Source organism: Lampetra planeri, chromosome 43 (assembly GCF_965212315.1).
Source record: "Lampetra planeri chromosome 43, kcLamPlan1.2.h2, whole genome shotgun sequence".
Taxonomy (NCBI): domain Eukaryota; kingdom Metazoa; phylum Chordata; class Hyperoartia; order Petromyzontiformes; family Petromyzontidae; genus Lampetra; species Lampetra planeri.
Window position 1 is genome coordinate 1,677,585 of NC_136149.1, and position 103,370 is coordinate 1,780,954.

General features: G+C 49.2%; 2 protein-coding genes across 7 annotated transcripts; both read right to left on the bottom strand.

Annotated features, from left to right (window-relative positions):
* Positions 1–1,134: 1,134 nt before the first annotated feature.
* LIG4 (DNA ligase 4) lies at positions 1,135–17,168 on the bottom strand. 4 transcript variants are annotated; one of them, XR_013588207.1, is made up of 9 exons: positions 17,087–17,168; positions 15,224–15,842; positions 13,478–14,067; positions 11,858–12,671; positions 9,295–9,580; positions 8,098–8,328; positions 3,585–3,819; positions 2,364–3,059; positions 1,135–2,132 (listed from the first exon to the last, which is right to left on the bottom strand). XR_013588207.1 is itself a non-coding variant. In XM_078613988.1 (8 exons), exons 2-8 carry the CDS (start codon positions 15,578–15,580, stop codon positions 2,717–2,719), a joined length of 2,856 nt encoding a protein of 951 aa, XP_078470114.1. In that variant the 5' UTR covers positions 15,581–15,842; positions 17,087–17,168; the 3' UTR covers positions 1,135–2,716. The 4 variants fall into 4 exon arrangements, 2 of the variants coding, with proteins under 2 accessions (XP_078470114.1, XP_078470115.1); XR_013588208.1 differs by lacking the exon at positions 17,087–17,168 and adding an exon at positions 16,337–17,080; XM_078613988.1 differs by having other exon boundaries at positions 1,135–3,059.
* A 5,070-nt stretch (positions 17,169–22,238) lies between these two features.
* On the bottom strand, positions 22,239–85,569 carry ARRB1 (arrestin beta 1). Of its 3 annotated transcripts, none has more exons than XM_078613990.1 (16): positions 85,355–85,556; positions 84,117–84,271; positions 44,743–44,773; positions 39,728–39,788; positions 38,885–38,929; positions 36,102–36,298; positions 35,730–35,789; positions 34,991–35,058; positions 34,277–34,412; positions 32,305–32,389; positions 30,734–30,806; positions 29,347–29,484; positions 28,845–28,928; positions 27,250–27,326; positions 25,734–25,788; positions 22,239–24,441 (listed from the first exon to the last, which is right to left on the bottom strand). In XM_078613990.1, the coding sequence occupies exons 2-16, from the start codon at positions 84,137–84,139 to the stop codon at positions 24,342–24,344; spliced, it is 1,233 nt and encodes a 410-aa protein (XP_078470116.1). In that variant the 5' UTR covers positions 84,140–84,271; positions 85,355–85,556; the 3' UTR covers positions 22,239–24,341. The 3 variants fall into 3 exon arrangements, with proteins under 3 accessions (XP_078470116.1, XP_078470117.1, XP_078470118.1); XM_078613992.1 differs by lacking the exon at positions 22,239–24,441 and adding an exon at positions 24,450–24,745 and having other exon boundaries at positions 85,355–85,569; XM_078613991.1 differs by lacking the exon at positions 25,734–25,788 and having other exon boundaries at positions 85,355–85,567.
* Between the last annotated feature and the right edge of the window lie 17,801 nt (positions 85,570–103,370).

The window sequence follows — 103,370 nt, forward strand, 5'->3', positions numbered from 1 at the left end:
TGTCAACAAAGCCCAGTGCCTGTGAGAATCCATTGATTCAGTCGTCACTTTGGTCCACGTCACATCCATAGAGTACGCGTATGCACTGCGTAGAGGTATGTGCTTTGAATGGCAGCACAAAGCCAGTGACCTGCGTTTTAAATTTTTATTTAAAGCTTTCGTGACTGCAGGGATTCATATTCTTGGTTATTTCGGTAAAGTCACGTAGAAGGGAAATAATAAAATAATACAAATATAAAACTTTAAAAATTCAAATTTTCACGACGTTTCAACTGCAACACAAGCAAATCACCATCAGGTGTGAAATCCACAGCAAGAAAATTTGAAAAAAGTGGCGGTTTTCGTTTTGTTTCATACTCCGTGGATAACGTCTGTGGCCAGAGATAAACCTGTCCTGGGCCTGCCCAAGGTCGACTCAGCCTCAAATGACTACAGGGTGTTAACATCAGCACTGGGGGTGTTTTACAAGTTGCAACCTTTTGTGTCTGGACTTAATAGGTGCTTGCTGATAGAACGTGTCTCCGTGCCCCATAAGGTCAATGGGGGATTGCTCGTCTTGATATGCAGTACAGTGCAGCAAAGGTGTAGTGTGATCCAGTTATTAGATACCCGACTCAGATAATATGAAGACGAGAAATCATTGTGTTCCAAAGTCTCTAACATGTCCCCCCACTGTTCTCATTACACTGACTTCGTAATAACGATCATGCTTTGGTTTTATTCAAAGCTTCGTCGTTCATGCAAATTGCATCGTTGGGGAATCGCAGCAGCGAAGGAGTGAGCGGCGTTACTCCCCCCCCATGCTCATTGATGTCGAGTGCCTTAAGATTTTAAAGGCACTATATGAGCTGTAATTATCATTCATCTTATAAATATTTACAAGTTGTTCAGGATCTCCTCCTCTTCCTCTCAGCGTCGATGCCCACTACAAAACATTGTTGGGTACTAAAACAACCTCAAATTAACAGCAACAAAAATTCACTCGTGTGATGTAATTAGCGGAATTAAACATGTGACAAGCGGAAACGTGACAGAATAATCGGCGTGACATCAGCCAAATATTATTTGTCAATTTGTGCAATAAGTCAACTCTTTGGCCAGACTGGACGAGAAAAATAGCCCTCGAAAAACAAATAACCACGTAGCATTTTTATTTATTTTAAAACGAAAACCCCCCCTCCCCGTTCATTCACTGCGCACGAACACGTGACCAATCAAACACGAATCAAGCATAGTAAGCGGCAGAGCAAAACGTAACGATTCGATAAAGAACAATAATTTACTGGTACATCTCGCGCCACGGCAAACGTCTAATAATATGAAAGCTAGTGACGACGCTTACAACCCGTGTTTAAAAAATTACATTCAAGGAACACACTTGCAGGCGATGAAAAATACTTGGTCATTATCGCACAATCGCATTAACACGTGGGTATACCGCGTGTGATTTTTGAAGGCACTGCATTAGCTGGAGGAGTGCCTTCATGCTGTCACTTATAACTGTGCATACGTAACGAGGCTGCGCCCGTGTCTTTTGTTGATTTTTCAAACCAACGATGTGAATCACTGATTGGCAATCACCAGCATGAATAATCTAACATATATTAGCAGTCGCTGGCAGATGCAGCATATTTTTTTCATTTAAATATAATCATTATTCTGCACCTCTCATATATCCAGATGAAATACGTAACTTTTAATATTTAAAACTGGCATGTTTAAAATATTTCGGGTGTCTACTCTTTCATGTTTGACATTTTACACAAGTACTTATTGATGTTTTTCTTGTAGTTCACGATTTAGCTCTTTGAGCTCATATTTTCGTCTAGCTAAAATTACTTTGCGCCACGGTAGCAAAGAGATGGACTCTCCCTCACCTGGTACGCAAGTCATAGGCTCCGACCTATGACCCTAATCCCGACCCGACACCTGGATATTTGGACTGTGCATGTTCTCCCCGTGGCTCTCCCCGTGGTCACGTGGATTTTTCTCCGGGTCCTCCAGTTTTGCCCTCCACGTTTAGAAACACGAGTACAAATTATATGGCTGCGACTATAAAATCTCACATTTGATATTTAAATAAATAAATCGCCTATCCCAGTGGGCTCTTGGCCTCGTCAAATAGGGGACACCTAATAGCAGAGGTGGGACAAAGTCATTGTTATGCAAGTCCAAGTCGAGTCGCAAGTCATCAAATTCATGACTCGAGTCTGACTCGAGTCCAAGTCACATGACTCGAGTCCACATCTCATAGGTGGGACAAAGTCATTGTTATGCAAGTCCAAGTCGAGTCGCAAGTCATCAAATTCATGACTCGAGTCTGACTCGAGTCCAAGTCACATGACTCGAGTCCACACCTCTGCCTAATAGGATTTTCAAATATCTTGAGTGGGACCACACATGAACACACACACCTCAGCCACATCTGTCGGTCACTGCGAGACGCCCTTGCAGCGACAAAAGTGACCGAGCACGCTAAAATTTTAACCACAAAAGAGTTGGCCAGTCGAAAAAATTCCAATGCAGTACCCGATCAGTGCCGCCAAGATACCGTTACAGGGCACGCGTGGCTGCGGGCCGCATGAAATAAAGTCGCCGGCAGTGTACGACCCACGGAGCCACGTGGTTCACCGCCGTTGTTGTAAAATAACGACCTGGCCTCAAAAGCGATCCCAAGCTGTGCGCGCCGCACAGATCTCGCGACGCTGCCACGCCCTCACAGCAGATACTCCTGCTCGTCCACGAGCCGCCCCGCTCGCAGCGATTCCGTCGCCCACTCCGCACGCACAATGCGGAACAGCTTGCCCGCGAGCCCGCGGCGCGCCGCCTTGATCCGCCCGAGGCGCCCGGCGTCGTCCGCCAGCGACAGCACGTGCGACACGGCGACGCCGGCGACGGGCGAGGAGGCGAGCACGGCTCCCCGCGCCCGCAGCTGCAGCCCCAGCAGCTCCAGGCTGCAGTTGGCGAGGGCTGTCGAGGGGTCGCCCACCACCGTGCACATGTCCAGGTAAAAGACGCAGCGGCGGAACAGCACCGCTGGATGCCCGGCCCAGCCGTACCTGCGGACGTTCATTCATGAATACACAAGCAGAGGTTCAGGCTCTCATTGGCCGTTGTGGTTGGTTCAGGTCCTCATTGGACAGTGCACTGTGGGTAAGGTTTGGTTGGAGGATTTTTCATGTGCTAACAGGTCACGTGACGTCGCGTGTGCAATGTCGGGACGTCACGTGGCGTCATGACGTCATATCGTCCGTACACATGACCGCTAATCCGGTGTCTCTCATCTCAACAATCTCTTGTTTACCTCTCATCATCTCAGCATCTCTTGTCTACAGCTCTCACTTGCCTATCTCACTTTAATCTCTTCATGTCTCAGGGGGCTACATCTTTCAGTAGGCCGCTTCAACAGCCTTTGAAGGCCTTTGAAGGGTCAAATCTAGCGAGCCGGTTGCCCGATGAAAATCCCCGAGCCAACGCAGGACTCTTGTTGGCAGCGTGCTATTTCTCCCCGGAACACCGGGAACAGCCCCCCCGCCTCTCTCTCCCGATGGCCTTTCCACCGCTGCCTTTCGCACGGCGCTCACCTCTCCTCGATGTCGGCGATGGTGCCTGCCGGCACCGGTTTCCCCGTCCCGCGCTCCGCCATGCGGCCGAACACCTCGCGCAGCTGCGGCTCGTCCGTCGGGGAGAAGTAGCTGTCACCGTGCTCGTCAAACTCCTTGGTGTACTCCTGCTTTGTCTCCTCCGTCAGGTGCACCACGTGGCGCGGCTGCCACGGCACAAGCGAGCCCCTCTCCAGGCACTCCACAAGCCAGCCCGCTGAGCGAGTGTGCACGGCAGCAGCGACAATCAGCGAGCGGGTCGAGCCCATATTTCCACGACCACCGTGAACACTGTCAGCCCAGGAACAGTGCCCATTCCTGGCTCAGTACTGGCCCAGAACTGGCCCAGTATTGACTGTGGAATGGCTCATTACTGGCCCAGGTATGGCCCATTATTGGCCCAGGAATGGCCCAGGAATGGTCCGTTATTGACCCAGGAATGGCCCAGGAATTGCCCAGTACTGGCTCAGGAATGGCCCGTTAATGACCCAGGAAGGGCCCATTACTGGTCCAAGAATGGCCCATTACTGGCCCAGAAACAGCGCCGAAGCACAGATCTGTGTGCCCCACACTCCACGAGTCATGAAGCTCCATGGCCTCAGCCAATTCTTGCTACCTTCAGCGAACCGAGTTCAATACCCAGCCATGGCCAACATCAGTGGCAAGTGATATCTGAACTGTACTTAGACAGCCTCTTTACCAATCTGCACTGGCCAGGTTGGGGAAGTGTGGGCAAACAATTCCCATTACTGAAGTAGTGTTGAGAGGCTTCGATAATTATCCAAGCAAGCAGTGGATTAATAAATCACTACAAATTATGGTGCGAAAATTATGATACAGAAGTTATAATACAGCTGAAAATTAAACCGACGCGCGTGCTAAAAATATTTGTATTATTTGTTCACCCAAAGATAATCGGGCATGAAGTATGATCCACCCTCCCCTGCCCAAAGTTTTTGGATTCACAGATGCACACCACCGCACTTAATAAAATCAGTTTCGTAAATCACAAGTGTGGTGAATAAATCTACGTATAAAGGTTATTGCCTGTGCAGATGTGTTTAAAGTTCTATATACAGCACCACCGTGTAACATCTGCCAACCTTGCCACTTAACCTAGTGGGCCACCGTATAAACGAGTTACCAGCAGGAGTGGTGATGGATGACCCACAGCGAGTACACATACAGCCCTTTGCACTGCCCTCTGCTGCCCAACACATAGCACTCAAAGCCAGTGTATACACTGTGGTCACCTATATACAACCGCTATCCCAGTCTCAAGCCTGCTCAGCTTCTGAGATCTGATGAAATCTGACAAATTGGGTGATTTGGTAATCGGCACACAACATGAAGGTTGTCAAAATAACCATCGACAAACATATCGCGGAAAGAAAACCCCCCCAGGGGCACAATTCCACATTTTAGTTTCTGAAGATTCAGCGCACGAGCATCTGGCTCCGACGAGCCTTCAGGAAGGGACGATGTGGTAATTGAGCAATTGTGGCTAATTTTACCGAATTTGGTTTCCAGCCGCAGACAAACAGTGGCCCCACTGTCGTGGCACAATGTCGGAGCATCGCTTACATCCGCGCAAATTATCGGACGCCACTCTCGCTCGATAACAACCCTGTGGGGGCATTGTCAACGGGCCGACGGGTTGGATGCGAGCCAGAGGGAATCCTGGACGGAAAGGTGAGCACACATCGAGCACTGCGAGGCCATCAGCCTCCACTCCAGTCTTTGTTTACTGTAAAAGTAGAAATCCCGAGGCTTAAATGGGATATTTAATGTCACGTGCACCCACACAATAATGAACGTACACACGGGATTGACAATCGCACAATGTCCCCCAATTTTTGGTCAATGCTGGTATGACACGGTTTGTCTCGCCAACAAAAGAGTTACGCGAAACAAAATCAATGGAGGATGCGGTGAAGAATGATACGCACAATCTTCACTGAAAAGAGTATTGACATTAAACTTGTTGACAAACGTGAAACTATAAACTGTAAGCTTCCTCCCAGTTGCTTTGCTTTCTAAACGTTATGGCCACCATAGCCACCACTTGGCATTTTGATTGTGATCTTCCTTAAAATAAGCAACCAGTTATCTCAATGATATCTTTCTAGTTTAGAATGAAGGTTATCGAATGCCCTACCTGCCTATCTCTATCTACAGACTGACCTATCGCGCTATTTATATCCTATATAGATAGCCCAGTGAACCAATAGATAACAATTTGTATAGCCAGGTGAGATATCCATCTATGTTGTACACCTTTGCTGTGGCTGTCTCCCATATGTGTACATCTACAGCCCTTTGTCAATCCACTACTGAACGCGGGCCTCGCCATGTTGTGCGGGTTGCGGAGGTTATCTGACCATACTTCGCCACACTGGTCAGCACAGGTCGGTGATGTGGCAGCAGAAAAGTAATGTACAAGTATGGATTGTGCTGCACTGCCCCCAATGTATCCACTTGTGTACAGAATTAACATTGTCATTGAAAATGCCAACTCAACAAATTGAAAGTAGAGCTGGGAGATTCCAGTGGGGATCAGCTTTGATTCCTACAATTCCACCGGAAGCTATTCCTACCGGAATCACTCTTCCTCCATGGGGCGAATCGAATGTTAAAATCCCCATTCAACTGAATACGGATCCAACATTAATTCCACCGTGGAAGACTGATGCTCTAAAATGAGATTATAATTGATCTTAATTATAATATAAGCTTTGATTAGCTTTAAAATGCATTGCCTTGGGCACAGTGGGTTTTTTTTGTTTGAAACTAAATGCCTTTCATTTATTTTATCCCAAGTAATGGACAATCATGGAAATTTTATTTTATCGAATGCGCTTTGAGACGCCTTAAAGTGATGTGCAGTGTGCTATAGAAATAACTCACGATTAAACAATTACATGATTATAATTTGTAGTATAATCTCATTGTAGGACGTGACTTAAATTATATTGGGATTTGATTGTGTCGCGAGCTTAAATAAGCTTCAGCTCTCATATCTATAAACGGATACTACGTCTTCTTCATAGATCTGTGCTTCCACGTGAAACATAAAAAGTGTTTTTTCTTACACAATTCATTGGTTCCACGGTCTTCTGGGAATGCATAACTTCAGCAGCATTGATTCCGTGCAAGCAAAAAATCGGTTTAGGCAAATTACTTTTAAAATCCATTCGTAGTAAAATTAAGTTACGGAAACATCAAAATTGATTTGGGGTGATTATTGCACAGATATGTAAACAGCGCGGCGCAATGCTAGCACTCCTCGTGTCTCATAGCAAAACGGGCTTGGGCTCGATTTTCAACTCGGGTGCCTTTCTTTACGGAGTTTGTGTGTTCTCCCTCTGTTCTTTAGAGGTTTCCTCTGGATTCTCTAGTTTCCTCCCTTGGCTAAAAAAACACAATCTAACTGGTACTGGCCAAAAACATCCCAATGCTACCTGTAAATCACTCAATGAGATTACACTTATAGCAAAATCATCCATCCCCTACTACAGAATCCTACTGAAAAGGGATCTTGAGACTCGGCGAGGCTTTCCTGGGTAAACAAGCAGAATCATAACAATACGTCACGTAGATAAAATTAAAAAGACCCCCGTATAGCCTATAACAGACTGTTGCGTAAAGTGCTGTTAGTGAGTAGCACCTATGAATGCCGGCACGGCACACGAGCGGGTGGGTGACTTGCACCACGCTCGGCCGCCTTTGTCTCCCGAGTGGCGATGTTTACACACCGCACCAGGTACTCATTTGAGGCTGAGTCGACCTAGGGGAGGCCCAGGACTGGTGCAGACACTCGTCACTGGTGTTTGCCGTGAGCGGAAATCGAACTCGGGGGGAAATCGAACTCGGGTCGCTGGGTTCGTCGTGCAGCGCGCTAACCGCTACACTAACGCTCACCACACACAACAACCGCCATTTGCCACTAAATGGCGGTGATGTCACCACGGCGCTTGTGCCAGGCTATGTGCACCTTGAGGCCACGTGAAATGTCGAACGCCCGCTGGCAGGAGGTCACGGGGCAGACCCAAGTGCCATGGGTCGACTGACTGAGATGACTGGCCGATGCACCACCTGTGCCAACTTGCTGTGTTTTAGCCGCCCGGCGCTCCGCTTTTTTGTTGTAAGCGTCACTCCTCCGCCCTCTGTTGTTGTTGGAGGGCGACAACCTACAACTGCCCAGTAGCAGCGTCCTTCACGAGCCTCTTCCATAGAGGCCAATCTTGACACCGCTGGTACCGGTCATCGGCAAGTCCACTCAGCTCCACATCCTCCTGTTGGTACCACATCACTCCATCTCTTCTCTAGTCCATGCCGTGCCCGTTTAGCCCCCTCTATTGGCACACACGCGCACGCGCGCATACACACGCACGCGCACGCGCGCATACACATGCACGCACGAACGCACGCATACACACACACGCATGCACGCGCGCGCGCACGTCCACGCGGGTTGCCTCGCGCGGGGCCCCACCTCTGATGACGTCGTGCTTGCCGGCCGCGATGACGTTGCGCACGCGGGCGGTCAGGACGTCCACTAGGACGCAGTAGGTATCCAAGCCCGGGTTCTGTACGATGAAGCCACCGCACTCCGCCACGCGCCGCTCCAGCTGAGCCTTCGGGTGTTCCGCCGTACCGCCCATCACGCACATCTCCACGTCTTGGAAGAGCTCGCTCTTGCGCTCCACCCCAGAAAGGTCCTGCGCTGTGGGTATCAAAACATGACAATTTGGTGGCGTGCTGTGTCTAAATCGCAACCATATTACAAAGACACTACGTAGAAAACATGGGCATATTTGTTTTATGGTCAGTCGTAGAAGGGGGCAGAGAGTGGAAGGACATTCCAGACTAAATTGAAAACTCATTCTCAATTGAAAACTCATTTCTTTAGAACTGCTTTTTGTGTTAGTTTGTTTCCCCATCTCCCGCACCTCCGATTAGCATGGTTGGCTATGTACGGTGCGAAAGAAGTTCAACATACAATACATAAACGTACGCAACTTACAAATAACACAAGAGAAATGCTGTTGTGGGTTATCGTGTTATTCCAGGAGACATTTGCCTCCATTCACTGCCAAGTGTAGGCACAACTAAGAGATCTTCAGCCACCTCTATAAACTAATGGGGTATGTAGCTCCTTTCAAAAGCAACTTGGCCACAAATGATGGCTCAACGAAGTGGCTTATCACATGGAAATTTGTGGTCGCCAAATACTCTAAACGCACGTTTCTAAAATAAGAGGGGAAAACCGGAGGAACCGGAAAAAATCGACACGACCACGGGGAGAACATGCAAACTTCAAATATTTTAACACGTAGGCTTTCGCGACCAATATTGTTCATAATCAACCATTCTGGCGAATTGCCCGATGATGCTGGATGCAATTACCAGCGAAACGTCGTACTCAAATTGTAAATGTTGTGGTTTCACGCTTCAACACACCGGTGGGCTAAAGCAGTGAACTATTTGTCTTTTGTCAACGTGACACTTTTTTTACTGATTGGCCGTGTCGGGTGGTGGAGGGTTACGACACATTTATAAATAACGCGATCTAAACCCAAAAATCGTTGATTATGAACAAAACTTCAAATATACAGGCATCAGGGTTGGGATAGAACCCACGACCTCTTCCACACGAGGCGAGGTAGTTAGCACCTCGCCACCGTCGCACCTCTGAACCGCTCCTGCACAGCGATGGTGCGGCGAGACCCCGGGCCGGCAGCGGTGGCCGCAGCGCGACGCCGCCGCTTCTTGTCGCTGTCTCCGTCCCCGTCGGCGGTGGCGGCGGCGTCCACGTGGCGCTTGGTGAGCCTCCCGGCGGCCCGCAGGGCCCGCAGGCCCACCAGCGTGAGGCACTCGTGCCACGCCTTGTCGTCCCGGATGCGCTCGATGCGCGGGAAGCGCAGAGTGCAGCCGGTGCGGTACTGGTCGCTCGCCACGATCTCCGCCGCCCGCACCTGGGTTTTGTTCACGAAAAATTATATCACGCTGAAAAATTATACAATCGTCGCTTGCGTGTCAGCTGCACTAAACTGGCCGCTTGAAGGAAATATGGGATTGATTGCAGTGGACCCTTGAGTGTCGGGATCGCCAATCAAGCCGACAGCTTCACGTTGAATTCTGTCAAGTTAAATGAGAAAAGAACTGCATGCTTCATCGCATTAGTCCAACTTCAGCAGAATCTGCTCTCTATAAAATTAATAATTGTTCGGAATTAAAGAGGGCTTGCTATGATTGTGACCCCCCCGACCCCCCCCCCCCCCCTCCGTTACAGACGGACGAGGCAGCACGAATGCGTCAACGCCATCAACCTCCGTTTGAAAGCGTTCATAACTGCGCCCGCCTCGTTACGGGCACCGTCAACACAAGTGACACCGCCGTCGTTGACTTAATAAGAATGATTTGTCATCGTCATCGTCGTCGTAACCATCGTCGTCACCTTCGGCGCCATCGTATAAACACCACCGTGAACAGCGTCGTGACATGGGCGAGGGAATGTGAAGAGGAAGGGGAAGTATCTAGCTAAGAAGTCCGCATGCTGTGTTCCCTTAATTTTCGCCTTACTGGCCAAGTCACCTTTGACCAATCGCCCGGAGAGCGCCCAATCTCCTTACATCTCGGAGTATGATCAGAGTTGAGCCTGGATAGTGACTAGCCCTGCACGGGAGGAGGCGGGGGGATATGTGGAGACGAGCAGCGGGTAGTGCAGTAAAATCCATCGTTGCAAGTGTTTTGCCTGAAACTTAAAAGCTAAGTAGTGCATTAGGCTCACTTTAGCCCATGAGTGAAATATCACCCTTCTGAGGGGTCATTTTTGGGGGGCCTATATTCTAAAATGTCGGTTTTAAAGCTTTTTTGTAGTTCTAAGCATAGACTCCATGACATTCGTGCGAAATGTCAGCTTTCTATCCCTTTTAGAACGTAAATAGATTTTACATTAACACTCAGTCAAGATCGTCATTTAGATTAGGCACTTTCAGCAGGGGGCCACAGATGAAAAAAGAAAAGACTTGTGGTGTAAATGAGCTCTTACAATAAATATACTATCTTGAGGTTCATCGCCACCTACGGAGCACTTGGCATAGTCACAACAGCGTCGCATCCAACGCCCTGACAGACCGCACTGGTCGATATGCGGTCCTGTCTCTGTAGAAGCGGGAGTCGCACTGACGCACGCAGTTCATGACCTTACACACGGCAGCAGCCACCAGTGATTGCTTTCGAGTTTGTTCCCAGCCTGCAATCCCCCCGCACCTCCGATTAGCACGGTGGGCCACGTAGGGTGCGAAGGAAGTTCAACATGCATACACACGTACTTTCCCCGTCTCAACATTTAAACAGAAAGTGTTGGAAAACTTAACACGTAGGTTAAATCTTGACTTAAAGCTTTCGTGACTGCAGGAATTCATATTCTTTGGGTCTTTTGGTATAGTCACGCAGATAGGTTATTTTGTTGTTATTTTCTTTGAACCTATCTACGTGACTTTTACCGAAAGACCCAAAGAACATTAACACACAGGCTTTAGCCGCCAATATAACGATTCAAAATAGATTTTTGGGTAAGGCCACGTCATAATCTAAATCTTTATTTCGACTGGAGGAATCCGATGAGCTATGAAGCTTTTTTTCACAGATTTGCTTCGTTACAAACCCTCCACCATCTGTGTCGGGCGGCGGAGGGTCTTAACCGTGGTAGAGGGTCTTAATGAATACAAATTTGGCCAGATTATTCTCGACGAAACCCAGAAATCAATTATGAATCGGAAAGTATGAAAATCGGTTTGTCACCCTTAGGCCATGCCAACGTTGTCACCCCACAGTGACCATGGAGGGGTTTGTCCACACAAATACCTGGGACGCAAGGTGGCAACAAACAAGTGGCTACGCAGTTCTGATGATTCCTAGGCAAGGGTGAAGACCGGTATACAGTCGTCTCATTGTCCTGCTGCTGCTGCTGCTGCTGCTGCCTAAAATATGGTCCCGAAATTGAGTCCCTTGAGTTGCTCTCAACAAGACTGTGCGCACTGAACACGCATTATGGCGACTGTCACGGAACATGCAAGGCATGATGGGAGAAGCAATCCAATGGTCACAGGTGCCCCTTTCTGGTGTGTAGAAATCCCTTCAAGAGGGTATTGCGACTGCTCGAGTTTCTCGTCGTCGACAGAAAAAGTTCGAATTTGTCCACAAATCAACACCGACAACGACAAATCGGTAACTTAAAGGCTGCCCACCTGCACGACGACCGCGTTGCACGGCTCCAGGTACACCTCCGGCTTCTCTGTGGCGCACAGGATGCAGCCGGGTGGGTCCTTGCGCCGGTACGGGCGCCAGTGTGGTGCCAGCTTGAGGCCCAGGTCGTAGAGCTCCTGCATGGTGTAGCCCGAGCCGACGCGGCACAGCGTGTGGAACACCGCCGGCCGCTCCCCGTCCTCCGCCACCTCCGCCACGGCGCACAGGAAGTGCGACATCATGCCGCCGCGCCTGCCCTTGCCCCAGTAGCCGCCGACGATCAGCAGGTCCAGCTCGTCCATCAGGTCGCCCATGTACTCGGGCTTGATCTTGTACCAGCCGTAGCCGCGCTTGTCCGGCTTGTAGACGGACGCCGGGTCCTTGATCATGATGCCCTCCTCGCGGCCGTCGATGGCGTCGTTGAGGGCGTCGGCGACGTCGCCGCGCGAGCGGATCTCGCGCTTCTCCACCGCCCGCAGGCGCCCCTCGACGGGCGCGAAGGTGTCGCGCAGGAGCTCGTCGCGTCGCCGAAGGGGCTCGCCGGTGAGCCGCTGCCCGTTGAGGAGCAGCACGTCGAAGACGCAGAAGCACGCCTGCAGCGGCGAGTCGGCGTCGCCCCCGAGGTGCTTGACGTCAAAGCGGCCGCCCTTGGTCACGAAGGTGGAGGAGCGCGCGTTGTAGCCCATCATCTCGCCGTCGAGGATCACGCTGGAGACGTGCGGAGCGAAGGCGGCGTGCACGAAGCGCGTGAGCGAGCCCTCGGACGGGGCGCCGCCGAACTGCGCCGTGTACTCGAAGCCGTTGCGGGAGAAGTACCTTGAGGGATCGGGGGAGCGGAGTGGGGGGGGGGCATCTCTTTAGGACAGCGCTTGTGGCTCGCTATTCATCCGTTCGTTTACGAGCCCAAACTGCTGTGTTCAACCGTTGTGATGTTCACCGTGTTAACGATAAGATGAAGGGAACGCCATATTTTATCGTAGTTGTGCGGTGTAATTAATTAAGGCATGTGATACATTGTGTTAAAGTCGTAGCTTTTAACAAATTGGGAGCCTTTGGAATGTGTTACTACACACAATGTTTTAAGCATTAATATTACGTTCAACGCAGACTTAACATTTATTCAGTTCGACAATAATTAACTCCCATATAAATCATTCAGGTTTACAACAACGACCTCGACCCACAAAGTCTCATTCTGAAAAACTAATTTTCAACCCCTCCAATTCAACTAACGTTCTGCTGCGGGCCTTTGTTCGTGTGTACAACAAAAATCTGAGAAAAATATTTTTCATGAGGGTACCCATTTGGGATGTGGGTGGCGCGTTCATGCAGCGGTGAGCGCACGATGACATGAACCTACCACGGTTAACGTGAGTGACCAATGATATCAGAAATGTTCCTCGCACACCCCACCACTCCCTCACCGACTTGGTTATTACCATTGCTGCTGGTTTCTACGGTGGCCACACAGGGACCTTAACTTGGTGGTCCAGTTGGCAGAAAGTCCAAACGACATTTCCGAATGAATATCTCCTCTTTGGGCGTTGTTTCACTCAAAGTGACGAATCAACGTGACGGATCGTGCTTGGGGGGGAGGGGTGTGGGTGGAGGGGTGGAGGCACCTGTAAACGTCGCCGTCGCGATGCAGCTGCATGCGCTCTCCGTCCAGCTTGGTCTCCACGTAGAAGGGCTGGTGGCTCATGAGCCGCTCCACCCGGTCCATCTTGCCCACGGCGCCCAGCATGGGTTTGAACGCCGAGAAGAGGCGCACCGAGTGCACGTCGTCGCAGCTCGCCGCCGGGTCGTGCAGCTGCCGGCACACCTTGTGCAGGTCCACCGTGACCCCGTAGAGGTCGGCGGCGTCTGCGTGGAACAGGTCCAGGATACTCTGCTGGCTCAGGCCCATCTTCATCTCCTTGAGCACCATGCGGATGAGCCACTTCTGCTCCAGCGCCGACGTGCTGCCCAGCAGCGTCAGCAGGCTCGTCTTCACCCGCTCCTTGCTCTTGGACGCGTTGCCCGAGGCCAGGGCGTCCAGCTGGCGGTTCACGTCCTCCACGGTGAGCCTGCCGCCCGCCGAACAGCGGGGCCGCAGCACGAAGTAGGCGACCGACGCGAAGTCCCCCGCGTCGCCCCGCTGAGCGCCCCCCACCGGCGCCCGGTAGTTGAGCAGCCGAGCGGCGTCCTTCCCGTCCCGCGGGAGTCCCAAAACCTGGATAGAGAAACAAGAAAGAATGCTTTCTTTGACACCAGCGCTTGCAATCGAGAGGTCGAAGGTTTGAATCGAGCTCGCATTTTCACCCATTTTCATAAATCTCTGCCAGGTTATTCTAGCGTTGCTCGATGCAATGGACATCTCAACTCTATTACAGCGTCAGTAGTGCTGCTTGTTACTGGTCTCTTGGCTTTTTGGGCCTTTTGGTCTGTGCTCAGCAACCGTTGTTACTGAACAGACTTCCAGAAAAAGCACTGACAAGAACAGTTGAAGCAACGAAGGCAAGAGGCAGTCCAAGTCTGCATGAAATGTGGGTACTGAAGGCGTCATTCAGGAGGCATTGGAATAAAGACTGACTTAGACGCAATAACAACAGCTCATCTGTCAGAGAAACAGGTTGACGACTCAAGCGCTGGTGGTCTACGAACCTATCGGCCACCGTAAAAACTATTCGGGGCAAGATGACAGTGGTTAGCATAGTGGTTAGCGCACTGTGCAAGGAACCTGGCAACCAGAGATCAATTCTCGGTCACTGCAAACATAACTGGTGAGTGGTCTTGGTGAATAATCTTTAAAAATAAAATTTTGAGTTAAAACATCATAAACAGCAAACTAGAAGAAACAGAAAAGCATTTAAGAAGGATGTAAAACATTTCACGAAGAGACAGGGTGAGTAACATAATTGAATTATATACAGGTCTAAAAAGGAAATGTATAATAATCAAAGAAGGTTAGATTTCGAGGTGTAATGAGTAAACTAGAGCAAGAATATGTTTCGGCTGGGAAAAATAGAGGTGCAAGAAGCCAGGGAAGACAGCGAATTCAGTACAAAACAAACTGGAACAAATGGATGCAATTGTGAGTATCCAATGCAAAATTCTTTAGTAATATCATGGGCCGAGCTAAATGGAAGAAGGCCATGACCGCCGATGTGTTTGAGGACATGGCACAGAGAGAGAGAAACAACAAACATCTTAAAAGCAAACGCAATCCTCGTGCAACAAACAGCGACCGTTGTGGCATCAAGGGGTTCTCAAGTGCCCACAAATTGTTCCCCTTCCGCACACCTCCGATGAGCACGGTTGGCTACGTCCGGTGCGAAAGAAGTTCAACATACCATGCGTACATACAAAAAATTAAATGAAGTGACCACCTCGATATAGAGCTTGGCGAGCGCGCTCTCCTTCACGCCGTACGCCACGCGCTCACGCTCCAACTGGGGCAGCACGAGCCGCATGGCCGGGTAGAAGGAGTCGCTGGTGCTGGTCGTGGTGGTGGTCGTGGTGGTGGTGGTCGTGGTGGTGGTGCCGGCATCACCGCCGTGGTGCAGGGCATTGTGGAACTTCCTCCAGGCACCGAGGAACTCCTTGAAGTGACGCTCCTTCTCCGGCCGGGCCTTGCTGGACCTTATCTTCTCCAGGGTCTTGCACAGGTCGGCAAAGGGCACCTTGGAGGCCACCGTGATTGACGCTTCGGTCGATGTTGCTGCCGTTGTTGCTGAAGATGCCATGTTGGCCGGTTTGGGATTTCTTTGTTCAGTTGTATTGGTATTGGTGTTAGTCTCTCGGACTTTCAAAATGATTTTGTCATTGGTCGTCTTCAATGGAGCGCAGGTTTCGTGTAAATAAAATTTGTTTTTGCTCTAGTTAGTTTGCACATTCCCTCCCTGTAGACGGTCTTGGGCTGTGGTCTTCATTTTAACAGAGCTGCTCAACTCAGTGGGCCTTACCAGCTGGAATAAAATAAAGAGTCCGAGGTTGTTCTTTAATCACCTGAAAGGAATATCAGACAGGAAAACAAGAGCACAAACATGGGAATTAAATTCGTTGGGTTTTTTTCTTTCATTTTAATGGCTCTCAGAAGTTGAGGCCAGAAATCATATTTCCAGGAAGATCAGAGAGAGAGAAAAACATATTTAGCCACAGAAAGGCAGAATTAATCAACATCACGGCGAACATCATAACAGCAAATGTGTTCGAGTGAAACAAATTAAAATACAAAGTTTAACATCCAAACAGCAAACATGGGGTGGCAACGAATACCAACAGTTAATCCAAACAGCAAACATCATAACAGTTTTGTTTTGCCAGTGCAACAAACAAAACAGAACAACAATCATAACAGCAAACAAACAACTCTGAAAATTAATTGTGATAGAAATAAAATGCGCAGTCATTACATTTTACCCTAACGCTGCGCTGTTCACAACGCACGCGTTATCACATCCCAAAGTTTCATTGCAGGAGTTTATCGCCACGTGGTTTACCTCCAAAGCGTCGCGTCGTGAATGATGAATGAAAGACAGAATATTGCCCGGTGAATGAGATGGCTCCGTATGTCATCAAGGAGTTTAAAACAAACACAACAAAGTCACCACTTCTGTGAATCCAGAACCGCGAAGGCGCGCTGCTGATGTGGATCACGAGCCCTCTACACTAATTATTGAATTGTCATTCGACTCACGGACGCATATGCGATGGAGACAAATACACATACAGTACGTGAGAAAACGATTGTATTGGATTTAATAAGCTATTTGATGTCTTAACGCAGCAGTCAGCGAGTTAATGATTACTAATGAATAACATACAGTATTCACAGCGTCAACTTGTTTTTATTGAGCTTAACGTTTGTTCACTGTACATTTAGCAGTGGTCAACAAAGGCAGAACACGCATTGTTGTTGTTGTTGTGCCCGCAATTTATACGCCAAATCGCACCGACCAGAACGGTGAAGTATGGCAACGGCAGTGGATTTAACAAAAGTGCCTCTCGCACGCAACCGCGACACTTTGAGCAATTGGCGATGGGATACGCGTTCCCGACGTTGTCAAAGGCTGCGTAATTCCGTGAACAATTCAAGCCTCGCATCTTCCCGAGGGACGCACAAACACGTGGATGAGACTCGGCTCTTAAGCGCCAATGTTGATGACACGTGTCACGCGTATTCACACATTGTTACGATTATCATAGCATGCTGTTGTGCGCATTTAAAATTAAGTCAACATTGGACTTACGGGGTTTGGGTCCTTCCTGTTCCGGATCAAGCCAACAACGTCATCTACACCCAACCCCTGTCCTGCGCACTTGGCTCAGTCGTCGTGTATTGAATTCATCACACGGTGGGCCTGTCCATGTCGTTCAAGGGGTGTGTGGTGACATCAATAAGTGGGGGGTTGAGTCTTCATTCATTTAGCCTGGTGATTCAACAAGCCTCGCTCTGCTGATGAGAACACTGAATGTAGAAGCTGGTGCAAGAGTGCTGATGAATATAAACAAAACACACAAAGCCGCTGCTGCTGCTACTGCTGCTGCAAAAAAAAAAAACTCCAAATTAAATATCTGTCTACGTGAAAAATAAGTGATGATTGTGCACGTTCCATCAGTAAGCACGATCTGACAATTGCCGTCTCTTCTTAAAAGGCACGATCGCTTCGGAGAGAATTGGAGCGGTTAAGAGTGGCAATGTTTGTCCACCCAGCCCGGGGCATGGAAACACGCCGGGGGGGGGGGGTGGTCACGTCCCGTGGGGAGACGGAGCGAGGTGCTGGGTGCTGTGTGGATTTCATTGCGGGAGATGGTGACGCCTTAGGGGGGTGCTTCATCCAGCAGTGGATTGACCCTGGCTGATGATGATTATGATGGGTTCATGAGCCCCCTCCAGCCACTGGAGGTCGCTCTATTCCCAGCAATACCGTGAAATAACGATGAGTCCTGTATCTAATGGAGATGAGTATTAATTCTAGATTTGAAGCTTTCGTGACTGCAAGGATTCATACTCTTAGGTTTTTTCGGTAAAGTCACGTAGGTAAAAAATAAATAAGAAATAATTAAAATTATATTAATAAAATAATAAATCACGACGTTTCGGAGGCAACACAAGTCTCTGTCATCAGGTGGGACCGTCACAGCTAAATTGATGAGTATTGTATGTCGATGTAATTGTTACTCACATCTTCCACGACGACGCTCATGGATATGTTGTGAAAATGAGCTTCATAGCTCATCGGATTCCTCCAGAAAATTTGATATTGACCGAATCATCCGGAATGCTGCAGCCTGGATCGTTCTTACATTGGCCACGTTGTGAACAGCAGAGGGCAGCAGAGCAACATCCATCGTTGTACAATACTTCTATGCGCTCCGCATAGAAGTCCAGCGTGGTGAAGTATGGTGACAACTACCCCTCCAAACCCCGCACGAGCCTTGCGTCTTCTCCAAGCACTGACTTTATACAGATTTTTACCCATTTGTGACCTTTTTGAGCGCGTAACATTTTCGAAGCATTAATATTCAATGAAGCATGGATTTTTACGTATTTTTTAAATGTCAGTTAAAATGTACATTGAACTAAAGTTTTGGAAATATTACACTCGGTTTAGGAGTCCAATTTGCGACACGCATTTACGACGTCTATATAAGGCCAACCGCGGCTCGATTTACGACATCTGTATAAGGCTGGTCGCGGTTCGATTTACGACGTCTATATAAGGTCAACCGCGGTTCGATTTACGACGTCTATATAAGGCCAACCGCGGCTCGATTTACGACGTCTTTATACGGCCAACCGCGGCTCGATTTACGACATCTGAATAAGGCTGATCGCGGCTCGATTTACGACGTCTAAGGTCAATCGTGGCTCGATTTAAGTTTATGTAAAGCCACTTCTGACTCGATTTACGACTCAGTACCTTCATTTGCGACCCATTTCCCAACGCGTCCGTGATGCAGTCATTCTTAGTCTGTTGATGGTCGGCGATGGGGCAATCGACTCGTCTCGACGAGCTGTACTCACGATGCACCTCCACGGTGCGTTCAGGGTTTCAGCGCAATCGTCCTCGCTGCGTTTCGACATGGGGGAGTGTGGCACTGATTTCGGATTGATTGGTACCCAAAAATTGTGTCCCAGAAATAAAATATTTAATTGCCTCGGCCAGTTTGTATTATTTGGTACCCCGGGTTGCCGCCATAAGGATCCGTTGACGTCTCTACCGTGCAACATAGTAGTAGTAGGATAAAGTCCCCGTGTTTCTTCCTTCAAAAGGTCAAGTCACTTCAGCAGAGGAAGGAAGAAAACAAGGTCAGAAAAGTAATTTACAAACGTGTATGCAATTTATGTGTCAATTTTGCTAAAAATGTTATGTTCACTTAACGCTTCTTGCCCTATACTAATGTATAGCACTGGGGGACTGTTCTCTAACATGGCGTAGCATTCGCAATGGTTCATACGTTGTTTTTACAATAAATAAAATCTTAACGTTATTGTACATTATTTCCTGAGGGTAGTTTAGATTTTACTATTGCATACAAGTTCATCATGGGACCTCCTTTGCCAGAACCTTCCAGTTTGGTGTTTTAACATCTTAACACCTGTTTTGTTGCCAGGAAAAATGTGAAACCCCTATTATGCATACAAGTACCTTTAGCGGAGGCTTCGTAGGTTAGAATTGAAGCTAAAAGGCCCCAAATCGCCACACGACCCAGGAGATGACGTATATCTTCTAGTTAATAAAATATTTTAAACTGCTTCTGCGTTAAATGGGGTTAACTTTGACCAGCCCATCTCTACAGACAACACCGTTTGGTCATCGCTTTTCTCACAGCCTATCACCGTGACCCATACAGGAGGAGTGCTGAGGCCATCACCATAGCGTCGTTTTTTTGGTTTAATTTTAACAGTTTTACCCAGGACTTAATTTCAAGCGGATCAGTGACTCGGAAAAAATGTTTGCACCCAGTAGAACCACATCCAATAGACGTAATATGCAGTTTTCTCGCCTGCAAGGACTTTACACGGTCATGGGCGTCATCTGGTCCCAGACCAATGGAGACTAGGCTCTAAGAAAAGCTGTCTCGGGTGTGGACCAATCAACTTCAAGGACAGTGCATATCATTATCAGAGTTGTTTCTTTTTGTTTGCATTTTGACTGCTTGTGTTGTGGTTATTGCAAACATGATCCCTTGTATAAAGGTGTCAGTTTTTGTACCAGTTGAAAGGGTAAAAACCTATTACTATTACTATGGGCAGGGTTGTATGCAAGTCCAGCAACACTACTGCCACCTCTGCTCACTGTGCCCGGCTGAGCGAGGTTCCCAGGGTCTGGTTGAAGAATGTGGGTGCTCTTGCTTGCTTTGTGTTTGTGGCTCCCACCCCATGGAATGCTCCACCAGCCACACAGCAGAGTGGGAGGCTTGACCCTTGTCCGTGGACATTCTGAAATCTGCACTGGGCCCACACCTTATTACCCTCCCCCTTTCGCGAGTCGAGTTTTAACACGCGCTGGTATAGCTGCCAGATCTTCAACGTATTTTACTTTTTTAATTTTGAGTACAAGCGCTTTTAAAAACACTTTGTACATTAAGCTTTTTGGAAATGAAAAATTATTTATAACTTCAACGATAGAACCATAGACAAGCAGGAAGACAGCCATGCGATGAGTCGGCACCAACAATCGCCCAAGCTCTGCAGCCCTCTATATATTAAGGCATTAATTCTAGATTTGAAGCTTTCGTGACTGCAAAGATTCATATTCTTTGTTTTTTTCGGTAAAGTCACGTAGATAAAAAACTAAAAAAACCAAAGAATATGAAGGTATTGTCAGCCAATTCATGAATGTTTACATGTGAAAGAAATTGGAACGCCCGGAGAAACCCCACACGTGTAAAAAGGAAACATGAATTACCGGATGCAAGACGGAACAGGTGAGAGTCCACATTTTGCTCCATCGCCTTCTCCTGGCGAGCCACGGCATGGCAACCGCGACGCACAGGAAAGGAGTTTCACAATATAGGGAGTTTCAAAAAGATGGACCCAGTTTCAGAGATATAGCGATTTCAAATCGGGTCCATATTTTTGAAACACCCTGCATTTGTAGATCCACTAACCCTCGCTGTAACCGGCAGTTCTAGACTCCAGGCCACGTGCATAGCCACCACCGCCCGGCGGTGATTGATGGGTGCAGCTACAAATCGTGTGCCAACTACTCCCAGTTTATTCAAGCGACTCGGAAATTATTCAGTGAGACCTTAAAACCCCGGCTATCCCTTCAGCATTCCAGATCTTATTAAGTTTTTCAAATGCTGCTGCGGGTTAGTCTTTTTAACTTCATCCACACGATTTCCCCTCTTGATATATTCGGCCTCCTAGGTATACAAATGTATCTACTTGCTCCAGGTTGTAATCTCCAATTCACATTTTAAGTTCTTCCTCCTGTCTTCCATCTGTCATCGCATATTCTGTTTTTATTATGTTGATCTTCAGCCCATCAGTTTTTGTTTTCCTTGTTCCTTCTACTTTTGTCAGCGAAAAGTTCACCCCACTCACAACATTCAAATCCTACCCTGCAAGGTTATCTCTTGGCGGCGCGTCGACAGCGAATCGCGCGCGGATGTTTTCTTTGCTGCAATGTTCATGTTGATTTTGCACAAACCATTTTTCGATTTGTGTGTGTGCGTGCCCAGTTGCAATGTCTCTATTTTCCTATGCGTTGAACCCAGGTCCCTCCCTTGATAACAAGGCTTGTATCAATGCCCAATAGAGACTTTCACTTAGCAGGGTTTGGCCTGGTTAGTACTAGTGAATGGTTTAGGGCTTTGCAGGTGTTGTAGGCATGTGGCTGCAAGATGTCACAAGACGGGTTTTGTTTTGTATGCGATTTGTTGTGCTGGTTGTGCCATTATGTTGATGCAGGGCCATGACTTTGGAACTTGACCCTGCACTGTTGTTTTTCGATGTTTTTGTTCTTGTTTATGTGCTGAAAGCAGGTTTCTGTAACCCGATATCCATCTAAAATTTGCATTTATGGGTTTTGTCCGTGCCAACAATAAACTCAAACCTAAAGGAGATGGCAGTGGTGAGTATCACCCCTTCCGTATTCTGCAGAGTTTTCTCCAGGTTCTCCAAGTCAATGCCAAAGTCATTCGTAGAATTGGCAAAACCCAATGCAGGACCAATCTTAAAAAAAAAAAAGTCGAGAAAAACATCTGGATTTAAAGCTTTCGTGACTGCAGGAATTCATACTCTTTGGGTCTTTCAGTAAAGTCACGAGTAAGAGTCTTGAGACTCGATGCTTTTCTGGTAAAATAATAATTGGCATATTCACGTATACTTCGTCAACGTTACCGTATTACCGAACAGACCATCACTCCACAAAACACACAGCACAAGAGTTATGGTTCAAGGGTCTAAATGGTAGTCTGTATTGCATGACAATTGAAATCATTTATCAGTACTCAGTTAGTACACATGTTCATAGCTACTGTATATGCAACCGTGTAATTAGTCCAGACAATTTTTCAAAACGAAAAAACCCCACTATGATATCCGGATACAAAACTGAACCAAGCGCTATCTAAAAATACCATAACCATTTATTAAACACGTTAAAATACATTTCTCAGAAATATTTACGAGATATAGTTATCACATTCACTGGTACATATTTTAATTTTCCCACGAAAGAAATTATTTTGGTTCAACTCTACACTGCACATCACAGCAATAGGCGAGTACACTGACACAGTTGGTGAGTGACTATTTGTAGCTGTGATCATCAAAGTGCTGATGTGTAGATGCTTGTGTGCGCAAGGGTATCTGCATGTGTGTGTTTGTGCATTACAGGAGGACCGTAATTTCGGTTCGAGCTAAACGATACATAATCACAACACAATTACAAAAAGGATATTTCCGCAGAGGACATTTTCCAAGTGACCATAACCATAACATAAATCCTATATTGAAGATCATTAAACGGGACCCAGAGGCATACTTAATAAGAGTAGATAGAAGATACTACACATCTTATTCACAAATTATATTAAATATACTTCTCATCTGAAATTATGCCAATACTATATACCTTGATGCATGATTGCATTTTGGGTTAGACCACGTGATCACCAATCATCTGGCCGTGTGTCACAAGACCTTCCACCAACCGATATTGTCAAATCCCACCTGACATCGGGTAATGGGGAGTTGTTACAATGCACATTTGGCCAAATCATTACGTGGCCTAACCCCAAAAAAATCAACTATGACATACGATTGGCTGTGAAAACCTACATGTCAAATTAACTTTACACCTTGTAATCTCAACCTGTTGATTAGGTAATGCTGCTAAAAGTAGCCTGGTCTGTCAGTGTTCTGTCCAAAACAAGCTGCCAGACCACTTTTACCGGTCTACTGTCTATCGTATAGAAGAGACCAGACTGTAGGCAGGCCTGCACGTGTATAGTCTAAAAACCTCCATCACTAACTTCACGGTGGCAATGGAGATAACAATTAGTTCGACGTTATCACGACCCCGCGTACAGATCGAGACGTGCCACCGTTAACAGTGCCCCACTGATGAACCCCATCGTGTTGACAATGCAGCAGTAGAACCCGACTTCGCTCCTCCTGCCATGTGCCGTGCAGGAACAGACGCCACTGGGACCCCCCTCGGCTAGACTGTCAGAGGGCAAATAGACTGCTTAGGAAGAGATGTCGTGTAAGGAGACTTCAAGGATGCCGAGACATGTAAACGCCCTATATGTTTAAAATCGTTATCCTTAAATTCCGCGTGTTCATTCATGAATTGGGCAAAGACCAACGAGAACTTGCCACCTGTCCGGGTTTGATCCCCAAGAGTCCAGGAATTTGCGTGCGTGTGGCAGGAATTGAATTTTACCGAGATCCGCTGGTGTTGTGTTGAATTGTATTACAGTATACTGCACAGGTTGAATAGACCTAGGCCGGGGGGCGGTGGGGGTTGATCTGTGAAAAGGTGGCAACCTCATCTATGGCCCAGAGGCAGATGGCCTTTTTATGTACTTTATTATTTAGATCATACCCCAAATGGTGACACGTTCCAACCCTTTTACAAAACGAAACAAAAACAAACTAATCATACACGCCGAGGTGAAATGTGTTTAGGAATTTCAGGCATGATGGGAAATGCCCATGATGCCACACAAACGCCGCCGGGTCGCGGGTCCGAGCACGGCATCCGAATTCTGGCGCTGTCGCAACGAGGAGCGGTGGACGATGCTTCCCACGATCACCGATCGCCCAGCCTCTGCCAGGGACTTGGCATTAATGAGCCTCGGTCTCCCTTCCTTCCCGAAACCCCCCCCCCCCCCCATAAAAGTGGCTTAAGATGGCTTAAGGTTTCGCACTAAAAAGGACCCTCTCTCTTTGGCCCAAGGGCCCCTCTTCCGAAGTTCAAGAAACCCGCCGGTCAGCCCCGTCGTGTGCTCTTACAACCAGAGGGGAACACAGCAGCGTGGAGGTTAGCACAGCGGGCTGTCTTCGTCGTTCTCGTCCTTGATTCCTTTGAGACGCTGGCGCGCGAAATCTTCGAACACGATGTCATCCTCGTGGCCCTCTCCGCTGCGAGAGCGAGCGTGCGGCGTGTGCGCAAGACAGCGTGGGCACGCGTAGAAGAAAATAATTTAGTGCCGGACGACGTCACATCGGGAAGAAAAAAAGTTAATGTTGACAAAGTCCACGGAGCTCGTAAAATGCAATGTTCGTTTGTGCGTGCACGCTGGGGATATTGCGAGCATGTGTTTGGATATGAATGCACAGTGCACGCGTGTGCACCGACTACACAAGGTGGTCAACGATTCGAGTGTCAGTGATAAGCGAAGCAAGCGAGAGAAAATGAGCACCCACTTTATCTTTTCCGGTGAAGCTGAGATTTTTTTCCAAGTGGCAGAGATGAAATGACAGCATGCACGTGCGCAGGTACAAACACACACGCGAACGCAACAAACATAATCACGATCGTGCATGCAAGCGGCCACGTACACCCACAAGCACAAAGATCCCACCCATATAGCCCGACAGACTGTTGGGGCAAGTGCGTCTACCAAGGACCTATTAAGACCGACACAACAAACTTTGGTGTGGTGTGGCTAGCGTCACACCCAACTGCCTTTGTAACCCAAGAAATGTCAATTACACACCGACCATTTACTAATTTAAGGTCTAGTTGACCTAGGAGAGGCCCAAGATAGGTCGTGATACCACCTGCCACGGATGTTAGCCATTACCGGGAATCAAACTCAAGTCTCTGGGTTCGTGGTGCAGTGCAAGAACCACTACTTCCAACACACACACATGCACACACATACACGCACGTGCAAGCATGCATTTGCAAATACAGCCAGAGAAAAGAAAGAGCAATTAGTCAGGATCAGTACAAATGCAGTCCCATCAGCGTCAGAGCTATTCCGCGCAGACACAAAACAAAAAAAATAGACCGCTCGCAAATCCTTGCCATCGGCCTTGGAGCACCCAAGACAAATTGTGCCGAGCGGAATAGTCTACGACGAAATAAGATCGACGCTGATGTTCCGAGTTTGCTGCAGCGTGCCGTGCGTGCGTTGCAGAGCGAGCGGTTAGGCTGCAAGATAAAAACAAACTGATGGGACGCGGAATCCCAGCACGGACAACGATCGTGAGCACAGCAACAAAAGGACACACACGGAGGGTTCGTGGAAAGGATGATTAGGAACGCTCATCCTAGAAGCTTTGCACCTCCCAGCACAGACGCACCCAGCAGGAAGCCGCGTGCTTTACCAAGCAGTGTTAGAGGGCATGCGCGATTTAATCCGAGCAGTTTTTTTTATTTTCAGCGTTATGATTTTTTTGTTCTCTATCTTTAAACAAATCCTTACTTTGTGTCAAATTCTATCAGGTTGGTATCGAGTGGAGCATCTGATTCAGGAAGGGCTGGGTTGAAGGGAGACAACAAAATATTAAAACAAGTAAACATTTGCACCACGGGAAAGATTTGTGGGAGGCGTCATTGATCAACGGTTGAATGCTCAAATGGATTTTGAACGCAAGGTCTGGCACGTTTATGATGAAAGCACATTCACGTGCATGTATATCATTTACTGGGATGTCATGTCCTGTAAAACATTTCTTGGAGATGGTGGCGTTTGACAAAACATATATTACTACTGCTTTTAAAATGCCACTTATCTCAGGGGGCAGATATATTCAAAAGTACAATGCCCCCCATGTTCAGTGCTTCCCAAACTTCCTGGACCGTACAATATACAAAAATATCTGCAACTGTTCCACGGACCCCTTCCCACCGCTTGGTGGACCAGCAATGCCCCACGGGACCGCAGGTTGGTTAACCACCAGGCAAGCCGGGTCAGCCGAGACTGGGTTGGTCCAAGGCCTGTAATAGTTTACAAGCCTGAACCAGGCCCACCCCCACCAGATGAATGTCACCCCGCGTTATTTTGGTCATGGGAGGTTTCCCCATGGGAGGTTTTGGACAATACTTCACCACGCTGTTCAGGGTGTGGTTGGTAAAAAAAGTGGAGGCCCAGGACCGGCTCGGATGTCGCTTGCCACTTGATATTAGCCGTGGGTGGGAACCGAACTCAGGTTGGCAAGTTCACAGCGCTATGAACCACTCCCACCCCACTATTACGACACTGCAATGTCCTTTATTTATGCAGGAAAGCTTCAATGAGTCTCACTTCTCAGGAGGGTCCTGCATGGGCATGTTTTGCTAATTCCATGATCGAGTGTTTCACAAGCTCAAAACTACACATGGACACCACGACCTGTGGTGAACTGGGTGTTACAAAACCGTCGTCCATTCAAGCGCCAACCAGGCCCGTACTGCTTAGCTTCCAAGTGCTCCGAAGGGTGCAGGGCCAACGGGCGAGACAGGATCCTTGTTTCATACGGTCGGATGTGCTAGCGAATGCATGGGCGATACATTAGCGAGACGCTCAAGTGATAAGCCACGTGAATCGGAGCAGTTGAATACAGAGCCTCGATTCATAACATCCACAGAGAGGCCAACTGGATGGATGGACACACACGTGCATTGTTAACGACCTCCCGTAGCAAGCATCCATAAAAGAGTCACGTAAATAAATAAACCACACTAAAGCGCGCGCCAATTCAATCACACTCCTGGCAGATTCTACTACGGCACGTCGCCACAATGCGTAACAACGTAACGCTCCCCTCCGAGCAATAAATTAATGCCTTGGGGGATCACGATGGGCCAAAATCTAGTGACCAAACAAGCAAACCGCAGGAACACCAAATAACCCTGCAAATATCCAGAAACCCTCGCACCGCCCCCAATCCCCCCCCCCCCGATCCCGCACCTCCCCCCACCCTCTTCCGAACCCCGGCCTCCCCTTCCCGTATGCTCACCGCACGGCGTGCTGGGCAAAGACTCCTCCACAGGTTTGGGGTGCATCAGTGTGAACGGCAGCTCCACTGCTACATCCCTGGCGGGGGGGGGGGGAGGGCGGGAGCACACAAGGTGACGATCGGTTCCACGTGCCGGTAGTGGAGCAGTGGCACTAATGGGTGGGGGGCAGCACTTAGTGGAAAGGGCGGGACAGGAATCGATAGGAGGGGGCTTCGGGTGTGCGAGGCTGGCAGCCCACTCTTGGACCAACTTCCAACTCTGTCCCTGGCTATGGCCTCCAGTAGCGTCTGCCCCACCTCCATGCAATCCCCCTTGACGTTGCAGGGGGCATGCGATAATGGTAGGGGCACATCGTAGTTTGAATGCGGGGGGTGGTCACAGTCAGTGGCAGGGGCACGTGACGTCAATGGGAGGAACACGGCCGTAATGGCAGGCACACGGTGGTTCGTGAGGAATGTGAGGAATGCACGATTGTGGTGGTGGGCACGTATCAGTGGTAAGGGTAAATGGCAATAATAATGGGGAGGGCACGTCTCTGGTAGGGCCATGTGGAGTTAATGAAGGACACGTTGTTGTCGTTGTTGCTGCTGCTGTCAATCGATTGGGAAAAGGCCACCTTCATATTTTTCCTTCCTCTCCCCCCCAGTTGCTCGCGACTCCGGCAGTGGCCTCCAAAAATCGTCGCCATCGTCGCGCTGCCGCAGTCTCTTCCGCCGTCTGCCTCTGCCTCTTCTACTATCCCCCCCCCCCCCCCCGTCGTTACATTCGTCTCCCTCTCGTCAATCGAGTGTTAATGGCCAGAGGTATCCCATCAGACAACACCGCGCGATGCCATTTGTTTCTCCATCTCAGCGGGACTAGAAATTCTAGCCTCACCAAACAGACTGTTTTTGCCGGCGTGTGTAACCACTTAATTGGTTATTTGGTCTTTCCGTTTATTTCCTACGATTCCCTTCGCGGCCGGTGCCTGATGCGCTTCCCACTCTTCCTTGTCAGCCAGTCACCCCTCCCCCCCCCCGTTGCCAGGTGCACCATGCCGCAAGCGTTTCATTCCCACGCAACTGCTACATCAGTCGAATGCGCGCAAGTGGCCGGACGGTTCGAAGGTCAGATCACAGAGCCGGCACCGCTGAGACCCTGGGTTCGAATCCAGGTGTCAGCCGCCCATGACTCACGGGATTTACCGTGACCCCACAACGTGGTCAGATGGATGGACAGACGGAGAGACGGGCAGAGCAGCTAACGCTTCCAACGCTTCCCAAAATCGACTGGAAATCGTTCAAACAGAGCATATTTAAATAATACGGCTAATCGCAGGGTTTACACTACGGCTGCTACCGACATGCGGGATACGGCACTGCCCGACGTCCACATTTCGACCCACATGGGGGAATCCATCGTGAGCGACAAATCGGCTCGCGCGGGGGGGGGGGGGGGGGAGGTTCCAGCCCCCCGTGGGCGGTGGGCCGGCTGCGGTGATGAGATGGTGATGCGTTAACCTTCCGGATGAGTTAATTAGCTCTTGGACACAGGTGTGTGTGTATATATACACACACACACAGTTTATAATATAGGACTGATGTGGAATCCTCACCCGCCCCGAGATACGATGAGCTTGACCTTGACGCGGTAGGAGACCAGAATCCCGAGGACCTCCTTGTTGGCTCCATCCTGGACTCTGAAAAGCAGCATAGGAATACAACGATGATGATGATAATAATGACGAGGTCAATTATAAAAATTCTGACAAAAATGGTAATGATGATGAGGACGACAATGAAGTGTCAAGACACAGAGGCTGATTATACAATGCTCGTATACTTCTTGAGAAAGAAAGATTACGCTCCGAAGACGACAGCGGAACCACCAAGACTCCTCGTGCTCACGCAGGCCCAATGACTCGAATCCCTCCTCCACTGGCTCCCAATCCCATCTCAGATCAACTCCAAGATTGCACTCTGCATCCGCAAGAGGCTCTTTGGACTCTCGCCTCGCCCCTACTGCCACCCGCACGCGCACCCCCCTCCTAACCCCCCAACGACAACTCCTCTTCATCACGCTCTATCCGCTGACGGATGGGGGCGGGCGGTGCTCACATGGTGGAGGAGGCGAGGTTTGTGTCCTCGTGCTTGAGCTTCCCGTCGAGCGCCAGGCCGCGCTTGTCCCGGTTGCTGGCGAGCAGCGGGGTGAGCGTGTACACCTTGCACAGCGTCGAGCTGGGCCCCACCGTGTCGCTGCGTGGCACGATGCGGTGGCGTGGTGATGCGGCGCGACAACAACAACAACTCGGGTGCAACGCAGCGACACGTTCGCGCAGGAGACGGCACAGCGGCGCAACGCAGCGTGACGCAATGACAATGTAGGCGCAATGCAATGACACGACGCAAGAGACGAGTACAATGGTGCAATGCAGCGCAACACAGTAGCCGAAGATTTTGTCCAGAGATTTGTCAATTGTGTGAATAACACTGGTCAACAACAAAAAAAAATTCTGGCCTGGACTTTTGCAGCTGTTTTAGACTAATTTCAGGGTGCCGATTCCAAATCTGATCTCAGATTTGCTCTATCACATCTCATTTTTATGCTATCGGCATACCCCATTTTCATTGATTTTACCCGAAATTAACTCTGTCACTTATGATTGCAAGTTGTTGCGAGTCAGTGACTACTTTAGTGTTAAAATATGGTGCAGTATTTTTAGGATAGTGTGTTTATAATATCATTTTATGTAGATATCCACAATTATTTAATAATTTTTCTTCTGCAGTTTTTATTGAAAATGCAATATTTGATATCTCAAACAAAAACTGATGCCAGATTTGGAATCAGCACCCCAAAATTACTTTGAAACCGTTGGAATACCTTATGCCAGAAAAAGTGTGTTGACCAGTGTATAATCATACCCGTATAGCTCCAGTCAAGGTGAATTCAGACTTAAACATGAACATCAGGGCTGGGGAGACATATGTCCGGGTGTGGTGCTGTGTTTAATTCCCACATTTTATTTATACGAATTTATTATAAATTAGTATCATTATTCTAGGCTGGGTTCAGCACTTTTGAAAACCTTTGGGGATGGTGGGGGACATACTTAATTAATCGGGGACCCATTTTCCAAATGTTGCATTTTGGATTTTAGAATCCGATCTCACAGCAACCCTCGCTATCATCGCGTGGAAAATTTAGTCGCTCTTGGTTAAAAAAAATAAAAATCTTTTAAAATGTGCGTGTCTCTCGCCCCGCAGTCACGTGGGTGTTTTTCCAGGCCCTCCGTTTTTTTCCCTCCACATTTAGAATCAAACGTGCTTTCGGAGTATTAGGCGGCTATAAATGTCCACGTGATAATAAGACACTATTTTGAGCTATCATTTGTGGCAAGGCCACTCCCGAAAAAAAACAATATAGCTCAGTGGGGCCTTACCTGGTGAAATAAAAAAAAAGTGTTTAAACAGTAGTTTTGTGTGCGAGTGCATGTGTACTCACTCTCCCTCTTCCGTTGCCACCGGGCACTTGTACTGAGCCGTATTAAAGAGGCAGATGTCGGCAAACTGGCGCACTGCACACACACACGCGCGCGCGCACACACACACACAGCAAGCACACACACACACGCGCGCGCACACACACACACAGCAAGCACATGGAAACCTCATAACAGACATACGGAGAGAGTGCATGCTTACGAGTGTTGTTTTGGACTAAAGCGCTTGGAGCCAGGAATTCAGCGGGCGCTACAACACAGTTGAGGTTTGTGATGAGGGATCACAGCAGAGGCTCACAGGTCACAAGGGGTAGAGGAGGTTCAAAGGCTGGGAGCTAAGAATACGCGCGCGTCTGGCCGAAAATGAAACCCATGTGGGCGTGCTAATTACATTGCAAATAGAGAGCCTTAATTCCTCCGCTTCCAGGTCTCTCCGTGGGATCTCGCGTTAACGACGGGACGACTTTACGTCTAAGCGGGTGTCCGGTGCAAGTTTATAATCCAGCGCATTTGCAGGCGGAGCTGGGAAGATCATGCAGATTTGTAAATCTCCAAAACCCATTTGGCTTTAGAATAGCCAGGAGTAGTCAAACTGCTCAAAGGAGCAATGAAGTGGTACTCATATCTCCTGTTTAGAGCCACTGGAGCCAGTGGTGGAAATTCCACATGCCTATGACGTGGGCGAGTCTATCCACAGGACAAACCACAGTTGACTTCCCCGCAACGTGCTTCTCATTTTAGCAACCCTTGAGAGATGATGGGCCGAGTCAACCCCTAACCAGCAGTTGAACATGGAACCTCCCGATTGCGAGTCGCTCATTCTCCCGCTGAGCCACCTCCTGGCCGAGTAGAAGCGGAGGGTAGTACAGCAAATAGGTCGTGAACCTATCTGCGCGGACCAGCGAGCGTCATTCCATAAAACGCGTGGGGGGGCTTTCTCAGAGTGTCTCCGGTTTCCATCACATACAGCAACAGCAAAGCGCTCGTAAAAATAAAAAATAATTGGGGAACAAACATCCCAGGGCAGGAGGCTAATGAAAAAAGTGTTCGAGACTCGGCGAGGCTTCTCTGGTATATGCACATTCCGTTCGTATTACTATTCTTACGGGCGCGTTTACAAAGCCTTCTGTCAAAGCACCCAGTCGTTGGGAGTTTGCTCCGTCTCCTCCTTCCCCACCCCGCCCAGCCACCCGCGCCAGTGAATCCCCGCCCTCGTTCAAGCCCAGGCTCAAGACGACCTTCCCCGTCTCGAAGCACGAATATTTCTGCGACAATTATCAACGTGACATGAAACATGACCGTCTACGCCAGGGACTGGCAGCCAAATGAACGAGAGAGAGAGGACATTTTTTTCGAATTGGGTAAAAGAAAACAAAATTCTCTCAGGAGCCACAAAAGCAGTCCTTAAAGAGGCGCGCGTGCGTCTCGGAGCCACAGGCTGCCGACCCCTGGTCCACGTGATGTGTGCATTGTCCGGCGCGTTGAGACGCAAGTGGGGTGGGGGGTGGGGGGGGGCTGGCCCCGATGTCGATGCGAAGTGGCACCGCATCGCATGCCCTTGCCGAAATCTCACCGGTCATCTTAATCTTCTTCACCGTTTTTGTCGAGTTGTTGGTGACGTGCACGTTCACGTTGATGGGCTCGCCGTGGTAATAGATCTGGCGAAAAACAACAACAACAACAACAACACGAACGCCGAGATCCCCCTGTGTAGCCTTGAACAGACTGTTGTGGCAAGTGCTGCTAGCGAGCACCGAGGAAGGCCGGCCACGGCACACAAGTTCGGTGGGTTGCCAGCACCAATGCTAGGTCACCATTGTCTCTCCTTAGTGCTGATGTTTGCACACCTCGCCAGGTACTGGATTTAAGGCCGAGTTGACATAGCGGAGGCCCAGCGACGGTTCAAATACTCGCTGCCATTATTGGTCGCGAGCGGGAATTGAACTTCGGGCTGCCGGGTCTCGTTGTGCAACGCGCTAAACCGCTACACTCACCAGGAGCGAAATTATACGACACGCGCTTTAAAAAAAAAATCACGTTTCCAGAGACGTTTTGGCCACGATATGTGTTTCCATTAAAAGAAGAGAGGAAAAAAAACGTACGATAAAAAGATGACATTTTCATAGAAAATATCATTTTAGCCAAGAGGCAGCTGCCGACACAGCGTGACGCAGCAATTAGAGCCGGCGTGCTCAATAGAACGGCGCACATTTTTCTGACAAACACCAGTTGAAATTAATCCGTTCTATTCCATTTCTGTTCATCTTCAACGCTCGGAGATAACTTCAGACACTTCCTCCCCCTTTATTAAATGGGAAAAACGCAAACTTCCCCGCGGTATTCGGAAGCCCCAATCTAGATTGAAAACTAATTTCTTTAGAACTGCTTTTCATGTTCAGTTTGTTGTCCTTCCCCCGCACCTCCAATTAGCACGGTTGGCTACGTACGGTGCAAAATAAGTTCAACATACAACATACATAGTTACTTGGTATTCCTCATCAGCTATCGCTCCCCCCCCCATCCAAAACCGCCCCCTTCTGTCCTCCCCGTTGACTGGTCACGCTTCCCAATTCTCACCCACCCCTTTCCACACCTCACGTGGTCGTACCTCCCCGTTCCCAACTTTTAATTCCTTTCCCATCGTCGCCTCCCCCCCCCCCCCCGAGCTCATCGACGATTACCTTGCCCAATCCAAGAGACGTTTGTCAACTCTCAGCTGTTACAACGTTGACAGTGCTGTTTGTTGCTGGCCACTTGACATTGTGGGACTGGGCTCAGCAAATGCGTTGAAAGAGAAACATCGTTTCATACAGAAATATATAAAACGGTCATAGGTCCCGAGCTCACCTATCCTTCATCATGCACGACGCCAGGTTGTTATTATTATTCCACATCTACACTCACCCACCTTCACCTATCCGCGCTGACCAGCGTGGTGAAGCATAGGCAAACAAGAAAACCTCGCGACCGACACAGCATGGGCGAGGCCTTCATCCAGCAGTGGATCGATAAAGACTGCAAAACAGCAGTTGGTGTTTTACGCGCGTCATTAGCGCGAGGGTTTGCGGTGGTCGAGGCGGTACGCTGTCGCACCGCTGCTCAATCTTACGCTCGTTTAACTTCATCGTTCGCCAAACCCTGCAAGAAACGATCCAAAACAACAAGCGCCGGGCGTCCGCACCCGCCAGGCGGTCGAAATTGGCACGGTGGGAACGCGCGCATGTTTGCGCCTGCCTATGAGCGTGTGTGTGCGTGACGCAATTGTGCTGCGAGTGTGCGGGTGTGTTGCGAGTGTGCAAGTCTGCAAGTGTATTGCGAGTGTGCCAGTTTTCGGCGAGTGTGTTGCGAGTCTGCCGCGAGTGTACCGGTGTGTTGCAAGTGTACCGCGTGCCTGCTGCGAGTGTACGAGTGCACTGCGAGTGTATTGCTAGTGGGCGAGTATGCGAGTGTGTTGCGAGTGTACCGGTGTGTTGCGAGTGTACCGCGTGCATGCTGCGAGTGTACTGCGAGTGTGTTGCTAGTGGGCGAGTCTGCGTGGCGGGCACCATCTTGTCGAGCGAGGCCTCCAGGTGCAGAGGCTTGTCGGACATGAGGAACTGGCGCGTCGTCTCCGCCATGGGCTGTGGACCCGGCTTCTCCGGGGCGAACTGCACCTTCCGGATCACCAGGCGCACCGAGTTCCTGCGGCGGAAGTGGTGCACCGCGCGTTAGCGAGCGCCGATCGTTTTACTTGTTCTATTCCATGTGAATATCCCACCTGGAACAAATCGCCCGAGATGGATCGCCTCGGTGTTCACGGCGCGTGTTACAGTGTGGGAGGCTACAACGGGTTCGATTCCCGCTCACGGCACACCACCAGTGACGATTATCCGAACCGGTCCTGGGCCGCCCCTAGGTCGACTCAACCTCAAATGAGTACCTGGTACGGTGTATAGAATAGCCCTAACAAACTGTTGGGGCAAGTGCTGTTAGAGAGAGCAGCACCTATGAAGGCCGGCACAGTACACGAGGGGGTGGGGTCGCCAACACCACGACCAACCGACCGCCTTTGGTCTCCCCAGTCGCGAGATAACCTTGTTAGCTCACGGCACGTCAAGCTACTGTTGGAGTCGTGCGGCGAGACAGAGGAAGCGTCCTTGTGGATCCCTGGCAATGAGCGAAGCAGCGCGTCGGGGCTCAGTGAACGGCACCAGATACGACGGCAGAGCAAGTCGTGGGGGTCTCTCCGCACGGGGCTCGGAGGAGCGTCGCTCACTCACCGCTTGTGAATTTTCTCCTCCAGGTTCTCGGCGCAAAACGCTTTTATTTCGAAGTCCACTCCACATGCCTGGGAGAAGGAAAAGCCATGGTTGCAATCATCGTCATTGAGTCAGGATATATCCACTGCCAGATGAAGGCCTCCCATACAAAAATTCGCCATTACATCACAGTCCAGCAATGCCACATTCCCTCTCGATCCTGAGCAGGAGTTGATCTCATCGTCCTCTGGGGCGCATTCCCTCCCCTCCGTTTACCATTCCACCGCCAGTCTCATCCATTGGCCACCATCCCATCACCTGTGCCGATACGGCGAGGTTGATTTTCCACTGTCATTTCATCGAACTGTACTACGCTGGCCTCGCAAAACATCCGAATCTGGCTTGGGGCCCAGCAGGGCCAGGGGTGGGGCTAGCCAAGCGTGGAATGCATCAGACGTCAGTGGCACGGCTCGGCATTTGCGGTGGAAAAGAACTTGCACGGTCTAGAAAAGGCGAAACATTACAACTACAGTAGCACTAATAATTACGACGGAAACAAATCGAGTCAGCGGAGTGGCGGCAGAGTGGTTAGCACTTTGCGCCATGATCCCCGCAACCAGAGTTCAATTCCCGGCCACGGATTTTCTTATCGGCGAGTGATATCAGATCCGGTCAAAGGCCCCAATGTCACCTTTCACCAGCCAACATGAAAACGTTGGTCGAATAACCCCCATCGAGCAGCGAGTCGGCACGCACGTACCTTGCCGGTGTCCTCTGGGCCGGGTTGGAGGGTGACGGAGCAGGGAAGGTTCTGCGGGATCTGTCAACGCGACGGCAGAAACACGGTCAATCAGTGGAACGGTGTCACGGTGGTTAGCACGCAGCACTAAGTGCCCCCCCATCCCCCGCAAGCCGAGTTCAATTCCCCGCAACGCACAACGACCAGCGTGACAGAGCGTGAGAAGCAACCGAGCCCGTCGGTACACTGCGGAAGCAAAAAACGCGACGCAGGCCGCCGTGGCCAACACACAAAACGATGGTGGGAGAAGGCACGCGGGCGGGGGGTGGTGGCGGTGGTGGCGGGGGGGGGGTGGTGGGGCAGGCACTTTCCCCGGCGCGCGGAGACACTCGCCTCGAAGGTGAAGGGGTAGGCGTCCTTGCCCAGCTTCTTGACGAGGCGCTCCTGCAGGCGCGTGAGCGGGCGCGCCTCCTCGGGCACGGGCGGCACGGCCTGCAGGGTGCTCAGGTAGAGGTCCTTGCGGAACGTGAGGCCCAGCACGTCCAGGTCCTCGCGGCCGTAGCGGAACGCGCACGTCAGCGTCACGTACACTACCCGGCCGGGGGTGGGGGGGGGGGGATGGGAGGCTTAATTATTGGATGGAGATGTAGGCACAAGGACCAGACGGGAATGGCAGTGATGGAGACTTGGACGCGGATGGCTGGGGGGAGGGAGCTTCAGGATAAGCGGGCGGCAGACGACGAAAACGAGCGACCTCGCGCGGATTGATTTTTGACTGGCGGGCTTGAGATAGGAAGCCTTGGTTGCTGACGGGGAAGAGTGCACGGAGTAGAGTGAGAGGGAGCGGGGGGGAGAAGTGCACTGTTGGCCTCATGTCAAGAGACGAGAGGCCCGTTTGAAGAGTGGTTTGTCACCATCAGGGCACTTCCCGCAAAAGCAGATTTCGCGAGACTACTTCTGAGGCTCAAGTGATCTTCATCATCCACAAAATAGAGCACAGGGGGTCCCCGATATACGTCGTTTCAGACTCATGTCGCCGACTTTTTGAGGAGCACGGCGTAACATTTCCCCGCATATATCGGTAGTTTTTGACTCAGATCTGCGGAGACTAGTCGAAAACGCAGTGCATGGGTGCGAAGCGGTCAATGCGCGGCGCTGTGAGCCCGGCGACCCGACTTTGATTCCCGCTCACGGCCACCACAGTGACGAATATCGTGTTTTTGATTCGCCTCGCTGAACTCGCGCATGAACCTCAATCTTCTGTCCCATCGTAGCTATGAGTGCTCATAGTAATCGGCACGACTTAAAAAAAAAACGAAATATCGACAACAATCCATCCACTCCCACAAAATAAGATCATAAAAATTATAGGTTAAGGTAAGATTTTTTTTTAATGCTGTCTAAGATTTTGTGGGGTTTTTTTACACTAAAATTGGTTTTCTGTTTGCGTCATTGCTTAAAAATTTCACAAATGCGTTTCACAAATACATATACAGTATGTGTACAGTACCTAGTTTTCTGTACATCTACAGTACGTATTTTGGTTTCTAGGTATAAAACGCAACATTTACAAGTTAGTCCCTATTCCTCCCTTATTCCATCGTTTCTTATGGTAGAAATTGCCTCATTTTGCGTCGTATAGCCAATGCTGTCCCTATCACCACCCCCCCCATTAAACACTATGGGGGGAAATTCCCCGTTATATATCGTTTCGTTATAAGTCGCAATTTCCTGGTCCCCTGTAGCACTTTCCCACAAGCCCTGCTGCAGACAAGTACTTTCTGCATATGGCAGTCAAACACTGCATTTTAAAACCACTATCAGAGCTGGAATTTAGCCCAAATTCGGTGAAAAACCAAATCGAAGGTGATGGGTTTTTTTTAGTGTTGGTGACCATTAACTCGATGCGTTCGAAAACCCGGTTTAGAAATCACGGGTGACTGCAACAACCCAGGATTAAAACCCATGCTCTTGATGATGGTGGCGGCAGAGTTCATTGAACCCCAACCACAAGAAAAACAGTCGCGGAGCATCTTGATTTGGTTTCACGCACTCGGGTGCCTCTCTTTCACCCCACAATGCACTATTTTTACGAGCGGCACGTGAAGGAAGCCACGACCCAAATAAGAAACAGCTGTCACACGTTGTAGATGCACGCGTCTGGGCCGTGCGTCCCAGGCCGTCTGATTTGTTTAAAAACTCCGGGAATGGTTGAAGCGACTACTGCATTGGTTTATGCGCTGCACGGCTCTCCGATGCGTCTTCGGGTCGTGCCGCGTGTCGCTCGGCGTCCACTCCGATTAAGTTGACGAACGTTTCCATTTTCTGAAATGGAACCCGTTTGCCTATGACGGCCGCTTGCTTGTGACATCATGCCTCTAAGATTCGCGCGCCGTTTGTAAAGGTGGCTTCCTGATTGTGTGCGTAATTGTTCGGCATCTGTCACACGGATAATTATTTGAACTTGAAACCCATTCGCTGCATCCTGATCTCGTTTATTTTAATTTGAAAGGACATATAAAATGTTTCATCCGTGAACAGAATACGTTTTTTGTGGGAAGGCGCTACAATTTTTCATCTCAATGTTCCAAATAATGTTTTCGTTCCATGAAAGCCCCAGTGAATATCAACGCTGCTAAATTCTTACAACTATTTTATCCATGCTCCCACATTTTAGGGACTCGTTTTTTACGTCCACTTGGCTGCCTTTTGTAGTTCTACTGCCAAACATAGTAGGCCTGGTTTTTTTTCTATCAAGACTCGTTCTCTCATCACGTTCAAGCCCGTCGCACACAAGAGTCACACTGACATGAGAGCACACCTTTGTTATGGATGGCAAGACTGCAATGCAGTTTTTTCCACCAACGACAATAACAATAACTTACAACAAAAACTTTAACCGTACGAACGCAACAGGTGAAGGCGTGTACCAAAGTTAAACGGAAAAATGAAATCTGGTGTGCCGCCAATTCAAAGCCTTTGCCGTTTTCTAGTAAATAGATGCAAGATGCGTTTCTGGAGGCATTCATCGTGGTTTTTTGGCAGGCGGGTCCCCCTGGCAATTGTGGACCGGATATAAATCCCGCACAGGCAAACACGCAGCCGCCGCACGTCACGCCACGAAACATCCCCCTCCACGAGCGTGAAATCTGACGTCAATTAAAACGGTGCCAAACCTTTGCGCTCTTTTAAATACTCCGAGTCCACCAGCACGATTCCGTCTGCGGGACACATTTTGCAACGACAAGGAGGAGAAATCGGTTAGCGCGAGGTCACACAACGACACAGAGCTGGCTTCAACTCAAGGTACACATGCTTCTCTCGGCAGGGAGCAGAAGCTTACGATGATGACAAGTCAACGTGTGATGATAGAAAGGGATCTACAAGCAGTAATTATTTACATATATACATTGGGGTGAAAAAGTGCTGATATGCAACAGTATTTATGTAGAACTTCTTTCGTACCATACATAGCCAACCGTGCTAATCGGAGGTGCGGGGGGAGTGCAGGCTGGGAACAAGCTCGAAAGCAATCACTGGTGGCTGCTGCCGTGTGTAAGGTCAGGAACTGCTTGCGTCAGTGCGACTCCCGCTTCTACAGACAGGACCGCATATCGACCAGTGCGGTCTGTCAGGGCGTTGGATGCGACGCTGGTGTGACCATGCCAAGTGCTCTGGTATATTTATTGTAAGAGCTCATTTACACCACAAGTCCTTTTTTTTTAATCTGCGGCCTCCTGCTGAAAGTGCCTAAACCGGCAGCAATTGCTCGGACAGGGGGTTTTTCCACTTCATTAAGTCTCATCAGCAGTTTGCGCGTAGCACTGGGTAGCAAAAATATAATTGGGCGAGAGTGATTTTAGACATTTCGCAAACACTGCGGTGCCCCCTCCACCCCCCCCCCACCTAAGTCAAGTTGCACCTAACAGCGCACAAGTCACCATGAACGGCATTCAACGGCCGCGCACCCTTGTCACGGCAAAGTGCGGCGGGTGCGGTTGCGTCGAGGGTCAACGTACCGACGGGGTCCACATGCTCCAGGTGATCGACGAAGTCCCGTTTCCCCAAATACACCGTGACCTGCCGGGCGGACACCACGCGCACACACACACACACGTACCACCATAAAGGCAATGACAAAGATTCCCCCCCCCGCCAGCCGGTTAAACGACGCAGAGCAGCGGGGGAAAGTGTTTCTCCCCCGACGCCTTGAGACAGTCGCGGGGGTCGCACGACCCGACTTCCCCGCGCTTGGCCGGTGTGGGATGGTGGAACGAGTGGGGCCACAAATCAGTTGGGATGCCATCATGGAATTCGGGTCGCCAGGTTCGCAGCACAGTGGTGACATTTGAATATGAATCATCGGTTAAATATTTAAAGGTGTCTCTCCCTGCTAACAAGAACGTTGGGCCATTCCCATCTCCAGTAGAGTTTGTGAGTCAGGTGGTGAAATTTATACACGTCTATGTCGGGGGGCAGTTTTTGCATAGGACAGCCGCTGCCTTAATTATCATGAGCCATAGTTCATCAACTGCTGGATGATGGCCTACCCACGCCGTTGCTATCACTCGCTGTCCTGCGATACAACAATCCATCTCGGCCCCCTGCACGCGAGCCGAAGTGATCGCTCCATCTCCGTGAGTGACAGCAGGATTGTATATGTTCGGAGAATCTGGTTATCTGCGTTAGGTGTTGGAGCTTCATGAGAACCAGAATACTGCGCAGTCGCGATAGACCGAGTGCCGACTGAGAAATACGTCCGCGGTTTGGTGTGCGGAAAATTTGGCGACCCTAAAAAAAAAAAATCGGGAAGCCTTCATCCAGCAGCGGAGTGACATCAATAGAACTGCGATGCACGTGTACGGCCGATGCACAACCCACGGCCTAATAGCAGCCGTGTGGGTGGCACCGTTACAATTTTAAACGCGGCTGACGTCAACGAGTGGGAAGCGCGTGTCAAGGATGTCAGGGCCCACTGGGGCCCCACGGGCGTTACCAGCTCCGGCGATTAATACAATTACAGCACAATGTGGATTATAATACGGCGTCTGAGTGCGACCGCTACTAAAGCCGCTGGACGTATTTCTTGTATAGAGGGGAAGCAGGCAGGCAGGCGAAGCCAGGACGGGAAGAGGTCTCGAGCGAGATCGGACTTGGGCAGGGAGACAACAGCACAGACAGTGGAAGCGAGTTTCAGATCATGGGGGCACAGCAGAGGAGAACGAGCGACCTCCCACCAAGGAAAGGTTGATTTGGGGCTTCAACAGAAAGCCTTGGTTGCTGGAGTGGAGAGTTAGTGGAGGGGGGTAGAGTGGATAGAGGTAGGCAGGTGCGATTCCACGGAGAATCATGATGATGGCGAGAAGTGCGATCGTGAATTCGAACCATGACTGCGCTGGGAGCCGATGGACGTTTCTGAGTATCTAGGTATGTTTGTAGAACTTCTTTTGCACCGTACGTAGCCAACCGTGCTAATCGGAGGAGCGGGGGGGGGGGGGGTACAAACTAAACACCAAAAGCAGTTCTAAAGATATTAGTTTTCAATCTAGATTGGAAAGTGCAAAGCTCCAGTGGCTTCCGAATATTGAAAGAGCGTTGCAGACGGCCGCAGAAGCGCATCCGAAAGCGCGTGATGCAGTGACCGTCTTTGTTCGATGGCTAGCCAAAAAGCCGCCGCCGTGAGGATTAACGGAGTTCGTGACGAGATCGGCAAGGCATTGTGGTTCATTTGTGGCAAGCGCTTTGCGTGCAATGAGTGCGACCTTAGGATGTATGTGAAGGGTGACGTGGACTGTTTCACGGGTGGGGGTTGAGAGGTGTTGGAGGACCGTGAAAGGTGCACAAGAGAAAGTGTCCCCCAGCCCCGTGGCCGTGAACAAAGCGAGCAGAGGGACGAGTGTGTGTGTGTGGGGGTGACTCGGCCTCAAATGAGTACCTGGTGCGGTAAACATCGCCACTAGGGAGACAAAGGCGGCCGGGCGTTGGCCACCCACTACCTCGTGTGCCATGCCAGGGCTTCAATAATGCTCACAAACAGCACTTGCCACTACAGTCTGTCAAGGCTATATGGGGGATCTTTGTCTTTGTGTAAGGGGGTGGGTGTGGCAAGGCCATCCCTTCCCAATATTCGACAATGGCCATTTCCGTTAACGTTATTGATGCATTTATAAATACATTGCACGCAATGATGTATGCACCCTGTGTGTGCGCACGTGTGTTTAAACATGCGTGGAGAGCGGTGGTGCAAGCGGGTACAGCACTGCCGACACAAACCCACGGACTTGAGTTCTGTACCAGGCGATGGCTCGTATCAGTGGCAAGTGATATCTGTACCAGTGGCTCTCTCTTCCCCCCCCCCCGCACTGACCAGCAGGGTGAAGTATGATCAAGCAACACAGAATCGTGGCATGGTCTGGGGGCGGCCTTCATACAGTATTGGACCTCTCTTAGGTACACTCAGCCTTAAATGAGTACCCAGCAATGGGGCGACGCGACGGCCTTAATTAGGTCATCGCTTACAGCAATTGCCACAACAGCCTGTGTTGGCCTCTAATGGGGATCTTTGTTGACACACATGCGATTTGCAATGGAAAAATATATATCATCAGGCCTTTGTGAACCCACTGCTGGATCAAAGACACTCCTCACGGCGTCGGTCATGGGGATCGTTTGACCATACTTCACGTATGTACGTTGAACTTCTAAAATCGGAGGTGCAAGGACAGGACAACAAACACACAAAAAGGAGTTCTAAATAAACGAGTTTTCTATTTAGTCGTTTAAAAGTGCACAGCTCCCGTGGCATCCTAACATCGAAAGAAGAGCGCATTCCAGACGGCCGCAGAAGCGCATCCGAAAGCAAAAGTCAACCCACTACTCTGGTCAGCGTGCGTTGAACACAGCGATCGTCGCACACCGGGAGACATCGGCGCAAGCAGCGTGCACCAGCAAACGCAAGGGTGACACACACCGTGACGCAACACCAAGGGCGAACCGCTATCGAGCGAGGCAGACGCATGAAGAGTCACAATTGGCACTCAACCTCTGCAATCAGCTGGTCCCAATTATCGGGCGATTTCTAAACGGAGTGGCCCGAGTAAGAAAACAAAAAGGTAGCAACCGTAAATAAAAAAAAAATCACCCTCGCTTTTGTGAGCGCAGCTCTTCGTTTTATAACAGAATGTGACCCTTAGAACGCGAGCATTGAAAAATCGAACAAAAAAAACCCAGGAAGGTGGGAAGGAGAGAAAAAAAAAGCAAAACAAAACCTCACTTCGTATCATCACACTAATAAATACACAAACAGCGCTCGCTGTCTTGCTTTAGAACGCTCGCTACTCTGATGCCAGGGCCTGACGCGTGCATCGCCACACCCACGTGACGGGCAACTTCGTTGAGATGTCATTTGTGGCCAGGTCACTTTTGAAAAAGAAGCTAATAGCTCGGTGGGCTATTCCTGTGTGATTTTATTTTTTAATATTTTAAGCGATGCCTTTACCTTTCCTACACTTTGCACTATTGTCTTTTTGTAATGTTTGTTGTTGTAACGTTCTGACCCACCCCGACGAGACATCTGCTTTATAGCTCGTCGAATTCGTCCAGTACGAATTCATATTCTGATTCTGCTCCTGCAAGGGGCCGGGGGAGCGGCAGCCGAAGGGAGGCAACATCGGCGCGTCTCCGTCAACCGAGAAGAAGCAATGAGATGAGCTCCATGCGTTGGAGCGAGTTGACACGTTGGATTCTCAGGACGGCAATAGCTTGGGGAGGGCCTTCACCCAGCAGTGGATAGATACAAGTTAAATCTAGTTTCTGCAGTTAGTGTCGATAAAAAATAATTTCAGGGGTCTCAAGGAGGAGAGTCCAACACTAAACAAACAATACTGTCATCGGACATGCAGTATGGGTCCGCATTTAAACTTCCACAATCGGCATTCAAATCTACATTCCGTTTTGAAAGTTCTCTATTTTTAACCACGGCAAAAAATCCACGTCGCAGCGTACGTTCTACTTAAAAATAGATTTATTTATATAAATAAATATTAAAATTATCATTCAATTGCTTCTCCGTTGATGTAATGAGATATGACGTCTCCTGCGAATGGGATGTGCCACACACACACAGAGTGTGGAAGGCTCAAGCGACAACCCGCCCCTCTCTCCCCCTCGCCTCCGTTGAGGGAGAGATAACGAAGGGACGGTGAGACCCCCCCCCCCGCCCCCCACTGACCCCCACTCCCCAATACCAATGGTGTCCGCGACACGATGGCAAACACGTGGATCAATTAAAAGCAAGCCCAGCATTTTACACGAATCCGATCTTAGGCGAGCGGTGTGGCGCAAGTGGCCAGAGGCATCTTCTTGGTTCTTACGGTAAAGTCACGTAGAAGGGAAATAATTACCGAAAGAACCAAGAAGATGAATCCCTGCAGTCACAAAAGCTTTAAATCGAAAAATTATGATCACAGGCACTGCGCCGCTACGAACCGCGGGCCACCCAAGTTCCGATTCCCCGCTTCTTGGCCTCTCACCTCGGTCGACTCAGCCTCGAATGAGTACCCGGTGCAGTGTGAAAGTAAAAGTGAAAAAAACACCGCCGCTGAGGGAGACAAAGGCGGCCGGGCGTGATGCTGCCCACCCAGCCCCGCGTGTGCCGTGCCGGCCTTCATTAGGTGCTCACTAACAGCACTTGCCCCGCCAGTCTGTTGAAGGCTATACGGGGGTCTTGTGTGTGTGTGTGTATATATATAATTGTGTGTTTGTATTGCCATGCGTATGTATTGACGTGTCTTTGTGTATAAGCGTGTGTTTGTGTGTGTGTATATAAGCGTGTGTGTGTGTGTGTATATAAGCGTGTGTGTGTGGGTGTGTATTGGCGTGTGTGTGTGGATTTGCGGCTGTGTACGTGCGAGCTGTTTTAATGTGAGAATTGATCCAGGAGTGGTGTCAGGAGAGACGGTGAACCCACAAGCAGCCTTGGCCACCAGCTCCTCGTCACACTCGCACGCTGGCAGTGAGAGAGAGTGTGCCTTACCTTCCCATTGGGGCTTGATTTCTTAAACACCCTGAGAGACAGACACAGAGGCAGACACAAAGATGCACGCACAGAGACAAGGGATGGGAGGAGAGAGACAACAACGCATGAGGAGTGAGATTCTGATCTTCAGGGCGTCCCAAACAAACGGCTCGCACTACGCTTTGCGCAAATCTCCTGTGAGCGGGGGTCTCTCGTACCCAGAAGGCAGTGTTTTAATAAGCAGCTCCGCACTGCTGCTCTGCCAAGACCGTGTTGATTCCAGAATGTAATATATATACACAACCCACACACAGAAAGGAATATTTACGTACGTATTCATTCATTTTTAGGAACAAGGTATCCCGCTGAGATTCAATAAGACGCTTTACAATTTAGGAGCACGACTATTGTGTACTCCAAGCAACTGAGGATTTGAAAAGGAGAAGGATTATCGTTTTAAGTGTTATACAGAATGTTTTTTTTTACTTGTACGAAATGGCAGTAGTTATATCAGTATTTAATTTTAATGTGGAGAGTTTCTTAAACCCCGGCAGTATCAACGGGAACACCATAATTAGGTTGATCGGATGCGGTGGGGTAAAGTGTGGGTAAACTCCTGCCTCTTTCAAAAGACGTCTGGCCAGCTCCCTGGGGGGGGTCCCTCGAATTGGGGGGCCCTGCCGCCAGCAGTGGTGCAGAGGAGCAATTGCACGGCTGCGCCTTTTACAGCTAGCATTTTAATCGACGGAGAGAAACCTTGGGATTTTGAAATTTAATAGGACAATGTACGCAATATATAAATAAAAAAAATAGACACGAAATCAATATTCCCCATTCTATCCGGTCAGGTGACTCGCAATCACAAGGTTGCGAGTTCAAACCCTGGTTTGTGGGTTGACTTGGCCCATCGTCCCTCTGGGGTCGAGCAAACGAATACCACTTTGTGGGCACGTTAACAGTGGTTGTTTATGGATGGACTATGCCCCTGCCATTAGGAATGTGAACTTTCCACCACTCGCTCTGGGGGCTTTAAGCGGGAGATGATCACCAGTAGCTCAATGCTGATTTGAGCAAGAAATCACTTTTAATTGCTTTACTTTTCATCGTCCGTCCTATTGAAAATCTCGGCACGATGCTGCTCCATCTCGTGCACACGCACGAGCCCTCAAAGAGGCCGTTATCCACAACGTTCAATCACACGCCCCACATCTGGCGCACTGCTAAATCGCACGAGGATTGAACTGACCGCATACAGACGGCAACGGCGAATACTGCACACGGAGAGGTGCAGGATAAAAACAACAAAAACGTCCCATAGAAAGAAAACCTCATGTTTGCACAGTCAGTCACGTGCACAGAAGCAGCAGATTCATAAAACTAATTGACAACATGCAGCAGCAGCCGCCGCAGAATAATTATCGCCCGGCAGTTAAAAACGTGGCTTGCATCGCCAATTTCGGTCAGTTTATTACTGTGACAAGCTTTTATTTTTAATGGTACAGCGATTAATTAAATACCAAGCAGGCAGCCACATAATTGGACATCGTTATCGACAGTGGACTGTGTGGTAAATAAAAAAACACAAATGCACTTTGACTCGAAGGCTCGTGGCGACTGGTTGCAGCGGTGGTGACAGTGATGGTCGTGGTGGTGGGTGTTGGTTAGTAGTGGTCGTGGTGGCCACGGTGGTAGTGGTGGTGGTGGGAAAGTAGCATTAGCAGTGGTGGTGTTGGTGGTTAATGGGTGGGCAAGGGTGAGAGTGGTAGTGGGTGACAGTAATGTGTTGGTGGTGATGCAATGATACTGATGATGATGGAGGCACTGCTATTCGAGGTGGTGCTGGTGATACTGGGAGTGGTAGTTCAGTGTTCGTGGTGGTGTGAGTAAGATTGGTGGTGGACTGATCGTGGTGGTGGTGGTGTTCGTGTGGGGAGCGGTTGTGTAGCAGTTAACGCTACAAACCCAGCAACCAGAATTCGATTCCCGCTCACGGCTAACACCAGTGACGATTATCTGAACCGGTCCTGGGCCTCCACCTAGGTCGACTCAGCCTCAAATGAGTACCTGGTGTGGCGTGTAAACATCACCATTGGGGAGACAAAGGCAGCCGGGCGTAGTACTCGCCACTCACCCCCTCGTGTGCCGTGCCACCCTTCATAGGTGCTCTGCGAACAGCACTTGCCGTAAAGTCTCTTTAAGGTTATACGGGGGATCTTTGTTCTATTTCGTAGTGTTCGTGGTGGTGCCAGTAGGATTGGTGGTGGAGTGATCGTGGTAGTGCCAATTGTGTGATTGTGGTGATATTTGTGAATTTGTCAGCGCTCTGGTGAGTGGAAGCATTTGCCGGTGGTGAGGGCCCGAATCTCTAATTATAGAAAACACCTCGCTGCTCACAAACCAGACCCAACTATGTGCAAATATTGCACTCGAATCTGCAAATTAACGGAATCACCCTTTCGCAAGTTCAGAAGCCATTCCGTTTCATCATCTCCATTGCCACGGGGCCCACGTAACCATAGTTACGCAGGAGCAGCCCATTTGTTTTTGTCAGGAAATGTTCAAACGTTGGCCGTGACACCCGGCACACGAGAAACGAATCCTGCGAGCGACGATACTGAAGGGACTGTAGCAGCATCCGTGATTGTCTTTTTGCCCAGGTTCATTCCGATTTGTGCCATCGGCGTCGTGTCAATAGGCCAAAGCTTCCCCTCCGAGCGCTTGCGGTAAGCAGTGTCGCCCGATGCATGAAAGTGGCCCACAGAAGAAGACCGCGCAGAACTACTGCCGCGATCCCTTCGAGTGACCTCGTATCCACACACTGGGGGAGGTGGTAGCACCTTCCGAGCAGGAATAAGGAAAAATGTGAAAAACTTAATTCAACTTTGTTTATATTTTTCGCAGTCATTGGCGACCGGGCTGAAACCAATTACCTCGCTACGCCCGAGAACCCGGTGTATTCACAGGTGGCAGAAACCTGCACATGAAGCCAGGATCACAGCGGTGCCGACTTTTGGCGTCACGGTGGCGAGATGTTAACCACCTCGCCTGGTCTACAGGAGGTCGTGGGATCACACCCGATCCTGACGCCTGTACATTTGGAGGTTGCGTGTTTTCCCAGTGGTCGTGTGAATTTTTTTTTTTCCTCCGGATCCTCCGTTTTTTCCCCTCTCTACATTTAGAAATCACGCATTTAAGAGCATTTGGCTGCTTTAAAATTTCCACGCGATAAGCCACTCGGTGGAGCTATCATTTGTGGCCAGGTCGCTTCTAAAAAGAGTGCTATATCAGCTCGGCGTTTCATTCGTCCTCCCCGCACACCACCGATGAGCACGGTTCCCCTATGTACGGTGCGGTGAGAAAGAATGTACACATACAGTGGGCCCTACCTGGTAAGATGAAAGTCATTAAGTTGTAGTTAGCCTCGGTGCGCGGATCTTCCCACTCTACACACACCTGGCCACCTCCACCTTTCACGCACGCGTTGTTTAAAGCCAGACACGATTTACCCCCCTCCCCTATTCCGTGTGTGTGTAGCGCAAGGAGGGGGTTGCCATTTTCTTCGCAGCAGACGGCACGCGCCACACCAGGGACGGACGGACCTGCACGGTCAAAACTGAAAATTCTACAAAATGGGAAAGAAAATAAATTCCATCGGCTGCTCCAAATTGTTTTGCACTGTGAAAAGACAACAAGCACCATGTAGATTGGATCTTTGCAGATGTGACCTATATATGTATATTTTTTAATGCTCAAAAAATGTGAAAAACCTCCGGTTGCCATGCCATCTTTTGTGTTTTTGCGATGCGCCTCATTGGGTATCGGCGGCTGCTGCCATTTGTGGTCTCGGGGGGAGTGGATTGAGAGGCAACTGCGGCAAACGTTCGTCTCTGTCAGCCGAACAACAGAAGCAACAACACCACCACCACTCGGGCACAAAGCGACAGGGCCACTGCTTGCGCCGAAAAAGGTGCGTCCCCAGGCTTCACTTTTGCTTGCACCAATGCTAGGCCAGAAGGCCCCCCCCCCCCGCCCATGAGACAAAGGGAGCTCTAGAAAATGCGTCTCTCTCTCAAGAGGACGCTTGGCCTACTCTTCCACGCTGGCCAGATGTGTTTGGGAGACGCAGGATTCCCAACACTTTGCCCCACCACACGCGATCGTTCAAATTACGTTCATGCTGCCGGGGGAGTGGGGGGGGGCGGAGGGGATTTAAGAGACTCTCTCTGCACGAGGCCTTTCCGCTGCCGCGCCAGACGATCGAACCGGCGAACTCTGGAATTGCGAGTCCACGAATGCGCTTACTGTGACTCAGCGAGGACACACACCTTCCAAGATGGCAGATTCTGACCCCCGTGCCCGTACTGGACGTCCGTGTGTTAAAGAGCTTCATACCTCTTCAGATTCCTCCTGCAGTCTCAATAAAATATTACGATTCTGAGATAGGACTCCACGATAGCCGATTCTCACCTGCGCGATACGATGCACCTTCCCCCGAGCATTAAGAATCGGTTTTAATCAAAGAATGGATGCATGGTTATCGGCCAAGTTGGTTTGCAGATTCGCAAAAAATTACAGTAAATATCCGATTTGTAAATGTAACAATTCGCCAAATATAGGCAACGGATGAATTTTCATGTATCTAGAGATGAGAGCAAGGCATCTTTACAACTATTCATGCTTCATTTGAGTTTTTGTTGTTTAATGCCCGAATGCTCATATGGCAAGACTGACGCACCCAATGTTCCCAGGTTTCCATTGTTACTGCGTCATTCGGTTTCAAGAGTGATGCAAAATATCTACGAGCCAGACGCTGGATAAAAAAAAAAACTAATAAATATGAGATGGCACAAATGCCACCGACCACGTCAATTAAAAAAAAAACATTTGAGTTAATATGCCCACATCAATCCACTGCTGGATGCAGGCCTGCCTACTCTGGCAACGCTTTTAATAACGCACGTGCGTTACTATGAGCATTGAAGTGTTGTCAAGCAGCGCTGATTAAAATACTTGTGGCATGGTTACGCCGAGTGAGCCCTGGGTAAAGAACTTCTGAATACATTTTTTTTTGTTCCGGACGTACAGAGCACAAAAACTTTAAGACCAAGTCACGAACACAATCTGGGTGACACTTGGATACGAGCCACGCCCAAGACTCCGGACTATTATTTCAGCTGGTAAGGCCCAAAGAGCTAAGCAGATATTTTGCAAGAACCAGAATCTTTCTCTTTCCTCCTTGAACTTGAAAGGCAAGGAGGGACGGGAATGAAGGCCGACCCCTCGGGTTCGGATTTAGAGAAGGGAGTCGCACACGCAGGTAACCAGGCACGTCGCTTCGCGATGTCATCATTATCCCTCGCAAGCCGCGTCCAGTCACCGAGCGAGGCAACTCGCCGAGTAATCCTCCTAACAAGGAGCCGTGCTGTTGTCCGCTGTTCACGTCGCCGTCACTGCTGCTGCTGCTGTTGTTGGATCAGCTGTCTGGTGCACGATGCATGCTGGCTGCTGGCCGAGGTGTTGTTATTTCGTTTCGCCTTTTCTTCGCTGCGCGCCTCTCGCGTACGACGCGGTCGCCAATTCTCACGACGTCATTTGATCTCAGGGATCATGAAAGCGGCAAAGTCTCCCCGATAGACAACAATGCTTCCACTCAGATAAATAAATACGTCGTGCGCTTCTGTTATTAAAAATAGTTTTTGTTTATATTCTGTAACCTGACCCAGTCCCATATAAATGACATATAAAAAGGGACATTACTTTGGAACTTAAATGTATTTTTTTCCCCAGATGCTGCTAATTGATGGCAGAGGCATATCACGTAATCGAATAAGGCAATGCCCTTGCACAACTGCACATTAGAAAGATAAATAAAGATTCTGATGAGAAGCGCAGCGAGCCGCTGTATGTATGTATGTAGAACATCTTTCGCACCGTACATAGGCAACCACGCTAATTGGAAGTACCGAATGTTATGTCCTTCGAGGAACGTAAAGATAAGGGAAATGTTTCTAATTATGAAGTTGCACCGTGGTAACGACTACGTGAAATGTGGTAACATTTACAAAATGGGTCAAACATTTTTTTTTACTTTTACCAGGTAAAAGCTGTATGTGGTCAATTATATCAGGCAAATACTCTTGAACGCGTGACGTCGATTCTAAAATGTGAAGGGAAAAACCAGAGGACCTGGAGAAATATCCACGCGACCACGGGGAGAAAAACATGCAAACTCCAAAAAACACACAGGCGTCAGGGTCGGGCTCGAACCCATGACCTCCTGCAAAGCAGCGAGGGAGTTAACATCGCCACCGTCTGCAACCAGCTGCCACGAATGAGCGAGCGACAGGCAGTTCTCATCCCCCTTGACGATGCCCATTCCAGTGGCACGAATTCCACATCGCCATTACAGTGCCTTCCCCTTACGACAATCGCCATTGATTTTTTTTTCGCGACGTGGCAAAATGGTCACCCCGCCAGCACGTCGAACGGAGAAGGCCCACGCGCGGAACGCCACTCACACGGGGTGGCCCAGTGGCAGCGCACTCGCCGCTCGTTGCGGAGATTCACGGTTCTAATGCGGCAAGGCGGCCCTGGTTAACACCGCGACGTAACCGCGGAAACGCGTCACCCGCTTCACCTCGCAGCGGGCGCGAGAGATCCGCGTGACGTCATTCGCGAGAGCGGGCCGTCGTGTGCCGGCGTCACGGTCCAAAATTTGCCAAATTGGTGAAAATGGCACCGCAAATTACTCAATGTGGGATTACGCACAGCAGCAATCATCACTCCCCCACTTCAAAAACGTGGCAGCACCTCTGCTGAAAAAGAGTTACGAGACTCAAGCGAGGCTTTCCTGAACAAACAAGCGGAATAACAATAATAATATTGGACGAGTGGGTTGGTGCATGGGTTACAGCTGTTCCTTGGCTGAAGCTGTTACGAATCTGCCTACCCTCTCCCGGGACACCACATCTTGCGAGTGTTTCCGCACGCACGCACGCATCCCCATGTTTACGTGCCGCTTTCACTGATGCGTTTTGCCTTTGTCGTTGCTGGGGCTTATATATTTTTCCCCGACTAAATTCGGCCATTTGTTATTTCTTTTTTTCCAAAAGGTTAATCTGCGGCCGCTCAAAGAGGAGATCAACAAAAATATAAAATATGGCCCCCAGTTGAAAAACAACATCGTCCCTCTCTTTCAGTTCAAGCACCGAGAGAAATGTATTGTTTTGAAATACAAGCTGAAATGGGAGAAATTGACTTTTGCTATTTACAAGCATTCTGGGAAAGGAAAAAAAAATCTAGGAGGCATTTTGAAAAATAATCTTTGTTTCGTTTTTCATGGTCATGGTTCTATTATTAAAGCACACAAACTGCGTACTCGGGAGGGCGGGGGGGGCTACAAGAATGATCTCCATCCGAATCGCCATCCAAACCATTGCTTCTCTCCCTTAAGGCGCTAACACACACGTCTGGCCATCCCGTTATTTCGGAAAAAAAAAGAAAAGCCTTTTCAACGACCAGAATTCAGGATTTTCTTTCTTGTCGGCACAGGAAAAAAAAACTAATTAACGTCGCAATTCGCACACCCCCCACACGCTAAGTCGCCAAGTGGGGCCAACACGAGCGGACCACACGGCATGGCATCGTCTCTCTCCAGATGCGTCTGTATTCATTTTTCTCCTGCAGTGGGGGAGGGGGGGGCAATGTCTGCCATCAGTAATGCCGACGGAGTCGGCGAAAAATCGCCGCGCAAAATGACGTTTGGGGGGGAAGCAAGGGCAGAATGCACCATGGGTAAAAAGCGGATCCGAACGGGAGCTAAATTTGCATTTGCGATTCATATTTATTTCATCTTTTGTTTACCATTTACTGTCGTGCACCCCCCCTCCCTGTCCTCCACACACCTCCCCCCGTAAGAGTTGTCTATGCCCCCCCCCACCCGATAAACAAGGTCATTTAATATTTCTAACGCGCCGCACACGTCACCGCATCTCGAAGAGAATGAAAAGCCCACAAATCTGTAAACGCAACGACAAGAACCACCAATTACTGCGAAAATAAGCGCACAATTTCACACAAGATTAAAAAAGCAAGTATCTATCCGTTTCCACAGACCATGTGGACGAGCGATTATTCGAAGCTAATTTTAAAAGCCATTATAATAAGGTCTTATTAAACTGACCAGGAATTGAACTTGGCTTGTCAGGTTCAAGGCACAGTGAAATCCTTCTATTTAACAATACTTTGGTGGCAGGGTTGTAATGCTTGTGCCCTCAAAGCGAGAAGATCCTGGGTTCGATTCCCAATTCGGTGCCTTTTCTGCGTGTCGAGTTTGTATGTTCTCCCCCTGCTCTGCAGTGGGTTCCACCGGCTCTCTCAAAAGGAAAACTGCACAATGCAACTGGTATAGGTTCTAGATTTGAAGCTTTTGTGACTGCAAGGATTCATACTCTTAATTTTTTCGGTAAAGTCACGTAGGTAAAAAAATGAAATTAAAATTAATAAAAAATAAAATAATAAAAATGATTTTTATTATTTTATTTTATTAATAATAATAAATGCTTTTTATTATTTTATTTTTATTATTTTTTTTTTCATTTTTTACCTACGTGACGTTACCGAAAAAACTAAGAGTATGAACTGGTATAGGGCCAAACATTGCAGTGCAGAAAATAATGACTTGCAAGTTACTCAGTTTGGATTACGGATGGCAGCTGTGTCGCCCACCACTGCATGGCAGGGTAGATAAAAGGTTAAAAAAAAGCAAGATCAAACATTTTTTTAAAGCAGACCGTCTTGAGTCTATTCTTAAAATGACCGAGAATTGAACTCAGGTGATCATGTGCAGAGCATGGCACATTGACCTCCATGCTACTCCTATATTTAACAATCTACCCTCTATATATACACCCAGTGAGTGTACTGCCTACTACATGCATACACATGTATATAAATACACCGAGTGCCCAGAAAGGGCATATTCCTAGTGCACATCTTTCACTGGGGACTGCAATGAGTCATCAAACACACAAATATAATTATTCCAATCATCAAACGGGGAGTTATTTTAAAACACTGGGCTCTCGCGATCTAGGCGATGGCTTCTCAGTCAGGTGCATGCGCATTGCGCTGCAATTCAACATCATACCCTTTACTCACAATGCATTGCGGGGGCTCCACAATGCATTGCGGGGGCTCTGCAATGCATTGCGGGGGCTGCAATGCATGGCTTCAAAAGTCGATCAGGCGTTGCGTTGGAAAATTGTTCAGTTGCAATTCTACAAATGTGTCCGTACCTATGGACAGTAAAAAAAGGTGCAGCCCTGCAACTGTTAGTTCACGCCACTGCTGGCAGAAGGGCCCTACACTAGGATTCTTTGGCCCACTCTTGCACGCTGGCCAGACTTCATGAAAGGAGGTGGGTGTACCCACATTTGACCCCACCACACGCGCCCGTCCGATCATAGACTGTGGTCGTACCCATTTGTAGTGCCGGGTGGACAGAGGTGGAGAGGTTGGGGTCGGGGGGGGGGCATTGAGAAACGTGCGCCGTTGTTTCAACTGCTGCGCCGGTTAGAAGGAACTGAACCAGAGTGGCGTGGATTGCAGGTCCAGTCAGCGGTGACCCCGGCACCACCGCAGCAGTGACCCCGGCGTGAGTAAACACAAAGATAAGGGAGCAGTGCCTGTGTGCATTAAATATTTATGACTGCAAGGGCACGCTGCTTCGGTGCACGTGCATACAAATAAATGAATAAGTAGTCAAATTAAAACTGGGATTTCCGTCATGGTTTTGTGTGGCTGTCGTAATAAGAATCTTTAGTTTTACAACGCGCTCAACGTTCATGCAAATTTCGGCTCGTGATCGCCGAGGAAGAACAGATGGGCGGGAAGGCAGCAGCAGCCAGGCGGCGGGGAGCCGTCGCTACCAGCAGTTGCCCAAGCTCTGCAGTCCTCGATATAATACGATGATTTCAGCGAATTATTGAGTTTATCACAGAAAACGCAGACATTTATCAGTCCACGTTTTTGTCCCACACGTCATGTGGAGTGTTCCGCTCTCCTTGCCAGCCTTCTCCACGCTGCCCTGTCCATCTCTCTTTCCGCTCCTCGGGCCACCGTGTCACATTGCCCCCCCCCCCACCTCTTCTTCTGCCTTCTTCCGCTTGATCTCTTTCCTTCCACTTGCATCACTTTCCACCTTCTGACCCACATCATTTTCCTGCTCGTCTCTCCACATGACTGAACTACACCAGCCTTCGATCTCTCATCTTCTCTGCGACTTCTACCAACTTGAGTCTTCATCTCACTTTTTAATTTCTCACCCTGTCATTACTTGTTAAACCCAACATCCACCAAAATATCCTCTCTGTGACAGCCATAGCTTGGTCCTCCTCCCACTTTGTGCCCAAGCACTCGGCCCCATACAACAGCACCGACCTCACCACCGTCTTTGTACACTTTTCCCTTCAACCAAACGGGGACCCCCCCCCCCCCCCCTCTTATCACACACCACACCAGTCATCTCTCGCCATTTCAGCCATCCATCCCTTGTTCTCATCTCTCCTTCTCACGATCCATCAGCACACATCGTTGCACCCCAGGTACTTAAGTTTCCTGTGTCCGCCAAAAACGTTCAACACGACATCGGTTCCAGATATAGGTACAAAGCAACTGGTACACACCAACGCAAAACGCAGGTGCCAGGTCCTGAATTCTACCAGGAACAAGCCGGGGAGGGGGGGACATGTGGAATCTCGCAACCCTACCCCACACGCAGAAGGCGACAACAATCAGAGAGTTCCCAGCGAATGTGGACATTTATAGCAGCCAAATATTCTAGATGCGTATTTCTATGCATTTGGAGGCACTCTCCATGTTAAAGCACCCCGCACCACCAACCTGGCGAACTTGGGCGCTATTGGTGGCTGTGGCCCGCATGATGAGCGGGTACATCGACCAATCCTGGGCATCCGGCACCACCGCCTCCCCCACCTCTTCCTCCGCAACTCTCGTCAACCCGCACCGACCCGGGTGATGAAGTACCGTCAAACAAGCGCCCATTACCCACACGGCATAGGAAAGGCGTTCATGATAGGGCATTGACATCGAGCTGGAAATCATGAGCGCCATTATGACTTTTGTTATTGTACAGTAGACACGTGTAATTGCAGCATTGTATTTATTTACCACTCAAGGAGACGCTGCTTTTGACAACTGGCTTTGAGAAGCCAAATTGCTGGTAAGAATGTCTGAAAATAATCCACCCTCAATGGGCCGTGTCACCTCACCAGACATTGCCGTGTGAACCCGATTTGTTTCGTGGCCAATGTTACACATTCTCATCCTGTTGCTACGCCCACCCCTAACCCTTCTAGAGGAGGTTCGATGCTCATGTAAGACATCTAATGGGCGGCCGGGTCGCGCAATAGTTACACTCGTGCCTCACAGCCAAGAACAACCTGGGTTCGATTCCCGACTGGGGTGCATTTCTATGCGGGGCATTGTATTTTGTCTCTCTATCCTGCACAGGTTTTCTCCGGGTCCCCTGGTTTCCTTCGGTGTGAAACGCAGCATCTTCCTTTGCGATAGCCTTGTACTGCAACAATAACAGCGTGCGAACCAGATGCACAATATTGTTACGATTGCCGCAAGGATATGGCGAGCCCAATGTGCTTCTGTGTTTTACGGTGCAAACGCGATGGATTTTAGGGCCATATATGCAGATGTAAGAACAGTAAAGATGCACGACGTCCACTTTAAAGTGGACGATAAACAATCCCGTGACATTCAGAAGAGCAGGCCATTGTGCTCCGGGCTTGGTGATCGAAATTTTAGCCAAAAATCAGAAAAAAGTTACCCGCAAATTACTCAATTGGGATATTTATCTATTGTGAAAGGTTAGCAGGACCCCTGCCAAAAAGTGTAATGAGACATGGGTGAGACTTTCTTGTGTAAACAAGCGTGATAAAAAGTTGGGTTTAGTTTATTACGTTTTTGCCCAAGCTGGCCAGGATTGGGCAAAACTTGGGCCACTTTTCACCCAAGCAATTGGAGAGCACAGACAAAGGGTTTCTAACCTGATATTAAAAACGAACAATAACATATTTAAGAATCACAGTAAAAGTGAGGAAAAACAACATTTCTACTATTAAAACGAATTAAAATAAAAAAAACAATGAAACTTAAAATCTCATCAATGGTCCTCATACCATCCAAGGGGACACCATTCCACTGCCCAATCACGCTATTTAAAACACCGCAAACACAAACTAAAATGACACAATGAGAAAACTTCAAAGCAGCGCTTGAACGCCATCAATTTGGGTGAGTACTGAAGGTAAACTGTCCCCCCCTTCAGGTGATAAATAAATATTAAAATAAAACATTGCGTATAAACGACAAATAACTACAACGACAAATAACTACAAAGACAAAGTCATCGTGTGGGTATTTTGGACAGGCTCTGCCGTCGTGAGCAGACGCGAGAAATTGGTACAGACCAACGGGCACTTGGGACTCGTGTCCTTTCCAAACAAATCTCTCCTCACAGGATGGTGGAAATCCCCAATGGGGCCAGAGATGCATAGATTGAGACTCTACCGATGTGCTGTGACGAAGCACCTTTGCACGAAACGGCACCCATTATGTATTTTTCCCCTTTTGAGGCCACACACTATTATTGATAAATGCGTCGAGTTGTTGTTGTCGTCGTCGTCAACTGCGCTTGTGCACCACTGCCAACGCAGCAACAGCACCAAATAATTTGTTCAACAAATATGGGGGCGTGCATCTTTGCCGCTCGACAACAGGCTCAAAGACACCACCACCGCACAACACATTAAAAAAAAAATGAAAGCTCAAGATAACGGCTAACTCGTTAAACACGACAGAAACGTTTACTTCAAAAGGGAAGGTGTAAAGCAAAAAAAAAGCCACCTTTGATGAAGGTCTCTTTTCAGAATTGGGCGCGAGTCGAGTGCTTGTGTTATACGAGCAAGGGTGTGGGGGGGGGGGTCTTAGAAACGCATGCGTGCGATTTCAAAAAGAAAGTGGGTTGCAAGACGCTGGCTGTGGATTATGCAACACCTGGGGCCCGAGCGATATTTAAAAAAAAAGGTCACATACCGCGAAACGCTGCAAATTAGGCGATTTCAAATTAAACGGCACTTTGGTTGGTGATGCGCCAAGAGACGGAACCGAGCCACAATTAACACCGTTGCCTCTACTCTCGCACAAAGTGTTGATACTTCGGCCTTTTCAAATGTAAAAGGTGAAGGGAAGGCGCAGCCTGTGCAACTGCTCCGCTCACTGCGACTGCTGGCGGAACGGCCTCCACTGGAGGGAGCTCCAGAGAGCCTCCACACCCATCCCGCTCGCCAGACGGTATCCTGACCTAGCCCTTCCACGCCGGCAAGACGTCTTGGAAGACGATGCGGGAGGAGTTACCCACACTTTACCTCACCGCACGTGACCTGCCGACTGACTGTGGTGATCCCGTTCACACCGCTCGGTCGACAGAGCGTTGTTTCAACGGCCAGCGCCGGGAGCAGGAATCGAACCGGCGACCTCTGGGACCGACGGGTTCAGAGCCCGCTGACAATGAACACCACGGCAGGAGCAGCATCCCAGCATGGCAAATCAAACAAAGCAAACGTGCGCACAGAACCCCGTTAATTCATCCTCTGTACGGTTCAGAAAATTCCGCCACGATACGAAATTATGACGGCAGTGAGGTGGCGCCCTGCGTAGTCAATTGTTTTATTTTTAAAAATAAGGTCTTTACCACTTCGAGCAATAAAACAGGTGTTAAGATGTTCAGACACCAAAAATATACATTTTGCAAGGAATCAAGTCTGCATTAACCACACACACGGTACGTGTGACGAAAATGCAAACAAACATGCTCCGATTATCATTATATCAAAGCATTCGTATATCAGTTGTGATCACGTGACGCTCGGCAGACAAAGCGTATACGTACTTAATTCTAGATTTGAAGCTTTCGCGACTGCAAGGATTCATACTCTTGGTTTTTTCGGTAAAGTCACGTAGGTAAAAAATGAAATAAAAATTACAAAAAAAATATTTTTATTTTATTAATTTTTATTTCATTTTCTTTTTAGTAATTTTAATGTCATTTTTTTACCTACGTGACTTTACCGAAGGAACTAAGAGTACGTATACGTACTACTCGTTGCAAGACCTCACTCGTTTAACAAATAAATATGTATTTACACATTTTGCTCGTCTTGCATAACACTCGCAGACCAAGGTACTCACAATCCAAGGTTTTACTGTATATGCTTCGTCTTTGAAACCGATTGGCGCACACCAGACAGCCTTCTCTATGGCCTATTCTCACCAGAGAGAACGCAAAAAGGCGCACAGTACAGGGACAATGCAAGTATCAAAGAATTTATAGCTCGGGGTGAGAGCAGCTGCATCATGGGACCTTTGTTGGCAGTAAAGCACCTGTCTTATGGCCAGAAAGGGTGAAACCTATTCTTATTGTCGTATACTTTGATACTGGCAAAAAAGGGGTCCCAATTATTTTTTGTCCGCAGGGAAAGGAGTCGCGTGCTGCAGACACCGTGTTGTTTTCTGGCCGAGTGGACGTAAATGCGGGCGGTGATCGTGCGGTCGATATTCACGCCCGGCCGCTCCTTTATTCCGTAGCCCAGAGATTTCCACCGCCCCCCCCGCCTCCCGCCGCCCCGAGGGGGTGGGCGGTCAGCACCACGCCCGACCGCCTTCGTCTCCACAGTGGCAACGTTCACACACCGCACCAGGTACTCATTTGAGGCCGAGTCAACCTAGGGGAGGAGGCCCAGGACCGGTTCAGATAACACTGCTAAAAAAAAAAAACATTTTTTTTGGGCCTGGATTTTTGCAGCTGTTTTAGACTAATTTCAGGGTGCTGATTCGAAATCTGATCTCAGATTTGCTCTATCACATCTCATTTTTATGCTATCGGCATACCCCATTTTCATTGATTTTACCCGAAATTAACTCTGTCACTTATGATTGCAAGTTGTTGCGAGTCGGTGACTGCTTTAGTGTTAAAATATGGTGCTGTATTTTTAGGATAGTGTGTTTATAATATAATTTTATGTAGATATCCACATTTATTGAACATTTTTCTTCAGCAGTTTTTATTGAAAATGCAATATTTGATATCTCAAAAACCTGATGTGATAGAGAAAAACTGATGTCAGATTTGGAATCAGCACCCCAAAATTACCTTAAACCCGTTGGAATACCTTATGCCAGAAAAAGTGTGTTGACCAGTGTTATCGTCACCGATGTTAGCCATGAGTGGGAATCGAACTCGGATCGCCGGTTTCATAGTGCAGTGTGCTAATCGCTACACCACCGCACCCCACAATGGGACACACACTTACACAAACGTGCACACACGATCACTATCTCAATTTGACTGAGCACTCGATGTCATCATCTGCGATGTGTTTACAAATCATCAGGCGCGTGCCGCGTGTTAACCACTCGCTTTGTAGTTGAACGGAGACGAATGGTAAGCTTGGAAAAGCGTGCCGTAGTCAGGAATTTGGAAGCCCCGGCAATAAGCTACGACACACACGGATGAACCTGCAGGAAGGCTCGGTCCTGACCGACAATGATGGCGACGAAAATCACCATCATCAATATCAAAAAACGACGCCGAACGAAAGCAAACTCTCAAAATAAACCAAGCGAGCGTGCGCGGCGAATTAAATGAACTGCAACAAAAAACACCGCAGTCAAAGTTACTAAAACTCAGAAAGAAAGAGGGGGGGGCGGGGAAAAACCAACAACCCTCATTTCCCAGGAGGTTAAAACAAAAAACACACAAAACCGCGTGCTTTGCTTTCCGGCAGGAAGCAGGTGTCCCGACACAAACGCGGTGACGTTGCACGCTCCACGGCGACCAATCACAGCGCCCCGCGCTTCTATCCCCGTGTAAACAAAATGAACGGCCAAGCAAGCAGTCTTCCCTAGCAATTACCAAGAAGACAAAAGACCCCCCCCCCCCCACCATGGCCTTCGACAGACTGCTGGGGCAAGTGTTGTTATGGCGAGGGGCGATGTGTGGGCCAGCATCACGAGCGACCGCCTTTGGCCTCCCCCAGTGTTAATATTTCCACATAGCAACCGGTACTTATTTTGAGGCCGAGGTGACCTAGGGGAAGGGGCTCAGGACCAGTTCGGATAGTCGTCGGGAATGGAACCTCGGGTCGTCAGATTCGTAGCGCACTGCTCGACCGCTCCCCACCAATTACTCCCCTCCCTTTACCTTGTCGCAGCCTCCATTCTAACAGCGACTGTGTTTGATTGAACCCCGTTATGAGGAGCTTTTTTTTGTTCTAAGTTCGTTTACAATAATTTTGCGGGTGCCGAGTTCGGCGCATGATTAACCGCTGCCGTGGCTCCCACCGATGAGAGTTGCCGGGTCGATACCGCGAGGGGCTGTGCGGCGTGCGATTGTCCCTCCGACAAAGGGGTTTCGTTTCCCCGCGCTGCGAACTTCTGCGAGAATTTGCGGAGCGAAACGTCGGACGTCGTGCCGGCATCGTGCCCAAACGACACGCGCCGCAGGTACGGAGAGCTGTACAGATCATAACTGGTTCATTGTTAAGCACAGTACAAAATAATCATCTCTCACACAAGTAGGTCTGTCTGGGGATTGTATCCATCCGTGCGGAGCTTCGAGTGCCATCAACCTCGTAAGTGTGTGGTGGGTTTTCTTCGATGTCCTCCAACGAGTCAAGCACAAAAAATGTGAATTGGCCAAACATCCTGGGTGCCGGACCCCGAAGGAATAAAACTATTGACACTCAGTGACAAATGCCCTCGATAATTTCAAATAACAATAGAATTACGCTATTGCAACGCCAATTGTTTACCGAGGAAAGCCTCACCGAGTCTCTAGGAGGGTACTGCGTTGACATGTTTGGCCAACACAATTTAATGAGTGTTTGTCTAAAGACGTTAAAAATATCCCCGTGCCTACTAACACCTGCAAAAGCACTGGTGGTCGCCCATCCAACCCACTCGCCAGGCCCAAACCTGCCTAGCTTCCGAGACTCAACGACATGGGGAGAGCATCTGATGGCAATTCGGTTGCAATAAATCGGAGTTTAAGACTTCTTATTTTTCCTTTCGAGAGACTCATCGATGCTCTAGGGAGGTGGAATGTTCACCATGGGTTCAGAACGACCAATGGTGATATAAATGCTGCCCCAACGCTCGTTTGAGTTTGCAGAACCTTTTATCATCATCAGCAGCAGTAGCCTTGACCTATCCATCCTCTGCCGGATAAAAGGTCTCCCCAATCAGTTGCAATCTCTCAGAGAATGAGGCGGATTCTAGCAACGCGTGACCTTGTTGGGTTCTATGAATAAACACGCAATAGCTGGCTCAAATAATCGTATTACATAGAGGACTGCAGAGCTTGGGCAATTGCTGGTAGCGACGGCTCCTCGCCGCCTGGCTGCTGCTGCCTTCCTGCCCATCTGTTCTTCCTCGGCGATCACGAGCCAAAATCTGCATGAACGTTGAGCGCGGTGTAAAACTAAAGCTTCTTATTACGACAGCCACCCAAAACCCAGCCGGCTGAATCTTTTACATCTTCGTTCCTCATCAGAGACCGCAGAAATCCCAGTTTTAATTTGACTACTTATTCATTTATTTGTATGCACGTGCACAGAAGCAGCGACCGTGTGTGCGTGCCCTTGCAGTCATAAATATTTAATGCACACAGGCACCGCTCCCTTATCTTTGTTCACTCACGCCGGGGTCACCGCTGGCTGGACCTGCAATCCACGCCTCTGCGGTTCAGTTCCTTCTAACCGGCGCAGCAGTTGAAACAACGGCGCAAGTTTCTCAATGCCCCCCCCCCGGCCCAACCTCTCCACCTCTGTCCACCCGGCACTACAAATGGGTAGGACCACAGTATATGATCGGACGGGCACGTGTGGCACGGTTTAAAAAAGAAAGTGGGTAACCCATCTCTTCCCTTCCAAGACGTGTGGCCAGCGTGGAAGAGGAGGCCAAATACCCCTGTGGATGAGCTCTCTAGAGCCGTCTGCAATGTATGTTGAACTTCGTTCACACCGTACGTAGCCAACCGTGGCTAAAATCAGGAGGTGCGGGGGAAGGACAACAGCGATATCGTAGTGGAGGGCCTTCCGCCAACAGTGGCGTGGGCACGCAAATCGCAGGGCTGCACCTTTACCCCTTTAACCTCACTCGTTCCATTTCATTTTCCAGATCATCCCAAAACGTTTAAATAATTCACGCCCCGGGCCGTGCCCTGCCAGGCGAGCACGGCCGAGGGGTCGTGACGTCTCCGAAGCAGCGAGCCAAAAAATTGTTTTTAATCGCCAACTCCCCGGTGTCATTTGCTGCACCCCCCCCCCCCACCAAACCCAGCCACAATTAACCTAACGAGCGGGAGCCATCGCAATTAACCAGCAGGGGTGGGAGGGGGGGGTGCGCAAATCCGAATGAGGAGGCGAATACTGCTAGCGACAAAGGCAGCTCCGATTGCTGGGCCGTGTCACCGGCCACGCGGGGTGAGACCCGGGGATGGGGAGGAGGAAGGAGCGACGAGATTGAACCCCCAGCGGCTATCACCGTTGGCATCCCTTTTCCCTTTCACACAAACGCAGCCGCCGCCAGCAGCAAAGGAGACATCAACAACAACAACAACAAAAAAAACTGCGTCGCATACACCCCCAGCAAGTGTCACGTAGGGTTGTTTCTGAGCGGCGCTTGTGGTAATTGGTATGAGTGCTGCCATGGCAACCAAGCAGAGTTGCCGTGGTAACGGGGCCTAAGCCAAGGCTGCGGCTCTAGACTTGATTTTAAATGAGCACCACAATGCTCCCTCCACAAAGCCTCGCCAAGTTTTCTCTTACGATTTTTGTGAAAACTTTCAACTACAAATACCTTTTTTGTTACAGTCATTTGTATCGCTGCTTTATATGTTTTATCGTAATTATTACCAACTACTGCATGAGCATTTTATTTTTAATCATTTTTCAGGAATAACATTTCTATATTTTACATCTTCAATGATAGAATCTTGCAATGGGAACGTTGGCACAGCGGTTAGGGCACTGCATTATAAACCCGGCCACTTGCATTCGAATCATGGTCGTAGGCCGTCAGCGGCGAGTGCGATATTTGAACCATGTGACTGTCTTTACTGACCTGCACTCACCAGCGCGTTAAAGTATGGCCAAATAACCCCTATAACCAACACGGCATGGGGAAAGCCTTCATTCAGCAGTACCTTTACATGCGCCGCGTACAATATGGTGATAATTATCACTAAGTTCATGCTGCCGAATGCAAATACATCTAGAACAGCAATAGGGAGTCGAGCATGTGACACAAAGATCCTCATCATTGGTGGTGTTCATCAGTGAACCAAGCCCAGATTTGGACTTCCCATTGAAGCCAAACGCGTTATTTGGGTCCTTCATGATTGATAGATCTCATCGGTGAGCCATGGCCAACTTCACAAGATCATCATTATTTGTAGTTGTGGAGAATAGAAGTAACAAAATCAATAAGCAGACAACGTACCCTCCTTCCCATATCTGTTCCTTCCAAGTAAAAGCAAATATTTTTACACATCCATCAGCCGCACAGTCATCTGGGAGTGCATTGTTTCAGCAGCATTGGTTCCACACAAGAGAAAGCCTCTGGACCGATTTCAATATTCAGTGTCTTAGACTGCCAAGGAGAGCCAAGGAGAGCCAAGGGTTGTCACGTGGTTAGTTAAGATGCGTGCGGACCCCAGCAGTAACAACACACCGAACAAATGCTGGCTAGGGATTATTTGCAGGTGATCGCAACGTCGTAGTTTTTTGTTATTTTCTTTGAACCTATCTGCGTGACTTTGCCGAAAGACCCAAATAATATGAATTCCTGCAGTCACGAAAGCTTTAAGTCAAGATTTACTTCTATTTTACCAGGTAAAGCCCACTGAGCTATGTAGCTCATTTCAGAAGCGACTTGGCCACAAACGATAGCTCAACGGAGTGGCTTATCATGTAGACATTTAAAGCAGCTAAATACTCTCCAAGATTGCACGCAGCAACAATCACCACCCCCTACCTGGCAAGACTGACGCCCATTTACCATCCAGGTGCCGAGTCACCGTGTGCCATATTAGGGACAGCTGCCACTGATGGGGGTGGGGGGGCTTGTAAATGTGTTGACAGGAGAGGTGATGTAAAGTGCTCCGAGATGCCCTGGCGTGTGTGAAAGGCAGCCATCTCAAAAACCCTAACAACAACAACAAAAATCACAGGACCGTTGTGTACGTTGCACAGTCTATATTTTTCACCAGTCGCCGAGTGCAACTGGTTCACACTGCTGCCCATGGAGTCTTCTCGTCACTCTAGTTCGCAAGCTGTCGGGTCTTCCTCCTTGCCTGCCGCTGCTGCATTGATCGGCCAGGTTTCACTTGCATACACTGTAATTGGAAAAGACCAACGTGTTTAACTATGGCCGCGTCTTCGTCAAAGTCGTAGTGATTTCCCCCGCTCAAATGAGCATTGGGGCGGTGCTCGTATCATGAGCCACCGCTGGAAATTCCACAATTCTACGACGGGTGCGAGTCTAGCCAGAGGAACAGTGCTGTTGACTTCCCTACAAAGCAGTAGTCATTTTAAATCGATTTCCGGAGAGATGATGATGATGATGGGCCGATCCAACCAAACCCCCAACCAGGAGTTGAACTCGCAACTTTCAAACTTTAAGCCGTTCACTCTCGTGCTGAACCACGTAGCCGATATGCGTGGCTTCACTCACGCCTCTGTCTTTGCAAAGCCCACTCATCGCATTCACGGTGCTATCCTACTGCGCGTGATTAATCCGTTAAATGAAGGGGAGCGGGTGAACAATGACGCTCTGCCATCTATTGACCTCATTTGCGCTGATAAATCCATTAACTAGTCGTGCTACATTTACAAAAATCAATGCTTTCCATGGCTACACATGAATGGAGATCAATTGAACTCTAAACACCTTTTATAAACAGCCCCCTGTTCGTCTGGAAAAGCCTCAACGAGTCTCATGGCTCCTATACATGAGGGTCCTGCCAAATTACGTTTCATTGAGCGTCAAATTTTTGAATAAACTAGGAGTTCCTGGAAACAAAAAAATGAAAACCTTTTAACAATTATTGTCTTGCCTCACGGCAGATGGGGAGCGTACGTTCACAGGAAGTTCCTGTTTTTTATGCTAATGTTGGTCACGTGACCAGGAAGTGACGATGTTAGATTTCCACTGTACCACGTGGGCGTCAGCCATTACACAGATAAGTCAAGATGGCGGCACGCATCGCATCTCAGTGAGACCACAGCCGCACTTGTCCATTGTGGGAGCTTAAGAAGCATTATCTGTAAGTTGTTTATATTCCTATAATATTGGAAATGCTGTTGTAATGTTGGAATGACCGTTATAGCAATGTAAATGCCTTTATGGTGCCGTTAAGTTGTTGTAGTAAATACGAGGCCTAGTTAGTAACGAAGCCTGTGACTTTCCTTATTGTGGATGTTACTTGTGATTTAGTAGGTCGAGTCAGATTTGTGCCTATGTTGCAATCCTGAGAGTGATGACGAAGTATCTCATCCACAGTTTAGTGTTAAGTGTAATGCTGTACATTTGGGGTGCAGTGGGATGAATACACTATGTGCCTGTATGCAACGCACCAGCTTGTGCCTTTGTCTAGTTGTTCAGGGGTAATGTGGGGGCCTGGTCCTTCCAGGATCTATTGTTATCTGAGACAATGTTCTGATGCTGTGGTGTTCATTGTGTGGGTGTTTCCGAATTATAACAGATACTGTATCTGTGTTTTCTCACCAGTTTTACCTGTTACAATCAATAAATGACGATCGGAGTTGGACGGTCATCCTGGCTCCGAGGGTTTATTGAACACATGGTTATCTACTCGACTAGCGGTGCAACGCAGCGCACGGCGAGGCCGAGATAATTATCATTGTCCCCCCTCCCCTAAATATACCACGTCCCTGAAACTGCTGCCCGTACATGAGTAGGGGAGGGGGGGGACAGTGACCCCGACCACCTTCCCCTGCCCCGAGGGGAGCTGGCCTCGGGCTTGTCATCCTCGGAACGTCTGTGACCCCCCCACCCCCGCTCTCCCCATCAGCTCGTGCTTTGTACGGGACTCTTGTTTAATACAAATAAATTACAATCGGGATTTCGTTATTATTGCCATGTTCATTCACACGGGAAAACCTCGCCGAATCTCAAGGCATTAGTTTAGGAGGGTCCTGCCAAGTTTTTGCAGTTGGTGGGGGGGGCAGGTGGTGGTGGGACAACGATTTCCACGCCGTCTTTTCCAAGTCGGTACTTTGCGGTGCAATTATTGACTCATTTTCACGCATTGGCCTTCAAACAGCACGGCACGTACAGACAGGTCCACATTCTACAACACGCTAGACTGGCACCACACCGGTGGTGGATACGTGCCAGTCGTACATCGGTATGCCAACGGCATGCCACGGCACGCCGCACGGGCACTTGTCACACCGGCTCCTCCTATTCCTACGCCGCGATGTTTCCGCAGAGGGGAGATGACGGCAGTGAACAGGGGTGGAGCTGCGCTGCTACAGGACCAACAGTTTGCATGTGTGGACCTCCACATTTGTATTTCTTCCACTGCCCATGCATACTGGAGTATGTGCACAAGCAGCATGTTGTGTTTCAATATAGACAAAGGTTGGTTGGGTTAGATCACGTGAGTATAAAATGCGTCGTTAATCCCGCCACCAGCCGACACAGTCAATTAGACGGGTTTGTCATGTAAAACAAAACCTTCCAATTCATTACTAGTTCAGCACTAGCCGGTGTGTTGTAGAGTAAACGCACAACATTTCCGATTCGAGTAGGACGTTTAATATTGACGTTGTTCACCTCCCCCCCCCCCCCAGTAAAAAAAAATATGTCATTTTGAAACTTGCCCTTTCTGTAATTACATTAAAAAGCTCATGCTCTATATTTAAATCGGAATGCAAATCTGGTTTACAGTAGCTTAGCACCAACTTAAAACTCTCCACTATGAAAATCACTCCCAACTGCATTTAAGCTGCCTTATGGCATTAAAATTGAGGCCATAAGCCCGGCAACTTTATTTGCTGAATTCCTCTTTAATAAATATAAATATATAAATCCACAACAAAGCGTACAAATCCGATTCACAGAGGCTCTCTATATGAACAAAACCAATTACTGTAATCCAGATCCCATGTTTCCACAGCATTGAGGCATCCCCCCCCAACGCACATCGCCATCATCTCCCCCAGAGCCTTGGGTGGGATTGAACACATGTTGGCATTCAACTTATTAAACAGGATTCAGGCCATGGCTATAATTCAAATAAATTTTATTCCATTACAGCCAAGTCAATAGCAAGGATATGATCCTGCGCGTGTGTGTATATATTCCCGCTCACGGCCAACACCAGTGACGATTATCTGAACCGATCCTGGGTCTCCCCTAGGTCGACTCGGCCTCAAATGAGTACTTGGTGCAATGTGTAAACATCACCACTAAGGAGACAAAGGCGGCCGGGCGTGGTGTTGGCCACGCACCCCCTCGTGTGCCGTGCCGGCCTTCATACGTGCTCACTGACAGCACTTGCCCCAACAGTCTGTTCAGGCTCTACGGGAGATCGTTGTTTATATATCTCTAGTGGGGATCGATAGTTCAACGGTTAACAAACTGCTCTACGAACCCGGCGACTAGGGTTCGACTCCAGCTCACGGCCAACATCCGCATCAAATATATGAACCGGTCTTGGTGACTCGGCCTTACATGAGAAAGTACTCGTTGTTGGGCGATGTAATCATGAGCGTTGAGGAGACAAAGGGTAGCTAGATGTTGTGCTGGTCATACCGCCACCTCGTGCCCCGTTCCGGGCCTTAATAATCGGTGCTCACTGACAGCACGAATTTGTTAAACGCTACAATGGGGGATGGTTTGTGCGTCTTTTTGTGCAGAAAGCAAACCTGGCGAGTAATATTTATGATATAGCACGTCATTGCATACTTCAATATGAAAGCTCGATAAATCTGGATTGTAATTGTTATTTATTTATTTGGCCAGGAAAGCCTCACCGAGCCGCAAGACTGCTGTTACATTGAGACGTTTGGCCAATTGCAGTATTATGCATTTTTCTTCTCGCCCAAAAAGGAAACCAGAGCATCCCTATAAAACCCACACACATGAAGGGATAACACTCCAAGCTCTGCACAGATGCATTCAGAAATCCATGGCTGCAAATCCAAAATTAGCAACGCTCAAAAAAAAGTGTAAAATTTGAGTCGGCGGTTCTAAAAACGACAACAGAAAGCATTCAGTTAGTTTGAGCTGGTGGTCCGAATCGGCGCGACAGCTTTTGCACGCGCAATGCAGCACAAACAATTGTCTTGTGAAACACATTTTTCTTTCCCCTCCCGTCTTTTCTGTCGCCGTGAGCTTTCTCGTCATTCAACAAATTTTGAACGGCCGCGCTACCATCCCCCAGCCACCTCGTTTTCCCATGCCCGGGGGGTCAGCAGCAACCTCCGACTCTTGAAGGGCATTATTGATTTTAAAAAGGAGAACCGTCTCATAATTCACATGCACAGATTTGTTTTATTCGATGTTTGTTACCAATTTTGAAGAAAATGGCTCTTATTTTGGTTGCAGAGCCCTGCCCATGCCCACAACACCTGGCGTGCCCAACACGGACGTCCAGAACAACCACCTCATTCGAGGCCCGAACGTCGCACACCTCCTGGCTGTGACATTCCTCCTCCTGGAAGACGCCGGTGGTGTAACCATCGAGACCATCAGAACACCAACTTAGGCCGACGTGCGCATCATCACGAATGGGAAAAAAAATCAAGATACAAGCCACAGCCAGTGGCCAACTCACCCACACCATGGACCACACAGTAAACCACTGTAGCCTGCGCCCCTTCAACAGAGGAGACGGAGGAGGAGACAACACAAACTCGGCGATCGGGGTGAAGAGCCTCGCGCTACCGAACCGCGTGCCGTCAGGCGGTTAGTTTTATTAGCAAGAGTTCACGGGCGCAGTTCCATTCATTGCTTACGAGTCGAGATGACGCGCGCCCTGTAACAAGTCCCCGGTGCCGTGCGGGAATCGGCACGTAAAACGGCAACGTGAAAACATTGAAATTGCTCCACCTGAGACCGCTCCCCACTTCTGCAATGGACTCTGCGGCTGCGTGCCCGCGTGCCCCCGTGAGCGTGTGCCCGCGTGAGCGTGTGCGTGAGCGTGCGTGTTTTTCTTAGCGGCGCGGCTGCACCGCGGGCCTTTGATGTGAAATATGCTGTCAAGGAGGGCAAGCATCTGCTACTGATCTTGCGTGTTGTGGGGTCTTTATTTATTTATTTTAAAACACACATCGACAGGAGCCACCGCTGTCGTTACGCGGACATGCAAAAAAAAACTCGGCCTTGGTCTATAAAAAAACAAATTAAACCTCCTCGCTCAAACCAGACTCTCAGCTGCCTCTGTCGGCTCTGTGAACTGTGTGCATGGAGATAATGTCACTGCCGATCAGGTGATGCCCATGTGCTGCTGCTGATGGTGTGAAGCGGCTGCTGCTGGTGATAATTTGATGCTGTCGTGCTGCTGCTGCTGCCATCATCCAGCAGCGGACAGGCAAAAGGGTTGTCAATTGTAACACTGCACGATCGGTGAAGTCAATTACGACGACGGCGATTATAACAATAATGCTGCAGTCGTAACATTTACACGTAGGCTATTTTTTATCAGATCGGTTTGTGGACGCGATAAAAACACAATCTACCCGTACATTTACACGCACACACGCCACATCTACACGTGGCTTCACGACGCTCGCCCTTATCTCATTGCACGGGACGCAGTCTCCGATTCGTGCCACCTCAAAAGGCAGCGAGCGAGCAAGCGAACGCCACGGCGGTCGCCAGCTCTCTCGATGTTATCTGGGGGACAGAAAAATCGCCGGCGCATCTCTTGCGCGCGAGCAGAGCCGCAGGAGCTCACACGGAAAGTATCTCCGAAATATGGCACTGGACAAATACGCCCGCTCTCATGATTACTGTTATAAAGGCGAAGGGGATCCAACCTCCCCCTCCCCCCACCCCGCGGGCTGTTGGGGACAAGTGCAGCGACACTGGCCGAGGGGCAAGGGGCCGTTTGCCGCTCGTTGCAGAGGTTCGCGGGTGGAGCCTCGTGGCCACCCCGGTTAATACTGCGAGTGGATTAGCCGTGAAGATCGCCGTCACGCGCCGGACGTTAGAGATCCCGCGACGCTATTCGACAAAGAATAGGCCCCGCTGTGTGCCGGTGCCACCGTCCAAATGGGAAAGGGAATTTTTCTTTTTTAATTGAGCTCTGCCTCGGCGCCACACAGATAATAAACTTGATTATTATTTTAAAAAAAACACAAACTATTCCAGTGGGAATAAGCACAGCATGTTTTTCGGACACCGAACCCGATTTCAGAGTCTTTAATTTCGCCACCATCAGCCACGATCTATCAACTGCTGGATGAAGCCGCCCCCCCCGGCTCGGCCCTCCCCCATCCACGCCCCCGAGTCGCCACCGTCGTGAACGGGACCTCGAAAACCCGAGCAGATTTCATCACTCCACCTCCGCGGCAGGGTGGCCATCCTCTCGGGCGCCTTCAGTTATATTTACCCACCCTATGGATATATTATAGCGCCAAGGGCGACAGGTCAATGGGTTGTCCCCCACCCCGCCCCCTCGCACGTCTTGTGACGTCAGTGGAAAAACCAAAACCGTCGGCTTCTCTGGCCTCGGTTTGGCGAGGTGGCAAACCGCGTCGGGGGGGGGGGGCTCAGCCGCACCGCTGCTAGCTGACGGCGGGCGGGAGGCAGAGGGGGGAAGATCTGAAAAACGGCCCGGCTGAAAACGCACACGGGCTCCCGTGTTTGCCATTCCTGCGCCAAAATAAAAAAAAACACATAACCAGCCTGGCCCAGCCGGTACCGCTTGCGCGTGGAGGAGCAAGCACAGGCGCGTGCTTGCTTGCTTGGGCACGCGCGCGCGGGGTCACTCATCAGTGACTGCAATAACAAAAATCCGATGATCTGCACGCGGCGAGAAGCCCCCGACCCCCCTCAATACATCAAGCGGACAACATCCATTTTTCACTTTGTCTGCACCCACCCCCAGCACTCTTGCCGTCCTCATTCCCCGCCAACCCACCACCCCAGACTCGCACGTCTCATCCCTGGAGACGACTTGGAAGCACCGCGCACCTCTGACTCGACTCTTTAGTTGAGGACGGGGTGGGAGTGGTCTGGCACCGGACCGTAAAATCGGCCCCGGGGCTGCCCGGTTAACCTTGTAAATTAAAAGTCAATTATGTGAGCGGTGGTTAATGGTAAGCAGCAGCACGCCGGAAATGCAATCTCAGACGTCGCCGGTCCGGTTCGACCTCTTGGCGCGGCAATTGGAACAGCGGTGCGGGTTTCTCAAATCCCCCTCCGTCCCCACCCGCCCACCCACCCCACCCGCGCACACATGGGTTCACACCACAGTTCCGTTTACGAGCAGAGCAGGTTGCGTGTGGCGGGCAAACGTGCGGCCAGTGTGGAAGAGTAGGCCAAATACCCCCGAGGAGAGACTCCCTCTAGTTGAGAGCCTTCTGCCAGCAGCGGGGGTGAGCAAAGAAGTTGCAGAGCTGCGCTTTTATACCTTCACCATCCAACCCCCCCCCCCCCCCCCTCTTCAGGAGATTCAAAACGCGCGACACTTCTCCATGCTGGTGACAACGCGTTGGTAGAAAGCATGTCGCTCACCCGCTAACGCAGAATCGCCGGGGTTCAAAGTGCAGCGCACCCACAACAGCGCCACCGCTCCTTCCTTTAGAAACAAGCGTTCAGAGTTATTTGGCCGCTGCTATGCATTTCCACGCGATAAGCCACTTCGTTGAGCAGTCATTTGTGGCCAGGTCGCTTCTGAAGAAGAGCTGTATAGCCGAGCGGGGCCTTGCCTGGTAAAAATACAAAATAGTTTGGTATTCCCCCCGCCCACGTCTCCTTTGAGGTATTAACCAACGAAATCTGATGGCTCGCAAAGCTTTCCTGAACCCTCTCACTACACCCGGGAGACTCTTCCGTTTTCTTATCAAGGGAAGAATCGTTTATCGCTGCCACTGTGCCGTCCACGTCCACCCCCCCTCAGCTCACCCTTCTTCACCCTTCCCGTGCACGTCCTGTTTGTGTTCCAATAATAACGAATTTACAAATTGCACCTGCCGCATCAATAATGCACCGGTTTCATTAGCCACGCGAGCCATCCAAGTTACACGGCTGCGGTAATGAAAAGGAGATGCGTCGAAAGCAACCGTGCACATTGAAGCACACTCACACGGTATACTGTACCGCTGCTTCCAGGGAAGTCCGGGTAGCGTGGAAGAGTAGGCCAAATTCCCCACACTAGAGGTGCCCTTCTAGAGGGGCCTTTCTGCCGGCAGTGCCGTGTACGAGCAATCGCAGGGCTGCGCCTCTACGTTTTGCCTGTTATCTACCCATCCCCCACCCCTCCTCCTCCATCACTATGGCATTACCTTAAGTAAATTTAATAGACTTTGTCTTAAACATTGTCTACGATTTTGCACTATTTTTTTTATTACTAAAAATATTTAACAAATTGACGCGATACCGACACGACCTGAAAAAAAAACACAAATCGTTATTTAGGTCATGAAAGACCATGTATAAAAGTAGTATTACGCGTTCCTGTGCATTTTATTAGACGTATATTAGATAATGCAAGTATGCGTATGGCATGTAAATTTATTTAATATGTTCCTGCATTTAAAACACATCATAGACTACACTATGAGACCTCCTTTACCAGTGGTAAAATATAGTAATAGGTTTTTACCCTTTCAACTGAAAGGGTAAAAACCTATTACTACATCATAGACTAGACTAAATTCACTGGCATTGGTCTAGCTAAATACAAAATCTGGCGGGACAGGGTTGGTGTTCTGGGATTGTACTAAATATTAAATAATAAATTACTACTTTTATAAAACGCCATTTACATTTGAAATGGCACCCCCCTCCAAGTGGCAGCTGTCTCTGTGGGGACAAGATGGTTCAGTACATGGCCCGTGAACGGGTATCAGTCTGTCAGTAGGAGGCGATGCTTGCTGCGATGTGCGGTCCCAATTGAGCAATCCCATGCAGAGTACAAACACAAATGCACGTGTGTCACGGAGGATGGGTTTCAACCTGGACTTGCATCAAATCTCCGAAGCGGACATTTGGGCCAAAAAATGACTGGAAGAGAGTGGAAGAAAGAGGATTATATTTGAAATCGGATAGGTCGAATTTTTTTTTTTTAAATCGGATTTTGATTAATCTCGTGTATCCGATTTTAAAATCCAATCCGAGCTAAAGGAGCCAAAAAATGGGCAACCGAGGCATTTCACGGTGCGCGCACTTTGCTACGTTCCAGGCACCACGCGGTGGGGGGGGGGTGCGGAGGTTAGGATTGGGGGGGGGGGCAGTTGCCTCCACACCGCCCCAATGAAAATGTTGATCGCCATTGGATGGCACGGACCGTTGTCGATTCAGCTTTCACTTTCAAGATGCATTTCATATCACATCGTGGACACTTCACTTTACAGAGACTCTTCTGCTTACGAACATTCGACTTACGAAGTTTCAGGGATACGAACAAACCTGTCTGTATTTCCGGTTGCCTGTTCAGACCAAGAGTCGTAAGTTCAACTGCCGTGCAATAGATGGCAGTGGTTGTTCGGTGTCAAACACCAGCTCGTTTTGAGAGGAAACACGAGCACTAAAAGAGAATTAGCATCTACCATCTGCAGAACATGAAGAACCAGTGGTATCTGCATCTGTAGAACGTGAAGAACCAGTGGCATCTACATCTGCAGAACATGAAGAACCAGTGGCATCTACATCTGCAGAACATGAAGAACCAGTGGCATCTACACAACGTGAAGAACCAGTGGAATCAACCATCTGCAGATCATGAAGAACCAGTGGCATTTTACGTCTGCAGAACATGAAGAACCAGTGGCATCTATCATCTTAAGAACATGAAGAACTGGTGGCATTCACGTCTAGAGAACATGAAGAACCGGTGGTATCCATGTCTACAGGAGATGATACGACTTTTGAAGCCATTCCCTGTGTTGAGTGTACATGCAGTACAACATGTTTGTAATCGACAGGAGGAAAGTTGGACTTACTAACAAATCAACTTACGAACAGACCTCTGGAAGCAAACTCGTTTATAAGTAGAGGAGTCCCTATATATGCAATGCATTTTGGTTTGTCCCAAAATAAGTGACTGCATTACAGTGGACAGTGTCGGGGCCCCTCCAATAGGTTTAGAGCTGGGCTTGGAACTGGTTCCCCAGGGAAGGGCAGAGAGAAACTAGGAAAAACAACAGCAACCACCACCACAACTTGCGTGCAGGGCCGATCAGGCAGCAGATACAGGTGTGGTCCGTGACTGGGTCATTAAGTGAACTCGTCTGCTGGTCTCGCGCGAAATGCTACAGGCGTCAGACAGTAGATGTCCATAAATAGGAGGGCTCAGAATCGCAGCGGGACTCCCGAGTAATAAATCCACGAGTTCTAATCCCAGTCTTGGATGACTTAGCCCATAAATCACCATCGTCGTCGTCGTCATCCCTCGGTGGTCAGTAAAATAATAAGAAAAATATAAATCTGCCATCATCTGTCCACTGCTGGATAAAGGCCCTACCCCCCACCCCAACCCATTTTCCAGTTGCGTTCCCTCCAGCGGATATCTCCGATTGTTTTGGCGGACTAGCTTAGTACGTCACCTTTTATTTGCCCACATTTATCCCGAGCGCCACCTTGCAGCCATGTTCACGCGTTCAGTTCTTCAAATCACATCCTGCAGTTCGCCAGAAAATCTGATACGCTTTTACATTTTCTCCATTTATGTATCCGCCTTTGGATCATCTCCTTTAAAAATTTCGATGGGGGGAGAAATATCCGCAAACGTCGCTTGTTAAAACCTGCATGCGAGCGTTCCATTTTTGGAAGCGCCTTGAATTGTTTTTTTTTTAATCTATCTAGGCCTAGCCTTCAGGCAAAGCTCACGGTCTATCGGTCAATATTCGTCCCGATCCTGACCTACGGCCACGAAACATGGATCCTGATGGAAAAAACACGCTCAAGGGTGCAAGCAACAGAAATGGGCTTCCTGTGCAGGGTGGGGCAGGGCTTTATCTCTCTCTCCGAGATCGGGTAAGAAGCTACGGTTGTCCACCAGAGACTCCACGTCCAGTCGGCACTGTTGAGCGTGGAGCGAAGCCAGCTACGGTGGATGGGTCATCTGCTAAGGATGCCGAAAGAAAGACTTCCCCCTGCAGGAGACGTTCGAAAGACGTCCTCCAGGCAAAAGACCCAGAGGCCGCTCGCAATGGCGCTAGAAAGACCGGGGTGGTGCGCCTGGCCGAGGAGAGACCGTCAATCCGGGAGCCACAGTTGATGCTGCTGGCGGAGGACAGGGCAGGATGGAAGGCCTTGGTGGAGTTGCTGCCCCCCCGCGACCCGATTCAGTTCGGAAAAGTGGGCCGACTGATTGATTGGAAAACCGAATCAATTTGCACCCAAGCGAAAAATGCCTTTTTTTCAGAATCTACAAAAGGCTAAGCATAAATGTTCTGACAATGTATGAATCTTTTCCACGACTCGATTCATCAATAGTTTACATGTGGTTGACGGTAGAGAAACGTTTCCAACACCCTGCTTCCTTCCGTGGTACGTTGGTTGGTTTCTACATTTTTTTCTCCCCTCCATTATTCCATTTGCGAATGTCGTTCGTGAAAATTGTGTACCGTGCGCAACGGGAGACGTACGCAGTTTTACCAGCCCAGCTTTTGAATGGATTGACGAACGAGGCCATCTTTCCACGATTGAGATCAGTATTTTATTTCTGGTGTAAACATTTGGCGAATAGGTCTGCGAATTTGATTCCGACAACTGGTCTCGGGTTCCTTGATTAGGTCAACGGTTCTATCATCTGATCCAGATTTCCGTTTATCAGCGTGAAGGGCCAATGCTTAATTCTTCAAGTGCGGCATCCGGAACTCTCCTGGGACATACGATTTTGGTTGCTATAGAGACCTGCATTAAATTCCTCCGCTAATTTGAAGATTCTCTCTCTTACCATTTGTGAATTGGCAATCATCAACCTCTCTGTTGCCGCTTTCATGGTCAACACCGCTTCCAGCCGGGCGGTGGCTACGCACGCGGCCTGCATCCCCCCGCACTGAGAAGGCAGCGAGGGTTGGTGTATCGCACAGAGATGTTTGCGAAACTCCCTTCCCGTGGGCATTGAGGTGCCATACCCTGGCTTGCCCGGGAGACGGCGGTGCAGCAAAGTGTGGACTAACACCATCCGTTCCTTCTGTACAGGGATAGAGTGGTGTCCCGTCGCACGTGTGGCTTTTCTCGTGGCGTTCCAGTTTTCCTCCCACGTATATTTGTAACGGTCATTAAATGGCTGAAAACATCTTAATATTATAAAGGACAGAAAGCTTGGGCAATTGTTGGTGGCACCGGCTCAGCGTCTGGCTGCCAACTTCCCCTTCGTCTGCGATTCCTTAGCGATGGCAAGATGCAATTTGCATGAACGATGATGGCACTGGATAAAACTAAACATTATTATTATTTATGTCTTCAATTATGTTTTTGATGTGTTCTCCAATTACAGCACTTTAATTTATTTCTAAAAAAATTGGAGGCAGTTTATAATTCCATTTTTTTTTAAGCATCTCCATCTCTTTTCACATGTCCCTTCTTCCTCAAGCCACTGGAGATGTGCACTTTTAAATCATCTCGATTGATAACGGGTGTCTTTTGAGCTGCTTTTTGGGTTTCATTTTGTTGTCCCTCCCCCGCACCTCCGATTAGCACGGTTGGCTACGCACAGCGCCAAATAAGTTCAACATACACGACTAGATTAAGGTCTGCAAATAATAACTCCGCTTCTTTACTCTTCCATGCACTTTCAATAGACTATGCATGGCCGCGCTACGTGTCGCTACGTTTTAAAATCGATCGTCAGATATCTTTGTCCTCCACGAATACGGCACAGGGAGCGATCAGAGGCTTCTGTGATACAAGTTGCGATTCAAAGTAACCGAGAGAGGGCAATGCTAATTTAAAGATAGAAATAAGAGGACGCATTTTTTTTAATCAGCTAGTTATAATTTATAAAAACGTATGTCAGGAGTAGCGTCGTCTTGTGCTGTAGCTATTTATAAATAAGACGGCTTAGTCAGTGGCACAACAGGGCTGTCAGGAATATTTACGTAAGTTCAACCCCAGTCATGGTCGATTTAGTGCATACATTACCAACATCAGCATGCCTCAGGAGTTTATGAAGAAATAATAGTTTAATTTATTTACCAAGGAAAGAATCAGTGAGTCTCAAGACTCTTTTTCAGCAGGGTCCTGGAATTAAATGTTTAGCCAATTTAAACGATTACCGTTTGGCTTAACGCAGGGAGAAAACTGTAGAACGCAGAGAAAAGTCACCAAGGGTAAGACTCAAAGAAGTTCTGCACAGATTCAAGGATCCACTGCTTTACTTTCATGTCAATGCCACCTCTCAGCACCACCAGGCAAAACGACCTCGCTTGTCGTCATCTGACCTGGCACTGTCATAAGAATGTGGAGTTTCGAGCACTGGCTAATGGCCATCGTCGGAGAAAATCACCACCAAACGATCGTGAAGCAGCGCAGGCAGACATCCGAATTACACGAACATCTACGAGACAATGACAGGAACAAGGCAACTCGCTCCGAAGCGCACGTCAAACGCTCCCTCCTAACGTCTAAACAATCTTTGGCGAGAAAATGTGTCACCAATAATGACGTTTCTCCAACCGTAGTGATTTAATCTCTGGACGTTTCGAACAGCCAATCACGAGACCTTTCTTATTTTTATTGTTACGATTATTCCCACCAAATGCACGCTCCAATTCACTCTGGTTATAGCTGCTCAGGTGGTCCTAATGTCGCACACGGTGTCATCTTCTGCAGGGAACACTCCGGCTGGTTGATACTCTGTCAAAACGTCCGGAGACTAAAACACGCAATGTGGCTAGAAAAACATCGTCTTGGCCAGAGCTTTCCTTACTCATAATTGTTAATTAGATATTCAGTCTAAATCCCAACCGCCATGATGTTTTTTTAAAAACATTCCCTCCGATCGTAAAACCAGCAGCAAATCAAATGACTCCAATATGGGACGACATTTACAACGCTGTTGTGCCACCTTTCAGATTTGGTTTAAATTCACATTTTGTTTTCGTGCGTGTATTTTTTTTGATGGTGCATCTGCCAGTGGTGCATCTACCAGTCATCTCTCTACAACAAACGAGGTCTGTCCCGTGACCTCCAACAAGCAAGCGAGCCTTGGACACTCCACGTGGCCTCAAGGTGCACCTAGCCTGGCACTTTGCTCTGTGGTGACTGCACGGGCACCGAGTGCTGTTCTTACTTTTCGATTCAACCTCCGCTCGGTCACAGCATTGTCAGACGCTCTGTGCGATGCGTGGAGGTCACCAAGCCAAGCACAGACACCCCCATGCCAGGCTGCTGCCATTACCATTATCACATTAGCACTGGAAAGCAAGTTGGCCCGTGAATGTAAGCCGGCCCTAATAGACTTCAGTAATTACTTTTTATATCGTGGGGGGTTTCCCCCCCCCCCCCCCCCATTTCATTTTCCGCAATTTATTCCAATTGGGTTAATGGCGGCATGGCGTCACAAGACGTACGCACGTTTGAACTTATTTCGCGCCGTACATAGCCAACCGTGCTTACGAGGAATCCATTCGGTAATCTCGCGTCTGCCACACGTGGCAGACAACAGCTGCGGTAAATATAACACCGGATCTACTCCCCCCACCGCTCCCAAAAAAAATAATCCTTCAAGGTGGCCTTTTGTGATTATGCTTTTCGGGGCACCCTTTCCCACAACACACCCTTGCCACGAGGTGGTCTCATGACAGTCTAACAAACATTTTTTATGCGCCAAAACTGCAATACAGTCATAATGGCATGGCCCAAGCGGTAGCGCATTCGCCGTTCGTTGCGGATGTTCGTGGTTAAAATCCGGTAGGCCGCCCTGGTTAGCACTGCAGGTGTATTAAATTGGACGGTAAATATTTCGTGACATCACTTGACGCGAGTGGGCCATTGTGTGCCAGCGTCACGATCCACATTTACCCATGTCAAAACATTACACCGCAAATTACTCAATTTGGGATTAGCCGTCGAAATTGTCATCCCTTACTGTGGAACGGACCGCAGATTGTCTGAAAAGTAGCACCTTTGGTGATAGCCTTGCCCTATAAAAATGGTGTGACTAAATAAATGTACTAAATCATTACTACTGCCATTATCATTAAGTCAAGATGAAAAGTGAAATGTAAAATAAAGTTATATTTTTGGACCAATCGTTGTCAAACGGGTGGACGCCGTCAATACACTGCACCTCGCAATCCAATTTAAACACAGGGTGGTTGAAACCCGCATTCGAACCCAGGATATCAGAGGTGCTGGCTTTGCACTCGGGCCTCCGAGCCACCCAGACACCTCCTGCTGTGTGTGTGATTTTAAAAAAAACACACATACACAGTATTTAGACAAAACTACTTATCCGCCACGGAGAACGCACAACAGATAATTGCCAGTGCAATTACAAAACGTACGACGTTTATATTTCAGCAGCATAATTGGTATATACACCACAATTAGGTCGATCTGAAGGTCACGTATGACGGTGGGGGGTCAATTTGTAGGGTACTTCCAACTACCTTCCGATACGTTTCGGCCAGCGCGGGACGAAACGGCCAAATAACCCCTCTCTTGGGGCGTCTCTTGCAGGGCCCCTTTCCGCCAGCAGCAGCAGCGTGAGCAAGGAAAACTGCAAGAGGCTGTGCTTTTGCCCTACGTAGTACATTCAGAATTACGTAAATGGAAATGTACTTTGCGACTGCGAACAACCGCTCGAAAAACAACCCAAGTGAAAACACGCACACATTCTCTGGCATGAAAAGAATGCATTTCAAAACAGAATGAAATAAATGCGTGCAGTATTTACGTAATGAACTTTTAATTTTTTTTTGGCCTCTGCACAGCTCTCAACACAATTCACCATCCAGTCCCACCTGGAATGCTTCCCCCATCCTGGCAGAAATCACCAAAGCCTGATTTTATATATGTATTGTATATATTACGTGTACTTCCCACTTCTAGACCAAACTTTTCATCTTTCTCGACTGGTTACCCCCCCCTCCCCCAGACGGCCCCTGTGCTGGGGCGCTGTGGAGGATGTTATGCGGTTCGGATCCAGCCGTACCCACCCTGGTTGTACCGGACAACTGCGAAAATGATCTTCATAGCTCATCGGATTCCTCCAAGATCAAGAGAGATTCTGATTATTTATTAAAGCAGGCGTGCGAGGCCCAAGAAGCCGCGCGCAGTCTGCTCCACAGTTGACGTTAGACAGAATCCCGCCGCCGTCATTCGAAACGAGCAAACCATTGTGTGTCTTAGTCACAGCCCAAATTTGCAAAAGATTGAAAAAAAAGTACACAGCAAATTACTCAATTGGGTTTAGACACATCAACATCGCCCCCCCCCCCCCCCCGAGAAACTAGAGCAGACTATCTCCGTGAAACACAGCAGGGCTGCCTTCGCGATCGCCTTGCTCTACAAACCCGGCGTAACGAACGTACGCCGTTATCAAGTGCCGTTGGGCCTTTTACGAAAAAAACAAAAAAAACTCTTCGTTTTTTAACGCTGGATTTTCTACAACGATTCTGGTGGAGCGTTCCATCTTTATCAGGCTGTGGGAAGCGCACGCGAGCACGCACCCACGTGCCCTCGCTCACCTCACCGAAGCGCCATCATAATTTCCAAAAGGACTTCAACATACCTCGTTTCAATGTCCTTTCATTCAACTACATGCGAGACCCAATTGAGATCCATTGTGCCGTGAAGGACTGGCGGGGGAGACATGATTATGGAGGAGAAAGGTGGTTATTTGCCCCAATTTGGCCGCTGATAATAAAAGACAAAAAAGATCCTTGAAAAACAACCTGGTAATCATTTCATTTTGTTATTTCAAAGAGTTGAAGGCATCATGGCGGTGGTGGCGGAGTGGCGAGCCCAAGTCTGCGCTACGGACCAGGCCAGCCGAGTTCGATTCCCGGTCATAAAATCAGTGGCGACTGACTTCACAATCAGTCTCTCATGCACCCCCCATTTCATCAGCCCTCCCTGACCAGCGTGGTGAAGTATGGTCAAATGACCCCAACGGATCGACACTGCATGAAAAAAACCCTTGCGTCCAAGCAGTGGATTGGCAAAGAGGTTGTAAAGTACCATCTTATATTCTTGGTTCTTTCGGTAAATTCACGTAGAAGGGAAACAATAAAATAATACAAATATTAAACAATAAAATTATCATGACGTTTCGATTGCAACACAAGCAATCGTCATCAGGTGTGAAAAGAACCAAGAATATGAATCCCTGCAGTCACGAAAACTTTAAATAAAAACTTAAGTACCATCTTGTTACAGTATGACTTCTAAGTAATAATTCGCACTCGTCGTGATTAGCCATGGCCCATCCACCGCTGGATAAAGGCCTCTTCAAGTCACCGGCATGTCCCGCGACAATGCAGAATCAGAATATTTACACTGGGGGAATCCGATGAGCAATAAAGCCCTTGTTCACAGATGTACAGACGTAATGCTCGGCCTGGCACCTGCACACGAGCCAATGTCATCGCTCCATCTCCCCGGTGGCAATCCTCGCAGACGCGTTGCAGCGCCAGCATTGGCATGTGCTCGGCTTACTTGAGCGCATGTTTAAGGAGAACGAATGGCCAAGTTCTTTAATCACCAAGCGTCTGACATCACCACAATTATCGTCATCCCCACGCATCCCCACCATCAGTTGGCATCCCCATCATCACAGGTACCACAAGGAGCTGGGAAAAGACAGCGAATGACGCTGCACGAGCACAATTTAAACAAATGATATGCAAATGGAAGGATAATCGGATCAAAGGTGCTTGATTAAATATCGTGGACGGTGTTTAATTACCGGTGTGTTTGAGAAAAGGAGACGGCACACAGCGATCGATACTATGTGCACACACTCTAAGGCTGTGTGTGTGTGCACAAGTGTTGGGCAATATGCGTGCATGTTGAACATCTCTCGAACCCGTGCGTAGCCAAAACACGCCAAATCGGAGGTGCGGGGGAAGGACAACAAACCTAAAGACAAAAAGCAGTTTCCTAATATCGGAAGAGCGCGTTCCAGACGGCCGCAGGAGCGCATCTGAAAACGCACGACGCAGGGACACCCACAGGGCACGCATACTGTGTTACTGTAATAACAGCAGCAGGCATTGTCCATCCACTGCTGGATGAAGGCCTCACCACAGTCCAATGCTGCCTACCATCCATTCCATGACTGCAACATTTGATTGAATCTCCGGAGTGGTTAGTCCTGTCGGACGCGGGCTAAATTATACAGGTGATGTGTATAGTATGTGTACATATACAGTGCTAGACACACGTATTTGTACCCGCGCATCAGTACATTATGTGTGTGTGCATACCTGTGCGAATGCATGTATACATACACACACACACATGTCATCGTGTATATACGTTATACATGTGAATTACATGTGTATGTGTGTGTGTATATATACACACACACATACACCAACAGCACTTGCCCCAACAGTCTGAAGGCTATACGGGGGATCTTTGTATTAGCATCTACACAAAATGTCCTTACACGTGCAACGCATCCCAAGACGCTCTACCATCAACAGCCAGGGCCTCACCAACATCGCTCTGTGCCAGGCTAGGTGCACAAAGACAAAGATCCCCCGTACAGCCTGTAACAGACTGCTGGTGCAAGTGCCGTTAGCGAGCACCTATGAAAGCCGGCACTGTGGCACACGAGGAGGTGGGTGGGTGGCCCAACACCGCCACGCCCGACCGCCTTTGTCTCCCCAGTGGCGATGTTTTTACACACCGCACCAGGTTCTCATTTGAGGGCTGAGTCGACCTAGTGGTGGGGGGTGGGGGGAGGGGGGGGTGTGCCCAGGCTCGGGTCACACGCACACACACGCGCGCGCACACACACACACACGCGCGCGCGCGCGCGCGCGCGCACACACGCACACACACACACACGCGCGCGCGCGCGCGCACACACGCACACACACACACACGCGCGCGCACACACACACCACACTTGCCCGTACCTGGTACCGGGTTTCTCCCCCATGGTCCTCTTGGCGATCCGCGAGACGTCTACGGAACGAACCACAGCGTAGCGGCAGCGACGGCAACGGCGCTCTTCTCGCCGCGTGCACGCGCGCGGCCCCCGTCCGTGCGTGCCGTGTTACGCGCGCGCGCGCTGCGCACGAACACCGAGGGGATACAAAGACGCGCGTGTGAGTGATTTTTCTGTCGTTGAGGCTCTACGGGTGGGGGGAGGGCTTTGTCTTTTGCTTTTCATCAAGCGGCTACGAATGTAGTTGGTGGTCGCTTCTTGTGCAGTGGCGATGGTGATGGTGGTTGATGATGGTGATGATGATCGTAGTGGTTGATGATGGTGATGATGATGGTGGTTGATGGTGATGGCGATTTATGATGATGGTGATGATGATGGTGGTTTGTGATGATGGTGATGATGATGATCGTGGTGATGATGATCGTGGTGGTTGATGATGATGATCGTGGTGATGATGATCGTAGTGGTTGATGATGATGGTGGTGATAGTTGATGGTGGTGATAGTTGATGGTGGTTGATGATGGTGGCGATGGCGATGCGGTCTGCAAAGGCCACGCAACAAAAATAACCCCCCCCCCCCACAAAGACCCCCCCGTGTAGCATTTCACAGCTGCGGTCGAGGGCGGCAAACTGCTGTGTGCGAGCACCTATTAAGGCCGACACCACACAGACGCGTACCTGGTGGTCTACGTACGGCGCGAAAGAAGTTCAACGTAACATTGCGACGCTGCTCGTGACCATTGCCCGGTGGCTGCAGCGGACGGCGCAGCCTCGCCGATTGTGCCAATCGTTGTTCGCCGTCGCCAATTGTAAATACAGCCGCATATCCAGCACAGCATCACGCCGCACTGCTAACCACTGTACGATCGCACACAGATCTTGTGACGCCGATTGTGATGATTAGACTACAGCTGCAGCAGCTGCTGCTGCTGCTGGTGGTTTTTATGATACAACCCACCCAGGCGAGCCAAGCACAGCCTCGCGCACAGACAAACATCCCCACCACCCCCGGTACAGCCGCCTCTGGGCAGACTGTTGGGGCAAGTTCGAGTTAGCGGAGACGCAAAAACCCTGGGGCGCTGAAGGCCGTCTGGGCACACGCGCGCACGCAGACGCACGGACGCGCGGATTTCACGAGCGGTGTCGGATGAGCGGGAGGGAAGAGGCGGTACGATGCGGCGGGGATGGTGTGGTGGAGAAATCACCTCGGGGTGTCTGCCTCCTGCAGCAGCAGCAGCAGCTCCGTGCTCTCCACGCCTGCGCATTTATAGCAGCGAGCAGCGAGCGCAGCTCCTGATCATCATCATCACCGCCACCACCACCATCGTCCGCTGGGCGGGGGGGGTGCTCCCACTGAGATCTCGCCCGGGTTTGGTGGTTGGTGGTGGTGGCGGGGGCGGGGGGACAGGGATGCGAGAGACCCGGGTGGGATGCACGCGAGATGGTTGGCTGCCTTGGCTGGTGGGAGGTGGTGGTGCGGGTGCTGATCAGTAGGGGGAGGGGTGGTGGTGGGGGGTGCCAAAAGACCTTTGAGGTGACGTCACGGCTTGTCGAGGCTCTGAGGTCTGTGACGACGCTTGCCCGGTCATCGTGGCCGTCACGGCGTGGCGGTGTGCGTCTCGTTTTTGTCTTTGCGACCGCCACTACGGAGGAGGGAAGGGGGGGGTCGTGAAGGACGCCGCTACTGCTCAGTTGGAGGCGGTCAGCCACAACGGGGTGGGCAGGGGAGCGACGCTCACAACAACGACCGGAGCGCCGGGCGGATAAAATGCAGCAAGTTGGCGCAGTATGCGGGTGCAGCTGGGGGCATCTGCCGGTCATCTCAGTCGGTCAACCCATGGCACCTGCTGCCTCTGTCCCGGGACCTGCTCCTGCCAGCGAGCCTTCGACACTTCACGTGGCCTCAAAGTGCACCTGGCCTGGCACAGCCGCTTTGGTGGCGTCACCGTCACTTAGTGGCGACTGTTGGTATTGGTGCGCGCCGCTGGGGAGACAAAGGCGGCCCGGCGTGGCGCTGGCCACCCCACCCCCTCGTGTGCCGTAGGTGAGCTACTCGCTAACAGCACTTGCCCCAACAGTCTGTTAAAGGCTATACAGGGGATCTTTGTCTTTGTTCTCGGTGTGCAGGGCTCGATTTCAGCCGGGTCTGTCCCGCTCGGCGACCCGCAAAATATGTCCGCGCCCGGCACACAACATCCAGTATCATCCCTCTCGCTTGTGGCTGTGTATAATCACGTACCACCTGATCCGGTCTAAGGGTGATCCGGAGATGATACCTATCCAGGTGTATAGTGTCACAGTAGTGTACACACACACAGCCCTTTTTGTCAATCCACTGCTGGATGAGGGCCTTCGCTGCGCTTGTTTTGGCCCACGAACGTTTGACTCCGTGGGGAGGGAGAAAAGCCGAAGTAGCAGGAAGTGAGTGGAGCAAACCCACCACTGCCACCACGTGTACGGCGGAGTAACGCTCAATGCACAGCCGTACAGATGGATACAATCATCCGTTCCTGCGGGCATGTGGCCACCTCGGAATTACGCAGAAGCCACGGGGACGTTGGTCCGGGTCAAACCCAAAGAGCCTTTCCAAAACACGCGATCCTAATCATCACGAGTGAAGCAAGTCAATTTGCCAGCCCGTAAGGTGTGACACTAAATCCAATGCGCAACGACGAGACGCTGCTTGTCTTGTTCAGTTTTGGTAAATATCTGGAGCAAAGCACGTGTCCATGCAAGCCGCGTGCCTTGATCCCCTGCACGCAACGCGTTGCTCCGCGCATTTCGTGACAATTGCCCAACTTGCACGCTCGCTTGCGGGTTTGATTAACATCGATTATACATCGCCAGGAATTTACAGAGGGCCAGTCTCGGACAGGTTTTGCGAGTTATATTGGGGGAAGGGAAATGTCACCTTTATCGTTAAAACCGTTTATTCCACAGCAACTGATATCAACTCATGCTTCTCAGAAAAGCAAACACTTACATTTTTTTTTACATCGAATGATTCATTTTATACGGCGCCGCTTTCGTTCCCTGTACATTGCGTCTCACAACCGCCGTGAGGCGTTGAGCCGGGTGCCAAGAATCGCGCTGCAGTTCTCCGTACATTGAGCTGTTTCCAGCCAATTAGTGTTACTAATTATGTTATTACACGTGGGAGTAAACCCGAGCACCGGGAGAAACCCCACGCAACACTCGATCCCATACAGAGAGGACATATATTAGTCCACACTTTGCTGCACCGCGTTCTCCTGGCGAGGGAGTTTCTCACAGCATCTGTGCGGTGATCCACCAACCCTGGCTGCCTCCACACAGTGCTGGATAAAAGGTCACGTGCATAGCCACCACCGCTAAACTTACCGCTCACGTATTCTCCAGATTATACTGGTAGGAACCTCCTGGTTACACCAGCCCACATGGGATTATTGTGTCCGTCCGTCGTGCAGGGAGGGGCTGGGTGGGGAGGAGAGGGTGGGGAGGGGCTGGGTGGGGAGGGTGGGGCTGCGTGGGGTGGAGAGGGGCTGGTCACCCCGTGGTGCTCTTATAAAACTCAACGTTTAACCTACTCACGCCGGCTTGTGCCCGCCCTCAGTCGGGCATATTTGCGGAATACACCACGCCGCCGTTGACCCTGGCCATTGACCGAGCAACCCAACGTTCCTACCAGCTCCCTCCGCAGGAATGTGTTAATACTCTCTGGAAAGTAAGACGCACCATAAACTTGTGGTATTTGCATTGCCACGAGACGAGGGGGGTGAATTTGGAGTTTCTTTATCGCCATGCCACGGAGAAATGTCCCTTGAATGCACCAAATATAACAATAATGTTAAACACAAGTCATGACCTATCGACTGCTGGATGCAGGCCACCCCCACCCTGTTTACCATGGCCCTGCAGTGGCACAATCTGACTCAGTCGTGCACATGAGCTGCTCTCATCGCTCCGCTCGGGAGCGTTCCCACGTTTGACTGCCATTCCGCCTCCAGTTTAGTCCATGAGCCAATCGTCTACTCCAGCCCAAGCCCACTCGTTTTACCAGTCAAATCGCAGTCGCATCACGTTGTCTGCCCTCGCTCATCTGCCCGTGCTGCAGAGAAATATTCATCACATGACAGTCAAATTACGTGAAAAGACAACAAATTTAGGGGTGTATTTTTCGCACATTTATTGGTCACCGAGCTAATAACATCATCGTGGATGGCTGGAACCTGGCTTGGAACTTAGGTTCTGAACGGTGTTGGTTCAATGCTGTGACCCCGAGCCACGGGGCCACGTCTCGCCGCATGATTCATATTGAATTGTGACTTTTCAATTTCCAAAGCCCCTATCTGGCATTCATTAATAATAACGGCCTTTACCGGAAAAGCCTCATTGCTCCACATCTCACAGTCAAAGTGTAGAGCACTTGGTATTCCCAGGCAGTCTCCCATTCAAATACTATCCCGGCTCAAGCCTGCATCGCCGCTCAAATATCATCAGTCATTGGTGGAAGTTCCATATTCATATGGCGGGGATTTTGTTTCTGCATACCATCGATACCTTCCCACAATGGTAAGCACTTTAACGACCCTAAATGTATGATGATGATGATGAACTACGTCGACACACGGACCGGGGGTGTGCAGGTGAACGAATTCTCGGTTGCGACCACTGCGCCTGATCGCCAGACCTGGGAAGCTAAGCAGGCTGGCGCCTGGCTTCAGCGCCTTGATGGAAGTAACTGGGACGCGTGGAACGGGTCCTATAGTCGGCGGGCAGGGCAGCAAACCCGCATTTGTTGTGCCGCACTTCTATGCTCCCACGTCTCTGCTTCCCGCATTCACCAAGCGGCAATGGCGACGTATGAGTAAATAACAACTCCCATAGTCAACACAGCGTGGAGAGGCGTTCATCCAGCAGCGAATTGACAGAAGAGCCCCTCCGTTGTCGTTAGCAGAGGACAGTGCTGTCACGTGCATTGTTGTATTCCACTTCTATTCTCCCGTGCCCCCCCCGCCGCCCCCGCATTGCCCACCAACTCGCACACCGCCCAGTGTGGTGGAGTATCATTAAGCAAGCCAACCCGTAATCGTCGCGGTGTCGGGCTTCATTCAGTGGCGTGTATCGACAAAGAGACTGCGCTTATCGTGACGACGACTGCGGCACGGCAGGGCACGCGGCCTCGGGACGCGCTCACGAGTGCGTCCATAGGGCTGGCCGCGTGCTGCAAGTGATGCATTTCCTTCCACGTGGGTGCCTTTGTAAGGACTTAAGCCCGCATCTGAATAAAGCCACGCAGGAAGCCCTCGTGCGCCCAGATAATGTCTCTATCTGTTTAGCCAAAGTTGCACATGGTTCAGAGTTCCCCCGCGTTGTAACTGTGCCGGCTGCGGTTTGTCACGAACCCTCTTTTGCCTGTGTGTGTTGTGAGTGGTCGTGTCGGCCTTCACAGCCGCTACTCGCTAACAGCACTTGCCCCAACAGTCTGTCAAGGCTATACGGGGGATATTTGTCTTTGTGTCGACTCAGTGAGGGCGGTGGTGTAGCGGTTAGCGCTACGCTGCGCTACCACCCCGGCGACACGAGTTCGACTCCGGCTCACGGCCAACGCCAGTGACGAATAACTAAACAGCTCATGGGCCTCCCCTAGGACGGACTCAGCCTCAAATGAGTACCTGGTGCTGCGTGTAAACGTCGCCACTGGGGAGACAAAGGCGGTCGGGCGTGGTGTTGGCCCTCCCACCCCTCGTGTGCCGTGCCGGCCTTCATAGGTGCTCGTTAACAGCACTTGGCCCCAGTCTGTTAAGGCTATACGGGGCATCTTTGCTTTTGAGCGGTTGCGTATTTGTTTGTACGCTTTACGATAAAGGTCTTCTCGACTTTCTGGCCGCTTTCGTAAAAACGCGGCGTTTGTTTTACGAGAGCGAATGAGTCGCGTCTCTGTGCTGTCGTGGCGGGTTTTGTCAGGAATAAAACACTCGCGAATGTAAATGACCAAACATCCCAACAAGGGACACCCAGAACAACATCTTAAGACTCACCGATGCTCTCCTGGATACATTACATCGCTGGTAGTGTCATACAATCATCATTGTAATTATTATTATGAAAATGTAACTGCCAAACATCCCAATGCAGGACCCTCCTGAAAAGTCTTGATTCTCACCGAGGCATTTCTGAATAAATGGCAGTACACGATTGACGGCATCATTACTGGTGACGATGGTGGTGGTGATTGTGGTGGTTATTATACGAGTGGTGGTGGTGATGATGGCTCTGGTGTTCATGTCGTCCTCCCCCGCACCTCCGATTAGCACGTTTGGCTACGTACGGTGCGAAAGAAGTCCAACACACACACATGATAATGGCGGTGTTGATGACGGTGGTAGCGGTAGCAGTGGTGATGATTGTGGTTGTTTATTAAAACTACAACACACACAATGGGTTTTGTTAATTCAATGCGCATCGCCTCTGCAGACTTTTTAGTAACCTATAATATTCAGCATTTGGAGACAATAAACTGCTCAAACTTGACTTTACTAAACAACAAACTCGCAAATTGCAACCACAATGCCCCCAACTGCCTGGAGCAGTACAGCAAGTAGGCTGCTACTGCCGCTGGCCTATTTCTGCGGAATTTCTCTCTCCGCGTGCGTTTCCTGCCACACGCGAAACTTTTTCAAAGCCGGATCTGACCACCACACACACGGCCACCACCCCACCACAAAGGGAGCGCCTGAAACGGAGTCATGGGACAGCGCGCACGAGGCTAGTCTGAAGAGATGGCATCCATTTCATTCGAGTCGCGTGGCGCGGAGCCGGCAACGCCGAACATTTTACAGCCACAAAGGCAGTGCCCACGGCAATGCCCCCCCCCCACACTTGGAGGCCACGAACAGCACTCGTGGGCTGGCTGCGTTTGGCGCAGTTTGCGATTCGTCTCCGGGGAGCGGCGGGTGCAGAGTTTGGCCGCGCGCTGCGACTACGACGAAGCCTACGAATATTAGAATCGGTTCCTGGGCCTCCCCTAGGTCGACTCGGCCTTAAATGAGTACCTCGAGCGGTGTGTAAGGCATCGCCACTGGGGAGACAAAGGCGGCCGGGCGTCGTGCTTGCCATGCACCTCCCCCCCCCCACGTGTGCCTTGCCGGCCTTCAAAAGGTGCTCGCTAACAGCACTTGCCCCAAGTCTGTTAAGGCTATACGGGGGGATTTTTGTCTTTTGTGTGCGTGTGCACAAGGATGTCTACGTGTGTGTGCGTCAGATGCCAGTCAGACATCCTTTCCCAGATGTTGACGAAAATGGCCTATTGGGACAGATTGGTCTTAGCACAGTGGCTCATCTTCACTTGGGTTGCACGCTGCACCCCCTGGAGTGCGAGATGCCCTTTCTGGGGGTGCGAGACGTGGCCAGGTCTTTGTAGAAGGTAAATCCTCGACACACAAATTCATCACGGGCACGTAGGTACAACTAGTTTGTTGAATGAAACCCCTATGTGTTTATTAACACTATATATCTTTTTTTACAATTAAGAACCGAAAGGGTGCAAGGCTGCAGCAATGGTTAAGAAGCACTGCGTTAACAGGTGGGTCATGACACGAGCATAGGAGCTTAATTGAAAGGCATGGGCCAGATCAACTCAATGATAAGGATCCGAGGCTACTACTCCCTTTGAAATCCGTGGGCTTTGTAATAACCACCACGCGTTGCCATTATAGTCGTATCCACACGTCTTGAGTGCACACCGGGCCCAAGCAAGGTGCTGACAGCGGTAACCACCAAGCAGCTGACCTGTCCGCTTACCATGAGCTTGATAACTGTAAGATGCGCCTGCCATTCTTACACGGAAAGGGTCCAGCTAAATCCACATTCATACCCACAATAGCCTGGTCTCAGCTAACTATTAAACGATGAAAGAGGAAATTGATCATCACTTGTAGCTGCGGTTGGCATCTTCATCCCTGGTGCTGAGTAGAAATGGACTTCTGCCAATTATGGTTGCTCTACAGAGGACCCAAAGTCAGATGCAGGTTTCCTGACCATTTCTGTGAGGCGTTGATGGGGGGGGGAGAGGGAAATCATCACCCCAAATAACTTTTAGGAGCAAGGTGGGGGAGGACTTCAAAGGATGGAGGAAAAGGCCACCCTCTGCGGGTGGGCTGATCGATGTGACATCTGCTGAGAAGGTACACAGATAGGTCTGGATCCTGAAACCAGATCAAGTGCGAGCAAGGATGACCTCCCAACAAGCAACTTGCTGAGGGAAGCTGGCAATTGTGGACAGGCTACCTCACATGGACTCGCTGCAACTCATCGGACAACAATGTGGGTTCCACACAATTGAAAGGATGCCTTGGCAATCCTGAATACGACGTTTCGCCAGTAATTGCAACTAGCTGTTGTGGCTTTGCACTCCAACACACCCGTGTGCTGTACTCGTAACGAATTGGCACGTTCTGTTTACGTGACAAACCTTACTAATTGGTTGTGTCGGGTGGTGGCGGGTTTAACGACACATTTAGATATTTACGCGATCTAACCTAAAAAAACTGTATTAAGACTGCTATAGGGCCTTTGGACCAGTACAATATTAACCAGCTGCATTTGTTTAACAAGTCGCATTCTGCCAATGAGCTTCATGAGATAATGAAGGGTTTTGGGTTAGATCGCGTAAGCATAAATGCGTCGAAACCCTCCACCACCCGACACAGCCAATTAGTGAGGGATTTGTCACGTAAACATAACGCCAAATAGTTACTACATCAGCCCACCGGTGTGTGTTGGAGAGTAAATCCACAGCATTTACAATTTGAATAGTACGACGTTTCGCTGGTAATTACAACCATGCATCATCTGGCGATTTGCCAGAATAGTGGTCGCGAAAGCCGACGTGTTAAACTGAGCTTCATGAGGTCAAAAACTGGTTCTGGAAAACATTGTTTCGAGAAAAAACAAATCCTTCTGGGCTATTGTTTTGTTACGTGATAAAAGATCCATGCAATATGTATTATTACATTATGTAACATCTCAATAACATGCACACTCATGCCTGGATGCCGGCATAGGGATGCCATTGAGCATTATAATCACCCCTTATTACGGCCCTATCACCAGTTGAAGTTCATATAAATGTTTTGCCAATTTACTAGGATTGAAAAAGGCGCAGGCTGGCACGGCGGTGTGAATTTTAAACTTAATAAAAAATATATAATAATGTATCAATCATAAAATGTCAAGCCTTATCAGGGCGTGGTTTCCAACAAACAAAACGGGAGACGTTGCCACAGACTGTGTGTCTATGTAAAAATACAAAGTTGCCCCGTATAGCCTGAACTGGCGGTTGGGGCAAGTGCTGTTAGCGAGCACCTATGAAGGCCGGCACGGCACACGGGGGGGGTTGGGTGGCCAGCACCACGCCCGACCGCCTTTGTCTCCCCAGTGGTAATGTTTTTACACACCGCACAAGGTACTCATTTGATGCTGAGTCGACCTAGGAGAGGCCCATAATCGGTTCAGATAATCGTCACTGGTGTTGGCCATGAGCGAGAGTCGATCTCGAGTCACCGAGTTCGTAGCGCAGCGCGCTAGCAGCTACACTTACGGCTCTACGCACCACACACACACACGTGTACCTATGAACACGTGTGTGTATTACAATGGCTAGCAACACTACGTAAAAAAAACCTGCGGCTTGAGCTCGATTCATCGCCACGACTAACATCATGGACGAGCGATATGTGAATCGGTTCCAGTCCTCCTCGAGGAAGACTCATCCTTTAACGAGTATCTGCCAATGTTGCGAGATGGCAACTACATCGCCATGTAGTCAGCAGAGTTCGTGGGTTCGATCCCGACGCTTGCTGTATATTTGGAGTTTGCATGTCTCTCCAGTGGGTGGAGTAGTAACTATACAAGGCTGTACGGGAGGGCGTTTTGTGTATCTTGGTTGGCGTTATAGCGTTTTGTGAAATAGGCTATTGAGAAGTTGACAGCAGCTGCCCTCCAGCAACGTAAAACAGAGTGACGCTCACAGAAAGCGGAGTGCCATGCAGATACAAGTTGGGGGAGGGGGTGCGGTTGGTTCATCTGCCAGTCATCCTCGCCAGATAACCTATAACCCCTGGGTCTCTGCCGTGACCCGTCGACAAAGCGTCACCGATCCACGTGGCCTCAAAGTGCACCGAGCTTCACGCAAACACCGTGGTGGCGGCGGTCCATTGACGGTCCTGAAACTCCACATTCCTATGTATGGGAACAGTCTCACCGGAGAACAGCATCGACATCGTGTTGAGTCATCTTCTTGGTTCTTTCGGTAAAGTCACGTAGAAGGGAAATCATAATAAATTAAACATAATAAAATACAATTCTCACGACGTTTCGGCCACAACGCAAGCAGCCGTCCTCATGTGAAGAACAGGTCTGTCGGAAAGACAGCGTCTGAATTCAAACGCTGTCTTTCCGACAGGCCTGTTCTTCGTTGTTCTGCGTTGTGGCCGAAACGTCGTGAGAATTGTATTTTATTATGTTTTACTTTTATTATTTTATTATTTCCCTTCTACGTGACTTTACCGAAAGAACCAAGAAGATGAATCCCTGCAGTCACGAAAGCTTTAAATCGAAATAAAAAATCGTGTTGACTGCTTTAAGGGTCTTGGGCAGGACGTGTTGCCGGAAGGCGTCATCGAGACGAATGTCAGTGACAGCCAAAGGAGGGAACGCGCCAATAAAGATGTCCCACCTTGGAGCGATACAAATAATCCCATCTGCGGAGCCGGATGGACTGTTGCAATCACAAGAGCGTGACAGTTTCCAATGGCTTAGGGGAGCCTTCATCCAGCAGCGGAGAGATTGTGGCTGGTAATGATATAGTCAAACAGCATCGACGAGTCCCAAGGCTCCAGTTTCAATAGCGTCCTACATTGGGATGTTTAGCCGATTCTATTGGTAAATATTTCAACGTATTGTGGTCTACACGCAAAGACTGTAGGGGCAAGTGCCGTTAGCAAGCACCTATGGAGGCCGGCACAGAACGTGAGGGGGTGGGGGGGGCAGCACCAGGCACAACCACAGCCCATCCTCTCCCTGGTGGCAATGTTTACACACCGAGCCACGTACTCATTCGACGCTGAGTCGATCTAGGGGAAGCCCAGGGCCGGTTCAGATAATTGTCACTGGTCCATAATACAGGGTTTTTGTTGGGGTTAGATCACGTAAATGTTGTATCGTTAAACCCGACACAGCCAATTAGTAAGGTTTGTCACGTAAACAGAACGTGCCAATTCGTCACTAGTACAGCACACCGGTGTGTTGGAGAGCAAATCCACAACCGCTATTTGTAATTTCTGGCGAAACGTCGTACTCAGATTGTAAATGTTGCTCTCCAACACACCGGTGTGCTGGACTAGTGACAAATTGGCCACGTTCTGTTTACGTGACAACCCTTACTAATTGGCTGCGTCGGGTGGTGGCGGGTTTAACGACACATATATATATTACGCGATCTAACCCCCAAAAAAACCTGTATTATGGATATTAGTCGCGAAAGCCTCCGGTGTGTTAAACTGAATTGTCACGAGTGTTGGCCGTGAACGGGAATCGAATACGCGTCGCCAGATTCGTAGCGCGGCACGCTAACCGCTGCACGACCGCTCCCGGTCACACAACAACAATCGCCACTAAGTGGCGGTGACATCACCACGGCACTTGTGCCAGGCTAAGTGCACGTTGAGGCCACGTGAAGTGTCGACCGCCCGCCGGCAGGTCACTGGGCAGACCCAGATTCCATGGGTCGACTGCGATGACTGGCCCATGCACCATCTGTGCCCCCTACTGTGCCACACACACACACGCCGACACAGCGTACAGAATATGGGCTGTAACCCGATTAAAGGTACTCGAAGGGAAACAAAAGGCGAGGCAAGGGCTTCCTTGTAGCGCCCAATCTCTCACGTCAACGGAGCTCAACGTGGAAGAATGTAATCAAGATAATGTGGCTGAATCCCGCGTGGCTTTTAATCCCGGATAACCAGCGAGCAGGCCGAGCAGGGCTTGCTTGCTTGCTTCGTCTGCTGGGCATGCACTCGATATTTCACCGTCAGCTGTGCAAGGGACACCTTTCCGAAGTAGAGGCGAATGGCGAGCATTGTTTTGATCTTTGCAAACATAGGTGGAGGACGAGACGCGTCTCCACGCTCAAGAGAAGCACTGCGGTTTGCGTTAAACCGGTGGTGGCTCTTTACCTTCACTGGAGCTTGCACCCCTTTGAGTGTCAAGCGTTAAAACAAATGCACGTGAATAAATACATCGGTTTGATGAAACAAAGTAGTTGTAAATTTTGATTTGAAGCTTTCGTGACTGCAGGCATTCATATTCTTGGTTATTTCGGTAAAGTCACGTAGAAGGGAAAAAAATATATATATATTTGTATTATTTGATTATTTCCCTTCTCCGTGACTTTACCGAAATAACTAAGAATATAAAGTAGTTGTACTTATACGTGCGCGTGCTTAATTCGTGTTTTCGATTATTTACCTTCTTTAAAAAAAAATCTGGAATGTTTCGCACCCCCAGAAAAGGCATCTCGCACCCCCAGGGGTTAAGAAGAACCACTGCGCTAAACTGTTGGGAGGCCCACACAGAGCCAAGGGTAGATGGTTCCCAAATCAAATATCCACGGCCCTACATTGAACAAATGTTGAATTAACTCTGCATAGGCCTTAAACAGCCTCTGCATGGACAACTGCTGCATTTCAACGGTGCTGTGCACGTCATTGACCACGAGGTGGCGATGGGCTGGGGCTTTGAGATTAGGAACCTTCAGATTGTTAGTCGAGTACCGACGGTACTTCGGTCAGGAACTGAAATGAGGTCGCTGTATTAGCGAGCGAGCTGACCAGAGCATAACTTCTTGAACGCGTTTTAAAATTAAAGGAACGTGCTGGCAGTCGGGTAGAAGCACAGCCCAGCGTAACGTACCCACTACCATCATTAGCGCTGCCTTGTAACGCACGCCGCAGCACGCTAACAATTTGGAGGGGTGGGTTTTGGGGGAACTCCTCCACATTTCAACCCATTGTGTTTGTTATATCGCATTTTAAATTTAAGGTCGTCGGTTCATTTCACAGTCGTGGGGTCCTTGGAGTGATGTAAACCAGCTCAGATATCACACACCACCGGTGTCATGTATCCAAGGCCAGGAATGTATCGCTGGTCACAAAACTTCAGGAGTTTGACAATCACTGCCCCACCGCTCCCTCCATAACCAAAATGTGGGTAAGACCTTCATGCGGTAATGGGTTGACATGCCCATAGAATTAAGGCCGTGGATCGTTCAACGATTCATCGAGGTGGCACACGGCAGTGGCGTGCACCTGAAATCCATTTGAAGCGAGCGCGGCTGGACGAGTGATATCTGGACCAGTCCTGGGGTGAGCCTTCACCAACCGCACTGACCAGCGTGAAGCATGGTTAAACTCCCGATGACCACCGCAGCACGAGTCGGTCCTCAAACACGAATGGTTAGTCAATGTGCTGGCAATCAGAACAGCATATTATAGACTTTAAATGTTATGAATTGCTTGGCTATAATGCATCAGCAGATGGCAGTACATCATTGTAAACATGGAGTTATCCCACGAGCATGCGTGGGGAGTTTCCTCTCATGAGGGAAAGTCAAAGATAGATATTTCCATGCAGGGCCCTTCCAAAATAATCTGCAGACAGTATCCTTTGTCTGCCGACACACCGTAATAATAAATCCAAACACATTTCAGAAGCAGAAAATGCATTTCCTTTCCTTTTCTCCACTTAAATAATCAATCGGGCCCCCAAGGCGTGCCTAATTTCAGCAGCTTTCATTCGGTACAGGCACACGGTTTGTTTTTCCACTTAACTTTACTATGTGCCAGTCAGCAAATGCAGCAAGCAGACGTGGCTTACATAGCTCAGCAAACTACAATGGATTTCGCCGCACCGCTTAACTCCCGAGTAGCTCCGCAGATGAACCGTGAAATTTATTTTACGCGGTCGTGGGTCACCCTCCTCACCAACCCACCCAGCAGCACGAAGTATTAACACGTAGTAGTCTTCCGCGGCCAATAATATCCACAAGGATCGCGCGAATGTAAACGTGCCGTCAAACCCGCCAAAGCCACTTCGTAAAGTTTGTCACGTAAACCTCTATGATGGAGCACGAAGTATTATGGTTAGTCAAACCTGTGACAAAAGGGACTGCGTATTTTTTGTATTAAAACTTGAGACAAAGCAAAGAAACACGTGCAATCGTACTTTTTTTAAAAGCAAACTTTAATACTTGTTTTTAGTCCAAAGCTAAACTGGCAAACATTCTGGCTCTAAAAAATATCCTTCAGGAATATTTAAAAAGTTGAAAATTAAAACCCAATAACATTTCTCAAATGCATGCCCACCATTGTCGAGGCTTCATCCAACAATGTATTGACAAAACGGCTGTATATGTTTATCATTCGGTTATTAAGACAAAGCCAAAAACTAAACAAGGAGTAAATGTTTGTAATAAAAGTGTGGTCTTTCTGCATACAAAACACAAATTGCACTCAAATCCTCCAGCCCATTTCCAGGGTGGCTTCGCTACACCACTTGCAACGTCCAAAGAGTAATTCCTTGCTTGTTTCATTTTTTTTCTTTTCTTGCATCGGAAGACATCCACGGCATATGTTTGACAGGAGGGAAAGACACGCGCAACACGCACAACTGTTATGGAAATTGCATCAAGAACAAACGCCGCTGCATTACAAACTTCTAAACAACAGCACATCATCCTTGCAAGCATTGTTTGTCGCAATGGCACATGCACGAAATATATATTTGCCATCAAACCTAAACCTTGTTGTTAAAACTGGGTTTCCATGATGTATCAGTAGCTCATCTTAATGGATTCTAGAATGATCAATGAAAGTCGAGTAACGGAGAACTGCCCCCCCCCCCCCCACCAGATACGTGTGGCAATAAATGGCAGTTTTATGCACGATGTTACGCAAACCTAAAATACTTAAAACTCATAACCACCTACCTACACAAAATCTAAATCAGTATTCTCCTTATCAACTCAAAGCAAACACAAATGGAATTTGAATGGAAGACCGACAGGTAAATGTATAACCCATGGTTCAGTGCCAGATACAAATCTGTGGGAACGGTAGAGAAGCCAAACCGAGCAGTTTTTTTTTAAAAATTACACACGAACCTTCTGGAATGGCGACTGCTGATGCGACCTAAAGATGTCAAAACCGGTCAAGCATGTGCATAAACACAAGCTTCTGGCTAACACGTCTGGAAGGTCATTAGGCAATGTAATGCACATGTAATTTGGATGTGGATGGATATAGACAGTAAATTCGATTATTTAACGACTAAAAAACTGGATTTGTATCAACAGCCACTGCTAGTCACGTGCTGTTAGAGTTCTAATCATAACAATTTTAATCGAAGATCATTTAATTCACTGCCGACGAATTAACGCTTCTCGACGTCATTGGCGATGGGGTTTTTGCAGGACCATACTTCACCACGTTGGTCAGTGTGGGTTGGCAAAGCGCAATTAAAATTCATTCAACGCACTTTAAATACAGTATAATTATTCAACTAAAACATGGGATGTATAGCAGCGCACCTTGTTTGAGTTCTAAAAATACACATCTAGCAATCTTAATCGATACGCTTCAAAGAAACGGAATTATTTTCGGCCAAAACAGAAACCCAGCATTAGCGAATGTCAACGTCGATTCCCAAAAAAGGCCTCAGCTTGAAAACTTGAAGTCATGCAGCTGCCACCCGGGGTCTCTCCGCAAGCGAACCGTGTGTGGGAAGAGGTCATACGAGCCGGCACTACGCTCGAGGCCGGCTCGGATTTGGGGGGGCCACCGAGACCCACTTGACCTACCCCCCCAGAAGCCGGGTCTATGTTCCAGCACCCGGCCTCCTTGATATGGGGCCGCGGGCTTGCCCCGACCCTGGGTGTCTTCCAGCAGGGTCGGGATGTGAAAGCCGCGCGCCCGAAGAAACCCCGTGGCGGCATTGGGGCTGCGATCAGACCTTTTACTTGCTCATCATCGGCCTTTTCAGGGTTTTTTTTTTGTTTCAGGGATTAATTAAACTACTAGAAAAAAACATCCACCGTCTCATCTAAGACCGCGGTGAACATATCGACGTTGCCGATCCAACTCATCGCCATGCGCGACGTTTGGCCTTTCCGACAAGCCGTGGTGGCATTTAAAAGCCCAACTGCGGGACTTTGCACTTAAAAGCAATTACAAGCCCAAGTTAAAAGGTTCAGATGATTACTCATTCAAGTTGAATGTGCTGCACTTCAATTAGTGACATTAGCGTGCACAAAACGGTACCCCCGAATTAAACAAGAGCACCCATTTACAATTATTGTAATTTCACTATTATTTTGTTCGCTCTATTTTTTTATATAAACGTCGAATTACAACAAAGTCCACGACGACCCCGTTGCGTTACAACGGCACAACAACGTGGTTGTAACGAGCCTGGAGCGCGCACAATAAAAAACCACGCATGCAAACCCCCAAATAGCAAGTGTGTACACGTGGATGTTGAGTGAGTGCACGTGTCTGCGAGCACGTTGTAACAAACCGCGCGTGTCCCTCCTTTTTACCTCTTGCCCACAGAAGGAAAGTCGCCGCCGGTGATGATGAAGACGATGAGACGCGGCCAGACGAATCGCCATCAAAACCACGACGGTCGATCCTCGGGAGAGCCAAAATGGGGGGGGAGAAGTTGACAGGAAGTAGCAAAGACCTCGTGGAAGGGACCCGCCCGCTCGAAAGATCCCTCTTCTCCTGGCCTTCGATCTTTCCGCAAAAGCTTTAGAGGGCCACAGACCTCTAACAAAGCCACGCGGCAGATTGGCAAATACGATGGGAGGTATCGCAACGATTAATGCAAACCGGTCAACCCTGTATCAGTGCCCTACCTTATTACAGACCAATTCAGACCGTATTGCTCACCCCCGTGCCCTTATAAATCTCAACGTTCATCCTGCAAAGTCCCATCACAAGGAAGACACACAAAGTTAACACGTAGTCTTTCGCGACTAATATCCATAAGAGGTTTAGTGGAGTTAGATCACGTAAATGTGTCGTTAAACCGGCCACCCGACACAGCCAATTAGTAAGGTAAATCAACCGCATGGGTTGAGCGATGTTCATGTACCAGCAACTGCACCATTCCGAACGTAACCACCGCCAATAACCATACTTGACCACCCACGCAATCGGGTTATCGTTTCAAGTCCCCATTGGGGATTGAAAGCCGCCTATCATCTCGCTCCTAGGGCGATAAAGTGTTACCGTGTTGTGGCAACTAAAAGCACGGCTGTGCCGATGTAAAGGCGTCCTCGTCAGCGGAACGTGGAATGGACAGCGACGGCTGTAAAAGCAGCAACAGCACCACCCCGCGCCCGTTTGAGAGGACGCTCGGAATTGTTGTTTTCTACATTTAACACTATTTACGTAAACTTTACATGACAACAACTAAGCAACCACGCTATGAAGTTCCAATGGGCACACGCGAGACCAACTAGAAAACAATGGAGGGGAAAAAAAATAACCGTATATATTACGAATCTACTTCTATATAACGCACATTCGAGGTTGCAAGATACTATTAATTTAACAAAGTCGAGTACACGGCTCGAGGTATTTTTTTATCGCCGAAGAAATGAGCGCGAAAAGCCCCGCGCCGCTAGGCCTCAAATCCACGCGCGCCGCCATTGCCGCTCCTTCCGGTGTCGTCACGTTCCGGGCGCCGACAAATCAGAGGGCGCGCTCCCTCGCCATTTAAAGCGTTGGGGGGGGGGGAGGTTACATTGGTAATGACGTCATCGCGCTTGTTGACCGTGCGTGACGTCACCGCAGTTGTGGGTGACGAGCCAATGGCTTCGTCGTCGCGGATGACGTCATCATATGCGGGGAGGGTGGATGGACACACTATTATTTAGAATGACGTCACGCCGTATTTTATTCCGATGCTACATATTTTATTCCGATGCTACGTATTTAGCACACGCTTTACACGTGATGCGTTTAAAACTTAAAAACGTTAACGTTAAACGTGACGTCATTCTATTACGTTATCCTTACCATTGGATAGCGATGACGTCATTGTTTTGCGCCAACGTCATATTTCAACGAAGCGGTCGATGACGTACTTTTTCGCGCCCGCAGAGGCCGATTGCGTCATCAGACTACACGTGTAGTGACGTCATCGCCACTGGGTAACCCACGCGCATTGCTCAGTGGGATTATATAAGCAGGTCCTCGTGATAATTGGTTTTTTTTACCCTTTTATCTGGCAACAAAACTGACACCTTTTTTTACAAGGAGTCATGTTTGCATAGACCACAATACCTGCAGTCGTAATGCAAACAAAAACATAACTCTGATAATGTGCACTGTCCTTGAAGTGGATTGGTCCACACCCGAGACAGCTTTCCTTAGAGCCTAGTCTCACATGGTGTTGGACCAGATGACGCCAAAAGGCGCACAACTCAAAGACAATGCACCATCAGAGTATGAGAGCTCGGGTGTAAGCATTTACACCATTGGAACCTCATTTGGCAGTAGAAAAATATAATTGTTTTTTTTACCCTTTTATCTGGCAACAAAACTGACACCTTTTTTTTACAAGGAGTCATGTTTGCATAGACCACAATACCTGCAGTCGGAATGCAAACAAAAAACTCGTGACCTAGGAATCATCTCACACAGCTGGCTCCTACCTGTACCTATCCAGCAATTCACGAGCATTGATTAATTATGTGTCGAGACAAATATTGCAAGGTATTACCTGCTTATATTTTTTATCTTACCTATAGGTCATCTTAACTTATCTATAGGTCATCGTGACCTAGGACGTTTTGCCAGTAATTACAACCAGCTTCATCAGGCGACAGCCAGACTTGTGGAGAAGTCTAACTAACAGAGTCTGAAGCTCGTGTGCTGTTTCATTCAGACTCTGTCGCCTCGACGGACCTGGTTTTCACCTGAGGACGGCTGCGTGCGTTGTGGCCGAAACGTCGTGAGAATAATTTTATTATGTTTTATTTTTATTATTTTATTACTTCCCTTCTACGTGACTTTACTGAAAGAACCAAGAAGATAAACCCTCCTTCTCTTTCTCTCAAGGGCAGTGATACCAAACGATTCATATTACCGGAACACCAAAAAATATATATAAAAT

Excerpts from the sequence above, each read along its gene's own strand:
- LIG4 (XM_078613988.1), bottom strand. The coding sequence starts at position 15,580 with ATGGCATCTTCAGCAACAACGGCAGCAACATCGACCGAAGCGTCAATC. Across the intron at positions 9,581-11,857 it reads GCAACGCGGTCGTCGTGCAG|GTGCGGGCGGCGGAGATCGT; the intron begins GTGGGCAGCCTT and ends AACAAAACCCAG. Across the intron at positions 3,060-3,584 it reads ATCGCCGACATCGAGGAGAG|GTACGGCTGGGCCGGGCATC; the intron begins GTGAGCGCCGTG and ends GAACGTCCGCAG.
- ARRB1 (XM_078613990.1), bottom strand. The coding sequence starts at position 84,139 with ATGGGGGAGAAACCCGGTACCAG. Across the intron at positions 44,774-84,116 it reads GGGGAGAAACCCGGTACCAG|GGTGTTTAAGAAATCAAGCC; the intron begins GTACGGGCAAGT and ends TCTGTCTCTCAG. Across the intron at positions 39,789-44,742 it reads AATCAAGCCCCAATGGGAAG|GTCACGGTGTATTTGGGGAA; the intron begins GTAAGGCACACT and ends TCCGCCCGGCAG.